At 41.2% G+C, this 144,179-nt stretch overlaps 4 protein-coding genes and 3 long non-coding RNA genes across 20 annotated transcripts in view; 6 read left to right on the forward strand and 1 right to left on the reverse strand.

The window, feature by feature from the left end:
• The first annotated feature begins 3,072 nt into the window (after positions 1-3,072).
• On the forward strand, positions 3,073-77,589 carry LOC113011180 (uncharacterized). Of its 6 annotated transcripts, XM_080299194.1 has the most exons (4): positions 73,350-73,512; positions 73,843-73,961; positions 74,533-74,635; positions 75,090-77,589. In XM_080299194.1, the coding sequence occupies exons 3-4, from the start codon at positions 74,618-74,620 to the stop codon at positions 75,996-75,998; spliced, it is 927 nt and encodes a 308-aa protein (XP_080155320.1). In that variant the 5' UTR covers positions 73,350-73,512; positions 73,843-73,961; positions 74,533-74,617; the 3' UTR covers positions 75,999-77,589. The 6 variants fall into 6 exon arrangements, 5 of the variants coding, with proteins under 5 accessions (XP_080155323.1, XP_080155322.1, XP_080155320.1 ...); XM_080299197.1 differs by lacking the exons at positions 73,350-73,512; positions 73,843-73,961; positions 74,533-74,635 and adding exons at positions 3,073-5,014; positions 20,442-20,582; XM_080299196.1 differs by lacking the exons at positions 73,350-73,512; positions 73,843-73,961; positions 74,533-74,635 and adding exons at positions 6,875-7,153; positions 20,442-20,582.
• On the reverse strand, positions 53,048-71,482 carry LOC145425807 (uncharacterized). The gene is made up of 4 exons (XR_013906553.1): positions 71,212-71,482; positions 62,753-62,819; positions 56,121-56,221; positions 53,048-55,670 (listed from the first exon to the last, which is right to left on the reverse strand). It is a non-coding gene; the product is annotated as an uncharacterized LOC145425807 (long non-coding RNA).
• A 21-nt stretch (positions 77,590-77,610) lies between the features above and the next one.
• LOC113010564 (uncharacterized) lies at positions 77,611-98,654 on the forward strand. 3 transcript variants are annotated; one of them, XM_080299160.1, is made up of 3 exons: positions 77,611-81,774; positions 91,767-91,864; positions 92,347-98,654. In XM_080299160.1, exons 2-3 carry the CDS (start codon positions 91,847-91,849, stop codon positions 93,673-93,675), a joined length of 1,347 nt encoding a protein of 448 aa, XP_080155286.1. In that variant the 5' UTR covers positions 77,611-81,774; positions 91,767-91,846; the 3' UTR covers positions 93,676-98,654. The 3 variants fall into 3 exon arrangements, with proteins under 3 accessions (XP_080155286.1, XP_080155287.1, XP_080155285.1); XM_080299161.1 differs by lacking the exon at positions 77,611-81,774 and having other exon boundaries at positions 91,567-91,864; positions 92,347-93,694; positions 93,899-98,654; XM_080299159.1 differs by lacking the exon at positions 77,611-81,774 and having other exon boundaries at positions 91,567-91,864.
• A 616-nt stretch (positions 98,655-99,270) lies between these two features.
• Positions 99,271-119,220, forward strand: LOC113011073 (uncharacterized). Of its 5 annotated transcripts, none has more exons than XR_013906551.1 (6): positions 99,271-106,010; positions 109,313-109,391; positions 112,278-112,369; positions 113,096-113,253; positions 113,672-113,729; positions 114,653-119,220. It is a non-coding gene; the product is annotated as an uncharacterized LOC113011073 (long non-coding RNA). The 5 variants fall into 5 exon arrangements; XR_013906549.1 differs by lacking the exon at positions 99,271-106,010 and adding an exon at positions 107,278-109,019; XR_013906550.1 differs by lacking the exon at positions 99,271-106,010 and adding an exon at positions 107,278-108,712.
• Positions 119,221-127,190: 7,970 nt separating this feature from the next.
• On the forward strand, positions 127,191-137,927 carry LOC113015045 (uncharacterized). 3 transcript variants are annotated; one of them, XM_080299206.1, is made up of 7 exons: positions 127,882-128,132; positions 128,833-128,901; positions 134,074-134,319; positions 134,406-134,804; positions 134,953-135,045; positions 136,026-136,110; positions 137,565-137,927. In XM_080299206.1, the coding sequence occupies exons 3-7, from the start codon at positions 134,112-134,114 to the stop codon at positions 137,569-137,571; spliced, it is 792 nt and encodes a 263-aa protein (XP_080155332.1). In that variant the 5' UTR covers positions 127,882-128,132; positions 128,833-128,901; positions 134,074-134,111; the 3' UTR covers positions 137,572-137,927. The 3 variants fall into 3 exon arrangements, with proteins under 3 accessions (XP_080155330.1, XP_080155331.1, XP_080155332.1); XM_080299204.1 differs by lacking the exons at positions 127,882-128,132; positions 128,833-128,901 and adding an exon at positions 127,191-127,364; XM_080299205.1 differs by lacking the exons at positions 127,882-128,132; positions 128,833-128,901 and adding an exon at positions 127,191-127,364 and having other exon boundaries at positions 134,956-135,045.
• Positions 137,928-140,226: 2,299 nt separating this feature from the next.
• LOC113015038 (polymeric immunoglobulin receptor-like) overlaps positions 140,227-144,179 on the forward strand; it is a 9,218-nt gene continuing 5,265 nt past the window's right edge. Inside the window, exon 1 of the mRNA XM_080299180.1 lies at positions 140,227-140,409. Coding sequence (XP_080155306.1) covers positions 140,340-140,409 — 70 coding nt within the window. The 5' untranslated portion in view covers positions 140,227-140,339. The remainder of the gene's footprint in view (positions 140,410-144,179) is intronic.
• On the forward strand, positions 141,075-144,114 carry LOC145425803 (uncharacterized). Its single transcript, XR_013906540.1, has 2 exons — positions 141,075-142,969; positions 143,345-144,114. It is a non-coding gene; the product is annotated as an uncharacterized LOC145425803 (long non-coding RNA).

Genomic DNA, 144,179 nt, shown 5'->3' on the forward strand with positions numbered 1-144,179 from the left:
CGACAGCCCCCTGCTCTGCTCCCTGTCCGGGTGGCAGCCCTGCTCCCGGTCCAGCCAGGGGCCTCCTTAACTGTTCACCCTGCGCCTGCTGCTGGATGCCCGGGTGTGCCTACCCGGCATCCTGCAGCATCCACACCACTTCACGTCATGCCAGCTGGAGGGCCCGAGGAGCCCCTCCGGCCTCATGTCTCGTCAGCTGGAGGGTCCGAGGGGCCCGTTCAGCCTCATGTCTCCGCTGGAGGGTCCGAGGGGCCCGTTCAGCCTCATGTCTCCGCTGGAGGGTCCGAGGGGCCCGTTCAGCCTCATGTCTCAGCTGGAGGGCCCGAGGGGCCCGTCCAGCAACCTGCCACGTCTGCTGGGGGGCCCGAGGAGCCCGTCCAGCACCATGCCACGTCGGCTGGGGGGCCCGAGCCGCCCATCCAGCCACCTTCTGCGTCGTCTGCTGCAGCCTCAGAGTCGTCGTCTGCTGCAGCCTCAGAGTCGTCGTCTGCTGCAGCCTCAGAGTCGTCGTCGGCTGCAGCCTCAGAGCCGGCGTCTTCGTCTGGTCCGGCCTCATCGGAGTCGTCAGCCTCGTCTGGTCCAGCCTCATCGGAGTCTTCAGCCTCGTCTGGTCCTGTGTCCACCGGGCCTCGGCCAGTGCGCCTGACACTGCTCCGTCGCCGCTGCCGTCCGCGCGGCCGGCCCCCTGAACTGCTCTGTCGTCTCCTTCGCCGCCGCCGCTGCCTTCTGTGCGGCCGGCCTCCTGAACTGCTCCGTCGCCTTCGTCGCCGCCGCTGCCTTCCGCGCGGCCGGCCTCCTGAACTGCTCCGTCGCCTTCATCGCCGCCGCTGCCTCCTGCGCGGCCGGCCTCCGGACCGGCTCTGTCACCTGTGCCGCCCGCCTGGTCGGCCCCCCGACCATGTGACCCGTGTACTCTTGTGCCTGTGGGCTCTGGGTCGGCCCCCTGAACTTTGTTTTGACTTTGGTCTTGTGCTCCTGTGTGTTCTGTTGTTCGTTTTGTTTCCTGTTCTGGTCCCTCCGTCCTGGTCCCCCGCCTCCCGCCCTGGGTGGGGTTTTTCTGTTTTTGTTTGGTTTCTCGGTTTTGGGCTGTCGGGAGCCAGCCCTTGAGGGGGGGGGGGGGGGTATTGTCATGGTCCTGGGTCGTGCGACCCAGTGTTTTGTGTTTTAGCCTATTTTGATGTTTATTCTTTGTTTAGGGTCACTAAGGCAGTCCAGCCATTTGTACATATTACCCGTGTATTAAGTCTCCCTTGCCCTTCGTGTGTTTATGTCTGCGTGTCTTATATTGTCAAGTCCATGCTGTCGGTTATGTCATCTCCCCTGTACTACGTCTCCCCGGTTCATGTGTCTTGTCTAATCTCCATGTTTCCTGTTTTACTTTGAAAGTCTGTATTCACGGTCAGTGTATTCAGTTTCACTCCTTCTGTCCTGTCGTTAAGTTCATGTGTGTCAGCTGTGTTCCCATGTGTGGCCACTTCCCCTGATCATCCCTCATGTGTATTTAGTCTCTGTGTTTCATACAGTCTGTCTCGCGTCGTCTGTGTTACCACCTCCTGTGTTCTGTACCTCCAGCCATAGTCTTTCCTTAGTTTTGTCCAGTTTAGGTTTTCTGTTGAGTACTACACGTATGCTTAGGGATGGGTATTGATAAGATTTTAACGATTCCGATTCCATTTTCGATTCTGTTTAACGATTCGATTCCTTATCGATTCTCTTATCGATTCTTATTTTTAAAAAAGGAGAACACTAAGGTCGATTAGCTTAGAACTTTGTTTTATATCTTCTCTTTGAACAAGATAGAAATTTAGGAGTAACATGGCCTTACAAACCCAACAGTGGGATCTTAAGAGATCCACAGCCTACGGCTCTTCAATGGGGTGTCACAGGGTCCCCAGGAAAAAAAACGTATATGTAAAATAATAAAATAAATATTCTCCTGTAGCAATAACAAAGTTTAACATAAATTATTCTGTAGCAATTACACAAGAATATCCAGTAATGTCCCTGCCTACAATTAAACACATTCACTTACCAAAGTGAAATCGGGGGCATCTGCTGTGGCAAATGGGTGCAAGCCTTTGACCACAAACTTAGACACTGCTGGGTGACATTCGTCTATCCTGGCCTGAAAGGAGACGCTACTGGTAGACTGCAGCGAGAACTGCCAGCATCTGAGCCAGCCAGACTCTGTCTGTCTCATCATGGTTATCTAAATGCAACGCACAGTAATAGCAGGTTTTGTAATAAGGTAAATCGCGCTAACATAATATGCAATGCTAATTTATTAGTTACCTGCAGTATTAACGGGAGAGGACGTGGAAACGCTACCGCTGCTGCTGGGTTGAGCTTCGCTAGTCCGGAGCGGATCAAAAACACGACATTCGTTGAAAGCAATCGCGTGTTTTTTGAGCAAATGCTTTTGCATATTCGTAGTGTTTCCTCCCTTTGATGAAATCTCTACTTTGCAAGTATTGCACGTTGCCCTGTTGTCATCCTTTCTCATAAAGTGTAACCAAACTTTTGAGCGTTTGTGCCGCTCAGGCGCCGTGTTTCCTACTGGGTAAAAGACGCTACTCAACGTGATGACGTCATTCGGGGCGACTGGAATCGATAAGGGAATCGTTTTTAAAAGTGGCAAACGATTCCAAGGAATTGAAACAGTGGGAACCGGTTCTCAACAAGAACCGGTTTTCGATACCCATCCCTACGTATGCTGCCTTCATATTGTTTTTGTTCTTTTCATCAGCCATAATAAAAGGCTCGTTTTGGTTGGAATCCACTCCTGCATCCTCGTTGTGGGTCCACCACACACCTTTCCGCACGGTCTGCCTCCGCAGACCTTGACAGGAATGTGGTCCTGTGTGTGTGTGGAATGTGTGATGCGCGGGTAGCGCATCACACATTCCACACACACACAGGACCACAGCCCCAGGCTTGGCCATCACCGGCACACCTGCTCTCCATCGGGGTGATTACCTGAAGAGCTACTTAACCCGGCGCTGAAAGCAAAGTTATGCAGCATTTTAGCCACACTATTGCCCTATCAAATCAGTGAGCTGGAATTTTTTTTCTTCTAAACATGAACTACTGTTACAGCAACAGACATTAATACTACTGGTGCCCCACACAACAACTCAATGTCCACTATGTGAAGGAGCAAAACACATGCCTTCTCCTCTCATTAACTGAGATAAACTGCTGGCATATTTGTTTCACATCTATACTGTCCAGTCTCACCTGGTGGACATGGCAACATGTTATTCATGGTTACATACAATTTTAGACTGATGTGGGCTAAAGCCTAGAACATACTTGTCAACCTTGAGACCTTAGAATTAGGGAGACATTTAAATGTCACCGTTATTATTGTCCAATTTCAGAGGCTGCGTCCACCTGAGGACCAGGTGTTGTGCCAAAAAGTGAGTGTCTGCCAAAAACGGATTGCTTGTATTTAAACTGCTATAAATAACTTGTTGGTCTATAATATGTGAAAAATATGTCAAATGTATCCCTTATGAATTTTACCAAGTCATCTTGAGCAACAAACAACATTCGTGTAACAAGGTAGACGCCGCAATCAGTTTTTGGCAGTGACTTTTAAATGGTAAATGGACGGATTCATATATAGTGCTTTTCTACTCTCCCGGAGTACTCAAAGCGCTCTATACAATAATGCCTCATTCACCCATTCATACAAGCACTTCTAAAGTCAAGTGCAAACTAAACTACATTCACACTCCGATGAACGCATCGGAGGGCAACTTGAGATTAGTATCTTGCCCAAGGATATTTGACATGTAGACTGGGGAAGCAAAGGATCAAACCACAAACCTTCCCATCAGTAGCTGATCTGCTCTACCACCTGAGCCACAGCCACAGCCACCACACTTTTATGTATCCTGTATTTATGCAGTTAAAAAAATATATTGTTTACTTAACTCTTAAGAGAGACACTTTTAATCTGGCCAAGAGGACAGCTGAGATTGCAACAAATGCAAAAAATAGTTCTGTAAACATGTTTTTTTCCCCTCTTTATTTATAAAGTTTTGCACATGTAATTTGACATATCAGGCCCAATACAGCAAGTACCAACCGATATAAAGACATATATCAAAACAAATTAGGCCATCAAAATTCGGATAATAACAATAAAACAGAAAAAAGAAAAAAAAAAAACAACAACCCACACACAGAAAACAACAACAAAAAACAAACAAAATAAAAAAATTATTAAAAAATCAACTCCCTCCCAAAACCATAACAAAAGGGAACCCCATGGTTCAAAAGTTTAGTCTGTTGTAAGTGTTTTCAATGAGTTAAAGTAAATGATAAAAGGCTGCCACATCTGTGAGAACTTATTAACATTTCCTCTGAGTCTAAATTTTATTTTCTCCATTTTAAAAAGAACATAACATCTTCCATCTGTAAACATGTTTTAAGCGGACAAAAGGAAGCTGATTGATTATAATGTAAGTACAATAACACAGATATTTGAAGTTTACTCAGCTACATTCTCGCCTGAAAATATGTTAAAAGTTTATTTTGTGACCGGAAAAGAGTAATAAGAGTAATATCAAAACTAAGTAGCTGTAGTAGTAGTAGTAGCTATTGATTGAAACTGGAATTGGCTGGGCCAAGCTGGGATATGGTTTTTCAATTTTGTTGTCCGGGTGGAATTCAGGAGAAAATGGGGAGAATGGTGTGGCTGTGGGAGATTTTCGGGAAGGGCACTGAAATTCGGGATTCTCACAGAAAAATCGGGAGGGTTCACATGTATGGCCTAGCATAGCCTGTAACGTTTTTATGACGGACACATTTTATGAGTGAAACTTGACTTTAAATGACTTACAGGTTTCTTTTTGAAAAATACTTTCTTATATCCAGGTTCTACCTTTTTGCTGCCATCCTCCTCTCCTCCCTGCAGGTCCTCGCAGTGCAGGCTTGCCGCTGCTAAAACTAAACGGAGCTCCCTGTAAGGCGCAGCCAATCACATTGTCCATATTTGTCACATGAGGTAGGACTCCAGTAGAGAACATAATTTAACTCTTTCTGCACCGCTGGGTGAATGAGACGTTGATTGATCGCTGTTTTTTTCTTCTTCTTTCTATCGTTTTTGTTTTAATTTACTGTCTTTACTTGAGAAGATCAAATTATTGGTGGGGACATGTCCCTTCCATCCATGCCAAATGTACGCCCTTGCGTTACACCCCAATTTAACATCACCGCACTAGAAATTAGAATCAGACTTATGGGAAAGGAGACCCCTTGGACATAAATCAGCGTGATGAGAACTATTGAAAAGAAAAGAAAAATTATCTAAGGAGAATTAATTAATTTCCATCTGCTAAATTCATGGGCTGCATCTTCCTGAGGCCGCATTTGTAGACCGATTACGTCACAGCGATGCGCCGAAGACTGTCCAAATTCGTAGACAGAAACTCCTTTTCCCCAAATTTGAAGGGTGGGTCGGGTGTGTCCTTCGTGGCCTACCATATCCCAGAATTCATAGCGCGGCCCAGCCAAACTCCAGTTTCCAATAATGGCGGCCGCTACTAAGTTTTATAATTACTGTTACTAATCTTTCTGGGTCACAAAATAAACTTTTAACATATTTTCAGGCAAGAAAGTAGCTGTGTAAACATCAAATATCTGCTCGGTTTATCAAGATATCGCATATTTGCAAAAGTGCTTCGACGTTTTCGGAGCATCTGCTACCCACCAGCCCAACAATAACCTAAAAATGTTATTGTTGGGCTTTTTTCAGTGTTTTATTTGTTCGTGAGTAAATCGGTTTGGCTGAGATTAAAGTTATTAGATTAGATTAGATAAAATAAAACTTTATTCATCCCCCAGGATTTTCATACAGCTGAATAAACGTCAAGCAGAAAACTGATTAAACAGAAGTGTGAGACGGTTGAGAATTTACGCCAGTGTCCTGTTATATTTTAGATAGCAAGGAGCAGACGGCCGAGTTTATTAAACTCCACCGAGATAGCGGTGACGCTAATCAGAAGGCTAGACCGTCCAATTTCCCCAGCCGTTTACTTCCGGCCTACCCGACCTTCTGAGGACCCGGCCCACGTAGACCGCGAAGGCCGGGTCCTCAGGAGGATGCAGCCCATGAATTTGGACACATGCTCTATCGTCATTGATCTCTCCTCCTCCTGCCTCCCCTTTCCCTCATCCAACTCCTGGCCTCTGTGGAAGCTCCGCCACTATCAGCACCAAACAACGGGGTTATTTTTACACATCGGCCAGCATCTGGCCAATCCACCACCTTTCATTGTTTATACCATTAAAGAAAAACGAAAAATAACCATCGGCCCACCGGGCAAATGCCCGATGGCAAGTCCAGCTATGACTTCAGTCTTTCTGTCACTGAATTTTAAAAAGTTAAGAGTCTCTTTAGTAAATACAGCAGCAACGATCAAAAGACGTGTTTGAGCTGCTGCAGATGTTAGTAAATCTGACCCTAAATGTTCCTTTTTCTTTAACATTCAAACGTTGTAATGAAGGGATATTTTAACAGGCTATTCTCGTTTATATGACTTCCATAAAACAACAGGGTTAGAACACATTGTGACGAAGTAAGATGTTTGTTTTGTAGTCCATCTTCAGCACAATGTAGTTTCAACAGGCGGACATCCGGTGTCACATTGTTACAGAGAGACGAGTGTAAGGCTGTTCCAATTCTCAGCACCGCTCCTCTCTTTCCCTGAGTCCTTAGCAATTCTCCTTCCCACGATGACGTTTTCTTCGAGGCCAAGGAAAAGAGTTTGGGAAAAGGAGATAGGCCCTAATTTTGAAATTTTAAATAACACCCACGTGGTTACGTTGTCCAGCTGAGTCACGTGGCCGCACAGCAACAAATCACAGCAGAGCCGGAAAAGGAGGCGGAGCAAAGTGTGTGTGCAGGAGAGGAGTCGAGCAGAGAGAGCTGCTTTTTCCATGAAACGGGAGTAAAGTAGTAAACGTACAGGAACATATACCACTACCAACGTTTGGATCGATATCTGCATCGATCAGCACACCCTTGTCTCCTGGATCGTAGCTCAGATCAGCGTGAACCACGTGGGTCTCTGCTCCCTGATCTGTTTCTTAAGACTTCCAGCTTCATCACGGAGTTTCTCTCGGTTTGTGGGCTCATCTAAAGGTAAGCACCGAGCTAAATTTAATGTGGGTTCAGTTTATGTTGAGTTTAGCTCTGTTGAGAAATAATACATTGCTTGCTATACATTGGAGTTAGACAGACTGTAGAGTTTGTGATTGCTTGATGTTCTTGCTAGGGGGTAAGAACAAAAGGATGGGGTGCAGGGCAGGAGAACAACCAACCCCCAGGACAGGAAGCCACGGGTACAAGCGTGGGGGAGGGCAATCAGTCATTGAAATAGGACTTCATAGGACGATCTCCAGATGCATCCAGGGCTGGCCTGGGATAAAAAAAATCGACCCGGGCATTTTGACTGAGACCGGTGTTCCAGTTTAACTGGCGTCGCAGATGAACTGGCTTTGGACGAACAAATGTGTGGCAGCACGGGCAGCGCTGGACTGGCCATCGGGCATACCCAGCATTTGCCCAGTGGGCCGCCCTTGTTTTTTCGTTTTTATGGGCCGATGGGGTTTTATTTCCTTTCTCTTTTTTACGGTATAAATGAACGGTGGGGGATTGGCCAGTTGGTTATGATCAACTGAATTGGGCTGGACCAATTACAGCCGAGGAAGTCGAACTAAAGTTGAGGTGAAAAGCAAGGCGGTTTGTCCCGTACTACTTCAGCTAGAAAGCTGCTAATTCAGTCATGAAACTGATCAGTGACCAGCTGATCGGCTTTTCTCTGCGCCAGAAAGAGAAAACCAGCGAGGTCGCATTAAACAACAGCAGCACGTTTAACCCTTGGATGCATAACCTACCAATACCTACACTCTTCCACGAGTGGGGTCAAAAATAACCCCAAATAAAATCAATGCATTTTGCTATAAACTCGGTTGTTATTCTTCAAAATCTTTAAAACGAAGAGTTGTAATATTTTCATATTTGAGGTATTCCTCATAAAACATGTTTGTGGCATGAGTCCCGTTTCATTTTTATTTATTTTTTCATTAATTTTAAGAAATTGGAGTTTTTGTATCACTTCTATCACTTTTGTATGCTTGCTCTGCATATACTGCAGAAGCTGGGTCTTCCCTCTGAAAGGCACAAGTTGTTCATCCGCTGTAACACAATCACTGAGCATGAATTTCTGTCTGCAGTTGACCAGGAACAGGCCCCATACAGTGGGGCAAAAAAGTATTTAGTCAGCCACCGATTGTGCAAGTACCCCCACCTAAAATGATGACAGAGGTCAGTAATTTGCACCAGAGGTACACTTCAACTGTGAGAGACAGAATGTGAAAAAAAAAATCCATGAATCCACATGGTAGGATTTGTAAAGAATTTATTGGTAAATCAGGGTGGAAAATAAGTATTTGGTCAATAACAAAAATACAACTCAATACTTTGTAACATAACCTTTGTTGGCAATAACAGAGGTCAAACGTTTACTATAGGTCTTTACCAGGTTTGCACACACAGTAGCTGGTATTTTGGCCCATTCCTCCATGCAGATCTTCTCGAGAGCAGTGATGTTTTGGGGCTGTCGCCGAGCAACACGGACTTTCAACTCCCGCCACAGATTTTCTATGGGGTTGAGGTCTGGAGACTGGCTAGGCCACTCCAGGACTTTCAAATGCTTCTTACGGAGCCACTCCTTTGTTGCCCGGGTGGTGTGTTTTGGATCATTGTCATGTTGGAAGACCCAGCCTCGTTTCATCTTCAAAGTTCTCACTGATGGAAGGAGGTTTTGGCTCAAAATCTCACGATACATGGCCCCATTCATTCTGTCCTTAACACGGATCAGTCGTCCTGTCCCCTTGGCAGAAAAACAGCCCCATAGCATGATGTTTCCACCCCCATGCTTCACAGTAGGTATGGTGTTCTTGGGATGCAACTCAGTATTCTTCTTCCTCCAAACACGACGAGTTGAGTTTATACCAAAAAGTTCTACTTTGGTTTCATCTGACCACATGACATTCTCCCAATCCTCTGCTGTATCATCCATGTGCTCTCTGGCAAACTTCAGACGGGCCTGGACATGCACTGGCTTCAGCAGCGGAACACGTCTGGCACTGCGGGATTTGATTCCCTGCCATTGTAGTGTGTTACTGATGGTGACCTTTGTTCCTTTGGTCCCAGCTCTCTGCAGGTCATTCACCAGGTCCCCCCGTGTGGTTCTGGGATCTTTGCTCACCGTTCTCATGATCATTTCGACCCCACGGGATGAGATCTTGCGTGGAGCCCCAGATCGAGGGAGATTATCAGTGGTCTTGTATGTCTTCCATTTTCTGATGATTGCTCCCACAGTTGATTTTTTTCACACCAAGCTGCTTGCCTATTGTAGATTCACTCTTCCCAGTCTGGTGCAGGTCTACAATACTTTTCCTGGTGTCCTTCGAAAGCTCTTTGGTCTTGGCCATGGCGGAGTTTGGAGTCTGACTGTTTGAGGCTGTGGACAGGTGTCTTTTATACAGATGATGAGTTCAAACAGGTGCCATTCATACAGGTAACGAGTGGGGGACAGAAAAGCTTCTTACAGAAGACGTTACAGGTCTGTGAGAGCCAGAGATTTCCCTTGTTTGAGGTGACCAAATACTTATTTTCCACCCTAATTTACGAATAAATTCTTTACAAATCCTACCATGTGAATTCATGGATTTTTTTTTCACATTCTGTCTCTCACAGTTGAAGTGTACCTCTGGTGCAAATTACTGACCTCTGTCATCATTTTAGGTGGGGGAACTTGCACAATCAGTGGCTGACTAAATACTTTTTTGCCCCACTGTATGTAGAAAGGAAAGCTGCCACGTGGTTTGTTTTCAGTCGGTAGGCTCTGGTCCTCTTGTCATCAAAGTGCAAGACGGACGAACATCTTCAAATCTTTGAAGCCAGCTTATGTTTGATTACATTTTTCCACTGTTTTCCCCTGTCTGTGGCTACTCTTTGTGCCTCCATGTTTGTGCATGTCAGCACCTCTTCTATTATATTATCAGACATGAACATCTTCCATACATCTATTGGGGAGACAGTACTAAACCCAGGTGCAAGCCCTGGCTGACTAATTCAGAATATTGTGGCTAGAGCAGTAAGAGGAGCTCATTCTGTTGGACTCAATATCCATTTCCTCTTCAGAGGACTCATCTGAGGACTCCTCTGTGTCTGACTGGCCTTGTTCAGTGGGGGGGACAATAGTCTGGGTCCTCTATATCTGAGATGGCCGAGTCAATGCCTCCGATGGGCTCTTCATCCCATCCATCTTGGATCATTTGTAGGGAAAGGTCCACAGGGATGCTAGCTGGCCTCATAGCAGCCATGTTACTTTAAATGTAAAAAAATATATATATCATAAAGGACAATGTTTGAAATGCACAGAAAACTATAAACAGGGCTGCACTTAAATGGTCCGCAGGTGCGCATTCGGTGTCAAAATAAAAGACGCATACCAGATAAGAAGTTGGAATGCTCGTTTGCGTACATAAGATGTTCTGGAGGAGGACAGACATTTGGTCAGAACTCTTAAAGATGTTGAAGAAGCAAGCTCTGTAGGCAATTACTTTGGTGTTCCTCCACCGCAAAAGAAGCGCATATTCTCAGAATTTCTGGGAATACTTTTTTTTTTACAGCCAATGTGCACCTGCAGACCATTAATGTGCAGCCCTAGCTATAAATCATATATGTTATTGTGTAAAAATTAATTCCTGATCCTTTAGAAGTGTAAGTCAGAGTTGCTTAGAATGAAAGTTTCCATAGGAACTGCTTGGGGTCATTTTTGACCCCACTTGTGGAAGAGTGGGGTAGTGATACAAAAACAGCCTTTTCTTTAAATTAATGAAAAAAAATGCAAATGGCCTCATGTTACAAACAGATTTTATGAGGAATACCTGGAATATGAATATATTACAACTTTTCATTTGAAAGATTTTGAAGAAAAACAACCCGTGGGGGTGCATCTAAGGGTTAAGCTTGATCAGCTGTTGTTAGAATTTATTTAATATTACTTTCTAGTATCAGTTGATGTTTGCTGGCGCCACAGCTGTAAAAGCTGGTCATGACATCGGTTTGGATATGTGGTGAGAGGGAAACATGAAGCTGAAACCAGGAGATGTCCTTACTGAATCATCAGAGCTGAACAGGTGATGGAGAAACAGGTTTACCTTTTAGGTGACATCAGGGCTCGCAAAATTTCAAAATCCCTGGTAGCCCTTCGGGCAGGGACTCTTCCATTTTTGGTAGCCCAGAATAAATTTAAGTAGCCCGAATAAAAAAGAGAGCAATTTTTTGATTGATGTTTTGTTTCCTGTTTTGTTTCCTTTACAATATTATACATTAAAGTATAATATTGTAACAGAAACATTAATCAAAACATTTTTGAAACCCAAATTACAACATTGTATAAAAATTACAATCATCATCTATGAACTTGTAAGAACTGTAGAACATTAATCAGTCTGTGTCAGATCCTGAATTTGAAATTTCCACTGAAGTCACGGGTAAGAGGCAAGTGGAACCAAGATCTAGGCCATTTGCTTTTGTGAAGTTTGCAAAGACTGCTAAATCGTGCCAGTGGTAGTTCACTCTTTCCAACATAGTACGCTGTTCTAAACAGATTTTTCAGGTTTATTTTTAGCATGTTATTTGCAATTGGTGTTTGTTCTGGGAAAGATATTGCAGACTGTGCAATAATGGATTTCTTGCATTTCTCATGGGTTCTAATGGGGGCCTTTCTTAAAATTACTGGTCCCAGTAACAAAGGCGCTTGTCGACTCAGAAATCAAGGAAAAACCAACAACACACCCGGCAGAACATTATGTTATTTACACGGGTGCACATAAGTGGTCCGCATGTGCACATTCGCTAAGACGTGCACCAGATAAGAAGTTGCAACGCACGTTTGCGTCCATATAAAAGGCAGTGTTTTTGTCCGCTAGAGTGGGATTTTCAGGGCACATTCTGCACCACATCTCTGTGCGTTCATCATTTGTTTGAAGCCAGCTCACCTCCTGGAACCAATTTTCCGAGAATACGTGCTTCTTTTGTGGTTCGGACTCTTTCTGAAATTTCTTTGGAGGTGGAGGTAGGGCTGTTCGATATAACGATATATATCGGATGACGATATAAAAACGTCTATCGTTTCATTTTACGCTATCGTTAGCGATATCGTTTAGGTGGACTGCTGGACTCCTGGCACCAGCTTTGGGGAGTCTTACCACATAAAATCATTTCAAGGTCAGTAAACACAATCAGAATTCATACATAAGGGATTATAAGGGGCACATTCGATTTTCAGAAAAATCAAAGGATTGATTTCAGTGTTGTGTTGTATTTTCCAAAAAACACGGTAATAACGACGGTCCGCTAGCACACTCTACCAAAAATAGTGCTTTGTTGTGTATCTAATGGACGAAAGCTAAACCAGTTCCACACCAGTGAAGTTGCAACATTTTTACAAACCAATTCTGGTTCATCCGTTTCATTCAACAATCCGCTTTCGCCCTTCTCATTCTCCGTCACCGCTGTGCTTTTTCCAGCGATGTGAATATGAAAACAAAGGCAATGCGCATGCATGTTTTACCCATATTTTATCGCAGTATTTCATTTTTTTTTTTTATCGCTGCCCAATATTATACCGGTATTACCGTGAACGGTATGATATGACCATTAATGTGCATGGAAACTTTCATTCTAAGCAACTCTGACTTACACTTCTAAAGGATCAGGAATTAATTTTTACACAGTAACATATATGATTTATAGCTAGGGCTGCACATTAATGGTCTGCAGGTGCACATTGGCTGTCAAAAAAAAAGTATTCCCAGAAATTCTGAGAATATGCGCTTCTTTTGCGGTGGAGGAACACCAAAGTAATTGCTTACAGAGCTTGTTTCTTCACTTTTAAAAGTTTACTCTTTGGGTGCCCCACATCAACCATTCGCTGTTTTTCTTACCACTGTGCTATGAATTTTGTAATAGGTTGAATATGACCCATCCTTCAAATGCAGGTAAATGAAGGACGGATTTTCGGCCACATTTGGAGCAGGCTTTGAATTTGGAAACCCTTCATCACGTGACATAATCGGCCTTCAAATCCCGCTTTCAAAGCTGCAGACTCTGGGGATGTCCAAATTCATGGGCTGCATCCTCTTGAGGCCGCATTTGAAGTACATTTGTAGGATGTGTCCTCAAGAGGATGCATCCTATGGATTTTGACACCTCTTCTGAATTGGAATACAGCAATAGAGTGGGGGGCAGGATCTGGCTGAGGCAGCTCTTACTCCTCATTTAAAGACAGGCAGACCTCCACTGTCATTCTTGTGAGATTTAAGGCGACACAAAATGCTTGGAGAACAAAACTCAATTTCTGTCCTTTAACCCTTTAAGACCTACCATAGAACCAAGTCCGCCAGAGCTTATATTATATTTTTACCTGCTGTGGAGCCATTTTTGGGAGCATTTCAAGTTGCTATACATCAATACAACCATTATAGCCCAGATTTTAATAATATGTATTCATTAAGTGCATAGTAATTACATAAATTGCAAAAAAGTGCAATAAACTACAAAAAAAATTGAAAATCGTTTTTGTTTTTTAACATATATTTCTAGTTAGAGAAATTTAAGAGGCTTATCCCTCAAAACTGTAAATACAAAAAAGTTGCACAAAATAGTTTCCCAACAGGAAATTTATTTTGAGTGTCTTCATAGTTTTATTTTTGAAATACACCAATTTTTATACACTGCAGGAAAAACGGAAATAAATATTATACTGCAAATTTGCAAAAAAGCAGCATATGCATCAAAATAAACTATTTCCAGCAGTGCAATATGAGTCCTAAGCATCCCAGAAACGACACAGAAAGTCATAAAGTCAAAGATAACTTTTAAAAAGACGAGTATAGGCTCTGAGGGCCTGATAGTAAAAAAGATTACATTTCCGCGAAAATGACGTCACTTCCGGTTTCGGGCAGGTAATGGCGGAAATGCAAAAGTTCGCGCTGACGTCTATTCCAACGTAGGAAGTGTTATGAACAGCTGATCGGACCGACACAGCGTGTTTCTGGAATATTATGTTTTTGTTCCTGCAAGCGCTTTTTATGCAGTTTTTGCAAAGCTTTATGTGGAAGGAAACCGTGACCTAGGACAAGCTGATGGCATAAGATGTAAGTACAACTCCTCCGGTTTCATATGCAAAAAAAATTTTTGCGCTAGCTTACGTGGTTGCAGTGCTACTGGGATTTAAAAATAGTTACGCAAAACAGAGCGTGCCCGCTCCGATCGGCTGTAAAGGGTTAAACAGGGGTTAACAAAACACTAAGAATCATAGTGGTGTTTCCACTTCCATTGCAAATTCTTTGCAGTCTCTCTCCTAGTTTGTTAAAACGTCCTACATGTGTGAGTCACTGAAGCACATGTCGCGGTTCCCCCTTTTGTGCAAACTCAGGATGGCCAGTCACCACGTGCCTGTGATTCATCAAAACTCACCTGAGAAATCCTGCTCATCAAGGCCGAACTGTTATGGAAATTTTAGAAAACTCGCTGCAACATACCCTGTGAGCTGGGTTTGAAGTGTGTTTAATAAACACATTACAATTTGGGTGGGAACATCCCAGTCAACACAAGGATCATCTCTGAAGTTTTGCCGCCACCCTCACAGACACTCTCAAACAAAGAACATTCCACAGGACATCACGTATCCCTATACCTTCAGTCCAGCTCATCCTTGACCTCAGAGAAAAATTACAACCACCTGTCACCTCCCTTAAAGTAGGCTGTCTGGAGATCTTCCAGTCTACGATGGGTCCACTGTGAAGGTGCAATAACATGGGGCCCACTTGTGATAACATTCTATGTGAATGCATACAACTGATGAACACTGAAGTGAGGAAATAATATTACTATTACTAATGTGATATGATTAAAACATAGGAAAAGAAATCTGCCACCACATCATGAAAATAACATAAATGAACAATTACAATATTAAGTCTGCATAGCCCACAAGTTCATGCGACCCTAGGATGTCGCTGTCATCTTCCTGTTCCTGAAAAAAACATACATACATCAACCCTTTCCTTGTCTGCTTGGAGTAGGTACAATCTTGCATATCAGTGTCAAGTCAGTCAACCATTTGTCCCCATTATCAGTCCAGTCAGTCCCCGTATGTTTATTGGTGAAAGCACAACTTCTTCTGTCGACTTAAGTTTCTACTGCCAGTAGTGATGTGTCGTCGCAAACGAAATGAATCTCAGAGCCGGATCTTTGAAGTGAGCGTCACGAGCTGTAGGGTTTATTTTCTTTCTCTCACCCTCTCTGTCGCACTTTTTTCCACTTCACTCCACACGCGAGCCTTGTGCTTTGCGCTGGGAAGAGGGGGGAGGGGCAGTAGTTACGCTCACAGTAGCACATGAAGAGAGCAAGACAGAAAGAGAGCCAGGGACAACAACATCACTTTAGAAAGGTATAGGAATCAACCACAACAATTTTCAGTTGTGGATGATAAAGGATTCAGAAAGTTTATTCATACATTTTATGTGGAGTGAATAAATAAAAGTATATTTACGGTGGTCCCTAGAGACAAAGCACGTATAAACCCTGAGGCACGCACAAACTCCAAAACACGTACAAAACACAACAGAAGTGCTCCAGGATGCTAGGCGCAGTGTAATTACATTAGTAATTCCTTTTGTGCATAATTTTATATTGTTGTTAATAATAAATTAATTAAAGCAACAAAACAACCTCAAGAGCTGGCTGGGAGGCGAAAGAGCCAGCTCTTTTTAGTGAGCCAAGACGAAAGAGCCGGTTCTCTAAAAAGAGCCGGAAATCCCATCACTAACTGCCAGCAACATGACATCATTTCAAAAAAGAAAAAAGATGAATTCAGAATGGATTACCTTGCTGATTCCTTTTAGACAAGGGACTTAGGACTTACTATCTAATCGTGTCCCACATAGGTGACTTTCTCCAGAGCCCATTGTAAGGTGGAGAAGCTCACTTTACCATCGTTTTTAAAGCAACAGTTTTGTATAGCACTTTTAGTTCCAATCATGCAGGCCTGCTTGAAGGAGAGCAGATTTTCAAACCTAACTTTCAGTGCACTCCTCAAACATAAATAAAATAAAATAAAATTCTACAAAATGTAAAAATATGAAAGCCTAGTTTTAGGATTTTTCACTTCCACTTGGTAACAAAAATGCAAGTTTCATCCCATGTAACACGGTGTATGTCATGGTAAAACTTCCCCTACACATCAGGAACAAGAAACTAAGAATCTACTAGTCTCACTCATTTAATCCCTCTGCTGCATTCTGTTCACCCCTGCTATAATTCAATCATCTTTCCTAATATAATATTAGTCCACTAGTTCATATATTGCTTCTCATCCCACTAAGTGAACCATGAAATCAGAAACACAGGCTTAAAATACTATCTGGTCTTCTTGAGCTTCATTACATGCGTGTATGTGTTAGTAGGATTAATACATTTTGTGCTCCTTGAAGGTTAAAATATCAATACTACACTCTCAATATCAGGAGAGCAAATCAATATGTCCTTCTTGTTTCAGAAACATCTAAAGTCAGGTTCAGCTAAATCCTAAGCGTTTGCGAGTTCACCAAGTGGATGTAAAGGTGTTGTTAACACCTTCAACAGGTGATGTGATGTGTGCCACTTCTATGATTTTTGTTATTTAATGAATCATTTCAATGTAAGCAGCTATCTCCTGGAAGTTTTCAGTCTTTTGAATATGTGGCTTTACAGCTGAAGGCCCCATCCAAAGTTGTGTTTCTTAATGTTTACAGGCCTCCCAAATACTGCACAGACTTTTTTAATGACCTCAGTGAACTGCTGTCTGTGATCTGTGTTGATTTCGACTGTGTAATTATTGTTGGGGATTTTAACATCCATGTGGACAACCCTCAAGACAAAGGGACTAAAGACCTGAGTAACACTCTGGGCAACTTTGGGCTGACTCAGCATGTAACAGAGGCCACACATAATAGAGGACACACTCTTGATCTACTGATCTCCAAGGGCCTGAGCATTTCAAACATTACTGTGTCTGATGTGGGCTTATCTGATCATTACTGTGTTTTCTTTGAAAGTAAAATCTCAGCCCACACAAATATATCAACAGCAGTGATCACAAAACGGTGTATAACTGAAGACAGTAGTGAGATCTTTAACCAGGTCTTCCCATTAACACCTGACCTGTCCAAAGGTTCAGTCAATGAGCTCGTCAATAGCTTTAATGCAAAAATGTTAAATGTAATGGACACTATTACCCCCATTAAGGTGAAGGTTATCTCTGGAAGGAAAAAGTCTCCATGGAGAAACTCCACACTAGTGAAAAATGAAAAAAGAGAGTGTAGGAAAGCTGAGCACAGATGGAGAAAAACAAACCTCCAGGTTCATTATGACATCTATAAAGAGAAACTTCACAATTATAATTTACAACTGAGGAGTGCAAGAAGGTCCTACTTCTCTGACATCATCACTAAAAACAGCCATAATGCTCGGGTCTTATTTTCTACAGTTGACAGGCTAACAAACCCTCCTGTGCCAGTGGCAGCTGAACTTCATTCAACCATGGCCTGCAATGACTTTGCCAAATTCTTCACAGACAAAATCCAAAAGATTAGACAAGCAGTTGGTACATCAACAGCAGATCCAGGATATGTACTGTGTCCACCGAAAAACTGTTTAAACACCATCAAACAGTTTCACCCGATTAACAGCAAAGACCTGGAGGACATCTTAGGTCAACTGAACTCCTCCTCTTGCTGTTTAGATGTCCTGCCAACAAGTTTTTTCAAAAAGGTCTCAAAGACTTTAGAGTCAGACCTGTTACAGATCGTCAACTTTTCCTTAATGTCAGGTGTGTTTCCAGAACCACTAAAAACTGCTGTATATTCAAACCTATACTAAAAAAGGACAATCTTGACAAGACACAAAGGAAAAAATACAGGCCGATCTCAAATCTCCCATTTTTAAGTAAGATCATTGAAAAAGCAGTTTCTCAACAGCTCAATTACTTCTTAAAACAGAATAACTGCTACGATGCCTTCCAGTCAGGTTTTAGACAGAACCACAGCACTGAAACCGCTCTGACAAAAGTGTTTAATGACATATGTCTGAACACAGACAGTGGAAAAATGTCAGTCCTAGTTTTACTGGATCTCAGTGCAGCATTTGATACAGTTGACCACAACATATTACTCAAACGACTGGAGAACTGGGCAGGTCTTTCAGGAACTGTAACAAACTGGTTCAAAACATACTTAGAAAACAGGAAATACTTTGTATCAATAGGTAACTTCACATCCGAGCAGACAAGTATCACATGTGGAGTTCCCCAAGGTTCCATCTTGGGACCCCCTCTGTTTAACATTTACATGCTCCCACTGGCACAGATTATAAAGAACAACAAAATAAACTACCACAGCTATGCAGATGACACACAAATATATATCACAATGTCACCAGGAGACCGAGGCACTGTACAGGCTCTTGGTAAATGCATTGAGGAAATTAATGACTGGTTGTGCCACAATTTCCTCCAACTAAACAAAAACAAAACTGAGGTAATAGTCTTTGGCGCCAAAGAAAAATGATTACAGGTCACCAGAGAACTTCAATCTATACACCTAAAAACCACCAACCAGGTGAGAAATTTGGGTGTAGTGATGGATGCAGACCTAAACTTAGAAAAACACATTAAGACAATAACAAAATCAGCTTACTATCACCTCAAGAATATTTCAAGGATAAAAGATCTGATGTCTCAACAGGACCTGGAAAAACTAGTCCATGCTTTCATCTTTAGTAGGCTTGATTACTGTAACAGCATCTTTACAGGTCTACCTAAAAAATCAGTCAGACAACTACAGCTCATTCAGAACTCTGCTGCTCGAGTCCTCACTAAGACCAAAAAAGTGGACCACATCAGTCCAGCTCTGAGGTCCTTACACTGGCTGCCTGTCCGTCAGAGGATAGACTTTAAAGTTCTGATGCTGGCCTATAAAGCTCTGAATGGTTTAGGACCAAAATACATCAATGACCTCCTGACCCAGTATGAACCATCCAGATCCCTCAGGTCATCTGGATCCGGTCTTTTATCAGTTCCCAGAGTCAGAACCAGACACGGAGAAGCTGCATTCAGCTTTTATGCTCCTTATATCTGGAACAAACTCCCAGAAAGCCTCAGATCAGCTGAAACACTCAGTTTATTTAAATCCAGGTTGAAGACTCACCTATTCTCAGCTGCATTTGAATAAAGCACCAAATCCACACTTTTAAGCTTAAATTTCAAAACTTACACTAACTACAGATTTTATCTACTGTTCTGATTTTATCTCTTTTGATTTTATATACTGTTTTGTTTGTTTGTTAAGCTTAAATTTCAAAACTTACATTAACTACTGATTTTATCTACTGTTCTGATTTTATCTGTTTTGATTTTATATACTGTTTTGTTTGTTTGTTTGTTTGTTTGTTTGTTTGTTTGTTTGTTTGTTTGTTTGTTAAGTGGGTTTAGAGCTCTGGGTAGCTGGGTCTAGACTGGGTCTAGAGAGTATTTTAAATTCAGGGAATTTAAAATAGAAAGTAGCTCGTCCACAGAAGGACTGGTAGCTCCCCTTACGATAAGGGTTCAGATCGCGCGAACAGGTGTGAAATGTGTGTGTTTAGTTAGTTTGTTTGTTTGCTTGTTTTAATCAATTTTAAATCATGCTTTTTATTTGTTTTTGTTTCTAATGTCTCTGTAAAGCACTTTGAATCACCTTGTTGTTGAATTGTGCTATACAAATAAATTTGCCTTGCCTTGCCTTACCTTAGCCCCATATGGAGGACCACAGCAGCCACGCACACCAAAATAAAGAATTCTGTGCTTAAATAATGAATTGTAGAATACATTCTCCATTTGTGAAATACTTTTTGAATTCCACATTAACAAAGTGATTTTTTAAATGTTTTTTAAAAACCTCATTACCATCCTAGGGGAGCTAGGATGGTAATGAGGTGCTTGGAAATGTTGTAGTTGGCTGAGTTTATACTGCTACAACATTTCCAAGCTGGACTCCTTTGTGGAACTATGGTAATCCATATATACAGGGTGTCGCATCCCCTGGGTAAAGGCGGTGGAACTATGGAAGTCCATATATACAGGGTGTCGCATCCCCCGGGTAAAGGCGGTGACATACAGGACAGTCAGTGGCTTTTTACCTTTCAGGTTCTTGTAGGCAACTGATGACTTTCTTTTTGTAGTTGCTTCTGGGGTTTTACCTTGAAGCTTCATGGGTATTTTTTGTCACTGAGGAGTGTAGTAATTTTTATTTGCTCTGCTTCTTTTTGTCAGGGATAAAATACGTCTATATAGTTTTTGTGTCCCAGCTGAGTAACAGGAGGAGAAGGGTCTGGTGGTGCAGCAGAGGAACAATTTCAGCCATTTGGACTCAGCTCAGCCACTACAGAGGAAACAATGACTTCAATACAGAAGGTGAGAAAAATATCACAGTTACACTGTTATTGAAACTGTGTGCACAGCTGGTTGGTTTTTAATAACACGTTAACAGCAGCTTTATCTTTTCCATCCTGGGCTCCTCCATATATACAGAATCTACATTCACAACCAAAAACCACAGAAGTTAGAAGAAAATACAAAAATCATATTTTATCAGCACATATTGAAACAACAATATCATCTGTTGAACTCAAAAATTTTTAAGAAGTAAAAGATTTTCTCCACTTATCAGTATTTCTTCAAGAATGTCATTTTCAGTACAACTCTCATTGCACATCATTGTAATGTGACACTACATGTGCACATGCGGACCACAAGGTGGTGGTAACACACCAACAATGTGTTTTTTGTCACATTAAATTCCACTAATGGAGGGAGTTACAGTTACAGAAATGCAGTCATGTTCCATGACTGCATTTCACTCACTGCCTCTGTTTGTATCTCTGTCACTGCAGGACCAACGTGAAGCGAGAAGTCAGGGCTCTCAGGAGGCCGACAAACCTCACAGAAGAAAGGGAGAGGAAACTTACAGCTGTGACTTGTGTGGAAAGTCTTTTAACTGGGCTGGAAGCTTAAAAAGACACCAACTCATCCACAGTGGAGTTAAACCTTACAGCTGTGATGAGTGTGGGAAGTCTTTTACCCAGGCTGGGCACTTAAAAACTCACCAACTCATCCACAATGGAGTTAAACCTTATAGCTGTGACTTGTGTGGAAAGTCTTTTACCCAGGCTGGAGGTTTAAAAAACCACAAACTCATCCACAGTGGAGTTAAAGAGTACATCTGTGGCTTGTGTGCAAAAGCTTTTGCTCGAAATGAACACTTACAGAAGCATAGGGTTACCCACTCTGGAATTAAGGCGTACAGCTGCGACTTTTGTGGAAAAACTTTCAACAACATACAGTACCGAAATATTCACCTACTGATTCACACTGGAAATGATGTTTACTGCTGTGATCAGTGTGGGAAACCGTTTACAACAGATGCACAGTTACAACAACACATGTTTAGCCACACTGAGGAGAGACCTTTCAAATGTGACCTGTGTCAGAAGACTTTTAAAACTCCATATCACCTGAAAAGACACCAACAGAGCCACACCAGAAAGTAACTCTACAAGTGCTGTTACTGTGAGGATGTATTTATGTTTTATCTTGTAATTTTAACCTGATTGTTTGGAACAAGTCTGACTTAGAAGACTTACTTGTAACCTGACTTACACTGTCTTTGTTTAGAAGTAGAGCAACACAGATGGATCCTGTTCTCAGCCTTATCGTTCACTGTGGTGGTGGGAAAGAGTTTCTCTGTGACCTTTGTGGAAAAACTTCCAATCATCAACGGGACCTAAAACCACATCAACGTAGACACACTGGAGACAAAATGAACTACTGCAAAGAATGTGGAAGAGGCTTCCACACACCAAGTACATTAAAAATACACGAACTCTTCCACATTGGGGTCAAAAAGCACACCTGTGACTAGTGTGGGTCATCCTTCACCACTGCACGTGAGCTTAAAGAACAATCATAAGTGAATCCACACAAGAGAGACACCATACAAGTGCAGACACTGTGACAAAAGCTTCTCACAATCAGGTCATCGTAACAAACATGAACGTACACACATGGAAGTGAACTTCAGCTGTGACCAGTGTGACAAGAGCTTCAGGAATCTCAGTTCATACTCCGAACACAAACGATCCCACGCTGTAAATAAACTGTTTCACTGTTACCAATGTGCAAAAACATTCACTTCATTATCTGCTCTGTGCAAACATCAGCCTGATCATGCAGGACTGAAATCACTGGATCACAATGACTCTGAAGAGAGAGAAAGATCCTCTTCTGGTTTCAGAGTTGGACTTGAGATCAGGCTCCACAGAGTTCAGATGGAATCTGTAGTTTTTATTATGAAATCCTGATAATGTTAAAGCATAATTATATTTGATTAACTCTGTGTAAAGTTTGTCTTATTAAATAGTTTGGTGTGAAAAATAAAGAATTGGTCGCAGAACAAGTACCGTAATTGTCAGGCTATAAGCCGCTACTTTTTGCACAAGCTTTGAACCCTGCGGCTTTTAGTCAGGTGCGGCTTTTCTATGGATTGTCCATGATTTTTGTGATATCGTAAGACGATTTGTTTTGTTTGTTCCGCTGTTGTACGGCACTACGTTGCCTGGCGGAAGGATCGGGGTTCAAGAGTGGTATGTTGGTCACATGTCCATCCGCAAGGCAACATAGTGCCGTACAAGTAGCGCGAAAAACAAACTTCAAAGTAGCGCTACGCGTTCAGCCGGAGTCGTGGATGACCAGCGGTGATAAACTTGCGAAAAGCAAGTTATGCTCAACTCCACCAGTGGATTCTGACAGCGTGGAAAAGTGTGAAAACATCCACGATCACCAACGGTTTTCGAAGGGCTGGACTGCTGCATGATGAAGAGGAGGACACTGCCACGGCCCTTCAGAGGGTGTTCGACTCTGACACTGACAACGAGGACTTCTTTTGTTTTGAAAGTGACAACGAAGGAAAGAAGCTGAGAGTGGATGACGAAGCCATCCTGAGCCTGTTCGTATCCGACACTGGAGAAGAGGATTTTGGTGGTTTTAGTGCGCAGGAAGAAGAGAAAGATGGTGCTGAATGACTGACTTTTCTTCTTGTTAAAGCCCTGTCACTGCACCTGAGCCTAAAAGGTAGTCCGAATCTATTTTTCTGGTGTGTTGTAGGTTATTGTTATGTACTACATTTGTTACTCATTTATGAAGCACAGTACATGTTTCGTACTTGTAATTACCGCTACTTGTACATATACCCTTGTCAGGGACCAAGCAGTAAAGCATAAAGGACACAGGTTGTTTAATTCAAAAAACGGGTTTTATTGACCCAAAAATATGAAAATATATTTAACAAAGCCAAAACTTAAACAGGCAGACCAATAAAAGAGGTCAACTCAATAGACTAAACTCAAGATAATAATTAACAAAACCTCAAACAAACATATGGTAAACTGACCTGCTGAAATGACACACAGGGGGACTTAAATACTGGTTTAGCTAAACCAAATGACACACACGGGGGAAAACAAGACGGCTGCCATATAACCAACTAATACAAAACATTTAAACAAACATGAAACACCCCCCAGGCAATGAAGCATGTGGTGCAATCCAATTAGGCTGTCAGCAGTATTTCAGGTCTCCCAGCCCTTTGCCACACCTTTTGCCAGACAGGAGGAGAAGCCAACCCCCAGGTAACTCAAACAAAGAAAGATGTATTAATATAACATAAAACAGAACTTTGACCTTGCAATGTGTGTGCACGCCATATAAACATTGGAAGGTGTGATGGAAAAATGAATACATTTAATAAAGAAACGATATTGAACAATAAGTAGAATATTTTAAAGTAGTGACTGTAAATTAAACTAAAGTGAATCAACGGGTGGTGAGGTGTGGAGCTTACCATGTGTGCCATGCCATCACAACCCTAAATGTCCATCACGCCACTCTTGTGTTAATCTATGCACGGTCTGAAGCATGTGTGTGGGAATGTATGTGAATGTTTTACTGTTATATCTTATTAGTATTTTAAGTATTCTATCTATTTTATTTATTGAATTTTATTGTTTTATTTATATTTTGATATTGCTAGGGATGATGCAATGATCGGGGACCATTCTTAATTTCGTTGTTCTCATGACAATGACAATAAAGTTTCTGATTCTCTGATTCTAAAAAGTTATGCAAATATGTACCCATAACTTGTTTTTCAAAATATTAATAAAAGTGATGTCTCCAAACAGCCATCTCTTTCCTGACAATTCGCTTTGTGCACATTCTCTTACATATGATAAGTCAACATTGAAACACCTGCGGCTTTTGGTCAGGTGCGGCTAATGTATGTAAAAAACAGGATTTCCCCCTGATTTTAGCTTGTGCGGCTAATATTCAGGTGCGCTCTGTAGTCCGGGAAATACGGTATACAGTGGGGCAAAAAAAGTATTTAGTCAGCCACCGATTGTGCAAGTTCCCCCACTTAAAATGATGACAGAGGTCAGTAATTTGCACCAGAGGTACACTTCAACTGTGAGAGACAGAATGTGAAAAAAAAATCCATGAATTCACATGGTAGGATTTGTAAAGAATTTATTCGTAAATTAGGGTGGAAAATAAGTATTTGGTCACCTCAAACAAGGAAAATCTCTGGCTCTCACAGACCTGTAACGTCTTCTGTAAGAAGCTTTTCTGTCCCCCACTCGTTACCTGTATGAATGGCACCTGTTTGAACTCATCATCTGTATAAAAGACACCTGTCCACAGCCTCAAACAGTCAGACTCCAAACTCCGCCATGGCCAAGACCAAAGAGCTTTCGAAGGACACCAGGAAAAGTATTGTAGACCTGCACCAGACTGGGAAGAGTGAATCTACAATAGGCAAGCAGCTTGGTGTGAAAAAATCAACTGTGAGAGCAATCATCAGAAAATGGAAGACATACAAGACCACTGATAATCTCCCTCGATCTGGGGCTCCACGCAAGATCTCATCCCGTGGGGTCAAAATGATCATGAGAACGGTGAGCAAAGATCCCAGAACCACACGGGGGGACCTGGTGAATGACCTGCAGAGAGCTGGGACCAAAGTAACAAAGGTCACCATCGTCAAAGGAGCTTGCAAAGAAAAGCATCTGGACTTCTTTAAGTTGCTTGAAGACGTTTCACCTCTCATCCGAGAAACTTCTTCAGTTCTAAGGTCAAATGGTGGAGAGTCCCAGATATAAACCTAGTGGGAGTGACCCCCCACAGAGGGACAAAAGGACCCCCTGATGATCCTCTAATCGCCTGAGCCAAGGTGGGAAACTGGGCGTGGGTCCCAATCAGCCAGAGTTTCGGGTGTGTTCATTGTGAAACCTGGCCCCACCTTATCATGCGAATTCCTGAGGTCAGATGGCCCAGGATGTGAGTGGGCGTTAAGGCGTCTGGGAAGGGATCTCAAAACTGGATCATAGATGGCAGAGAGTTGGTGTCGTAAACCCCCGCCTCTGTTCAAAGATGGTCGCTCACAGTGGACATAGATGGCTTCTTTCACTCCTCTTTCAAACCATCTGTCCTCTCTGTCCAAAATGTGAACATTGGCATCCTCGAAAGAGTGTCCTTTATCCTTAAGATGCAGATGGACTGCTGAGTCTTGTCCTGTGGAGGTGGCTCTTCTGTGTTGTGCCATGCACTTGTGAAGTGGCTGTTTGGTCTCTCCAATGTAGAGGTCTGAGCATTCCTCGCTGCACTGTACAGCATACACCACATTGTTAAGTTTGTGTTTTGGCGTTTTGTCTTTCGGGTGAACCAGTTTCTGTCTGAGCGTGTTGCTGGGTCTGAAATACACTGGGATGTCATGCTTGGAGAAAACTCTCCTGAGTTTCTCTGATACACCGGCTACATAGGGGATGACAATGTTGTTGCGTCTGTCCTTCTTATCCTCCCTCGCTGGTGTCTGGTCTTCTTTTCTGTGCCTCTTTGCTGACTTTAAGAACGCCCATTTAGGATAGCCGCATGTTTTGAGTGCTTCCTTTACATGTGTGTGTTCCTTCTTCTCCCACTAGGTTTATATCTGGGACTCTCCACCATTTAACCTTAGAACTGAAGAAGCTTCTCAGATGAGAGGTGAAATGTCTTCAAGCAACTTAAAGAAGTCCAGACGCTTTTCTTTGCAAGCTCCTTTGACTACGATGACCTGGATGACTGAGAACCTTCACAGACAAAGGTCACCATCAGTAACACACTACAATGGCAGGGAATCAAATCCCGCAGTGCCAGACGTGTTCCGCTGCTGAAGCCAGTGCATGTCCAGGCCCGTCTGAAGTTTGCCAGAGAGCACATGGATGATACAGCAGAGGATTGGGAGAATGTCATGTGGTCAGATGAAACCAAAGTAGAACTTTTTGGTATAAACTCAAGAAGAATACTGAGTTGCATCCCAAGAACACCATACCTACTGTGAAGCATGGGGGTGGAAACATCATGCTATGGGGCTGTTTTTCTGACAAGGGGACAAGACGACTGATCCGTGTTAAGGACAGAATGAATGGGGCCATGTATCGTGAGATTTTGAGCCAAAACCTCCTTCCATCAGTGAGAACTTTGAAGATGAAACGAGGCTGGGTCTTCCAACATGACAATGATCCAAAACACACCACCCGGGCAACAAAGGAGTGGCTCCGTAAGAAGCATTTGAAAGTCCTGGAGTGGCCTAGCCAGTCTCCAGACCTCAACCCCATAGAAAATCTGTGGCGGGAGTTGAAAGTCCGTGTTGCTCGGCGACAGCCCCAAAACATCACTGCTCTCGAGAAGATCTGCATGGAGGAATGGGCCAAAATACCAGCTACTGTGTGTGCAAACCTGGTAAAGACCTATAGTAAACGTTTGACCTCTGTTATTGCCAACAAAGGTTATGTTACAAAGTATTGAGTTGTATTTTTGTTATTGACCAAATACTTATTTTCCACCCTGATTTACGAATAAATTCTTTACAAATCCTACCATGTGGATTCATGGATTTTTTTTCACATTCTGTCTCTCACAGTTGAAGTGTACCTCTGGTGCAAATTACTGACCTCTGTCATCATTTTAAGTGGGGGAACTTGCACAATCGGTGGCTGACTAAATACTTTTTTGCCCCACTGTATTCTGTTCTCTTCTAATCAGACAAATAAGGCGATGACTTTCTGCGAACAGTATTTCTTATAACTCAGCAGTATAATGCATCATAAAACTATCATTCATTCACAATAAATCAGCAGGCTAATGTAATGCAAATCAGTTTAACAAATGCAATAGTTATCACCTTCAGTCAATTCAGGAGAATAATGCAAACTAAAACTACTATACTGGAGAGGTTTTCTGCCCCATCTCAGCAGGAGCAGATAAACAGGGAGCCAAGGTCGTAGCTTAGGCGCTGTGTGAGAGAAAGAATATGAATGTTTAGGCTTTTATGATTAGGTGGGGGCCACTAGAGGCTATAAGAGTTTGATCAATGCTCCACCATTTTGAGATCTGATGCTGTCTGCGTACGGTGTCCATCTCCCACGCGTGTGATCATTAAAATCATCGTTTGACTCAACCCGGCCGGACCAGTGTTGTTATTTTGGTTTTTCCTCTTGTATCCATCCCCAATATTTGAATCCGTAACAGTTTGGGGGCTCGTCCTGTGGTATTGGGGTGGAAGTTGGAGGTTTGGACGGTCCGAGGTTGTCGAACGGACAGGCACAAGCCAGTGGTCTGATGTGAGTGGGCATAAGCCGGCTTATACAAAGGTAAGGGACTACCTGTTGAATCTATTTCCAAAGTGTGCCAAATTGGACATGATAAAATTAAAGTCTACTCACTGAAATTACTGGTAGATGTCTGTTTTGATTTTGATGAAAAAATCTCATGAGAACTGAAGCTGAAGTAATGATAATGAAACGTTGAAAGTGACAGTACTGAGTATTTAAAGCAGTTGGACAGCTGAGAGATTTAAAGCAGTTGGACTGCTGATTGAAGTTAAAGCAGTTGGACTGCTGAGAGACTAATTCAAGTTGAAGTTTGTAAGTTAAAATACTGGGTTAGAGTCCCAAGGTAAAGTAAAACAGTGAAATTGGGTTAGAGTCCCAATTAGTTTGATAGGGAATTGGTCATTTTGTGGGTTAAAGTCCCAAATGGTCATAAAAGTGGAGTCACTACAAAACTTGATCTATTGATTGAACTACATAATAAATAATAGCTTAAAATGTATATAGGCAACAATTACAAGCAAACCTGTATATGTAAGCATTTAAACACTGAAGATAAGTATTTTGTCTAAGTCTGCCATTGTAGGAATTCATGGCACCGAGACAAAAACTTGGCGCACAGTGTGGCGTCAAAATAGGCGCACACCTTTGACGCTGCGTTTTCTCCGTCTTCCTCGTCCACACGTAAATGCTAAACGCAGTTTACGTGTGGACAAAAGGTGCAAACGCAAGTTAGGTGAGCGTGCAGCGTAAAGTTAGGTGAGCGTGCAACGTAAAGTTTGAATTGAGTGCGAATCGAAGCGGGTGCTCTCCAATCATTAAAAGTAACAAAGTCATTGAACACATTTATACATTTACCTTTACGTTTATCAATCATATATCACAGATTTACAATTTTTTGTAGTACTATGCTAAAAAGCAACTACAGAGCGAAAGTCTGGGTCAAGCGCCGAGGTGACGGCAAGAACAAAGGAACCCTCGAAGCGTTAAAGCTAGCTTTGTAAGGGAATATAACGGAAAAGTATGAAACGAAAATGTTTTCTTTGTTGATAGACTTTGTTTGCAGTGCAATTTATTTGTTGCCGGATTGTAAGAAGAAAGTAGACACAATTTCGGGCTCCCACATTTTATCCGAAACTTTACATTAACAAGTTTGTTTTGTTTTTTTTACTGTTATTCAAATACAACCGTGGAAATAACGAATAGAACAAAAGTCATTCATTCTTTCCTTATACTAATCGTGGTGCAGGCCAGTGCAGTGCATGAACTGATGCCTTCTCCGGTCAATTCCGCTGAGAGTAAATCTAATGTCCCGCTCTACTGTACAAGACAATGGTTACCTGGAGGGATGTACCAATGTGATAGGGGTGCTGCGGAATAGTCCAAGTGGCAGCAGCTTTAATTTCCCGCTCAACCATAAATCGATGGTTTTTCAACGCGATTGTTGTCACCTTGTCAACTATAAATAGATCAACAATCAACGATGACAGAACAACAGTGAATCAATGTTATTTCAATGTCAGTGTCAGGTTTCATCAGTATTTCAATGTTGTTTCAACATTAGTTTTATGTTGACATTTCAATCCTGACGATTCTGATGGTTCAGATAGAAAATCAACATCTGTTCAATGTCTCCTTGCTATCTGGGTATTGAACGGCAGAAATTAGGTTTTCTTTTCGGAAGTATTTAAATGGGAAAGAACAGCGGCTGACAAACAACAGAGGTCTTATCCGTAACAAACAAGCGAATAATGCAGAAAACTGATTTTTAGACGGGAAACTGTTCTTGAAGTATACTGTGTGTGTGTGTGTGTGTGTGTGTGTGTGTGTGTGTGTGTGTGTGTGTGTGTGTGTGTGTGTGTGTGTGTGTGTGTGTGTGTGTGTGAGAGAGAGTGAGAGAGAGAAAGCTGTGCATGAAGTGGGATTTTATCCTGGTGAAAGCAAAACAGCAAAAGTCAGAGGAAATTCATGACAATGTTTATGTGAAGCGTAGTTCTTTTTTTCTGCTGGTTCGGTCAATATTGTTTGAAGAGAAATAAAACCTGCAGCTTCAGAATCAGCGCAAAAAGGCGTAAACACGAAGCACGGACCCGCCGACGGATCAGAATCAGTGAACTGTCGGCTTTCAGCCCCGACCGTGTCCGTGCTGTCTGGTGAGAAAGGCGACATCTCACTGATTCTGATCCGTCAGCGGTCCACGCCTTGTGTTTACGTCTTTGTGCAGAATCGGTGTACCTCCTCTCATTTACATTTTTAGCTGTTTGGTGGTTGTTGAAATGTAGTAATATTTATATTAAAAATCAATTCAGGATTTTAATGAATCGATATCACGTTATCCAAGCTAGAATCGATTTTAATCGATAATCAAAACTAGAGATGGACCGATCCGATATTACGTATCGGTATCGGTCCGATATTGACCTAGATTACTGGATCGGATATCAGAGAAAAATAAAAAATGTAATCCAATCCATTAAATATCACGAAAGCACCTCACAAAACTTGCAACACGCCGTAACTCACCTCAGAACGTTAGCACGTCGGAGCAGTATGCATCACGTGATAGAGCGGCTGTGGCTGTCAGTGGTCTGGATAGCATTTGGAGCTTCGCTAGCAACCTGGCATTTCATCTCCGACAAAGTTATCCCGAGAGAAGTAAAGCAAGTGTGTAAGTCCATCTCTGAATGTTTGTAAAGCATTCCTGCGTTAAGCTTAACAAACAACTGCCTCTTCTTGCTGCTACTTCAATCATGAAACTGCTTAACGATCAGCTGATCGGCTTTTCTGTCGCGAGTCCATCTCTCTAGTTTGCTTTTGGCCCACTTTGCACCAGAAAGAGGAAACCAGCGGCTGAACAACAGCAGCACGTTTAAGCTTGATAAGCTGTTGTTAGAATTTATTTAATATTACTTTCTACTCGAGGATCTTTTTTCTATGCAGCTGACGGCTGGTAACTGTGCAGGGGCGGATCTAGCAAAGTTTAGCCAGGGGGGCCGATAGGGCATTAACAGGGAAAAGGGGGCACAAAGACATACTTTTCTTTCTTATTCTCATTTAAAATGTCTAGCTTTTAATAAATAATTATCTGACACCCAAAGTTTTAATTTGATGCAAAATGAATAGAAGTCCATTACTGTATATAGTAACTATTAAGTCTAATATATATATATATATATATACCCTAGTAAGCTATAGTACTTTTTCCTTTGGGAAGGTACCATCTGTGCAGTCTGCAATTTTGTTGAAGAAAGATGTTGAATCTATTTAATATTTCTTGAAAAATAATTGATTTCTGTGCATTTTTTTCACACTGCATCAAATTAAGGTTGATTACGTCGATTAAGCATCATGAGGTGGCGCGTGAGGGGTGGTTCCCTATTTTTTATTTATTTATTTTTGTTGTTGCTGAGAGTTGGAACCCTATTAGTTAGGTTGCTTAATATTTATGCTAAGTACTCTTTAAAATACCAGAATAGGGAGGATGGTGTAGGTTTAAGTTTATTAGATTGATCAGTATTGCTGAACTATGAAATATATTTTTTTGCATACAGGTATAACAGAATAGCTTTAGTGTAGTTGTTGTTTTAAACTTGAGTATGAACTTATACAAAATGCAGCAAGATATTTAAAAAAAACAGTTTTGTTGATTAAAAAACACTATATCGGATTCATATTGGTATCGGCAGATATCCAAATTTATGATATCGGTATTGGTATCGGACATAAAAAAGTGGTATCGTGCCATCTCTAATCAAAACCCGCTCCTAGTACCTGTGTAATCATGCTTATGTACATCTGGATAATGACACAAACTAGTGTTTGGTGCTTCACTTTTTAATAAACTAAAAGACAGAAATCAGATTATAGGACGTGTAGTGTTGTTTATTTATATTGTGGTGTTTATCATTTGTGATATTTATTACTGTGTGCATACTTTATTAGGAGAGACAAAATTAAAAAAAAAACATGTCTTCCTTGCTGGTTCCATCAAAGAAGAAATGCTCAAGTAACTATGTAGCACGTACGTAATCCAATTCCACAACACAGTGTGATGGGGAATCAGCTGTTTTTCGGCCCATTTTATTTCGAATCTGGCGTGAACCGGTGAACCAGTCCCTGAATCAGTCACGTGGTACGGACTGCCCGCTAGGCCTCGAACGTCACTGCATACGTAATCAAGGCAAGCCTCGATACGCGCTTCACAAAAACGCCCCCGAGATTACCCGACACACGATTCGACGCTTCGACACACAGGACACATCACTAGTGAACACCCGTGTGCACACTTGTGTGGATCAGCGCGCTTGTATCCAAAAGGTTTCCCCATGTAATGGTCTGCTAGAGCAGTGGTTCCCAAACTCTTTTTGCTAGACCCCCTTTGTTTTACAAGAAAATTGCCCCCCCCCCCCCCCCCCGCGTGCTCCATTGCGGTTTATTTCACACCTCAAACATTTAGTAAGCAATTGAGCAAATACAAGTAATCTGCAATAAATTACAGGTAGTAACGAAATAAACTCTTTTACTCAATCATGTGGATTGAGAGAGTTTTTGTTCTTCTGGTGGCCGTGGAACTATTACTTTTATCAAGGAACGGGACCGCGGCACATCTCCTACATGCACGAACCTTCCCTAAACCTGCTGGTCTGGACGTCCAGCAGTTCATCTAAACAAAAGGCACTTAGACTAAAACAGACATAGCCACATTTATCCTACCATAAAACAATAAGAGAAGGTACGACCTCTCCCATACTCCCAGGATGTGGGGGTGAACGCCAGAACACCCTGGAATGTTACAGACCTCCTAGGATGAGACATTCTTTCAATATGCCACCAACTATATACTTCTAAACACAAATGATTACATGCAGTATTCTACCATATGCAAACTTATATCATTAAAAGATTATACTGACTACTAAGTACAATTTTCCATTGACATTCCCTCCTGTTGTCAGTAAAACCTTCAATGAGACATCAGTATGTAACATCTTGTTGTACATTTTCTGTCACATCGTCATTAATCACACAAAGTCTTCATGTTTCAACAGGTCAGAGTCATCATCATCATTTGTCACGGCTGTATATGCAGCAACAGTGGCAAATATTATGCGGTTAATCATGAGTTTTAGACATGGCAATATACATGTTACAAAGACATAAAATAAAAGTAAAAATATCCCAACTCCGATGAGTCGTCCTTTTAGCACCTGTAACCAGGAGCCAGTGTAAAGCCAAGAAAACCAGTCACTTGTATCACTTACATAGCCCTGATTTTGGGCCTGCTGGATCTGTCTCAAAGCATTCAGGGCGTCAGTCATGTTTGATGAATGTACATCGTCTGGTATGTAAGTGCAGCAGATGTTGTTGAAGAGGACGCAAAGTCCCCCTTCCTCTGCTAGTATCATGGAGTGGTTCTTCCCTGGGAGTTGGTCCAGGAACACATATAGTGTGGGGTGTGTTGACATGCTGGGCATATGGGAACAGACATAATAGTCTGTATTTGCCGATTCTGTCTCTGTCCTGTAAAGGTGAGTGTCGTAGTCAAGGTAACCAGGAGGGTCCACCTTCCCATGGCTACGTAGGGGTCTGTCACAACCTACTACCTGGTTACTCTAAAGTTGGCCAATGGCTGGAGATTGAAGTGCGAGCAATTCCCTACGGGCGCCCAATCAGCACTTCCCCCTCGCCACTGAAGCAACCAAGTGAGGGTGAAACTTTCCTCTACTATCTAATCTCTTGGCTCTCAGCGAAGGCGGTCGCACTTTTCTCCTCTCCTCCTCACCCTTATCTTTCCTGCTTAGCCTCTATGTCCTTGTCTTGTCTCGTTTGAATTACTTTCCCTGGAATAGACTCACACGGTCGTTCTCTAAAACCTAAAAGAATTATGGATTTGATCAACTGGTCTCTGAATGCTATTGGCACCCTTTTCTTAACGAGAAGTCTGGGCTTGGGAGAGCCTGAGTGCCCTGGAGGGACTTTCCCTGCCGGATACACGATGCACGGGTGGCAGAACTGGAGGGTCATGTGCCTGGCGGGACTGTCGATCGAGGACGCTGAAGATATCTATCTATTCGGAACCGTGATAACAGGGTTCATGCTGATCGGAGTTGGCTTAGCCCTGGTTTATCGGAGAAATAAGAGAGCGGAACCGGCTGTTCAAACCCCCCCAAGGCTGCCCGCTGGAATCGAAGCGATGGGACGAGGCGCGACCCCTCACAACGAACGTAATATGGTCAACACCTTGGAGACATTTGCATCGGCTGTGAAGGCTCAAAGCAACAACATTGAGCGTATGGGGGGATACATCAGAGAGAGGCCTGCTCAAAATGGGACCCTTGAGCGACAGTTGGAAGACATCGCGGAATGGATCACTGCAGCTGTGAGGTCTCAGAATCAAAAGAATGACAACACCATGGTACAGAAGTTTGATACCATCATGGGGAGGCTCGCGGCTCTCCAACGGGAGATCGAGAGACCAGTGTCGGAATGTTAGGGCAGCCTGAAAATTCTCCTGGGCTGCTCGCATGGAAATTTACAAAATCAACATTGAGATTGCGGACCCACATAACGGCGCCAGCTGCAGGCCCAAGGCTGGAGCCGAACAATCACTCCCTGATAATGACTGTGTTACGGCTATTCTTCCCGTCCCATGCAGGGACACCTGGATTGGCTGGAGGACTGTTTACTTAGCCTGATAGGCCGAAGGACACTGTCTCAGCTAAACTATGGACATGCACACACATACACTTACACTGATAAGCACTCACTCATCCCCCCTCCCTTTCCAACGCCTTCGATGCTTGTGCCCTACCGGGGAAGATGGCAGTCAACTGGACCAGCGCAGATATGCTGCAGGACCGGATGTGCTGTCTACACCGGCTCTCTCTTACCCTTACCCGCCCCTGTTGCTTGTCTTGTGTTTCTATGGTGTATTGATAGTCATGTGCTTTTGTGCTGAGGTGTTTTTTTCTGTTATCAAACTGTTCTCCCATTAGGAGCTCAGTCTGAGTGGAGTTTTTTTTCTCCTCCTCTTACCTCATGTAGTGTATTTTCGTTGTTTTTTCCTATCAGCCTACCTTTCTGACATGTCTCCCCAATGTGATGTTTGTGTAAAGTTGGTCAGAAGGTTCCTTTGTAAGTGCGCATGCGCCATTAGTGTGCTGCCTGCTGTAACCCTAATTTCCCTCGGGATTAATGAAGTATTCTGATTCTGATTCTGATACTAGTTGATTTCTGTGGAGGAAGTGGAATCCTCTGGGACCTCAACCTTTTTGCAGTGCCTCTGATGTATCCAGGAGGGTCTCTCCGCTATTTTTCAGGCAGTTGGAGTGGTCAGAAGCACTTGAAATGGCCTCTATCAACCCCCATCACCTCACTTTAGGCCTTCGTCCTGCGATAGGAATACTTGTGACTCTTCTGCTGTCCATCCTCTGCAGAAAAACCCCTCTGTGGAAAGGGTGCTGGGTCCAGTTATCTTACTGCTGTTATGATCCCAGCAGTCTTCAGTATGCCATTGTATGCACAGCATAGTGACACAGCATTAGGTGATGTTCATAGGAAACTGCTGTCATCATCACCATAGCTTCTGGTTCCTGTGCTTTCACAGAATCATGATGCCATCCTTAGACTCCCTCTCCGTTGTCGATGGAGCTTGGCACGCTCCCCTCATCCTTCAGGTGCCCGTCCATTGTCCACAATCTCCTCTGTTGGCCTCTGGAAATCCCCCTTGGCACAGCTCTCATTCTAACGCAGATTTGTGGTCCTTGCTGTGGCTCCAAAATCTGATCTCATGATGGGCCCCAACCAGCTCGACCTTTGACCTCAACCACTGCCTGGGCTGTCAGCTATGCCTGGAATGGTTCTCGCTCCTCACTGGGCCTCTGAAGATTTCTCAGGAGATCCCTTTCAGCAATACTCTGACTGCTGCACCTATATTTCCTTGCTAGAAGGAGTCAAAGGAGCTTCCAAAGAAAAGCGTCTGGACTTCTTTAAGTTACTTGAAGACGTTTCACCTCTCATCCGAGAAGCTTCTTCAGTTCTGAACTGAATCTGGTCAGTACTACATGTGCTGTAGTGAAAGCTGCAGCTGTTTTATTGATAAAGTTAAAGGCAAAAAACCAAAAGGATTAATCACTCATGTAACTGTGTCACTATATATCAGCATTAACAGGACCTCAGTTTGGTGTTTCAGAAAGCTGCTGATCTCAGACCTGCATGCTTCCGTTCTAAACACTTGATGTACTCAGCTGCATGGGTGGCTGTAGCTCAGGTGGCAGAGCAGATCAGCCACTAATCAGAAGGTCGGTGGTTCGATCCCAGGCTGCCTCCTGACTGCATGCCAAATATCCTTGGGCAAGATACTAACCCCATGTTTGCCTACTGGTGGTGGTCAGAGGGCCCGGTGGCGCCAGTGTCCGGCAGCCTCGCCTCTGTCAGTGGGCTGTGGCTACAATGTAGCTTGCCATCACCAGTATGTGAATGTGTGTGTGAATGGGTGAATGACTGAATGTAGTGTGAAGCGCTTTCGGGTCCTTAGGGACTAGAAAAGCGCTATACAAATGCAGGCCATTTACCATGAAGAGCACGCTTGAGGAGTTTGGGGAGTATCCGAGTATTTATAACATTACACAAACCAAAGGTCTCCATCACAGTGTTCATGAAATGCTGGGTTTATCCATCTTCTGGGGCGGGCCTACAGAGGAGTGCTGAAGATTTCCCTGTGAGGGAGCTGCTGGTGAAGAGCATGAGTCCTGCTTGATCAATGTGATGAGCTTAAGTGTTCCTGGTGTTTCTTAAATGATGCCTCTTTCAGTGGGTCAACAGAACTTCTGGCACAGGACAGCTGTGAGGAAACTGCCAGTGACCCTGCCAGAAAGGGATCTGGAAGTAGGCGTCCTTCAGGTCGATGGTGGCGAACCAGTCCCCCGCAACAATGGCCTGACGCACCCTGGGGACCGTGGGCATTTGGCACTTCAGGGGCCGGAGATAGCGATTGAGGCCCCTGAGGTCCAGAATAGGACGGAGACCCCCATCCCGCTTTGGGACCAAAAAGTAACGGGAGAAGAACCCCACCCGGCGGTCCCTGGCGTCCACCTCCCGTATGGCGCCCTTCGATAGAAGGGACGCCAGTTCCTACCGGCACCCGACCCTGACCCGGGTCGGCCACGCAGGTGAAGGTCGGAGTGGAAGTCAGGGGAGGTCTGCGGCAAAACTAAAGGCGATAACCCTGGGCCATGGTAGATACCACCCAAGGGTCCGCCCCCAGGGCCGACCAGGCAACCCTGCGCTGTTCTGTAGCCAGGGAGGCGGGCAGGGCGGCCTGGCCCAGGGAGACGTCAGGAAGGAGGGGGACGGCTGGAGAATGACTGTCCCTTGGCACCCCGGCCCCCTCACCGAGCCTGAGCGTGGCCGCTGCGCCTACAAAAGGCCTCCAGCTGGGTCCAGAGATCTTCAGGACCCCAAGTAGGAGCAGCAGGGGCAGGCGGAGGCACAGAAGCACGAGCCCACCCCACCCTGGCAGGACGCTTGCGCAAGCACGGCGAGTCTCCGTAGCCTGCTGGAGGAGCTGAGCCGCACCGGGGCCAAACATGGCCGCAGGGTCGACCGGGAGCCTCATGAGGCAATCCTGGTCACCCGAACGGAGCCAGGACTGAGACAGCCAGAGGTGGTGAAGCCTGTGGCAATAGCCAAGGAAGAGCTCGTGGCAATAGCCTGATGTTTCATGAGCGAGGCTAGGAGAGAGGACGTGGACAGCAACTCACCCATGCCCTCCAGATCACCCGAGGTAGCCTGCAACCGACGGGCCAAATGCCGAAGATGAAGTGACAATATTGCCGATGAATTAGACAGGCAGGCCTGGGTCGCCATACAGCTATGTAGCCGAGCCAAGAGCCCGTCCATGGTTTTCACATCCCTATTAGGGCACGCAGCCCGCCCCAGGATGGAGCCCAAAGGGCAACCAGGGGGGCCAGGGACGGATCAACCGGGGGAAGGGGCCGGCCGTCAATGCGCTCCCGGCCATGCATGGCCGAAAAGCGCTTACAGGCAGGGGACCAACGGTGCAGGGCCTCAAACTGTTTGCACACCAGGTCCTGAAAATCAGGCAGCAGCGGCACCTGAGATAAGTAGCGCTGAGGCCGTGAAGCGTAGTCAAACCGAGAAGACGCCGACACCATAGTCCACATCCAACAGCACAGGCTCAGGGGCTGGGCCACAGGAGGGAAAGGCATGGGAGGGGCCCAGCAGTTCGACAAATGAGGAAGGGGACCTGGCCCATGGAGCTGCGGGACTAGATTCTATGTCAGCAGCAGCTATTTTCCTCACTTTCGCCTGAGATTCCTGAGATGAGGGAGGTGCGGGTCGCTTGACAGAAAAAAACCTAGCACGAGCTTCCCTAGTCCATTCGGGCAGAATCAAACAATTCATGCACGAGGCAGGGGCTTCTCTAGTCAGCAAAGCATGCCCAGGACTTAGACACAGCACTCAGTGCTTGTGCCCATCCTCCAAAGGCATAGGAATGCCACACTCAAGGCAAGTTGGGGAGGCGTGGCCCACCATGCAGCGTGGCTAGCAAGGGGCGGGCCCCATACACCAACGGAGAAGTGCGAGCACGTCACAGTGTGTTGTACATTATTATATGTAAATTAAATGTATTATTCATCTATTGCATTTGCCAACACCAAGAAGTCACAAGCAAAGAACGACCACACCATGGTAAATGTTTAAAAAGGAAAGTATTGATAAAAATTATTTCAAAAATAAACATAACAATTTTCAAATCTGTTCAAAGCAACACAACAGTGGGCCAATGTCAAACAAAATTGTGAACTTCACTCTGTAGAGTGGGCAGTCATAATGAAGCAGTACACTTTCATTTGAAAATTCAAGCTGCGCTTCATATTTTTGGTCTCCAGATAGAAAGCTTTATTTGGCCATCACTGGCCAACAGTAATGATGTAATGTTCTTCCATATTTAACATTTGCACATAAATAAGTGACATAATATTTAATAATTTTTTTGAAAAGTTTCTTCACCCCACTTCTGCCATCCGCCGCTTTTATTAGAAAAAATTGGCCACAGCCACTGCGCCATGAATTCTGGGATATGTTGGGCCACAAATGATACACCGGACCCATTCTTCAAATCCGGGGAAAAGAAGGGCGCATTTTCGGCTGCATTTGGAATTGGGACAGGCTTCATTATGTTGCCGTGACGTAATCAGCCTTCAAATTGGGTCTTCAAGGATGCAGATCTTGAATTGGAACAGTTATTTTGGCGGAAGAAAATATGAAAGAGGAACATCACGTGGAGATACTTTAAGGTTGGAAATGAAAACACTGACATGAAAATAAACATAATAACTTGATACTGTCACTGGGTTCAAACTGAAGGAGTGTTCACAAGAAATCATCAGTATCAAACTGTGACAATAAAAAATGTTCATTAAAGTAACCAAGAATGGGATAAGTTTGATGTGAATCTTTCGTAATACATGGGGGAAGCTCTGTGCCAATTTTATCATACTGTACCTCCCTCCATCCAACCACACACTTCTTTGGGTTTGCCATCAGCCCTGCCTGCCTCACGGACTCCAGGACCGTGACCAACCACTGCTATCGCTCCAGCACGTGCTGAAAAATGGCCGCGGCTTCAAACAAGCCAAACAGTGTTGCTTATGTTTATGTCATTTATGTTGTTCGATCTGCATGTATGTATTGCCTTGTTTTATGTTTTTTCTGTTGTTGTTGTTGTTGTTGTGTTTTACTTATTTTATTTTATATCTTTTTTTTTTTTCTGTTTTTTTCCCCCTGTTCTGTTCACAGTCTACTACCTCAAATACAGACACCAGTTTTCCCCTGGCCACTGTCAACTTGTCAAATCAAAGACCTGTCTGAATACAGTAAGGTATGTCGAGCACAATCAATGGTCTTAGAATTGTCTCCTGGAATGTGAGAGGGGTGAGGAAAGCAACCAAAGTTAACAAAGTTATGGCGCATTTACAGCAGCTTAAAGGAGATGTGTTTTTTCTTCAAGAGACACATCTCTGCAACAAAGAAGTGAGGCGACTCAAGAGAAACTGGATCGGCAATATATATCATTCCAAATTTAACGCCAAGGCTAGAGGGACAGCCATACTTATTCGTAATAATATTCTGTTTGAGCAACATAAAGTTATTGCTGATCCAGATGGCCGTTTCACATTTGTGTCAGGAAACTTGCAGGGCTCACTTGTGATACTGGCTAGCGTGTACGGGCCGAACTGGGACGACGACTCTTTTATAGCTAAACTTTTCTCTTCACTTCCAAATTTGGAAAACTATCATCTTATTATTGGAGGTGACTTTAACTTGGTTCAGGACACTCTGCTGGATAGATCGTCAACTAAGGCCTGTTCCCTGAATAAATCTGCTAAAACCCTAGAATTTTTCAAAACTCAGCTGGGGATTGTGGATCCATGGCAACATACGAATCCCACTACTAAGGCATTTTCCTTTTTCTCTCATCCCCACCGTACATATACACGTATAGACTTTTTTCTTGTTGATATTAGGTTTCTCTGTAAAATTAGCCATTGTCAGTATCATGCTATCGCCATTTCAGATCACTCACCAGTTTCTTTTGATGTGGTATTAGCCACCCCGTCTCGACCCATTAAACATTGGAGATTTAACTCTAGCCTGTTGATAAGGGATGACTACACACATTTTTTGAGATCACAGTTCTCACTTTTCCTTGAGTTGAACGATTCTACTAAAGTGTCAAGAGGTGTATTATGGGAAACGTCGAAAGCCTACATGAGAGGCCAGCTTATAGGATTTGTGTCAAATTTAAAGAAGAAAGAGTTAACTTACACGTCCAGTTTATTGAATAAGATCAAAGATCTAGATGGCAGATATGCATCAAACCCAGATCCTAACCTCTATACAGAACGCGTGAAAGTTCAAGCCAGCCTCAATTTAACCACCACCGCAACAGCTATGGTTCAATTAATTAAGACTAAGCAACGCTTTTTTGAATCAGGCGACAAGGCAGGGAAACTTCTGGCTTATCAAGCCCGTGCCGAAGCAACCTCCAAGCTAATCCCAAAGGTCAAGTCTGCTGCTGGTGACATAATACCGGACCCAGAGGGAATTAATGAAGTATTTGTGAGTTTCTATTCCAATCTGTACACTTCAAGCTCTCCCCCTCTATCAGAAGAAACTCTCCAAAATATACATTTTCCAAGAATAGATAGAGATCTGACGAAGGGATTAGGGGGACCTATTACTGTAGTAGAGGTACAAGAAGCCATTAAATCCTTAAACACAGGTAAATCGCCGGGCCCTGACGGTTACTCTGCAGAATACTATAAAGTCAATTCTGATCTTATGGCACCGTTGTTGAAAGATATGTATAATGAAGCCTTTTCAAAATGTCAATTACCCAAGACTTTGTCCGAAGCTACTATTTGTTTAATCTTGAAAAAGGATAAGGATCCTCTGTGGTGCAGCAGTTACAGACCAATTTCTCTTTTAAATATTGATTTTAAAATACTATCTAAAATCCTTGCACTTAGGCTACAACGTGTTCTGTCACAAATTATCGCCTCTGACCAGACGGGATTTATGGCCGGCAGGCACTCATATGACAATTCAAGACGCCTCTTGAATATTATCCATACATCGTGCAACTCAATTCCAGAGGTTGTGGTATCTCTTGACGCGGAGAAAGCTTTCGACCGCGTCGAGTGGAGCTTTCTCTATGAGGTGATGGATAGGTTTGGCTTGGGGGCTGACTTTATTCTCTGGGTTAAGCTACTATATTCCTCGCCATCCACCTGTATTCGTACTAACAACAACTTGTCTTTGCCTTTTCCACTTGAGAGGGGCACTAGGCAAGGGTGCCCTCTCTCACCCCTCCTATTCGCCATTGCTATCGAGCCTCTTGCAATATGGCTGCGTTCAGAGGATAGATTTAAAGGCATTACAAGGTTCGGTGTGACTCACAAACTCTCCCTTTATGCAGATGACTTGCTCCTGTACATTTCTGACCCTCTAAACTCATTCCCGGTGCTTTTTGACATACTGGACCAATATGGTACACTGTCAGGATATAAGGTCAATTATCAAAAAAGCGAGTTGCAACCCCTCAATTCCCTGGCCAGAGCTCTTCCCCACTCAATAGTGCCTTTTAAGTGGGCAGAAACCGGATTTAGATATTTGGGGTTTTTTATTTCCTCTTCTATACATAAAATGATGAGGGAGAATTTTCTATCCCTACTAGAAAATGTTGGGAAAGATTGTGACCGTTGGACTTCTCTACCATTGTCAGTGGCAGGGAGAGTTAACCTGATAAAGATGAGTGTCCTCCCAAAATTCTTGTATCTTTTTCAACATGTCCCGATTTTTCTTACCAAGGCATTTTTTTGACAAGTTAGAAAAGATTCTGTCACATTTCATATGGGGAGGGTGTGGTAGGACTCGACTTAAGCGGTCAAAGAAGTGCAGGAGACTGATGCTGTCCAGTGTAGCAAGTGATTTATTCACCATTCTGTGGCCCAAGAATATTTACAAAGAAACAAATAAGAAACTCAACTCTATAATAAACTCAATTCAAATAAACATAACTGAACTTAAATCAACGGAAATTAAGGTCAAACTGCACACAGCTACACTGACCTGAACCCTTCTTCTGAAACACCTGAGTTCGTCTGCTTAAATAGTCCCCTTAATCAAACACTTTCTCCTCTGGACTATTCCATTCAGTAGGTAGGTGAGATGAACATGATTATATTCATCCTCTACTACTCCTCTTGACTGGCAACATAAACTCTGGTGTAATCAATACATATCACAACATTAAATCTATTTCTTTATAAACCCTTTAAAATCAACTTTATTAAATTATAAGAATTCTTCCCCTCCTGCACTTGGTCTCTTCCTGTGACCTCAGATGAACCCAGAAGGTATAAAGCAGGAAGTAGAACTACATTTCCTCCTTTTGCTTCTGGAAGACAGGTAGGTAAAGGTAAGTTCAAACAATACAAATTAACAGTTGAAATAAATAACATGTTAACTTAACAAACTTGCATGAATTGATTTAAACCAAGATGTTATATTATATAATCTGTAAAAGTGCAGAACATAAACAAACCCGGGATAGTAGATGTTTGCCTATTGCAGATTACATGTTGTTGGGGGAAAACTCTGTAAAAGACCCAGGAGAAATAAAGACACAATGAGACAAAGTTACTTTCTTTATCAAACGTGTACACGGGTGAGCTGCTAAGAACAACTCACACCATGCACAGTGGCTTGGTAATTTTTATAGGAAAGACAGTGAGAACAGGATAAGAAAATACAAAACAAATAAAATAAACAACTCCATATGTGGCGCTAGTCTCGTCAGCAGAGAGCTGGGAGAAGGCTGTGAGAGATAAAACAATCTAAAACAATATGTCCCAAAACAGTATGTCTTTGCTGAGAAAGTCTAAAAAGATAATTCTAAACTAATCTAACCATAGACAAAAGGGCATGCTTGCACATTTAAAAGAAGGTAAAGAAACATAGAAACATTTTTCCTGTAACATTCCCTCCTGTTTTAACTTATTTTAAATGTATACAACAATTGTCTGTGAAGGTTATTTATTAAGTATCTTAAGCAATTTTTAAATTCTCAAAATGTCAGCATAGCAGAAATGGAAGTCATTTGGTCTAAAGAATAAAACAAAAGAAAATAATACAAAGAAAAACATAGTAAATGAAAATCATAGTAAATGAAATAAGAAGTGGAATAAACAAGAAAAAATAATAAAACTAAAACTACAAAAAATAAAGGATGAAAAGTAAAATGAAAACTTTATATTTAAAAATGATGAAAACCTAATATGTAAAATGAAAACTTCAAAAAATACAAGGATGAAAACCTTATATTATAAAATGAAAACTTCAAAAAATACAAGCATGACACCTTATACTTAAAACGATGCAAACCTTAAATTGAAAACTTTACATGTAAAATAATGAAAACTTCATATTTAAAATGGAAACTTTATGTTTAAAACTGAAAACTTCAAAAAAAATAAAAGCATGAAAACGTTACATTTAAAATGAAAAACTTTATGTTTAAAACTGAAGACTTCAAAAAATAAAAGCATGAAAACGTTATATTTAAAATGAAAAACTTTATGTTTAAAACTCAAGACTTCAAAAAAATAAAAGCATGAAAACTTGCATAACCTACTAATGTTTTAATCAGTGCATGATCACTTGACAAGGCATTTTTAATCACCACGTCATTTATTAGCAGCTAGTACAAGTTCTCCTCTAACAGAATTGCAACGGGATGTTGTTCTTCTTCAGGCACGGCAACATAAGCAGTCATTGTAGTTGTTATCATCTGTGAAATCATTACTCTTAGACATGGCAACACACACAACACTAATATGAGCAGTGCTATCATGATGAGACCTAGAAGGAAAAATGGCTTTGCTACAGCAGCCAGCCATGAACCGCTGAACAGCCAGTCCAGCCAGCTTTGTGCTGTAGCTGCTCCAGGTGTGTGTTCAGTGACATATTTTTGCAGAGCGGTCAAATTCTGCAAAGCTTCATAAATGTCTCCTCCAGTTTCGTATCCATCAGGGATAAAAGTGCAACATGTTTCCCCGATCAGCTTGCAAACTCCTCCTTGTGATGCTGTTAGCAGGTCTAGTGTCAGTCTGTTCTGCAGCACCATCGTTCTGATGGCCTGCTGTTCTCCTGCTAAGGCGGTTCCCAGGGTCTTAGCCAAGTTGATGTGTCGTAGCAGAGCATATCGGTTGATTTCCACGTGATCCCGCACCTCGGCAACTCCAATGCCGGGGATCAAGCTCTGTAAGAATTTCACTCCTCCTCAGATGCGAAACTCTGGTTCCTTTACTGCTTGGTGCCGTCCGTGCACATCCTGTCTGGTAATGAGTCTTTGTTTGTAGTATCATTCGGTAGCTGTAGTTGGAGCGACAGTTGAGGCTCATCAGTGTCGCGTTACTGGCACAGGTTTCGTTGAGTGAACAGTCCATACACTTCCTCTCGTTCCTTGGTGGGCAGAAAGTGTATATGTATTTGCATAGCAGTCAGTTTTATTATTCAAGTAAGCTGTAGTGTTCATAAACTGCCACCAGAAATTAGTGGCATAGCCATGGGGAAACTTGGTGTACTTTCCTTTGTCATACAGTGTCTGCCTTTTCTCCATATAACGTGACTTGTTGTCCCTCACGGAAGCAAAGGTGAGGAGCCCGGCCATGGTCAGGGCCGCTGCAGTTGTTAAGAGCCACCACCTCATGACGACGGGACACACCCTCCTGTCGCGAGTAGACCCCCCGGCCAGGAAAGCTGACCCCTCCACCGGGCGAGATCACAACAAGTGGGCAAGCCTGCCGTCAGCTGTGTTTAGATGGCTTCACTTACTGGCTCTGATGGATGCAAGATGGTCGTTCCGCTATTTTGCAAGCTCCAGTTTTTCCTTTGGAGCACTTTGATCAGAACCCAGTCACCGGGCTGTGATCTGCAAGACACTTGATAGACATCATTACATTCTTCGTCATTTACAATCATCTCTTTATTTTCCTACAACTTAGACATACATTTTGCTACTGAAATTGTATCTGCCTTTTTCACTGGGTAGATTTCTGGCCACTTTGAGAATACATCTATAACCACTAGGGTGTATTTTTACCCTTGGCATTCATTTAGCTCAATAAAGTCCATATGGATTGTGTGGTCTCAGGTTTCCCTGAGCATTATATTTTTGACACGTCATGCACGTTCTGACAAATTGTTTTGCTGAGGTTTCAAAATTTACAGTGTAGAATTTACAGTGTAGAAATGAGAGTTGACAATACTGGTCAGTCCCCCCGTTGACAAATGCGTACAGCCATGAGTCACTAATGCCGCCATCTTGTGGAGCGATTTTGGCAACACTGGCTTGCCATAACACATCATTAAGTTGTTTGTCAGAACTGCACCGTGTTTTAGCCATTTTGCCTGCTCGGCTGTGCTTGCTGCTTTTTGTTCATTTTTCAACACATCCAGTGGAATCTGATGTGTGTTCACTGCCATCAATGTGATGTTTGTCTTTTGTGCCGCCTATTTTGCTGCTCTGTCAGCAAAATTGTTGCCTGTAGTAATGAAAGAGTCAGTAGGCGTTGTAAGAGGTTGGCATGCTGGTTTGCCAGTTGGTGTAATCATTCCTCTGTTATGCCAAATTTTTTGCAAAATGATGCACAGCAGAGAAAACATACTGGCTGTCTGTATGTATGTTTATTATTTTGTCATTTTGTATTTAGCTTTCGCGTATCACAGCTATCAGCTCAGCGCTCTGTGCAGGACATGAAGAAGAAAGTGGTTTTGCTTCTATTATTTTACTATCTGTGGTTACTGCGTAACCTACACAATTTCGGCCTGTGCTGTAAGGTCAAATGCTGTTCTCCTAGCTTCCACACTTGCTGATCATAAGGTGGATCTGGGCCTGGGGTTTGTTTAAATCTCAGAATGTTGTGATACTCGGTCGGTTTCTGGCACTCAGGTGTAATACCAGAAAAGAATGGCATGACTGCTATCTTAAGTTTTGTCGGAGCGTCTCTACCTAGCAAATTTACTGGACACGACAGGTCATATATGCATTTAATAAAGCACCTGCGGCCACTTGCTGTGTGTACTAGTTCTAAAAGGGCAGTTAATTGTTGTACAGTTGTGTGGCCTGAAGCTGACTTTACAACTAATTTGTCCTCTACTCCTACAATCTCGTGGGAAGTGACCTTCCTCTCCACGGTTCTAGCAGGCGTTGTCTCTATGTTATCTGCTGTTTCTGCATGGCTGTCTGCAGCCTTGGTGTTTGTAACTTTGCTCGCCTCTCTGTTCCTGATAGCCACCTGCGAATTAGTGTTTTAGTCTGTTGTCAACAGTCAGCCTTATTTTTAAGTTACAGAATGCTTCTCCCTTTTTTTGTTTTTTGTTTTTTTGTTTGGGAGAATAGATGCAACTCTACATTTTCACTTAAGGCAGTTTTAGATAATTTCTAGTTCTTCAAACAATGCATGGATCTCACACATTTCAAACTTTCAAGTTACGGTTGTTTCCCATTTATATATATCTATCTATATATATATATATAGAGATATCTCTATCTATATATCTATCTATATATATATATATATATAGAGATATCTCTATCTATATATCTATCTATATATATATATATAGAGATATCTCTATCTATATATAGAGATATCTATCTATATATATATATATATAGAGATATCTCTATCTATATATATATATCTATAGAGATATCTCTTTGCATTGCTCACAGCTCTAAACCTAGGCATTTTTCAATCATATGCCTAATCACCATGTGTCACTGTGATTCTCAAGTATGGTCACAAGTTCGTTTAAATTCGTTTCCAAAACCAACAAAATAATCAAAGAAAAACAAAAACATAAACGTGTCAGGACACAAAAGAAAAAGAAAAATGCTGCCACCTGAACAAGGCAGAAGTCTACATATGTTGGCTTTTAATAGCATGCAGCTTGTAACATGGTAGACTAATGTGCCTGTGTTAATTCAGCTTTATATTATTGTGTGAAGTTGCACTGGGTTGGGAGTGGTTTTGTGGTTGTCACATTTTTGGTGAGCCAATGGCTGGAATGGGGTTGGACTAATTAGAGGCAGGTGTACTTGATTGCACTGATACACTGGTCTACATATAGCCCACACTACAAACACTGCTGTGTTGTTTTGTCTCTCTGTGCAGTCCAGGGCCTATTATATGCCACAGCCTAAAGGCAGCAGAGTTCCAGAGGCTTGAGTGACCACTGACTATATGCTTGCAGGGTGGTGGGTCTCCAAGGACAACTTCTAACCCTGTTAGAGGCAACATGTGGGGTGCAACTTGGCCGTGTGGCATAGCTGGCTCTGGCCTTGGGACTGTGTGTTTTTATACAATTCATAAGTGGGACACTGGACTGTTTTATCTTTTATCTCTTGATATATTTTTCGTCAATAAATTATCTTTTAGAATTTTATTGACTGTCATCTTTTTGCCCACGACTGAGACGGTTGGTCAGACCTAGAGTCTTTCTTTGGGTGTGTTACAGCAGCTTCTGCTCTAAAAGAAACAAATAAATAAAAAGAAAAAGAAAATGTGTAACATGCTCATCAGCTTAGCAGTGTCTACATATTTAATTCAGCTTCTCAATCCTGTAGTTGTAGCTGTTGTCTACAGGGTTTTGCTTATTGGTTGTTATTATAGGTGTGCTCTATATCTCAGCAATGTGTCATTCTAGGATGATAGGTTTCAAGCTGGTCAAGTGCCTCTATGCACTTCATTAGTTTAGTTATTCTCTGTATTGTCTTCATCTCACATGTCATTACACTGAGTTTCAGCAAACCTTAAGCTTGATGCAGACTACTGCTTAACAGTTATCCACCTCACATCATAACCGATTAAGGTGCCTCTTCATATTAATATTATGTCATTGTTAATATTATCCTTTGTCTTATATAACAGCAATAGCATATTATAATATTTTATCAGTGTGTACCATTATACTACTCCTGAGCCAATTTGTTAGTTAGGATCATCTTATTCAGCAAACAGATAATTTAGAATTCATCCAATCTGCGGTCACATTTGTTCTCTCTGTTGCATGGCGGACCAGGCAGTTCTATTATAATATATTATTTATATTTTATTTTGTATCCATCAAGGGCTTCAGATGACCTGCAGAATCATCCTTTTCCCAGGGTGGAGACAGTTACCTTTTCACACACTGTCCTTGGCTGAACAATGACACAGCCTTAATATACCTTATGTATTTTATTAAAATATTTTCGTGTGAATTATTTGCTTTATATTCATTTTATACATTGTGGGCATGGTCATCATGCCAACTGTGTTTCATTGTTAATATCACTTTACAGGTTGTTATCCTTGCTATTATTAATTTCAAATACTCTAAAGATAATTTCTACTGTAATTTTCCCTTTGTTCATCTTTATTTCGTACTTTTTATATTTATATCTACTCAGTGGGGTCTGTTTTCAACCCTTTTAAACTACTACAAAACTACTGTGATCTCTAGTTTTCACTTAATAAGGGATTATTATGTTCTTCCTGATATGGGTGTTGCTGCAGATGCGGCTGCAGGAATGAGTGATGGTTTACTAAAAGGATTGTGGGAACTGCACAGTGTCTCGTCTTCTGGTTTTACTAAACTGGCAGTTGAGTTCTGTTCTTCTGACTGTTTATATTTTGTTTTCTTAAATCTCTCAGTTTACAGACACTGTTTTTGTCCGGCGTCTGGACTTTTCTTTTCTCACCACTGCTCGTCAGCAGGAGTGAGTTTTAATTTCACTTGCTTGATTACCCATCTTATTTATGTATTTACTTATTTTTGTTTAAGTAATATATACACAATACAGCTGCTATCACCTTTGCTGGTATTAGAGACGAGAGTGGTTGCTCACACGCCCTTCTACTTTCAGACTATTTCCAAAAGCGGTGTGAACTTTACGAGACGGAACTCGACCGTTCTCTCAACTCACCAGCACGTCAGTGAATAGCAGTAAAAGAAAAACACAGTAGGAGCGGCTCAGTCTCTTATTGGACCGTGAAAATTCAGCTTGCTCCGTTAATTAAAACAATACACACACACACACATTCACATTCACACCTATTCGCGCGATCGGAACCCTTATCATAAGGGGAGCTGCCAGTCTTTCTGTAGACGAGCTACTTATTCCCTAGACCCTGTCTAGACCCAGCTGGGGGAGCTACCCAGAGCTCCAAACCTAACCCACAGAAGTGGGGAGCTTCCAGTCGACGAGCTCCAAGCTACCAGCCGACGAGCTACTTTAAACCCACAGAGGTGGGGAGCTTCCAGTCGCGACGAGCTACTTTCGCTATTTTAAATTCCCTGAATTTAAAATACGCTTTTACGCAAGATTGTGTCAGTGTGTCTGTATCTACCTGGTCGGTGTCGCCGGGTCTGGTCCACCTCGATCGGGCCCCACCACCGTGGGTCGCTTTCTAAGAACGTTGGCCAAGACTCGAATTTAACGCCCTTGGTCTTTGACCACACACCTAGTGTGTGGGCTGTCGACAGACGAACAACGTGGACTGGTCACGGAGATGGGACACGATGGAGGCGCTCCGGCTCCGAAGGACCAAGAAATGTTGGGGGAAAACTCTGTAAAAGACCCAGGAGAAATAAAGACACAATGAGACAAAGTTACTTTCTTTATCAAACGTGTACACGGGTGAGCTGCTAAGAACAACTCACACCATGCACAGTGGCTTGGTAATTTTTATAGGAAAGACAGTGAGAACAGGATAAGAAAATACAAAACAAATAAAATAAACAACTCCATATGTGGCGCTAGTCTCGTCAGCAGAGAGCTGGGAGAAGGCTGTGAGAGAGAAAACAATCTAAAACAATATGTCCCAAAACAGTATGTCTTTGCTGAGAAAGTCTAAAAAGATAATTCTAAACTAATCTAACCATAGACAAAAGGGCATGCTTGCACATTTAAAAGAAGGTAAAGAAACATAGAAACATTTTTCCTGTAACACATGTGAAATATGGTTAAATCAAAACAAGAATGTTAACTAAGAATGTAGACAAATGGTCTTCTCACCCACTTTGTCACAGAGGGAAACAAGCTAGAATTCGCAAGTCTATTCTTCAGTCCTCTAAAAGTGATGGTGGTCTTGGTCTGCCCAATTTTAGACACTACTATTGGGCAGCTAACATACAAAAACTTTTACAATGGGTTCATAATGACCCCCCTGTAACAGCCTGGGTACAAATGGAAACTGCATCTAGCTGTTACTCATTATCATCAATACTCAGCTCACCACTCCCTTTTTCTCCAACCTTTGTTGGGGATAATCCAATAGCTAAGGAAACAGTAACTATTTGGCGACAGTTCAGAAAATACTTCGGGCTACTTGGACCGTCTTTGCTAACACCTTTATCAAAAAATTGCAAGTTTGCACCTTCAAACACTGATGCGGCCTTTAGTAGTTGGAAAGATAACGGACTTAGGACTGTTAAGGACTTGTACAGTCAGGACACCCTTCTATCATTTGCTGACCTATCGTCTAAATACGACCTGCCTAATTCCAACTTTTTTCGCTATCTTCAGGCTAGAAATTTTGTAAAAACGCAGTTCCCTCACTTTCCCAATCGGCCTCCAGAAACAAATCTGGATATCATCCTGCAGACGAACCCTCATCAAAACAGACTGATATCAGCCTTGTATAAAATACTAGGTGCTTTGGTCCCCAAATCCATTTCTCATATTAAGCTGAGATGGGAGGAAGAGCTTCAGACAACCCTGCCAGAACAGCAGTGGGATTGTGCTTTGAAATTGATTCACTCGTCTTCAATTTGTGCTCGTCATGCTTTGATTCAGTGCAAGGTGGTCTATAAAGTATACTATACAAACGCAAAATTATCTAAAATCTATCCAACCATCAGTGATGCCTGTAGCAGATGTGGACTATCGCCTGCCAACCATGTCCACATGTTTTGGTCTTGTTCGAAACTGAGTAAATTTTGGAGGAATATATTCGACACACTTAGCCAAGCATATGGCCAGACTGTCCTTCCTAACCCACTCTCTGCAATTTTTGGCATTCCTCCCGACTTGAACTTATCTGGTCCCCTCAAACAGGCCCTAGCCTTTACCACTTTACTGGCCCGGAGGCTTATTCTGTTGAAGTTGAAGCTTCCCCACCCCCCAACTCATGATCATTGGGTGAGAGATGTACTCTTTAACTTAAAGCTGGAAAAACTTAGACTCTCTCTAAAAGGCTCTATTAGGGAATTTAACAAAATCTGGAAATCATTTCTCTTGCTGGTCGACACCATTACTTTACTTCCTGAGTCTGAAGTGAACTGAGCGAAGCTACATTATAATGTTTATTTTTTTTTAAATCTTATTTATACCTTATCTATTTGTTTTTCCTTTTGTTCTGTTTGGTCCTTTCTCTGCTATTGTTTTCTCTGTTTTTGTTTTGTTTGTTTTTGTTTGTTCGGTTGGCTACGGGGGGGAGGGAGGAGCTGTGGTTGTTGTTGTTTTTTGGGGGTTATGCTTGTTATGTGTATGGGTCCTGAGGTGTTGTTTTTTTTTTTTTTAATTTATTTTTGTGTGTGTGTGTGTGTGTGTGTGTGTGGGCAGAGACTGGTTCTCTGCGGTGTTTTGTCTATTGTGGATCTGGTAGGGGGAGAATTTGGGTTGGGAGGTTGGATGGTATAATGGACATACCACTGTTCTGAAATCAAGATTGACTTAGCTGTTGCTAACTTTGTATGTCATTGTTGAAATTAATAAAACAAAGTTGGGAAAAAAAAACAAGCCAAACAGAAGAGTGACGAATGGTATGAACCATACAGAGTGGAGAAGGTCTTTTTTGTCTTTGGACTCTGCAGACAAGGGAATCTGCCTGTAGGCGTTGGTTAAATCCAGCATGATAAAAAGATAAGCAGTGCTTAACCAGTCCAGGTCAACCTGGGGCATGGGATAGGCATCAAACCATGAGACCTTTTTGACTTTGTGATGATCATCACAGAACCGTATAAAACCGTGCGCTCACTTCTTAATTACCTGGAAGCACCTTAAAGACAACCGGCCCCTCTCAACAGCTGCGACAAATCACCTGGAGAAAAGGTAAGCACAGGAGACCAAACACTGAGGAACAAATCCTCATTTCATCCTATGATAATAGCATTTTCACCATTTCAGCCAATTCCTTTTGTACAATTGGTCTCTTGTGCTCAGGCAACATGTTAGGTCATGAACAGACTTTCACGCCAGGCTGCGTTTCAAAGTGGTGCTGCATGAGAGTCATGCAGACGGGCAGGGGGGAGAACACATCTGCAAACCGCTGTTGCAATGCAGGAACATCTGCTTTGTGTGAGATGTTCATTACAATGAATCTTAAACACACTCTTTGAAAACTCATGCCCACATCTTATTTTTAAGAAAAATCAAATATCTTTGTCCTTGAAGATCATTTCAGAGTTTTTAATGAGCTGCAGGAACCCTGTTCAATGTTAGTGGAGAACAGCCAAGGTTCCTCCAGTGATAAACCTCCACATGTACCACTGAAAACAGTTAAATTACTTTGAATCTGAAATCAGGGCTCGAACTACTTGTTGTGAGACCATTTCTTTATTTTTCACAGTTCATCAAATATAGGATCAAATCAAATCACGATTTCATAATACAAACTTCAAATCAACAAGAAAACAGCTGCAGAACATGTGGATCTAAATGAATTCATTAGAAACAACATGTGGACTTCAAGAACACAGTAAACACACTAAAGTGAAAGGAGGAGCCAAAAATAGAGGTTTAAAAGAATTGGAATTTTTGAACTTTCACCATTTCTTTGCTGCCACTGTGAATATGAATGTGGATGTTAGGTTTTGTATTGTTCATTGCCATTTATGCTTAGAAATATTTAACCATATATGCTTAGAGGTGTATAATCAGTTGTAGATTGAAAGAATGTAATTATATTGTCCTCAACGTTCCAGCGGATAGGTTCAAGCTACAAACCTATCAGTGGTCTTTGCCAATTTGCCAATTAAATAAAGGTTACACTGACTCACTGCTTCATCTTCTGGTACAAACTGGTATTACGTGGAAGTACAGCCCAAAACCAGTTTAGCTTGAGTTTATTCTTTCTGGACATAAAGTCACAGCAGGTGTTGTTTCAAAGCTGGTGGACAGATTTAGTTCATTTTGGAAGTTTTAAGAACAACTGCTGTGAAATTATTTGCAGTTTTGGGAGAAAATTTTCTAAGAGAAGATTTTACCACAGCAAAAGATTAAATATGAATGAAGGATTGAAATTTAACTGATTAACACAATGATTTAACACATTAAATGAATACATAAAAAAAGTTAATTTTGTAAACAAAGTTCAAATGAAAGAAATTGAAATATATATCCATATCTGCAATTTTGATACAATATCAGTTTTGTAAAAAAAAAAAAACATACCTATAACTTTAATAATACAGTAACAAGTACAATTACTAAACACTACTGTGTCCTAAGGGAACAAAGATCAAAATATAATAAGGAAAACATTTTAGAGAATTAAAATCCCTCAAAGGAAAAAACATAAACTTGATATACATATCTATACATGCAGGTAGGGCATCTACAGCTTCCTAAATGTAACATTCAGAATTATTCACTGCAGGTCCAGAAATCAGAGCTACCTCATCAGATCCAAGTGTGACATCAGCTGACACAGGAGATTCCATCTGAACTCTGTGGAGCCTGATCTCAAGGTTTTTAAGTCTGAGCCTGAAACAGGTTTATTTACAGTATGGGATCGTTTGTGTTCGGAGTATGAACTGACATTCCTGAAGCTCTTGTCACGCTGGTCACAGCTGAAGTTCACTTCCATGTGTGTACGTTCATGTTTGTTACGATGACCTGATTGTGAGAAGCTTTTGTCACAGTGTCTGCACTTGTATGATGTCTCTCCTGTGTGGATTCACTTATGCTTTTTCATTAAGCTCATATCCAGTGGTGAAGGATGACCCACACTGGTCACAGATGTGCTTTTTCACCCCACTGTGGAAGAGTTCATGTATTTTTAATGTACTTGGTGTGTGGAAGCCTCTCCCACATTATTGGAAGTAGTTCATTTTGTCTCCAGTGTGTCTACGTTGATGTGGTTTTAGGTCCCATTGATGATTGGAAGTTTTTCCACAAAGGACACAGAGAAACTTTCCCACCACCACAGTGACGACAGGGCTGGGAAGTGGATCCATGTGCGTCGCTCTGCTTTTTTATTTTTATCCTGAACGTCGCCTAAAATAAAAAGCATCTCTGCCAACGTCCAATTACATTTTACTGTTTACATTATAACACTCAGCTTACTGGGCAAAAATGACACTTCATTTTTCCAAAAAGTTTATTCAGTATAACTCCATAAGTTTACTGATCAGACTTGATCAGGTTAAAATTACAAGATAAAAAAATCAATACATCCTGACAGTAACTGCATTTGTAGAGTTATTTTCTGGTGTGGATGTGTCGGTGGTTTCTCAGGTGATGTGGATATTTAAAAGTCTTCTCACACAGGTCACATTTGTAAAGTCTCTCCTCAGTGTGGCTAAACATGTGTATTTTTAACTGTGTGTCTGTTGTAAACAGTTTCCCACACTGATCACAGCAGGAAACATCATTTCCAGTGTGAATCCGTAGGTGAATATTTCGGTACCGTTTGTCGCTGAAACTTTTACCACAAAAGTCGCAGCTGTACGCCTTAATTCCAGAGTGGGTAACTAGATGCCTCTGTAAGTCGCCATTTTGAGCAAAAGCCTTACCACACAACTCACAGCTGTGTGCTTTAAATCCACTGTGGATAAGTTGGTGTATTTTTAAGCCTCTAGCCCGGGCAAAATCCTTCCCACACAACTCACAGCTGTGTGCTTTAACTCCACTGTGGATGAGTTGGTGATTTTTTAAGTTTCCAGCCTGGGTAAAAGACTTTCCACACAAGTCACAGCTGTAAGGTTTAACTCCACTGTGGATGAATTGGTGTGTTTTTAAGGTTTGAGCCAGGGTAAAAGACTTTCCACACAACTCACAGCTGTACGCTTTAACTCCACTGTGGAAGAGTTGGTGTGTTTTTAGGTTGCCAGTCCGGGTAAAATCCTTCCCACATTCATCACAGCTGTAGGTTGTCTCTCCCTTTCTTCTTTGAGATTTGTCGGCCTCCTGAGAGCGCTGACTTCTTGCTCCATGTTGGTCCTGCAGTGACAGATACAAACAGAGGCAGTGAGTGAAATGCAGTCATGGAACAAACTAAAACTCCTTCCATTGGTGGAATCAAACATGTCACCAAACACATTGTTGGTGTGTTACCACCACCTTGTGGTGATAGTATCACATTACAATGATGTCCTACAATGGGAGTTGTAATGAAAATGACATTATTGAAGAAATATATAAGAGGAGAAAGTCTTTTACTTCATAAATTATTTTGAGTTCAAGTGATGATATTGTTGTTTCAATATGTGCTGTTAAAATATGATCTTTGTATTTTCTTCTAACTTCTGTGGTTTTTGGTTGTGAATGTAGATTCTGTATATATGGAGGAGCCCAGGATGGAAAAGATAAAGCTGCTGTTAATTGTTTTTTAAAAACCAACCAGCTGTGCACACAGTTTCAATAACAGTGTAACTGTGATATTTTTCTCACCTTTTGTGTTGAAGTCATTGTTTCCTCTGTAGTGGCTGAGCTGAGTCCAAATGGCTTGTTCCTATGCTGCACCACCAGACTCTTGTCCTCCTGTTACTCAGCTGGGACACAAAAGTATATATTTGTATTTTATCCCTGACAAAAAGAAGCAGAGCAAATAAACATGACTAAACTCCTCAGTGACAACAATACCTATAAAGCTTCAAGGTAAAACCCCAGAAACAACTACAAAAAGAAAGTCATCAGTTGGCTACAAGAACTGGAAAGGGAAAAACCACTGACTGTCCTGTATATCACCGCCTTTACCCAGGGAATGCTACACCCTGTATATATGTCAACATTATTTAGGGATAATGTTTACATAGGCGATAAATTTTCATGAATTCATTTCAACTGTAGAAGCCTCTACAAAAGCTTTGTTCTGATCAATGATTTTTTGAATAATCTGAAAGGCAAGTTTAAAGTTATAGCACTATCCGAAATATGGATAGATGAGGAAAGGGGTTGGGACTTTCACATTGATGGGTATGAATTATATCATATAAATAGATCTAATAAGAAGGCAGGAGGTATGGCACTTTTTGTTGATAGCGATTTGAAATGTAAGCAGGTTGAATATATGTCTGTGGCTATTAATGATTTAATAGAGTGTGTGGCAGTAGAAATAGAAATAGAAATGGAAATAAAGGGTAATATAATTGTTACTTGTATGTATAGGAGGCCTGGAACACTCATAGAAACATTCACAGTAGTAGAAGATAGGGGTGGGGGAAAAAAGTCGATACTGTGTAGTATCATGATATTTTGTTTGCTAATAATGTATCGATACAGGGACAGCAGAAATCGATATTTTGTTACAAAAAAAGTTTGCGTGGACTGGAACATGCTCTGACTTCAGAGCATGTTGATCCTTTTTCTGAGCAAGAATCCTTACATTCCTTCACTGTCCAAATGTGTTTAACTTTTTTTTTGGCAGCAATAAACATGACAGTTTACTTATTTTAATTTAAGACATGTTTTGTTTTAATTAAGTTTAAAACTTTTTTATTTAATGTAAAATTATATTTTGTTTTAATTTACTTTCAAATTCTTCAGTTGCTGAATGGGCTGCATAGTTTTCAGAAATTTCATTGTTCAGAATAGCTATAATTGTACCAGATGGTTGCATTCAGTTAAGTTGGACTAGACTGTAATACAAACCGTTCAGTTTGTCAACAATAAAACTGACTGAAATGAGAGAAAGACTGAGTGTGAGACTTTGATATTAGATAAAATGAATATTGATAAAGTTTACCTTTATGTACAGAATCTGAATATCGCAAAATATTTTTTAAAAATTGCAATAATATCGTATCGTGAGATGTATGGTGATTCCCACCTCTAGTAGAAGATTTATTGAGCAAGGTAAAGGGAAATAAGACATTTTGTATTTGCGGGGATTATAATATTTTTTTTAATGTCCAATCATAAGTCATCATCAGATTTTTTGAGTTAATATTTGGAAGAGGGTTTTACCCTCTGATTACTAAACCTAGTAGAATAACTGAAAAGTTAGCAACTTTAATTGATCATATTTTCATTAATTGCTTGCTAGATATAGAATATTATATTTTTCATTGTTTCTACCCTATCTGAGTTATTGTGATGAAGTATGGGGGAATACATATGTGACTAATAACCAAACCATTATATTTATTACAGAAGAGAGCGCTTTGAATTATGCATAACGTTAAGTATAGAGAAGACAGTAACAGTTTGTATATAAAATCAAAAGTATGAAAACTAGAAGATATAATGAAATTACAGACATAAATTATTATATTTAGGGCAAAAAACTAAAACACTACCTCTTAAGTTACAAAGTGTATTTGTATTGTGTTCAGAACATGGGGAGGGAAGAAGGAAGTTTTATTTTAAGCATCGGTTTGCTCGAACCACACAAAGGCAAATGTGTCCAACAGTCATAGGCATAAGAAATTCTCTCAATGATCATCTCATTCATCATCTAAGAGTCTAGGTGACAACCAAGAAAGTTTGGTGACTACTGGAGAGACAGATGACAGCTCGGAAAGACAGCTCCAGGGGCAGGGTGGGCTAGCATCCCGGTCTGCAGTTTTCGTGAGAAAGCACCCCAAAAAGCTACGGAAAGCCCTAAAGAAAGATACCCCCAGGAGATCCCGAGAGGGGGGGAGGATGAGGTCTCCAATCGTACGGACTCAAGGTTAACGACCAATGCAATGGAAAGGACTACGAGTAAGACATGTATCTGCGGCAAGCTGTGTAAGAACCAGCGTGGCCTAAAGGTCCATCAGGCTAGAATGAAATGTTTGGCGCGGGAGAGTAAGGTGCAACGCACAGGTCCTGAACCTGGTGAGAACCTGGTGAGACGCAGGAGGAGCCCGGCCAGGAGGCACCCCACAGAGCCCAGTCCCTCCACGCACTGGACTCTTCCAATCCAAGCAGTGTAGTTCCAAAACAGCGGATTAAGTGGCCAGCAGCCAGAGCGAGTGGCAGAAGTTTGATGAGGATGTCTCCAACATCATACAAGCTGTGGCCAAAAGAGATGCCGACAGCAGGCTTAAAACAATGACCACCATCATAGTCAGCTACGCCTCAGAAAGGTTCGGCCTGATCGAGAAGTGTTACAACAAGACCCCTTACACCATGAACCGCAGGGCCATGAAGATTCATCAACTGCGTCAGGAGCTCAGGAGCCTTAAGAAGCAGTTCAAGAACGCTGATGCGGAGGAGAAGCAAGCTTTAGAGGAACTGCATAACATCTTGCGGAAGAAGCTGATTACCCTCCGTAGAGCAGAATGGCACAGGAGGCGAGGAAGAGAGATAGCCAGGAAACGTGCAGCTTTTATTGCTGATCCCTTTCGCTTTTCCAAACAATTGCTTGGAGTTAAGCGAAGCGGGCAGTTGGAGTGCTCAGCAGAGGAGGTGAATAACTTCCTTCATGAGACCATGAGTGACCCACTGAGGGAACAAGACTTGGGACCAAACAAAGCTCTCATCAACTCTGCCCCACCATCAGTAGAGTTCAAGTTGACGGAGCCAAGTTTGAAGGCGGTGTGTGAGGTCATCAAAGCAGCCCGCTCTGCATCCTCCCCAGGTCCCAGTGGCGTACCCTACCTTGTCTATAAGCGCTGCCCAGAGCTGCTTCGCCACCTGTGGAAGATCTTAAAGGTGATATGGCGGAGAGGGAGAGTTGCTGATCAGTGGAGGTGCGCAGAGGGAGTCTGGATTCCCAAAGAGGAGGATTCGAAAAACATAAACATAAACCGAATCCTGTGGCCCTTGCTTGTCTATACAGTTCCAATAACTACTGTGGAATCCCTTGAAAGAAAGATCAGTGGCTTTCTTCGTAAGTGGCTGGGACTTCCCCGGAGTCTCACCAGCGCTGCCTTGTATGGGGCAAGCAACAGCGTGCAGTTACCCTTCAGTGGTCTCAAAGAAGAGTTCAAGGTGGCTCGTACACGAGAAGCCCTACAGTACAGAGATTCTAAAGACTGCAAGGTGGCATCAGCAGGTATTGAGGTAAGGACAGGAAGAAAGTGGAAGGCTGAGAAGGCAGTTGAGGTGGCGGAGTCACGCCTAAGGCAGAAAACACTGATGGGGGTCTTAGCAACAGGGGGAGCAGGCTTGGGGTACGTCCCAAAGGCCCAGGTCAGCAGGGCACAGGGAAAGGAGAGACACCTGCTATTCCAGGAAGAGGTCCGAGCAGGTGTGGAGGAGGAGCGAGTAAGTAGAGCTGTAGGCCTTAAGCGGCAGGGAGCATGGACAAGGTGGGAGAGCACCTTGCAGCGCAAGGTCACCTGGGCAAACATCATGCAGGCAGACTTCCACCGGATCCGATTCCTAGTGCAGGCAGTTTACAACACTCTGCCAAGCCCAGCAAACCTCCATCTGTGGGGAAAGAGCGAGACACCTGCCTGTCCCCTGTGCTTTGGAAGAGGGACCCTAGAACACCTCCTTAGCAGCTGCCCAAGGGCCCTGGCCGATGGTCGGTATCGTTGGCGGCACGACCAGGTGCTCAGAGTAGTTGCTGGAAAGATTGCCTCAGCAATCAGCACCAGCAAGCATCATCATGCTCCGAGGAAGGCAATCTCTTTTATTAAGGCTGGAGAGAACCCCCAGGTGCGCCCACATTTGACAACTGGCCTCCTCAACACAGCCTCTGATTGGCAGCTACAGGCTGACCTGGGTAAACAACTAAAGTTCCCTCAGAACATTGCAAAAACATCACTCTGGCCAGACATGATAATTATTTCTGAGGCCTCAAAACAGCTGATCATGCTGGAACTCACAGTGCCCTGGGAAGAGCGGATTGAGGAGGCCAATGAAAGGAAACGAGGAAAGTACCAGGAACTAGTGCAGGAGTGCAGGGGAAGGGGCTGGAAGACTTTCTATGAGCCCATAGAAGTGGGTTGTAGGGGCTTTGCAGGACGATCACTCTGCAAAGTGTGGCTGGGCGTGGCTGGGGCAGCCAAGAAGAGGGCCATCCAGGCTGTGAGTGAAGCGGCAGAGAAAGCCACAAGGTGGCTGTGGATCAAGAGGGCTGATCCGTGGGTAGCTACTGGTACGCAAGTCGGGGCCTGATCACCCCCGGCTGGGTCGCCTGGGCGAGGGTGTATGATGTTGTGAGACCCGAAACACCTGATGACCTTAGGATACATCACTGAAGATGCGTACCAGTGCATCCAGGAGATGTGTCTTTATAATAGGTATAGCATGTGTTGTACAAAGGTTTCTCAATTTAAAATCTGCTATAGCAATAAAACGATAAACCAATATGAAGAAGTTGAAAATAACAGAATTTAACTGTAGAAAAAATTATCCTTTCTGTTTGATATTTAGTGGTATTGCTCACTGTTGATTATATTGTTCTGTTTGTTTTGTCTTGTTTCGTGTAAAATATTGTCAGAGTGTAATTTTGGTTGCCTACTTGTATCATCACAGATAGGGGGCAGGTGTCAATGCTCCTGTTCATGCATGGAAACAGTGTTACTTTAATTAACAGGAAGGTTGTGTATAAGAAATGAATTACTGCTGTACCATGTGTGAAACAAAAAATTAAATAAGTAAATATGGACTTCCATAGATCCACAAAAGAGTCCCGCTCAGACTCATCGGTAGCAGTATAAACTCAGCCAACTAAGTTTATACTGCACCTCATTACCATCCTAGGAGTTTAAAAAACATTTAAAAAATCACTTTGTTAATGAGGGATTGAAAAATTTCACAAATGAAGAATTTATTCTACAATTCATTATTCAAGCACAGAGTTCTTTATTTCGATGTGCGTGGCTCTTGTTGTCCTCCATATGGGGGTGTCAAAAATCACATTGGAAGTGGCACACATCACGCGGGGGTACCTGTTGACGGTGTTAACAACACCTTTACATTCACTTGGTGAACTTGCAAACGCTTAGGATTTAGCTGAACCTGACTTTAGATGTTTCTGAAACAAGAAGGACATATTGATTTGCTCTCCTGATATTTAGACTGTAGTATTGATATTTTAACCTTTAAGGAGCACAAAATGTATTAATCCTACTAACACATACACGCATGTAATGAAGCTCAAGAAGACCAGATAGTATTTTAAGCCTGTGTTTCTGATTTTATCATGTTGTTCGGTTCACTTAGTGGGATGAGAAGCAATATATGAACTATTGGACTAATATTATATTGGGAAAGATGATTGAATTATAGCAGGGGTGAACAGAATGCAGCAGAGGGATTAAATGAGTGAGACTAGTAGATTCTTAGTTTCTTGTTCCTGATGTGTAGGGGAGGTTTTACCATGACATACACCTTGTTACATGGGATAAAACTTGCATTTTTGTTACCAAGTGGAAGTGAAAAATCCTAAAACTAGGCTTTCATATTTTTACATTTTGTAGAATTTTATTTTATTTTATTTTATTTATGTTTGAGGAGTGCACTGAAAGTTAGGTTTGAAAATCTGCTCTCCTTCAAGCAGGCCTGCATGATTGGAACTAAAAGTGCTATACAAAACTGTTGCTTTAAAAACGATGGTAAAGTGAGCTTCTCCACATTACAATGGGTTCTGGAGAAAGTCACCTATGTGGGACACGATTAGATAGTAAGTCCCAAGTCCCTTGTCTAAAAGGAATCAGCAAGGTAATCAATTCTGAATTTGTCTTTTTTCTTCTTTGAAATGATGTCATGTTGCTGGCAGTTAGTGATGGGATTTCCTGCTCTTTTTAGAGAACCGGCTCTTTCGTCTCCCAGCCAGCTCTTGAGGTTGTTTTGTTGCTTTAATTAATTTATTATTAACAACAATATAAAATTATGCACAAAAGGAATTACTACTGTCGCCAAAGTGCTTGCTCATAGGGGGTCATATGATTGTTGGGTTTTTCTCTGTATCTATGAAGTGCCTTGAGGCGACTTTTGTTGTGATTTGGCGCTATATAAATAAAATTGAATTGAATTGAACTAATGTACTTACACTGCGCCTAGCATCCCGGAGCACTTCTGTTATGTTTTGTACGTGTTTTAGAGTTCGTACGTGCTTTGTCTCTAGGGACCACTGTAACTATACTTTTATTTATTCACTCCACATAAACTGTAATAAATTAATCATATGATACAAAACCCACCTGTCCAGGTTGTACCCCGCCTTTCGCCCTATGACGGCTGGGATAGGCTCCAGCGCCCCCCGCGACCCTGAAAAGGATAAGCGGAAGCGAATGGATGGATGGATGGACAAAACCCACCTTTTTACATTTCAACTTTTAACTATTTAAATTTTCATCTTTTTCCTTTTAAACAAATTTAAAGTGAAACAAAACAAAACGCTGCAAACCACAACACAATTAAATATAAATTAAAATATGAAAACAAAAAGAAGATGCATATTCTCTGTCATATGGGCCTGCGTGAATAAACTTTCTGAATCCTTTATCATCTGCAACTGAAAATAGTTGTGGTTGATTCCTATACCTTTCTAAAGTGATGTTGTTGTCCCTGGCTCTCTTTCTGTCTCGCTCTGTTCATGTGCTACTGCGAGCGTAACTACTGCCCCTCTTCCCAGCGCAAAGCACAAGGCTCACGTGCGGAGTGAAGCGGGAAAAAAAGTGCGACAGAGAGGGTGAGAGAAAGAAAAAAAGAAACCCTACAACTCGTGACGCTCACTTCAAAGATCCGGCTCTGAGATTCATTTCGTTCGCGACCGACACATCACTACTGGCAGTAGAAACTTAAGTCGACAGAAGAAGTTGTGCTTTCACCAATAAACATACAGGGACTGACTGGACTGATAATGGGAACAAATGGTTAACTGACTTGACACTGATATGCAAGATTGTCCCTACTCCAAGCAGACAAGGAAAGGGTTGATGCATGTATGTTTTTTTCAGGAGCAGGAAGATGACAGCGACATCCTAGGGTCGCATGAACTTGTGGGCTATGCAGACTTAATCTTGTAATTGTTCTATGTGTATTTACCACAAGTATGTTATTTTCATGATGTGGTGGCAGATTTCTTTTCCTATGTATTAATCATATCACATTAGTAATAGTAATATTATTTCCTCACTTCAGTGTTCATCAGTTGTATGCATTCACATAGAATGTTATCACAAGTGGGCCCCATGTTATTGCACCTTCACAGTGGACCCATCGTAGACTGGAAGATCTCCAGAAATCCTACTTTAAGGGAGGTGACAGGTGGTTGTAATTTTTCTCTGAGGTCAAGGATGAGCTGGACTGAAGGTATAGGGATACGTGATGTCCTGTGGATGTTCTTTGTTTGAGAGTGTCTGTGAGGGTGTATATAAGATGTAAGGGTGGTGGCCAAACTTCAGAGATGATCCTTGTGTTGACTGGGATGTTCCCATTCAAATTTTAATGTGTTTATTAAACACACTTCCAACCCAGCTCCAGTGTTGGTTGTAATGACTTACTAAGTAACCCGTTACTGTAATTAAATTACTTTTCCGCAGGTAACGCAGGTATTAACTTTAAATTATGAGCCACCAGTCGAAATCAAGAATCGTTATAAATGGAAATGGGATGCAGATAGCATTAGGTATTTAGGGGTGGTAATACATCGTGATTTCACCAAAATGTTCAATGCCAACTATGCCCCTCTAAATTAATCCATAAAATCAGATATACAAAGATGGAACACTATTCCATTTCAGGACCTACACTCCAGGGTGGAATCAATCAGATTAAATATTCTTCCCCGACTGCTGTATTTGTTTCAGTCTCTACCGATTACCATACCACAAAAACAGTTTGCGGTATGGGATAGAACATTGTCAAAATATATCTGGAATGGGAAAAAAGCTAGAGTTAAATATAAAACGCTTCAATTAAAGAAAGAAAAGGGAGGTCATGGGCTTCCCTGTCTACGAGAATATTATTGTGCAGCTCAGTTAAGACCGCTGATTTGTCTCTGTTGTCCAAACTACACCGCCGGATGGAAAGATGTTGAAGGAACAATAGTAAAAGAAATACCAGTTTCAGCTTTAATATCGGACATAAAATTGCAGAATAAAATACATATGGCAGATAAACCTATACTGCAAATAATGATATCAGCTTGGAAAGAAGTAATAAAAATTGGTGGTTTGGAAAATGCCTCTAAGGTTTTAAGATGGTGTGCATATGATTCAGATTTTACTCCAAATCAATATGATAATAGATTCAAAAACTGGATTTCAAAAGGTATAACCAATTATTATTCATTTGTCCATAAGGGTGCATTTCAAAGCTTTGAATCTTTAAGGAGTAAACATGACTTGGGATCAGATGATTTTTTTTAGATATCTACAGATCAGAAATTATTTTAATCAAAACTTAAAAGTGAACCTAAACGAATTACAATTTGTAGAAACATTCTTATTATTAACCAAATCTGAAGTGCAAAGTAAAATAATTTCTAAATTATATAACAGCATCCGGCGGTGTAAAAACGACAGCACTCTGTATATTAAAGCGAAGTGGGAAAAGGAGGGTAATTTGACAATTACAGAGAAGTGTTGGGCTCACGCATGCAAGATACAGTGGGCTACCACTGGGTCTAATGTTTGGCGTGAATTTTGCTGGAAAAGCATTATGAGATTTTTCATTACCCCTGCTCAACAAAGATATCGAGGAACTGGTGATAAATGTTGGAGATAGAGCAGGGCGATAGAACGATAATGATATGTATCGCGATATAACTTTTACTCGATAGAGAAATTAAGCTATCGCGATAGACCTCGCCGCTCTTGTCCTCTTAAAAAAAAAAAAAAAAAGAAAAAAAAAAAGAAAAAGGTCAGCCAATCCAAATTAAGCAGCGCAGAGCCGAACCAATCACAGCCGCAGCGTCACGTCGCGTGACTTGTTACGTACAGCACAAGTGCCAAGCCGCACGTGTGTTTGTTTGGGAAACAGCCAGCGGGTAATGGAGCCAGCGCGTAATGGAGGAAATGAGTGTGCCGACTAGAAAAATCTACCGAGCGTGACCGAAGAGAAAACAGATGATGGTTCCAATGCCGGAGAGATTGTCGAACGGAAGAGCCATAGAAGTTCCGTAGTGTGAAGGTATTTTGGCTATTTCAAGTCTGACAAAAAACAGAGTAGCTGGAAATACAATAAACTGGTGCATGCGTCACACTGTGCCACGTTATTGTTTCGGTGAAATGAATTTCTACAATACTGTTACTGTTAATTCTACTCTCTGCAGTGTTTAAATGCTTACATATACACACAGTTACTGTCGATCCACACATACGACTCTGTTCTGCTTCTATGCCCCAGCTTTGTTTACTTTTTCCCACCGAGGCTTCTAGACTTCTGATTGGCCAACATTTCTGCACGGTTAGGAATCTAGCGCCACCTGCTGCTTTGGCATGTTCATAGCTGTTAAAACTGTTTGAAAAGCTAAGCTATACAACAAGGAGAGATTGAGAATTTCCTTTTAGTTCTCAGTTTATTTGATATTGACAAAAGTTAATTAGTTTTGTCTGTTCTTCTGTAAAACAAACTAAGATTTATTTTTAGAATTAATATTTTGTTTCTAAGTGGAATTGACATTTTAGTCTGTTTCGTTTGTTCTATTTTGAAACTTAAACGCTTTAGCGGCTGCCTTTTGTGTAGTTTGCAATATTTGCCTTTATTTATCTGAAAAAGTCTCATGTTTCTTAAGTACATCTACCCTGTTGAACTTATTATGGGAAATAAATATTTAAATAAAAACAAGCTGCTGATTATTTCACATTTTACTTGTGAGCAACGGCACATTTAAATCTTACAAATATAGTTATTTGGCTTATATCGTGATAGATATCGTTATCGCCTGAAATGAAAAAAACATATCGTTATATGAAAAAATCTCATATCGCCCAGCTCTAGTTGGAGATGTGGGGGAGATGGAGCTAACCATTTCCACATCTTTTGGGACTGTAAAGATATTCGCCAGTATTGGTCTCTAATCCATGATCATTTACAAAATGTTTTTTCATTTGTTTTTCCTTCAACTTTTGAGACCATGTTTTTGTGCAATGCACCAGTGGATAAACTGAATTCCAACGACAGAAGACTCCTATATATCCTTCTGGCCGCAAGTAAAAAGCATCTTATGAGAAGATGGCTTAAGCCTGAACCACCAACGATAGAAGACTGGATACATTCTGTACAAGAGATCTATACGATGGAAAAAGTGTCATTTTCTCTTAAACTTCAGAGGGATACCTTCTACGGAATATGGTCTAAATGGACAGACTATGTTAAGCATATGAGGTGTGATTTTGTATATAGAATAGAATAGAATAGAATAGAATACTTTTATTTGTCATCCATCCATTCGCTACCGCTTTTCCTTTTCAGGGTCACGGGGGGCGCTGGAGCCAATCCCAGCTGTCATAGGGCGAGAGGCGGGGTACACCCTGGACAGGTCGCCAGTCTGTCACAGGGCTAACACACAAGGACAGACAACCATTCATACTCACATTCACACCTAGTGACAATTTGGATTTTCCAATTAACCTATCCCCACAAACTGCATGTCTTTGGACGGTGGGAGGAAGCCGGAGTACCCGGAGGGAACCCACGCAAACACGGGGAGAACATGCAAACTCCACACAGAAAGACCCCGGCCTGATGGTGGAATTGAACTCAGGACCTTCTTGCTGTGCGGCAACAGTGCTAACCACCGTGCCACCGTGATGCCACTTTTATTTGTCAATTTCTTCAAATGTACTTGCCATACAAAGGAATTGAAATTACGTTTCACACTGTCCCATGCGTAGACATTGACAACAATAAGGTGCAGATGCACAACAAAAAAAACAGCCCTAACAATAAAGTAATAAATAGTAATATAATAATATAAACAGTGCCAAAAGAAATACCAAAAATATATATATAGCTGCAGGTGTGTGCAATTGCAATGCAAGTCAGGAATGTTTTCAGTTCCCGGTTCAGAGAGTGTTTCCTTGCTGGAGAGTGTGCGTGGGTGAGGGGGAGTAGAGTCCAATCTGTCTTCCTATACTTCTGCCAATCTGGTGATTCTGCTGGCTGGGAGTCGGGAGGGAAGAGAGTTCAGCAGTCTCACAGCCTGGTGGATGAAGCTGTTGGTGAGCCTGGTAGTGCGGGAGTGGAGACTTCTGTATCTCTTTCCAGAGGGCAGGAGGCTGAACAGACAGTGCGCGGGGTGGGTTGCATCGTTGACAATTGTGATGGCTTTGCGGGTGAGGCGAGTGGTGTAAATGTCTTGCAGGGAGGGGAGTGGTACACCAACTATCCTCTCAGCTGTTCTCACAATGCGTTGTAGAGCTTTTCTGTTATAGTCAGTGCAGCTACCGCCCCACACAGTGATGCAGCTGGAGAGGATACTTTCAATAGTGCCTCTGTAGAATGTAGTCAGGATGGGTGGTGGAGCACTTGCCCGCTTGAGTTTGCGCAGGAAGTAGAGGCGCTGTTGTGCTTTCTTGGCCAGTGATGCTGTGCTGGTGGTCCAAGAGAGGTCCTCACTGATGTGCACCCCCAGGAACTTGGTGCTGCTCACCCTCTCCACCGCGGCGCCATCGATGGTCAATGGGGGGTGACAGGTGTGGCCTCTCTGGAAGTTGACAATAATCTCCTTGGTCTTACTGACATTTAGCAGGAGGTTGTTGTCTCTGCACCACGTGGTCAGGAGCTCAACCTCTTTCCTGTAGTGGGTCTCATCGCCCTTGATGATGAGCCCCACCAGCGTTGTGTCGTCCGCAAACTTCACAAGGTGGTTGGAGCTGTAGGTTGGTGTGCAGTCATGTGTCAACAGGGTGAAGAGCAGAGGACTGAGCACACAGCCTTGTGGAGCCCCCGTGCTCAGGGTGATGCTGTTTGAGACCTTGTTGCCCACACGCACCGCTTGAGGCCTCTGGCTGAGGAAATCCAGCAGCCAGTTGCAGAGGGAGGTGCTGAGGCCCAGTCTGTCCAGTTTACAGATGAGTTGTTGTGGTATTATGGTGTTGAATGCTGAGCTAAAGTCTATGAACAGCATTCTCACATATGAGTCTTTCTTGTCCAGATGAGTTAGGGCTGGGTGGAGGGCAGAGCAGATTGCATCCTCTGTGGATCGTTTCGCTCTGTATGCGAACTGGTGTGGGTCCGGGGTGGGAGGTAGGGTGGATTTGATGTGTGACATGACTAGTCGTTCAAAGCACTTCATAATAATGGGTGTCAGTGCCACGGGGCGGTAGTCATTGAAACAGGCTGGGGATGGTTTCTTTGGCACAGGTATGATGGTGGCAGTCTGATGTTACATATGATGTTACAACCCTGAGTTCTACGTAAACCTACCTGCCCTGCTGCCTCCTAACCCTAGTTTTTTTTTTGTTTGTTGTTGTTGTTTTTTTTTTTTTTTTTGGGGGGGGGGTTGTTTTTGTTTGTTTTTCTTTTCTCTTCTTTTTCTGTCTTTTTTATTTTTCAATTATAAGTTAAAATGTGACAGCAAAGAAAATGTAAAAAGGCAAACTACTGTTATGTTCAACAGCTGTCCCAATAAAAGAGATAATAATAATAAAAAGGAGGAAAATAAATAAATAAATAAAAAAAATAAATAAATAAACTACTTTTCCACTGAAAAAGTAGAGTAACTAAATACTGTTCATTTTTAGGTATTTTAATTACAGTTACTTACAATGTACTTGCATCTGACGGTGAGCTTAAAAAATGATTGCAGGCTACATTGTGGAAGAGATGCTACCGCTGCGTACTGTAGAGTCTCTGTCTTTAAATAATAAATACATTTTTTTAAAGAGTTTAATTTCTATTGTTTGCCCACTCAAGGTTTATAGGGATTTTAAGAAGTATTTAGTTAAATTACTTATTTAGTAATTAAGTTACTTTTCTGACACAGTAATTAGATAAATATTTTAAATACAATATTTACTACGGTAAGTAATTAGTAATTAATTACTTTTTTAAAGTAACTTACCCAACACTGCCCAGCTAATTTTCTAAAATTTCCATAACAGTTTTGCCTTGTTGAGCAGGATTTCTCAGGTGACTTTTGATGAATCACGTGGTGACTGGCCATCCTGAGGGGAAAATTGCCTCAGTCCCATCGTTCTTTTGTTTGCAAAAAAGGGGGAACCGCGACATATGCTTCAGCAACTCACACATGTAAGACATTTTAACGAACTAGGAGAGAGACTGCAAAGAATCAAAGAAAAAATTTGCAATGGAAGTGGAAACACCACTACAATTCTTAGTGTTTTGTTAGGATGACTTTTTTAACCCCTGTTTAAAGGACAAAAATTGACTTTTGTTCTCCAAGCATTTTGTGTCACCCTAAATCTCACAAGAATGACAGTGGGGGTCTGCCAGTCATAAAATGAGGAGTAAGAGCTGCGTCAGCCGATTACGTCACAGCGACACGACAAAGGCTGTCCCAATTCAAAGGCTGCTCCAAATGTGGCCGAAAATCCATCCTTTATTTCCCTGCGTTTGAAGGATGGGTCAAATTCAACCCATTACAAAATTCAGAGCGGTGTGGTGGTGGGTGTGGATAATTTTTTAGAGGAAACTTTTTTAGAGGAAAAAAAAGACAAAAAAAAAAAAAACAGCGGATGGTTGATATGGGGCAGCCGAATAGTAAACTTTTAAAAGTAGGGCTGGGCTATATCATACCGCTCACATTAATACCGGTATAATGTTGGACAATGATAAGAAAATGAAATACAGATATATGGATAAAATATAGATAAAACACGCATGCGCAATGCCTTTGTTTTCATACGCACATGGCTGGAAAAAGCACAGCGGTGACGGAGAATGAGAAGGGTGAAAGTGGATCGTTGAGTGAAAGAGATGAACCAGAATTGGTTTGTAAAAATGCAGCAACTTCAGTGGCGTGGAACTGATTTGGCTTTGGTCCATTAGATACACAACAAAGCACTATTTTTGGTAGAGAGTGCTAGCGGGCTGTCGGTATTACTGTGGTAAGGTATTACTGAGATTTCTAAAAACGCCTGCCAGGCGTTTTTGCGTTTACGTGTGGACGTGTCGTGTTTTCGCGATCGCGTCGCGCATGACATTATCACCAACTCGTGACATGTTTAAACATTTTGTTGTTCAACAGCATCAAGACTGACTGGGTGTGTTTGAATTAACCTCACACATGTCACAGATGACACATTTTGGCGTTTTTTTTTTGCTGGTTTGTCGGTAGCAGCTCCTGACACGCAAGTCTACCACACATCTGTTCGACCAAAGCCAGTTAATCTCGAACACGGGCCGATTTTTTGTCCCAGTCCAGCCCTGGATGCATCTGGAGACGGTCCCATTAAGTCCTATTCTAAAGGCTGATTGTCCTCCCCCACGCTTGTACCTGTGGCTTTCTGTCCTGGGGATGGAGGCTGGTTGTTGTCCTGTCCTGCCCTGCACCCCATCCTTTTGTTCATATTCAAAGACTATTTTTCTGTATCTATTCTTACCCCCTAAAACCCGCCGTATTATAATGTTGCAAGCAATCACAAACTCTACAGTCTGTCTAACTCCAACGTACCAAACAATCTATTATTCTCAACAGAGCTAAAATCAACATAAACTGAACCTGCATTAAAGTTAGCTCGGTGCTTACCTTAGATGAGCCCACAAACCAAGAGAAACTCCTTGATGAAGCTGGAAGTCTTAAGAAACAGATAAGGGAGCAGAGACCCACGTGGTTCACGCTGATCTCAGCTACGATCCAGAAGACAAGGGTGTGCTGATCGATGCAGATATCGATCCTAACGTTGGTAGTGGTATATGTTCCTGTACGTTTACTACTTTACTCCCGTTTCATGGAAAAAGCAGCTCTCTCTGCTCGACTCCTCTCCTGCACACACACTTTGCTCCGCCTCCTTTTCCGGCTCTGCTGTGATTTGTTGCTGTGCGGCCACGTGACTCAGCTGGACAACGTAACCACGTGGGTGTTATTTAAAATTTCAAAATTAGGGCCTATCTCATTTTCCCAAACTCTTTTCCTTGGCCTCCAAGAAAACGTCATCGTGGGAAGGAGAATTGCTAAGGACTCAGGGAAAGAGAGGAGCGGTGCTGAGAATTGGAACAGCCTTACACTCGTCTCTCTGTAACAATGTGACACCGGATGTCCGCCTGTTGAAACTACATTGTGCTGAAGATGGACTACAAAACAAATATCTTACTTCGTCACAATGTGTTCTAACCCTGTTGTTTTATGGAAGTCATATAAACGAGAACAGCCTGTTAAAATATCCCTTCATTACAACGTTTGAATGTTAAAGAAAAAACTTTATGTCCTGAAAAAAGAAACTCAAGCTAAACTGGTTTTGGGCTGTACTTCCATGTAATACCAGTTTGTACCAGAGGATGGAGCAGTGAGTCAGTGTAACCTTTATTCAATTAGGCAAAGAACACAATCTTATTCACAGTGGCAGCAAAGAAATGTTGAAAGTTAAAAACAGCAGCACACATCAGAACCATTTTAAAGATCACAGGTGACTACTTTTACTTAATTCAAATTCTGTTAAACCTCTATTTTTTGCTCCTCCTTTCATTTTAGTGTATTAAGTCCTTGAAGTCCACATGTTGTTTTTTTAATGAATTTTGATCCACATGTTTGCAGCTGTTTTCTTGTTGATTTGAAGTTTGTATTATGAAATCCTGATACTGTTAAAGCATTAGTTATATTTGATGAAGTCTGTGTAGAGTTTATCTTATTAAACAGTTTGGTGTAAAAAATAAAGAAATGGTCTCAGAACAAGTAGTTTGAGCCATGATTTAAAACTAACTTAACTGTTTTCAGTGGTACGTGTGGAGGTTTATCACAGGAGGCGACTTGGCTGTTCTCCACTCACACTGAACAAGGATCCTGCAGCTCATTAAAAACTCTAAAATGATCTTTAAGGAAAATATGTTTGATTTTCCTTAAAAACGTGCTGTTGGCATGAAGTTTGCAGACAGTGCTTAACCCTAACCGCAACTCTCAATCAAACACCCACATTTTTGAATGAAGTCTGAGGGGTTTATATCGCTGTCATATCTCGCGGCAAAGTTCGAACCACTTCATGAACCAGTCACGTGGTACAGCCGGGCAGCGAGGCTTCGGACGTCATCATTTTCAGCTCCTCCCATAAATGAAGCAAGCCTCGATACGCGCTTCGCGGAAACGCCCCCTCCATTACTCGACACACGCTCCGAAGCCTCGATACAGAACGTCCCATCACTACATTTTACCATAGAAAATGATTTTGATTAACTCAAATAGTGACATTGACATAAATCAATAGTTTTAAACTACTTATGTTACAGCATTGGTATCATGGTTGCTAGGCAACCTGGGCAGCGCGACGGAGGCTAGACCATCCCATTTCACAAGGCTACAAGCCTCGCACTTCCGGCCTTAGCGGTCTTTGAGTACGCGGCCCTTGTGGACCGTTAAGGCTGCAGAACCTGAATTAGGATACAGCCTCTTCCAGTTCTCAGCACCGCTCCTCTCTTTCCCTGAGTACTTGGTAATTCTACTTCCCACGATGACGTTTTCATCGAGGCCAAGGAAAAGAGTTTAGGTAAAGGAGAATTTAGAAATTACATCCCACGTGGTTACGTTGCGCAGCTGAGTCACGTGACCGCACAGTAACAAATCGCCACAGAGCCAGGAAAAGGGGGCGGAGAACGTGTGTGTGCAGGAGAGGAGTCGAGCAGAGAGAGCTGCTTTTTCATGAAACGGGAGTAAAGTAGTAAACTTACAGGAACATATACCACTAACAACGGTGGGATAGCTGCATCGATCTGCACACCCTTGTCTCCTGGATCGTAGCTCAGATCAGCGTGAACCACGTGGGTCTCTGCTCCCTGATGTGTTTCTTAAGACTTCCAGCTTCATCACGGAGTTTCTGTCGGTTTGTGGGCTCATCTAAAGGTAAGCACCGAGCTAACTTTAATGTAGGTTCAGTTTATGTTGAGTTTATCTCTCTTGAGAAATAATAGATTGCTTGGTATACACTGCAGTTAGACAGACTGTAGAGTTTGTGATTGTCTGCAACATTATAATCTGGCGGTTGCTAGGGGGTAAGAATACATACAGAAAAATAGTCTTTGAATATGAACAAAGGGTGCAGGGCAGGAGAACAACCAACCCCCACCCCAGGACATGAAGCCACGGGTACAAGCCTGGGGGAGCGCAATCAGCCTTTAGAATAGGACTTAATGGGACCGTCTCCAGATTCATCTGTATTTTATTTTCTTCCAGCGCAAATAAAGACGTCAGATTCTTCACCTGGAAGTAAAAGTTTCGAAAAGGTCCCTACCATCAAAAATCCGTGAAATCGGCGAAGTGTGTTCACAGTTTATTGTGAACACGTTGAAAGAGTGAGAGACTGTTTGCAGAAAAACACCAACTAATCATTAGCTCAACATGCTGGGAGAAGCTGAGCGTTTGCTTGCTTGTTCTATTATTTCCATCTTGCTTTGACTGCAGCTGTAACCTGACGTATTCCAGCAGGAGTTGTAAAAATAATTTTGATAAACACAAAGCTGGACAGCTTTTGTTCTGAGTCTAAGAAGCTTAGAAAGGAAGTGACCGGACTTTTCATGTGGCTAGGTGCACACACACACACATATATATATATATATATGTGTATATATATATGTATATATATGTATGTGTGTATATATATATGTATATATATGTATGTGTATATATATATATATATATATATATGTATGTGTGTATATATATATATATATATATATATATATATATATATATATATATATATGTATGTATGTGTGTGTATATATGTATGTATGTGTGTGTATATATGTGTATATATATATATATATATATATATATATATATATATATATATATATATATATGTATGTGTGTATATATATATGTGTGTATGTGTATATATATATATGTGTGTGTGTGTCCCAGCTGAATAACAGGGGAAGAGTCTGGTGGTGCAACAGATGAAGAATTTCATCCATTTGGACTCAGCTCAGCCACTATAGAGGAAAAAATGACTTCAACAATAAGGGTGAGAAAAGTATCAGTGTTACACTGTTATTGAAACTGTGTGTACAGCTGGTTGGTTTTTAAAAACCTGTTAACAGCAGCTTTATCTTTTGCGTCCTGGGCTCAACCATATATACAGAATCTACATTCAAAATCAAAAACCACAGAAGTTACAAGAAAATACAAAGATTATATTTTGTAAGCACACATTGAAATAACAATATCATCAGTTGAACTTGCAATTTCTTATGCATAAAAGATTTTCTCCACTGATCAATATTTGTTCAATAATGTAATTTTCATTACAACTCCTATTGTAGCACATCATTGTTATGTGATGCTATCACCAGAAGGTGATGGTAACACACCAACAATGTGTTTGTTGATATGTTTGATTCCACCAACGGAGGGAGTTTCAGTTTGGTCCACGACTGCATTTCACTCACTGCCGCTGTTTTTTATCTCTGTCACTGCAGGACCAACATGGAGCGAGAAGTCAGCGCTCTCAGGAGGCCGACAAACCTCACAGAAGAAAGGGAGAGAAAACATACAGCTGTGACGAGTGTGGGAAGGCTTTTACCCTGGCTCAAAGCCTAAAAACACACCAACTCATCCACAGTGGAGTTAAACCTTACAGCTGTGACTTGTGTGGAAAGTCTTTTACCCAGGCTGGAAACTTAAAAACACACCAACTCATCCACAGTGGATTTAAACCTTACAGCTGTAAATTGTGTGGAAAGTCCTTTACCGAGAGTGGAGGCTTAAAAAAACACCAACTCATCCATAGTGGAGTTAAACCTTACAGCTGTAAATTGTGTGGAAAGTCTTTTACCGAGGCTGGACACTTAAAAAAACACCAACTCATCCACAGTGGAGTTAAACTTTACAGCTGTAAATTGTGTGGAAAGTCTTTTACCCAGGCTGGAAGCTTAAAAAAACACCAAGTCATCCACAGTGGAGTTAAACCTTACAGCTGTGACTTGTGTGGAAAGTCTTTTACCGAGGCTGGAAACTTAAAAACACACCAAGTCATCCACAGTGGATTTAAACCTTACAGCTGTGAGATGTGTGTGAAGTCTTTTACCCGGGCTGGAAACTTAAAAACACACCAACTCATCCACAGTGGAGTTAAACCTTACAGCTGTGAAGAGTGTGGAAAGTCTTTTACCGAGAGAGGAGGCTTAAAAAAACACCAACTCATCCACAGTGGAGTTAAACCTTACAGCTGTAAATTGTGTGGAAAGTCTTTTGCTGAGGCTGGAGGCTTAAAAACACACCAACTCATCCACAGTGGAGTTAAACCTTACAGCTGTGAAGTGTGTGGAAAGTCTTTTACCCAGGCTGGAAACTTAAAAAACACACCAACTCATCCACAGTGGAGTTAAACCATACAGCTGTAAATTGTGTGGAAAGTCTTTCACCGAGGCTGGACACTTAAAAAAACACCAACTCATCCACAGTGGAGTTAAACCTTACAGCTGTAAATTGTGTGGAAAGTCTTTTACCCAGGCTGGAAGCTTAAAAAAACACCAAGTCATCCACAGTGGAGTTAAACCTTACAGCTGTGAGATGTGTGTGAAGTCTTTTACCCGGGCTGGAAACTAAAAAACACACCAACTCATCCACAGTGGAGTTAAACCTTACAGCTGTGAAGTGTGTGGAAAGTCTTTTACCCAGGCTGGAAACTTAAAAGCACACCAACTCATCCACAGTGGAGTTAAACCTTACAGCTGCAACTTGTGTGGAAAGTCTTTCAGCAAGGCTGGTGGCTTAAAAAAACACCAACTCTTCCACAGCGGATTTAAAGCGTACAACTGTCACTTGTGTGGAAAGTCTTTTACCCATCATAAAGGCTTAAAATTACACCATATCATGCACAGTGGAGTTAAAGCACACAGCTATGAGTTGTGTGGTAAGACTTTTGCTCAAAATAGCAGCTTACAGAGGCATCTAGTTACCCACTCTGGAATTAAGGCGTACAACTGCGACTTTTGTGGAAAAAGGTTCAGTGACAAACAGTACCGAAATATTCACCTACGGATTCACACTGGAATTGATGTTTCCTTCTGTGATCAGTGTGGGAAACTGTTTACAACAGATGCACAGTTACAACAACACATGCTTAGCCACACTGACGAGAGACCTTATAAATGTGACCTGTGTGAGAAGACTTTTAAAGCTCCACATCAGCTGAAAAAACACCAACAGATCCACACCAGAAAGTAACTCTACAAATGCAGTTACTGTGAGATATGTATTTAGTGTTATCTTGTAATTGTAACCTGATTGTTTGGAACAAGTCTAATTAGTAAACTTATGGAGTTATACTGAATGAACTGTTTGGAAAAATGAAGACTCATTTTTGCCCAGTAAGCTGAGTGTTATAATGTAAACAGTAAAATGTAATTGGACGTTGGCAGAGATGCTCTTTATTTCAGGCGACGTTCAGGATAAAAATGTTGAAGGAATTCTCTGACTTACAATGTCTTTGTTTAGAAGTGGAGCGACGCACATGGATCCATTTCTCAACCCTGTCGTCACTGTGGTGGTTGGAAAGAGTGTCTCTGTGTCCTTTGTGGAAAAACTTCCTATCATGAATGTGACCTAAAACCCCATCAACGTAGACACACTGGAGCCAAAATGAACTACTGCAAAGAATGTGGGAGAGGCTTCCACACACCAAGTACATTAAAAATACATGAACTCTTCCACAGTGGGGTCAAAAAGCACATCTGTGACCAGTGTGGGTCATCCTTCACCACTTCACGTGAGCTTAAAGAAAAAGCATAAGGGAATCCACACAGAAGAGACACCATACAAGTGCAGACACTGTGACAAAAGCTTCTCACAATCAGGTCATCGTAACAAACATGAACGTACACACATGGAAGTGAACTTCAGCTGTGACCAGTGTGACAAGAGCTTCAGGAATCTCAGTTCATACTCCGAACACAAAACGATCCCACGCTGTAAATAAACTGTTTCACTGTTACCAATGTGCAAAAACATTCACTTCATTATCTGCTCTGTGCAAACATCAGCCTGATCATGCAGGACTGAAATCACTGGATCACAATGAATCTGAAGAGAGAGAAAGATCCTCTTCTGGTTTTAGGCTCAGACTTAAAAACCTTGATATCAGGCTCCACAGAGTTCAGATGGAATCTCCTGTAAAGAGTGTCAGCTGATGTCACACTTGGATCTGATGAGGTAGCTCTGATTTCTGGAGCTGCAGTGAATAATCCTGAATGTTACATTTAGGAAGCTGCATGTATAGATATGTATATCAAGTTTATTTTTTTTCCTTTGAGGGATTTTAATTCTCTAAAATGTTATCCCTGTTACATTTTAATCTTTGTTTCCTTAGGACACAGTAGTGTTTAGTAGTTGTATTCATTTTATGTGTTACCTAAGTTTAATTTGGGCGATCGTGGCTTAAGAGTTGGGAGTTGGGAGTTCGCCTTGTAATCGGAAGGTTGCCGGTTCTAGCCCCGGTTTGGACAGTCTCGGTCGTTGTGTCCTTGGGCAAGACACTTCACCCGTTGCCTACTGGTGGTGGTCAGAGGGCCCGGTGGTGCCAGTGTCCGGCAGCCTCGCCTCTGTCAGTGCGCCCCAGGGCAGCTGTGGCTACAATGTAGCTTGCCATCACCAGTGTGTGAATGTGTGTGTGAATGGGTGGATGACTGGATATGTAAAGCGCTTTGAGGTCCTTAGGGACTAGTAAAGCGCTATATAAATACAGGCCATTTACCATTTAATTTCAATTCTTCATTTATATTTAATCTTTTGCTGTGGTAAAATCTTCTCTTAAATCATTTTCTCCCAAAACTGCAAATGTTTTCACATCAGTTGCTCTTAAAACTTCCAAAATGAACCAAATCTGTCCACCAGCTTTGAAACAACACCTGCTGTGACTTTATGTCCAGAAAAAAGAAACTCAAGCTAAACTGGTTTTGGGCTGTACTTCCATGTAATACCAGTTTGTACCAGAAGATGAAGCAGTGAGTCAGTGTAACCTTTATTTGATTTAGGCAAAGACCACATTCGTATTCACAGTGGCAGCAAAGAAATGTTGAAAGTTAAAAACAGCAGCACACATCTGGACCATTGTAAAGATCACAGGTGACTACTTTTACTTAATTCAAATTCTGTTAAACCTCTAATTTTTGCTCCTCCTTTCACTTTAGTGTATTTAGTCCTTGAAGTCCACATGTTGTTTTTTAATGAATTTTGATCCACATGTTTGCTGCTATTTTCTTGTTGATTTGAAGTTTGTATTACGAAATCCTGATACTGTTAAAGTGTTAGTTATATTTGATGAAGTCTGTGTAGAGTTTATCTTATTAAACAGTTTGGTGTGAAAAATAAAGAAATGGTCTCAGAACAAGTAGTTTGAGCCATGATTTCAGATTCAAAGTAATTTAACTGTTTTCAATGGTACATGTGGAGGTTTATCACAGGAGGCGACTTGGCTGTTCTCCACCCACACTGAAGAAGGATCCTGCAGCTCATTAAAAACTCTAAAATGATCTTCAAGGATAATATGTTTGATTTTTCTTAAAAAGGTGCTGTTGGTGTAACATAGTTAAATAGAGTTGAAGTTAAATCCCGTTAAATGGGACATTGGCGCCACCTACTGTTGAAAAAGTCACCCTGCAACATTCACAAAGGGCAAGGGATTCTGGGTAATTCTCAGAATAATGGAGGATTCCTGCGAGGTAAGGAATGCGCAAATGTCGTGGGGAGGAAAATTCATATCGCAGGCTGTTAAAGTAATACAGTCTGACCGGATTATTTTTGTTGTTTATATATCATTTGTTGCGGGTCATTTCTCCAGTCTTTATGTTGAACTGAGTGCACGTTTATGTGAGATTTATTTATTGGGAGGAGAGGAAACAAATCGGGAGCATAGTTAGCTAACTCTGTTGTTGCTTTCATTCCAACTCAGTCCTTATTTATATGAAAGTAGCTATATTGTGGTGGGGCTTGTTTATTTGTTTTGTTTGTTTGTTTTGTCTTTGCTTTACTTTTACTTTATATGTTGTTTGTTTAATTTAAGGCTAAAAGAAAATTAAATCAATGAGAGGTAAAATTTGAGGGGTAGGGACTAATAACGTCTGCCTACTCCCTTTCGAACAAAAGTATAGAATTATATTTTGTAATGATTGTGAATACACATGTTTGAAATAAAAATGAACTGAACTGAACTGTTAGTGATCCTCCATCTGGATGGATGATAAAAGCCCCGGAACAATCTAGCAGGTGGAGATGGCCCATATCTCTGGGACTGATTTGTGCTAATAACGTCCATTGTATGGACTGATAACATCCGAAGCTGGTGAATAAAGTCAGCCAGGTGCTAGCTGTGCCATTACCCAGCATACACCACTCCTTCCATAAATGCAGTAAGCGATACAAATGTATTTAACTTATCTGCTGTTTTTCAGGTTGTTGTTTCCATTTATAATGTGTTCAGTCACTACAATGCGATTTTGGAAATGCATAAATATACAGATAACGGGCTCTTCCGCGGAAATCTCGTTTCGTCAATAAACAACGTTTAGAGAGCTCTATAGTATTCAATAAGAGGACCCTGCACGTCAACTCTCGAAGTGAGGGGGGTACCCTGCGCGCCAATAAGCGAAACAGAGGGAGCCTGACCATGCGTCACACGTTTGATGTGTGTTGGGCTGAAGCGGCATCTATTAACCAACTCGCAAGATTAAAAAAAAAAAACTGAAAATAAACCACCAAACACGAAAACACCAGACATTATAATACAGACTTATAATTTGCACCGATGTATTTTTGACATTCTACCAGCAAAAAGTGAGCGCGAGAGCCCTCGGTGCGCCTGCTTGCTGCTGAAGTCAAAGTAAACTTTATTGTCATCTCTGCTACATACAGTACAGAATATAGAGAGACGAGACGACGAGGCTCCAGTTACAGCAGTGCAAGTGAACAAACAATGTATATAAGAAGAGTAAGAAAATAAATATACACTTTAGGACTAAGCATTGAGCCAAATTTAGTAATGCCAACAAATTAAATGAACAATATTTGTCTCTTATATATGATACATGTATATGTAAAAGATACTTTTCTTTGAATGAGGATTTAAGGTGATGGGAAATATAAATAACTGCAACTTGAATCTTTACTGAAGCTCAGTATTTGACAGAGTTCACTCACATGTACTCAGCAGTGTACCTGCACATGTGATGTGACAATAAAAGTGATTTGATTTGAGAGTTCAAACTCACTGCTGTAATAACTAATAATGATTAATATAATAACTATAATATTGGCCATATCATATTTACACTGACTTTAGTCTCATAAACAACATTAGCTAATTGTTATTTACTAGCTGATCTTAAATGACTGTTCAGTACAGAAATGAAGCCCAACAATCATGTTTTACAGTCCTGTGGTCTCAGCCTCAGATACTTATTAAATCACACAAAGCTCGTGTAGAAACACACAAACAAATGTACAAAATATGTTCTTCGCCATTTCTGTCAAATAAACCTGTATGAAACGTTTCCAGCGGTTAGTATCATGGTTGCTAGGCAACCTGGGCAGCGCGACGGAGGCTAGACCATCCCATTTCACAAGCCTATAAGCCTCGCACTTCCGGCCTTAGCGGTCTTTGAGTACGCGGCCCTTGTGAACCGTTATTCAGAACCTGAATTAGGATACAGCCTGTTCCAGTTCTCAGCACCGCTCCTCTCTTTCCCTGAGTACTTGGTAATTCTACTTCCCACGATGACGTTTTGATGGAGGCCAAGGAAAAGAGTTTAGGAAAAGGAGATGGGCACTAATTTTGAAATAAAACCCCACGTGGTTACGTTGCGCAGCTGAGTCACGTGACCGCACAGTACCAAATCACCACGGAGCCAGGAAAAAGGGGCGGAGAAAGTGTGTGTGCAGGAGAGGAGTCGAGCAGAGAGAGCTGCGTTTTCATGAAACGGGAGTAAAGTAGTAAACTTACAGGAAAATATACCACTACCAACGTTTAGATCGATATCTGCATCGATCAGCACACCCTTGTCTCCTGGATCCGAACCACGTGGGTCTCTGCTCCCTGATCTGTTTCCTGTTTGGAAAGACTTCCAGCTTAATCACGAAGTTGCTCTCGGTTTGTGGGCTCATCTGAAGGTAAGCACCGAGCTAACTTTAATGTGGGTTCAGTTTCTGTTGAGAATAATAGATTGCTTGGTATACATTGGACTGTAGAGTTTGTGATTGCTTGCAACATTATAAAATGGCGGTTGCTAGGGGGTAAGAATACATACAGAAAAATGGTCTTGGAATATGAACAAAAGGATGGGCTGCAGGGCAAGAGAACAACCAACCCCCACCCCCAGGAAGGCACAGATACAAGCCTGGGGGAGGGAAATCAGCCTTTAGAATAGGACTTCATAGGATGATCTCCAGATGCATGTGTATTTCATGTACTTCCAGCGTAAATAAAGCCGATATACAAAAGCTGATTTTGCATATATATTGTATGTGTGTATATGTGTATGTATTAGGGGTGCAACGATACACAAAATTCACGGTTCGGTTCGACACTTTAGTGTCACGGTTTGATATTTTTTCGATACAAAAAAAAATGTTCATGCCTTTTTAATTTGTCATTTATTAAAATTCTAAATATATATTTGAACTCTAAAGTACAGTTTTTGATCTGATCGAGAAATCACTCATCTTTGGAAAATAGAGGGTTTTTTTTTTACAGAGAATGGCTCTTTCCAAAATAAAAGCTATACTATACGCTTCTTCTGGGGTATATTCGCAGCAGCATATTAACCCTTTAAGACCTACCATAGAACCAAGTCCACCAGAGCTTATATTATATTTTTACATGCTGTAGTGCCATTTTTGGGAGCATTTCAAGTTGCTATACATCAATAAAACCATTATAGGCCAACTTTTAATAATATGTCTGAATTAAGTGCATAGTAATTACATACATTGCAAAAAAGTGCAATAAACTACAAAAAAATGTAAAATCGTTTTTTTAAACATATATTTCTAGTTAGTGAAATTTAAGAGGCTTATCCCTCAAAACTGTAAATACAAAAAAGTTGCACAAAATAGTTTCCCACCACAGGACATTTATTTTAAGTGTCTTCATAGTTTTATTTTTGAAATACACCAATTTTTATATACTGCAGGAAAATGAAAATAAATATTATAATGCAAATTTGCAAAAAAACAGCATATGCATCAAAATAAACTATTTCCAGCAGTGCAATATGAGTTCTAAGCATCCCAGAAACGACACAGAAAGTCATAAAGTCAAAGATAACTTTTAAAAACACAAGTATAAGCTCATAAGGCCCTGATTAGGGATGGGTTTCGTTTAGGTTTTATCCGATACTGGTGCCAAACCGGTACTTTTGAATCCGTGCCGGTACTTAAACAGTGCTCGAACTGGTGCTTAAAGAATGGAGAACACAAAATTGGTCCAAAAACCTCTCATGTTCAGCTGCTTTTTTGTAAAAAGATAACAATGTTAGCCTTTTCTGCAGCTATGGGGCATACAGTTGTGGTCAAAAGTTTACATACACTTGTAAAGAATATAATACAATGGCTCTACCGAGTGTCCCGTTATTTCTAAAACTCTGATTTTTCTCTGATAGAGTGATTGGAACAGATACTTCGTTGTCACAAAAAACATTCATGAAGTTTGGTTCTTTAATGACTTTATTATGGGTTAACAGAAAAAAGTGATCACATCTGCTGGGTCAGAAATATACATACAGCAGTGCTAATATTTGGTTACATGTCCCTTAGCCATTTTCACTTCAATTAGGTGCCTTTGGTAGCCATCCACAAGCTTCTGGCAAGCTTCTATTTGAATCTTTGACCACTCCTCTTCACAGAATTGGTGCAGTTCAGTTAAATTTGATGGCTTTCTGACATGGACTTGTTTCTTCAGCATTATCTTTAATGTTTTTAATGAGGTTTAAGTCAGGACTTTGGGAAGGCCATTCTAAAACCTTTATTCTAGCCTGACTTAGCCATTCCTTTACCACTTTTGATGTGTGTTTGGGGTCACTGTCCTGTTGGAACACCCAACTGTGCCCGAGACCCAACCTTCGTGCTGATGATTTTAGGTTATGTTGAAGAATGTGAAGGTAATCCTCCTTCTTCATTATCCCATTTACTCTCTGTAAAGCACCAGTTCCATTGGCAGCAAAACAGCCCCACAGCATAATACTCCCACCACCATGCTTGATTGTAGGCATGGTGTTCTTGGGGTTAAAGGCCTCACCTTTTCTCCTCCAAACATATTGCTGGACATTGTGGCCAAAAAGCTTGATTTTTGTTTCATCTGACCACAGAACTTTCCTCCAGAATGTCTTATCTTTGTCCACGTGATCAGCAGCAAACTTCGAGCCTTAAGGTGCCGCTTTTGGAGCGAGGGCTTCTTTCTTGCACGACAGCCTCTCAGTCCATGGAGATGCAAAACACGTTTGACTGTGGACAATGACACCTGTGTTCCAGCAGCTTCTAATTCTTGGCAGATCTGCTTTTTGGTGATTCTTGGTTGACTCTTCACCCTCCTGACCAATTTTCTCTCAGCAGCAGGTGATAGCTTGCGTTTTCTTCCTGATCTTGGCAGTGACGAAACAGTGCCATGAACTTTATACTTACAAACAATTGTTTGCACTGTTGCTCTTAGGACATGCAGCTGCTTTGAAATGGCCCCAAGTGACTTTCCTGACTTGTTCAAGTCAATAATTCACTTTTTCAGATCCATGCTGAGCTCCTTTGACTTTCCTATTGTAGTGTTTGTGGGCGTTTGTATCCAATGAGCCCTATTTAACTGGTCTAAGAGAAGTCACCAGCTGTCATCACTCATAATCACTCACAAGAAGTTAAGAGGCCATGCTATGAAGCTCAGTTCACTGACAACTTTTGAAGTCACCAAAATTGCTAATTCATGTTGCCGTATGTATATTTTTGACCCAGAAAATGTGATCACCTTTTTACTGTTAACCCATAATAAAGTCATTAAAGAACCAAACTTCATGAATGTTTTTTGTGACAACGAAGTATCTGTTCCAATCACTCTATCAGAGAAAAATCAGAGTTTTAGAAATAACGGGACACTCAGTAGAGCCATTATATTATATTCTTTACAAGTGTATGTAAACTTTTGACCACAACTGTATATGGTATCACTCTTGGCTGGAAGCAGTGCTTAAACAATGTAAAAAACACAAACTTTGTCCAAAACCTCTCATGTTTAACTGTTTTCCACTTTTTCTTTGGTCATTTTAGCCTTTTTGGCCAGGGTGAAGAGAGTATCTGCCATCAAAAAAGAAGACAGCCGCATGTAGCTATGATGATGTTTGCTAGTTCACCTTACGTGCATTAATGTAATAACGTGGTTAGCCTACTTAACGTAAATTGCACGCGAACAACATTAAGCTACTCACGCAGAGAAGAAAGGCTGCTGCTGCCGTCATCATTTCTGCTACACTGGCAGGGCTAGGGGCCAGGACTCTACTCTTTGGGTTTTTGGGGATGTTGCTAACTCCAGGTCCGATAACAGGCAACCTAACCGCAGTAGATGTGCACGGTGTGAGGTCTCGCAGCAAGCTATCAAATACGGCGCAATAATATTTGACAACTTTTAACTGATTTTTCTAACTTTAATACACTAAAGTTAAACCTAATTTCTTTTTTATTTTTAGATATACAATTTTTATTCGTTATCAAGAATATCATAAAACATAACAACTAAACAGAAAAAAGAAAAAAAAACACATCCACACACACACCCGCAATTGCTCAAAGTTAATCAGTGTGTTGTTTTGATACAAATCGCCAATTACCCTTTACAGCCGATCGGAGCGGGCACGCTCTGTTTTGCGTAACTATTTTTAAATCCCGGTAGCTCTGCAACCAAGTAAGCTAGCGCAATAATTTTTTTTGCATATGAAACTGGAGGAGTTGTACTTACATCTTATGCCATCAGCTTGTCCTAGGTCACAGTTTCCTTCCACATATAGCTTTGCAAAAACTGCATAAAAATCACTTGCAGCAACAAAAACATGATATTCCAGAAACACGCTTCGCCGATCCATCAGCTGTTTGTAACACTTCCTACGTCCATCAGCGCGAACTATCACATGACCGCATGACCTGCCCGAAACCGGAAGTGACGTCATTTTGCGGAAATGTAGTTTTTTTACGATCGGGGCCTTATGAGCTTGTGTTTTACTTGTTATGTGTTTTAAAAAGTTATGTTTGACTTTATGACTTTCTGTGTCGTTTCTGGGATGCTTAAGACTCATATTGCACTGCTGGAAATAGTTTATTTTGATGCATATTCTGTTATTTTGCAAATTTGCATTATAATATTTATTTTCGTTTTTCCTGCAGTATATAAAAATTGGTGTATTTCAAAAATAAAACTATGAAGACACTCAAAATAAATTTCCTGTGGTGGGAAACTAGTTTGTGTAACTTTTTTGTATTTACAGTTTTGAGGGATAAGCCTCTTAAATTTCTCTAACTAGAAATATATGTTAAAAAAACAAAAACGATTTTCAATTTTTTTGTAGTTTATTGCACTTTTTTGCAATTTATGTAATTACTATGCACCTAATGCAGACATATTATTAAAGTTTGGGCTATAATGGTTGTATTGATGTATAGCAACTTGAAATGCTCCCAAAAATGGCTCCACAGCATGTAAAAAGATATGATACAATGGGGCAAAAAAGTATTTAGTCATTCACCGATTGTGCAAGTTCCCCCACTTAAAATGATGACAGAGGTCAGTAATTTGCACCAGATGTACACTTCAACTGTGAGAGACAGAATGTGAAAAAATAATCCATGAATTCACATGGTAGGATTTGTAAAGAATTTATTCGTAAATCAGGGTGGCAAATAAGTATTTGGTCAATAACAAAAATACAACTCAATACTTTGTAACATAACCTTTGTTGGCAATAACAGAGGTCAAACATTTACTATAGGTCTGTACCAGGTTTGCACACACAGTAGCTGGTATTTTGGCCCATTCCTCCATGCAGATCTTCTCGAGAGCAGTGATGTTTTGGGGCTGTCGCCGAGCAACACGGACTTTCAACTCCCGCCACAGATTTTCTATGGGGTTGAGGTCTGGAGACTGGCTAGGCCACTCCAGGACTTTCAAATGCTTCTTACGGAGCCACTCCTTTGTTGCCCGGGCGGTGTGTTTTGGATCATTGTCATGTTGGAAGACCCAGCCTCGTTTCATCTTCAAAGTTCTCACTGATGGAAGGAGGTTTTGGCTCAAAATCTCACGATACATGGCCCCATTCATTCTGTCCTTAACACGGATCAGTCGTCCTGTCCCCTTGGCAGAAAAACAGCCCCATAGCATGATGCTTCCACCTCCATGCTTCACAGTAGGTATGGTGTACTTGGGATGCAACTCAGTATTCTTCGTCCTCCAAACACGACGAGTTGAGTTTATACCAAAAAGTTCTACTTTGGTTTCATCTGACCACATGACATTCTCCCAATCCTCTGCTGTGTCATCCATGTGCTCTCTGGCAAACTTCAGACGGGCCTGGACATGCACTGGCTTCAGCAGCAGAACACGTCTGGCACTGCGGGATTTGATTCCCTGCCGTTGTAGTGTGTTACTGATGGTGACCTTTGTTACTTTGGTCCCAACTCTCTGCAGGTCATTCACCAGGTCCCCCCGTGTGGTTCTGGGATCTTTGCTCACCGTTCTCATGATCATTTTGACCCCACGGGATGAGATCTTGCGTGGAGCCCCAGATCGTGGGAGATTATCAGTGGTCTTGTATGTCTTCCATTTTCTGATGATTGCTCCCACAGTTGATTTTTTTCACACCAAGCTGCTTGCCTATTGTAGATTCACTCTTCCCAGTCTGGTGCAGGTCTACAATACTTTTCCTGGTGTCCTTCGAGAGCTCTTTGGTCTTGGCCATGGCGGAGTTTGGAGTCTGACTGTTTGAGGCTGTGGACAGGTGTCTTTTATACAGATGATGGGTTCAAACAGGTGCCATTCATACAGGTAACGAGTGGGGGACAGAAAAGCGTCTTACAGGAGACGTTACAGGTCTGTGAGAGCCAGAGATTTTCCATGTTTGAGGTGACCAAATACTTATTTTCCACCCTGATTTACGAATAAATTCTTTACAAATCCTACCATGTGAATTCATGGATTTTTTTTTTCACATTCTGTCTCTCACAGTTGAAGTGTACCTCTGGTGCAAATTACTGACCTCTGTGCAAGTTCCCCCACTTAAAATGATGACAATCGGTGGCTGACTAAATACTTTTTTGCCCCACTGTAAACGCGGGAGAATACTCATTTTGATTAGGTTCACACGCCCCTAATTTCTAAACCTAATTTCTAGTAAGTGGCCCAGCCCCTCCTATATTTTTATGTATGTGGCCCTTAGTGAAAAAAGTTTGGACACCCCTGAGGTACAGGATCATCAGGAGGTCCTTTGTCCCTCTTTGGAGGAAACTCCCACTGGGTTTAAATCTTGGACTCTCCATCATTTGACCCTTAGAACTGAAGAAGCTTCTCAGATGAGAGGTGAAACGTCTTCAAGCAACTCAAAGAAGTCCAGACGCTTTTCTTTCCAAGCTCCTTAGACTACGATGACCTGGATGACTAAGAACCTTCACAGACAGATATATATATATATATATATATATATATATATATATATATATATATATATATTAGGGGTACAACGATACACAAAATTCACGGTTCGGTTCGGTTCGATACTTTGGTGTCACGGTTCGATATTTTTTCGATACAAAAAAAATGTTCATGCCTTTTTAATTTGTCATTTATTAAAATTATAAATATATATTTGAACTCAAAAGTACAGTTTTTAAATTTAACCCTAACCCTTGTGCGCGTTTTTTATTTTGACAGCGAATGCGCACCTGCGGACCACTTATGTGCAGCCCTGGTTATTTAGCTCGTCATATTGCAGCCACAGAAATAATTTTGTCCATGAAACCATAAAGCTGCACTTTCTTTTTGCCTTATAGTCTCATTTGTCATAACTTCTCCATTTTGTGGTAAGCTTTTCTTTGGCTGTCACTTCTTCACCCTGACCTGTCTTATTTGGCTCAGCAGAACTAAAATATATATCTGTCTGTGAAGGTTCTCAGTCATCCAGGTCATCGTAGTCAAATATAAATCCTGCTGCTTTTACACACGCACTCACATAAGCTCAGCGATTCTCTGCGCGATCAACCTCTCACATGTTTAAGCTGCGGGAGATTTCACTTGTCATGTTTGCATAGTAAGCTAACAATTAATAAGACGATGTCAGAGGAATTGGTGCACAAATTATCATCACTCACATATCAGTGCTGTCGCTCTCTATACACAGTTCGCACGATTGCAAAGTGAAAGCAAAAAAACAAGCGCAAATTCAAACGCGATTTCAATATGTCACATATTGACAGTGGCTCACCGATGCCAATGACATAATTACCCAGCTACATTTCTGAAAGAATGCAAAAGCATTGACATATATTTTTCCTTCCTACAATAGCCCGACGGGCAGGGTAGCCCGTCTGAAAACAATCGCTAGCCCCAGGACGTCGGGCTAGCGATATTGCGAGCCCTGTATCTGATTGAGGAATCACTCATCTTTGGAAAAGAGAGTTTATTACAGAGAAATGTCTCTTTCCAAAATAAAAGCTATACTATCCGCTTCTTCTGGGCTATATTCTCAGCAGCATGTTAAACATATAAGGAGAATCATGTGTTAACAGCTGTCTAAATGACTCGGCTAAAGTTAGTAGCATGCTTGTTGTTTTTGTCTTTGCACTAGGATGATGTCGGCGTAAATGTGCAGTCATATTCGTTGTGTTCCCACTAGTGCTTTCAGGTTAATCTCGTTGAAATGACCTTAACGCCACAACACGGCAAATCTCCGTTAACGAGCTACCGCCGATCACCCCGTGCATGGGGCTAGACGGCCAACACGTTAACGAGCTAACTGCGCTAACACACTAGTTCCCACCCATGTAATTGAGCATTGCATGGCACATCCAACATACTGTTTTACTTTAGTCCATGACTCGCTTACCTTCAGGGTCATACGTCACATGAAAACCAAAATAATTCCAAACGCCAGATCTGAATTGAGAGTGGTGGAGGTCCATGTTGCTGAGAGCTTAACTTCTATCTTGCTAGCTTGCCCTGCGCTCTTCCTTCTGACTATGCTGTCTGTGTTGAGCGCTCAGTGGATCTGCGCTCGACAGTGCAGCCTAGGCGGAGTAGTCAAACGCAGATTCACTGAGCGCTCAACACAGACAGCATCGTCAGAAGGAAAGTTGATAAAATAAATTACAAATTTTGTATTGTTCGATACATATGCATATCGAACCGAAAGCACTGTATCGAACGGTTCAATATCGATACGAATATCGTTGCACCCCTAATAAATACATATATATATATATATATATATATATATATATATATATATATATATATATATATATATATATATATATATATATATAGCCTAGGCTGCACTGTCGAGCGCAGATCCACTGAGCGCTCAACACAGACAGCATCGTCAGAAGGAAGAGCGCAGGGCAAGCTAGCGAGACAGAAGTTAAGCTCTCCTTACAACATGGACCTCCCCCACTCTCATTCAGATCTGGCGTTTGGAATTATTTTGGTTTTAATGTGACGTATGACCCTGAAGGTAAGCGAGTCATGGACTAAAGTAAAACAGTATGTTGGATGTGCCATGCAATGCTCAATTACATGGGTGGGAACTAGTGTGTTAGCGCAGTTAGCTCGTTAACGTGTTGGCCGTCTAGCCCCATGCACGGGGCGATCGGCGGTAGCTCGTTAACGGAGATTTGCCGTGTTGTGGCGTTAAGGTCATTTCAACGAGATTAACCTGAAAGCACTAGTGGGAACACAACGAATATGACTGCACATTTATGCCGACATCATCCTAGTGCAAAGACAAGTGGAAGCAGACAAAAAAAAGCAAGCATGCTACTAACTTTAGCCGAGTCATTTAGACAGCTATTTAATATGCTGCTGAGAATATAGCCCAGAAGAAGCGGATAGTATAGCTTTTATTTTGGAAAGAGACATTTCTCTGTAATAAACTCTCTTTTCCAAAGATGAGTGATTCCTCAATCAGATACAGGGCTCGCAATATCGCTAGCCCAACGTCCCGGGGGTAGCGATTTTTTCAGTCGGGGTACCAAAATCTATCTCTGCCCTGCCCGTCGGGCTATTGTAGGAAGGAAAAATATATGTCAATGCTTTTGCATTCTTTCAGAAATGTAGCTGGGTAATTATGTCATTGGCATCGGTGAGCCACTGTCAAAATGTGACATATTGAAATCGCGTTTGAATTTGCGCTTGTTTTTTTGCTTTCACTTTGCAATCGCGCGAACTGTGTATAGAGAGCGACAGCACTGATATGTGAGTGATGATAATTTGCGCACCAATTCCTCTGACATCGTCTTATTAATCGTTAGCTTACTATGCAAACATGACAAGTGAAATCTCCCGCAGCTTAAACATGTGAGAGGTTGATCGCGCAGAGAATCGCTGAGCTTATGTGAGTGCGTGTGTAAAAGCAGCAGGATTTATATTTGACTACGATGACCTGGATGACTGAGAACCTTCACAGACAGATATATATTTTAGTTCTGCTGAGCCAAATAAGACAGGTCAGGGTGAAGAAGTGACAGCCAAAGAAAAGCTTACCACAAAACGGAGAAGTTATGACAAATGAGACTATAAGGCAAAAAGAAAGTGCAGCTTTATGGTTTCATGGACAAAATTATTTCTGTGGCTGCAATATGACGAGCTAAATAACCAGGGCTGCACATAAGTGGTCCGCAGGTGCGCATTCGCTGTCAAAATAAAAAACGCGCACAAGGGTTAGGGTTAAATTTAAAAACTGTACTTTAGAGTTCAAATATATATTTAGAATTTTAATAAATGACAAATTAAAAAGGCATGAACATTTTTTTTGTATCGAAAAAATATCGAACCGTGACACCAAAGTATCGAACCGAACCGAACCGTGAATTTTGTGTATCGTTGCACCCCTAATATATATATATTGTATTTTTTGTGTGTGTCCCAGCTGAGTAACAGGAGTCTGGTGGAGCAGCAGAAGGACAGTTTCATCCATTTGGACTCAGCTCAGCCACTACAGAGGAAACAATGACTTCAACACAAAAGGTGAGAACAATATCACAATTACACTTTTTGAAGCTGTGTGCACAGCTGTTTATTTATTTATTTCATTTTATTTTACCTTATTTTTATTGAAAAACCTGTTAACATCAGCTTTATCTTTTGCATCCTGGGTTCCTCCATATATACAGAATCTACATTCACAACCAAAAACCACAGAAGTTAGAAGGAAATACAAAGATCATATTTTATAAGCACACATTGAAACAACAATATCATCAGTTGAACTTGCAATTTCTTATGCGTAAAAGATTTTCTCCACTGATAAATATTTCTTCAATAATGTAATTTTCTTTACAACTCTCATTGTGTCACATCATTGTAATGTGATACTGTCACCAGAAGGTGATGGTAACACACCAACAATGTGTTTGTTGACATGTTTGATTCCACCAACGGAGGGAGTTTCAGTTTGTTCCACGACTGCATTTCACTCACTGCCGCTGTTTGTATCTCTGTCACTGCAGGACCAACATGGAGCGAGAAGTCAGCGCTCTCAGGAGGCCGACAAACCTCACAGAAGAAAAGGAGAGAAAACCTACAGCTGTGACGAGTGTGGAAAGGCTTTTACCCAGTCTGGAAATTTAAAAAAACACCAAGTCATCCACAGTGGAGTTAAACCTTACAGCTGTGATTTGTGTGGAAAGTCTTTTACCCAGTCTGGAAGTTTAAAAACTCACCAACTCATCCACAGTGGAGTTAAAGCGTACAGCTGTGAGTTGTGTGGAAAGTCTTTTACCGAGGCTGGAACTTTAAAAACTCACCAACTCATCCACAGTGGAGTTAAACCTTACAGCTGTGATGAGTGTGGGAAGGATTTTACCAGGTCTGGAGGCTTAAAAAGACACCAACTCATCCACAGTGGAGTTAAGTCATACAGCTGTGACTTGTGTGGAAAGTCTTTTACCTTGGCTCAAAGCCTAAAAACACACCAGCTCATCCACAGTGGAGTTAAGTCATACAGCTGTGACTTGTGTGGAAAGTCTTTTACCCTGGCTCAAAGCCTAAAATCACACAAACTCATCCACAGTGGAGTTAAACCTTACAGCTGTGACTTGTGTGGAAAGTCTTTTACCGAGGCTGGATGCTTAAAAAAACACAAACTCATCCACAGTGGAGTTAAACCTTACAGCTGTGACTTGTGTGGAAAGTCTTTTACCCAGGCTGGAAGCTTAAAAATACACCAACTCATCCACAGTGGAGTTAAAGCACACACCTGTGACTTGTGTGGAAAGTCTTTTACCCGGGCTGGAGAATTAAAAATACACAGACTCATCCACAGTGAATTTAAAGCGTACAACTGTGACTTGTGTGGAAAGTCTTTTACCCACGCTCAAAACTTTAAAGCACACCAACTCATCCACAGTGGAGTTAAACCTTACAGCTGTGACTTGTGTGGAAAGTCTTTTACCCATCGTAAATGCTTAAAATTACACCATATCATCCACAGTGGAGTTAAAGCACACAGCTGTGAGATGTGTGGCAAGACGTTTGCTCAAAATAGCGACTTACAGAAGCATCTAGTTACCCACTCTGGAATTAAGGCGTACAGCTGCGACTTTTGTGGAAAAAGTTTCAGCGACAAACAGTACCGAAATATTCACCTACGGTTTCACACTGGAAATGATGTTTCCCGCTGTGATCAGTGTGGGAAACTGTTTGCAACAGATGCACAGTTACAACAACACATGTTTATCCACACTGAGGAGAGACCTTATAAATGTGACCTGTGTCAGAAGACCTTTAAATCTCCACATCACCTGAAAAAACACCAAAAGACCCACACCAGAAAGTAACTCTACAAGTGCAGTTATTGTGAGGATGTATTTATGTTTTATCTTGTAATTTTAACCTGATTGTTTGGAACAAGTCTGATCAGTAAACTTATGGAGTTATACTGAGTGTTATAATGTAAACAGTAAAATGTAATTGGACGTTGGCAGAGATGCTCTTTGTTTCAGGCGACATTCAGGATAAAAACGTTAAAGGAATTCCCTGACTTACACTGTCTTTGTTTAGAATCAGAGCGACACAGATGGATCCAGTTCTCAACCCTGTCGTCACTGTGGTGGTGGGAAAGCTTCTCTGTGACCTTTGTAGAAAAACTTCCAATCATCAACGGGACCTTAAACCACAAACAAAGCCACACTGGAGACAAAATGAACTACTGCAAAGAATGTGTGAGAGGCTTCCACACACCAAGTACATTAAAATACATGACCTCTCCACAGTGGGGTCAAAAAGCACATCTGTGACCAGTGTGGGTCATCCTTCACCACTGGACATAAGCTCAGTGAAAAACCATAAGGGAATCCACACTGTGACAAAAATGTTTGCCCTAGACTGCAGTTTATTGTCACTTTGCAGTTTCCATGTCCACTTCATAAGGTAAAGAAAAAGCATCCTTACATCTTAGTACAGGGGTGACCACCTCCAGGCCTCAAGAGTAGGGATGGTTACCGGTATCCGGTACCACATAAACTGTAGTAACCAGACCAGAAAGCAGCACACATTTTGGTGCTTTTTTTCCCTGAGATGTCATACACTTTGGATTCTAGCCAATCATTTTACGTTTCCCAGGATAGTAGGCGGGCCCAGGTATGTACGTTCTTTTCCAGCAGAGCTACAGATTAAAAATACCCAAGGCGAAGTGGCTGTACTTCACAGCAAAAGATGCAAACTAAGCAGCCTGCAACAAGTGCTTTAAGGTGATACTGTGCAAAGAAGGTAACACCTCAAAATCTGGTGAAACACCTGGCGACACATAGCGTTTTTTTAAAAGCCAATAAATGCACCGTATTTGATAGCTTGCACATCTACTGTGGGTGTAGTGCATGTTATCGAACCTGGAGTTAGCAACATCCCCCCAAAACCCGAAGAGTAGAGTCCTGGCCCCTAGCCCTGCCAGTGTAGCAGAAATTATGATGGATGATGATGTCAGTGCAGCCTTTCTTCTCTGCGTGAGTAGCTTAATGTTGTTCGTGTGTAATTTACGTTGAGTAGGCTAACCACGTTATTATATTAATGCATGTAAGGTGAACTAGCAAACATCGTATTTACATGCGGCTGTCTTCTTTTTTGATGGCAGATACTCCCTTCACCCTGGCCAAAAAGGCCAAAATGACCAAAGAAAAAGTGGAAAACAGTTAAAAAAGAGAGGTTTTTGGACAAAATTTGTGTTTTTTCCATTCTTTAAGCACTGCTTCCAGCCAAGAGTGATACCATATATGCCCTGTAGCTGCAGAAAAGGCTAACATTGTTATCTTTTTACGAACAACAGCTAAACATAAGAGGTTTTGTGGAAAAAGTTTGTGTCCTCTATTTTTTAAGCACCGGTTCGAGCACTGTTTAAGTACCGGCACGGATTCAAATGTACCGGTTTGGCACCAGTATCGGATAAAACCTAAATAATACCCATCTGTACACAAGAGCCAGTGTCTTTTAGGTTTTAGATAACACCCTTGGTCAATACACCTGGTACAGATGATTAGTTCATTGCCAGGCCTCTAGAGAACTTCTAGAAATGCCGATGGGGTAATTTTTCCCAATTAAGTCAGCTGTGCCGGATCAAGGTCACAAACCTGCAGGAAACCAGCTCTTGGGCCTGGAGCTGGCCATCCCTGTATTTGTGGATACAGTTTCAGCAACAATAGAAAGACATGGATTTGTGATTAACTTGACAATGTCCTGCATGATAACCATATCCTGGAAACACATGTCAAATTCTGCAACTTTTAAATTCACTGTAGATTTCCTCGCCTCTAGTGTGCCCTTTAATGGCAAAAGTATGAGAAACAAGTCTTCAAAAACCTTTTATAGCGCTTATATAATCAGCAGCTCAGAATAACCTGTCGAACCTGAAGCAGTATAATATGTTCAGACTGACAGACGGGGTCATAGGTGCAGTGATGCAAACGTTGCACTGATCTGTTGTCATGAAGAGAGAGTTGAACGTAAAAGTGAAGCCGTCAATTTACTGGTCAAGCAACGTCACTACCCTCATCTGTGGTTTTGGCTAGTGACCAAAGACTGAGGTCATGGATACATGTGGTGGTAATGAGCTTCCTCTGAAGGGTCAAAAATCCAATCAAACTTCCCCCTTTTGAGCTAGCAATTTGGCAACAGGTGGAAGAAAAAACGCCCTTTTAACAGGAAGAATCCTCCATTAGAACCAGGCTCAGGGAGGGGCGGCCATCTGCCGTGACGTGTTGGAGTTAGAGAAGGAAACAGCACAAAGACATGCTGTGGAAGAGAGCCAGAGAATGATTTAATGCAGAGAGGTCTATTAACATATAGTGGGGGGAAAAGGTGACTGAAGAAATGACATGGACACTGTTACGGTCGCTGACCTCTAGTGACTCTCCCTTTGTAGAAGAGGTTTTTTTTTTCTCCTTTTCTTGTGTTGCAGGTCTGCCTCATGAGCCGCAGCTGAGGTGTGTTCTAGCTCATCAGCCAGAGCATATAGTTTGCCATCCTAAACTGCCACACTCCTGCCACTTCCCCAATTTCTGCCAGAGCTGTGAGCTGTAGTGTTTTGGGCAGCGGGCCTTAGTGTGTATGTGTGTGAGAACTTAAAGCCTGTGGAACTTTGGTTTCCTTTCTTTTATTGTAAGCAAAGGTGTGCCCTTATTGTGTTAATTAGTTCATCATTGTGGAAGCAGGTAGGGGTTCTCTGCCATTTTTGTTTCAACTGTTTTCTCCTGTTCTTGGTTAGACAGGGAGCTCAGCCATTGTATTTTGTTTTGGTTAGTGAGTACTTGGTTTGATTTCTAGCTAAAGGGGGTGTTTTGTTTGTTGTTTTGGCCTTGGAGACCCTGAAGAAAAGAACTTCCCTGTGTTTGTTTTTATTGTAGTAGTTTTGGGCAATAAATCTTGTTTAATGACATCTATTAGCAGACATCAACAGCAGATCCAGGATATGTACTGTGTCCACCAAAAAACTGTTTAAACACCATGAAACAGTTTCAACCTATTAACAGCAAAGACCTGGAGGACATCTTAGGTCAACTGAACTCCTCCTCCTGCTGTTTAGATGTCCTGCCAACAAGTTTTTTCAAAAAGGTCTCAAAGACTTTAGAGTCAGACCTGTTACAGATCGTCAACTTTTCTTTATTATCAGGTGTGTTTACAGCAGTTTTTAGTGATTCTGGAATCAAACCTATACTGAAAAAGGACAATCTTGACAAGACACAAATGAACAACTACAGGCCGATCTCAAATCTCCCGTTTTTAAGTAAGATCATTGAAAAAGCAGTTTCTCAACAGCTCAATTACTTCTTAAAACAGAATAACTGCTACGATGCCTTCCAGTCAGGTTTTAGACAGAACCACAGCACTGAAACCGCTCTGACCAAAGTGTTTAATGACATATGTCTGAATACAGACAGTGGAAAAATGTCAGTCCTAGTTTTACTGGACCTCAGTGCAGCATTTGATACAGTTGACCACAACATATTACTCAAACGACTGGAGAACTGGACAGGTCTTTCAGGAACTGTACTAAACTGGTTCAAAACATACGTAGAAAACAGGAAATACTTTGTATCAATAGGTAACTTCACATCTGAGCAGACAAGTATCACATGTGGAGTTCCCCAAGGTTCCATCTTGGGACCCCTTCTGTTTAACATCTACATGCTCCCACTGGCACAGATTATAAACAACAACAAAATAAACTATCACAGCTATGCAGATGACACACAAATATATATCACAATGTCACCAGGAGACCGAGGCCCTGTACAGGCTCTTGGTAAATGCATTGAGGAAATCAATGACTGGTTGTGCCACAATTTTCTCCAGCTAAACAAAAACAAAACTGAGGTAATAGTCTTTGGCGCCAAAGAAAAACGATTACAGGTCACCAGAGAACTTCAATCTATACATCTAAAAACCACAAACCAGGCGAGAAATTTGGGTGTAGTGATGGATGCAGACCTAAACTTAGAAAAACACATTAAGACAATAACAAAGTCAGCTTACTATCACCTCAAGAATATATCAAGGATAAAAGATCTGATGTCTCAACAGGACCTGGAAAAACTAGTCCATGCATTCATCTTTAGTAGGCTTGATTACTGTAACAGCATCTTTACAAGTCTACCTAAAAAATCAGTCAGACAACTACAGCTCATTCAGAACTCTGCTGCTCGAGTCCTCACTAAGACCAAAAAAGTGGACCACATCAGTCCAGCTCTGAGGTCCTTACACTGGCTGCCTGTCTGTCAGAGGATAGACTTTAAAGTTCTGATGCTGGCCTATAAAGCTCTGAATGGTTTAGGACCAAAATACATCAGTGACCTCCTGACCCAGTATGAACCATCCAGATCCCTCAGGTCATCTGGATCCGGTCTTTTATCAGTTCCCAGAGTCAGAACCAGACACGGAGAAGCTGCATTCAGCTTTTATGCTCCTTATATCTGGAACAAACTCCCAGAAAGCCTCAGATCAGCTGAAACACTCAGTTTATTTAAATCCAGATTGAAGACTCACCTGTTCTCAGCTGCATTTGAATAAAGCACCATATCCACACTTTAAGCTTAAATTTCAAAACTTACATTTAACTACTGATTTTATCTACTGTTCTGATTTTATCTGTTTTGATTTTATATACTGTTGTTTGTTTGTTTGTTAATTAGTTAGTTAGTTTATTTGCTTGTTTTATTCAATTTTAAATCATGCTTTTTATTTGTTCTTGTTTCTAATGTCTCTGTAAAGCACTTTGAATCACCTTGTTGTTGAATTGTGCTATACAAATAAACTTGCCTTGCCTTGCCTTGCCTTGCCTATTCTCCAGTAGCTCAGGTGTTCTTTTTCACTTTGCGTTACCCCTCACTCCAGTCAACACTTCGTTTTTAAGTGGGGCGTAACAGACATGTTGAAATCAATTCTCCAACAGAAAGTAATTGATCTAGATTGTGAATATAAGGAGCATAATATAATAGATCCAGAAATAGATTCTGAAAGTAATTTTCTTTCTTCTTTTGTTAAAAATTGTAATTATTTCACACAGGAACAATATGAAAAAAAAAAATCAACCTAGACGGGAAGCTCTCATTAATTCACTTTAACAGCAGAAGTATGTATTCTAATTTTGATTTCATTAAGGACTACTTGCAACAATTTTCTCACCCCTTCAGTGTTATAGCCGTCACTGAAACTTGGTTCAATGTCCATAAAGGAATAGATTTCTGTTTGAATGGATATGATTTAAAATACATGAATAGATTAAATAAGGCGGGCGGCAGGGTTGCTACATATGTTCTGTAGAATATTTAGCTGATTTAAAGTTTAGAAATGTGTTAAAATATAATGTAGAACTGTTGTAGAGACACTGACACTGCCCTCACTATAATAAAGGCTGATTGTAGGAGTAGATTGTAGACCTCGCCCTCTGAGTGGAAATTCCCCAGAGGATGTCTTAGGGTGGGGGTCTCAAGATTTGTAACTGTGGTCTGGAAGTGAGAGGGGTTTTATGACCTCTAGGGAGTCACCTACACCCACAGTGTTTTAACGGTCACACACACACATCCACACGCACACTCACTCATGTGCACACACATACACACAGGTATGCGCACACACTCACTCACGAGCACTCACATAGACACAGACACAGAGTTTCCAGCACACCGTAAGGGGTTTTATGATGGGGTCACCTCTATAAAGCTGGCTGTAACTAACAAAGGGGTGAAGATTTTTGCAGAGGGACACCGGCCTCTCTTCCCTTCTAGAAGTGCATGCTTAAATGAAGATAAATGAAGATGAAAATGACTACTGAGTCCGGTGCCATCTCTGGACGCTCGAGGAATGAAAAGAACCGGGGTAAAACTGATTTCTCAACAGTTTTGGTGCCGAAACCCTCGGGATTCGCTCTAGGCCCAGAGATGAATTGGCGGAGCTGAGATCGTGAAAAGAGGCGAACAGAGAGCTAGCTCACATGATTAAAAGGTAAGCACGACCTGTTTATTTTCGAACCGTGCATATTGTTTAAAGCCTAAATTATCTGTTCGCTAAGTTGAACGTATCCCAGTGTAAATTCACTCAGTAGAAAAAAAGGCGGCTAGCGTCCGTCTCAGTGCGTTAAAGCAAGAGACTTTTGTAAGAACTCCAAGTTGATGTTTAGCGCCCCGTAAGAAAATCTCAGTGCGTTAAAGCAGCAGATTTTTGTTACGGATTAATAGAATCGGTGTTTCATCCGTCTTAGTTATTAGAAAAAAGTGGCGGTGATCTGTCCTCGTGCGTTAAAGCAGGAAATTTGTGTTACTATTAGTTAGAAAGCGGGGCCGAAAGGCTTTGTCGCCGGCTAAGGGCCGTGTGCGCTCCGAGTTTGGCAACTCCACCCTTGGTTGGACGCGTCCTTGGGATTTGCCAGGTTGGTAACCTGGGCACTGAGGGCGCCCTAAATAACTAAAGATAGGTGTTGGATCCTAGTCGTGGTTGATAATGTGCATGAGAGTGGGGGCAAGTTGCTTTGTTAGTGAGAGAACGACTGCTTGGCTCAGCCCACTGACTGCAGTGTGTGTAGATTGCGTGTGTGTGTGAAAGCGCCGTTAGAGTCGGCGTCTCGTCTGAAGTACGGGAGTCAATTGAAGTAACAAAAAGAATTCGTGTCTAAAAGTGTGTGTTTGTGGTGTGCAGAAATCGCGGTAGGAGGCCGTGTTGCGAATTGTTGGAAACTGAAGTCAATTGGGGGGTTTAATTTGGTTTTATATTTCTTAGGGGAAGAGAAACCGCGGTATCGAGTCCGTGGCGCAGTTTGAATAATTTGTGAGGTGCACGAGCGGACGGCATCCGCTTTGTGTGCCGCTTAGGGTGTTGTCCGGAATAAGCAGAGGAAGAAGTGTCTCGCAGAAAGTTTGAATGGGACTGCGAGAAGCATGAAGTGTGTGTGAGCCAGCCTCGAGGGGCGGGGTTCACAGGTGGAACGAACGAAGAGCAAAATGTGCGTGTGTGAGAGAGAAAGAAAAGGTGGGGGCGAGTGACCAGCCCGTGAGTGTGTGTGAATTCCTTGATGACAAAGAGGGAGACAAAGTACATTAGTTGATTTTTTTGTGAAATAATAAATAGTTAAGAAATCGTAGTGATCAAAGAGGAGAAAGTGAACTAAAGTAAATAAAGCAAATTAAAGAGTGGATTAGTTATAAAGTAATGATAAATTAATTGATAAAATTAACAGTGACATTTAAAGGTGATCAAGTACTCAAGGGTGAATGGAGAATTTGATTGCTGACTGTATGAGAGCTGTTGGGGTGAAAGGAAAATGAGGTTGGAGGAGTGAGTTAACAGGTTAATATGTGGGTGTAAAACAATGGGGTGAAAAAAAAAGAGAGAAAGAAAATCATGAAAACAAAGAAAATAAAAAGTGTGGAAGTGTGAGTGGGAAATTGTCTCCAACTGGGGGAAGCAGTGACGCTACAGGTCACCTTCTTCCCCTGCTGGACACAAAAGAAAACATAATTTGGAGTGTTGTGGATGAAAATAATTAACAACAAAATCAAGAAGATTTTTGTGTTTGCGGTTAAGACCAAATAAAAATTTCATTTTTGGGGTTTAAAGTCAGTAGAGTTCAAAACAAAATAAGCAGAGATGTGTTGCTTTATGAGTGATGAAAACATATGCAGTCACAGTGAATAATGAAAGTCTCTCAGTCTGTCGTTTACAGGTGGGGAACGGACCTGGATCAATTCTCCACGGGCAGCAGTCGGAAGAAAATTATAGGTTAAGATCATTAGAAGAAATAGAAACACCCAGCCAGAATTTTTTGGCTGAATTGTTTTGCAGTTTCCCGTCCTCATCCTGAACAAGCAAGCTCCAAGGAAGCTCTCCCTGAAGACACAGAGTGCAGTTTCAGAAGCACGAGCATGAACATCAACAGTGGACAGGAGTCCAAGAGACAATACCAGAGTTCTGAGCAGAGAGGTCCAGCAGCGCTGTGGGCAAACGACATCAGAAAGAGAAGAACCACCATCTAGATTGGATGGATGGAGATGCGTTTCCAGCAAGCTGCAACCTCACTGTGTGTGAAGGACTTTTGAGAAGACTGTCTGAGTTTGACATTTGCCATGTTTGGAGTGAGATGGCAATGAAAGAGACAGTGGGACAAAGAGAGACACGGGACAAAGCTGAAAAAACTGACTGCCATTGGACTGAAAAGTGGGAGAGAAGAAAAGGAGCAGAAGAGGGCTGAGGCGGCTGTTTTAGTGTGGGGAATCAAATTAGGTTAAGGAATCCGGGGAGACAAGCGACTGCCTGGAAGTGGAGGATTGACACAGTGTCCAGACCACCACAAAAGGGGGAGGAAGACAAGCACTGAGGTATGCAAGTGTACTGTTAGAAAAATGGAAAGGTGACACCACACAGGGGACACCACACATAATATGCACCAGAAAAAAAAAGAGTGAAAAAGAGAGAATTTATATTGTAGATGAAAAAAATTATAGGAAAAAGGTTTTGTGTTGATCAGCCAGGAACAACTACAGTCTCATTTTCTGCTTTTAAGAAAGGACTGTTCACAAGAACAGAGAGAGAGAGAGAGAGAGAGAGAGAGAGAGAGATGTGTGTTGATTAAGCACTGATAATAATAATGAAAATATCTTAGTTTGTCACTTTCAGGTGAAAAGCAGACCTGAATCAATTTTCCACATGCAGCGGTTGGAAGAAAGTCATAGTTTAACATCATTGGAAACATGCAGGCCAAGTTTCTGGCTAACTTATTTACAGCACCATGTATTTCTCAACCTCACAAGCGAGCTCTCACTCCTTCCTGAAGACAAGGAATGCAGCTCTAAAGAGCAATAACATGGCAGATAAAGGGACAGCAGCAAAGTCCTGAGCAAAGAGTCCCAGCAAGCAGCAGCAATGTGAACAAACAGCATCAGAGAAGAAGAGCAAACCCATCATCCTGCCTGATTGGATGAATGGCACTGTGTTTCCAACAAGCTGCAACTTCACTGTGCATGTGACAAGAACATTTGAGGAGAACTGAGGAGACTGTTGGAGTTTAACATTTGCCACCTTTGGAGTAAAATGGCAAGAAGAGACAGTGGAACACAGGACAAAGCTGAAGGAGAACTGCCGGCTATTGGACTGTTGAAGTGGGAGAGGACAACAGAGTGAGAAGACTAGGTGAGAACACATGGGAATTATTTAATGTGGGAAATCAAAATTTGGGTTAGCAAACCTGGGGAAAAGAAATCTGACTGCTTAAGTTGGAAAATTGAGAAGGAGTCTGAAACACTGCGAAAATAGAAACATATACAAAATCACATACACAAGCAGAACATGCATTAACCCTACTAACACAAACACAAGAGAGCTCATGAAGATTAGACAACATCTTAAGCATGTGAGTCTGTTTAAAAATCATACACAAAGTGTTACACATTAAAAGAGGGCATTTGTGGAAGGGGTTGACAACACACAGTGTGGTTGCCTATGGTAACCTGCAAGCATTTGGGGTTTAGCTGTGCCTGACTATGACAGAGTTTTTCATTTAGATGTTTCTGAAACAAAATTTGGAGTGAACGGAGTTTGTTTCAGAAAAAAGGGGGAAGGTACATAAAAGGATACATAAAAACAGAAAATGTATTAACCCGACACACACGTAATGAAGATCAAACACAATTTTAAGTAGGTAATTTTGTTACCATCATCCTGTTTGTTTTAGTGAGTGGGTTGAGAACTGATACATAGACGACTGAATTAGTATTATTTTGGGGAACATGATAGCAGGGGTGAACAGAATCCTGCAGCCAGAGTTTAAATGAGTGAAACTAGCAGATTTTTGTTTTGTTTTGTTTTTTGTTTTGTTTTGTTACTGAACTATGGGTGTTTTCTCACCTATAAGAGAAAGAATATTCCGTGACAAGTCTTAAGACCGGGCTTCTGTATTTTTTCTTTTTTCTTTTGTTTTTCAGTTTTATTTGTCAATTTTTATTTCTATTTTTTGAACAGTGCACTGATTTTTGTTTGTGAATTTCTTCTCTTTAAGCAGATCTGCACGTCGGGAATTAAAAGTGCTACACGTCGTAAAGAAAATTGTTATAAGTGAGCTTCTCCACATTAAAATGGGCTCTGGAGAAAGCCACTTATTTGGGACAATTAGAAAATGAGAGTCCCTGCCTAAAAAAGATTCAGCGAGGAAATCCGATCTAAAGTTCTTCTTCTTTTTCTTTTGAAATAACGTCATTTTGCTGAAAGTGGAAACTAAATGCGACGATAGGTTCCACTATCAGCAAAGAAAGAAAGAATGGATGAATGAATGAATGGAAATAAAAACAAACTGACTGACTGGTAAAAGCTGACAAGACTTAACCACGACTCAAGGTTAAGCTCCACCTAGACAGGACAAAAGGGTGGATGAATTTATGTGTTTCCTTTTACAGGAGCAGAAAGATGACAGCAACATCTGAGGTTGCGTGATGGTTTCACCTTTTAAATGCCATTTTCTGTGTTTGTGAATCTACCAGGGGTGTGTTATTCATGTTGCTCACAGAAGTTACTGTGAGAAAGTGTGTACACACCTGCGCAGCGCTAACATTTGCATTCTCTTTTCTACAGCATTACAGTTCTTCATGTGATTTGATGATGTGATTTCTAACAGAACAATTGGTGGATGTTTGTTTCTCTACTACAGGTTATGAGTTGGTGATGCTGTTACACTGTGTTTTTGGGAAAATGTGAAGGCTACTTTGATGATGTGAATAACATGTAAGAAATTTCCTGTGTTGAAAACTAGTGTCACTTCTTTCCACAGCTATGGATGGCTAACTTTATGGTCTTTTTATGGCACCTCTGGAATGTGGATGGCCGACGCCTGCCCACCACATGAGCCATGTGTGTTGCTAATGTTTGTTTTCTTTAAGAGTGCATGTGGAGGATTCAGCAAAAGTGGACAAGTGACATGAGAAAAACAAATAAGGGATGCAGTGTTTATGGAATAGTTGAATATGGGCTCATTAGCCTGCCACTATTGAACTCAAAGTGATAAAATGGGTGGAGTGAAATTGTTTAAGGAAAGTCACAGATTAATTGTGGAATAAATTGGGATGATTCATGATTTGGGACAAATTATGGTAATAATAGTGATTTAATTATTGGAGAAAACCTGCACATGATACTTGTCTGTTATGCTGAGTACTTTATCACTCTCATGATCTATAGTTGGTTGCAAATGTGAAGTTTGATTTAACAGATTTGTCTTCCAGGTTACAGGCTCCAGGTGGAGCTGGGAGTTAAACAAGCTTAACATGTGACTGCTGATTAATGTTTTTACACAGGGTTACAGGTTGGAGTATGGCTGCTCCAAGTGGGAAACCCTGGAGATTGCTTTAGAGAGAATGTGCAACATTCTTGTGCATGTCTCATTGGGGAGTTGACACATGGCGAAAGCCGTGTGGCGAGAGGAGTGTCATTTTTGAATTTGTAGATGTCGTGAGGTGCCATGATGAGAAGGAGTGGCTGAGAGGATCGTCCACAAGATGGGAGCTGAGGCCAGGAGAGAGGCTTCAGGAGGATCAGAGATCATCTTCAGCACAGCGGACATCACACAGAGAGCTGTGCTACTGAGCTTCCAGGAGATCAAGAGGAGACTTCCCACAGCAAGATTTTAAATAAAATGAAAGATTCAATGTTGACGCTGAGGAAGACGACTAAGGTGTACGACGTGCTCTGCCTTAAATCTTCAGCAGCGTTGGAACATGAGAACTCGAGGGATGGAGAGAGCGTGCCAAGCTCTAAAAGTGACGGTGCAGAGGAAGTCCAGCGATGGAATTGTGTTTCTGTGTGAGGCACAAATACTAGGAGACTGGGAAATAGTTGACACCACTTTTCCCAAGGATGAAGGTCACCTAAAGTGTGTCACTTTGCCATGCAGATTTGATGCTCTGCAGAGAAGCCTTCTGTGAGGGAGAGATGTAAATAGACGAGCCTTTTATCTACATTTAAATCATGTCAACTTCTCTAGGCTGGTTGAGGGGGAATTGGAGAAAAATGGTAGTGTTAGGTGTGACTGTTGTTATTGTAACTGTGATTTTTCTTATAAGTGAATTGCCCAGAGACAGACCTGAATCCATTCCAGCGACTGCATCATCACAGGCCACGGTGAAGCGAACCAAACGTAGTGAAACAGGTAAATCAGATGAGTGTTTTGATTATTATGGCGGTGTAGAGTTGGACTACGTTAAAGGGTCCACTACTTCGTACACATTCGATCTTTGTGCTGTCATTAAATGTCCATCCATTCGCTTCCGCTTATCCTTTTCAGGGTTGCGGGGGGCGCTGGAGCCTATCCCAGCTGTCATAGGGTGAGAGGCAGGGTACACCCTGGACGGGTCGCCAGTCTGTCGCAGGGCTAACACACAGGGACAGACAACCATTCACCCTCACATTCACTCGCACATTCACACCTAGTGGCAATTTGGATTATCCAATTAACCTATCCCCACAAGCTGCATGTCTTTGGACGGTGGGAGGAAGCCGGAGTACCCGGAGAGAACCCACGCAAACACGGGGAGAACATGCAAACTCCACACAGAAAGACCCCGGCCTGATGGTGGAATTGAACTCAGGACCTTCTTGCTGTGCGGCAACAGTGCTAACCACCGTGCCATGTAAAGGTTTAAATAGTTCATGGCGGGAATATGATGTTTGGGTAGGTTACAATCCAATGGTAGATATAGAGTGTAATAATCAGAAGCTTGGTTACCCCTATCACACTTATTGGAAGGGCCCATGTGATTACTGGTCTACCATAGTGGAGTATTCTGGCATGTGGCGCCCCTACAAGGACGCCACGTAGGGGCAATAAATGAAGAAGCAATTCATGCCTTCAATTTCGATTTAGCACAACAAGACTGGAGTTTGGTGTATGAAGAGTCAGATGCGGACAAGGCTTATGACAATTTCCTAGATATTTTCACTATGTTGTACAATAAACATTGTCCTGTAAACAAACACAAGACAAAGAAAAAATATAAAGTCCTTGGCTCACAAAAGGAATTATTAATGCTTGCAAAAAGAAAAACAATCTGTATAAACAGTTCATCAAAGTAAAAACAAAAGAAGTGGAACAAAGATATAAAGCATATAGAAATAAATTGACTGATATTATAAGAATGAGTAAACAACTTTATTATAGAAGAAGATTATATGAAAAAAACAATATAAAAGGAACTTGGGATGTGTTAAACAACTTAATTAAACAAGGATCTTCTGGAACATCATATCCTGAATGTTTCATTGATGCAAATGGTGAAAATCACAACATGAGTAGCATTGTAGATGGGTTCAATAATTTTTTTTAATAAATGTTGGCCCTGAACTAGCAGCGGACATCCCGTGTCAAAAAAATGAAAATATCAGTAATATAAAATCAAATCTCTTTTCACTGTTCCTCTCAGCTACAAATGAGCAAGAAGTAATAAATATCACATTAAAATGTAAAAGTAAGTGTTCAATGGATTATCATGACATAAATATGTCTGTAGTTAAACAGGTTATTCTGAATATTGCTAGTCCCTTAACATATATCTGTAATTTATCATTTCAGTCCGGTTGTTTTCCAAAAAAAATGAAAATTGCGAAAGTAATACCACTATACAAAAGTAATGACAAACACAGTTTTACCAGTTTTAGGCTGATAATAAATACATGATATCATTTCATTCATTTCAAAGGTTTATTTGCATGACGCACAAACAGAGACAATTGAAAGGTACAAATGTGCATGAAACGAATTCAAACGTGTTGCAGATGTATGTCACCAGTTGATCTGGCTGTAGGCTGTGGCACTTGGCCATAGGTGGCGCTGGTTGACTCGAGTCCATGTTAGTGCACAAAGTAAACTGCTCGCTTTAGTCGTGAAGCAAAAACGCTGAATTCGGAGAAATAAACCGTGCGAGGGGAACGATGACGACGACAAGAGTCTCCCGATCGTTTACTCTTGCTGTCCTGTGAACAACATCGGCGTGGTGTTACTTGTTTGCTGTTTTCGCGATCGCGTCGCGCGTGAGGATATCACCAGATAAACTCGCCACATTTTTAAACATTTTGTTGTTCAACAGCATCACGATCGTGATGCTGTCGACTGACGGAGAGTGTTTGAGATAACCTCACAAGTGTCACAGGTGACACATTTGGCGTTTTTTTGCTGGTTTGTCGGTAGCAGCTCCTGAAACGCAAGACTGCCACACATCTGTTCGACCAACGCCAGTCGATCTAAACGCCAGTAGATCTGGAACACCGGCGCCCCCCGTGTGCGGCAGCCTGTTACAGCAGCTCTGCTCATTCTGAGTTTCTTTCTTTCTTATTTTTTTCTTCTCGTAATTTTTTTTATAACTAACGTATTAGTAATTAGACTCTGCAACCATGTTCTACCATTTTGTGCTAGTTCTGGTCGTTTTTCTTAGTTTATTTCTACTTTTTTCACCCGTGTCTGGGGACCCAGAGCAGGAATCCTTTGTTTACAGTAAGGATCAGCTGTTAGCACTGCGTCCCGCAACGGTACTGTCGGCGGACAGACCCGACATTCCCAGCGAGCTGAGGAGGAAAAGACGGGGGTGTCGTGCTGGGAAGGAGCGCCGTCACCCGTGAAGGAGACGTTATCGACCATCTCTTCCTTCTGTAATTATTGGAAACGTAAGATCTTTGCCCAATAAGATGAATGAGCTCACGTCGCTAACCTGGTCACAGAGGGAGTACCGGTTTTGGCACAACACCGGCAATGTAGCATCATGATGCTAACGGAATCATGGCTAACACCGCTAACTCCGGACACGAGCGTGACACTACTGGGATTCCAGATGCTGCGAGCGGACAGGACGAGAGAGAGCGGTAAGAGGAAAGGAGGGGGACTGACAGTGTTTGTGAATGACAGATGGTGTAACCCCCTTTCACATCACTGTGAAAGAACAACTCTGCAGCAGAGTGGGAGGTGATCTGTGACGACCACGGAGAGGACATTGACAGCCTTACTACATGTATTACTGACTATACAACACGTTCTCACTCCCAACTCGTCAAACGCATGGTCAGGCTCCCTCTGCTGCACTTATGGACGCGCAGGTTACCCCTCTCGCGTCGGGAATTGACGTGAAGGGTCCTCCGATTGAAGAGATTGCCGCGGAAGTGCCTTTTGTTGGTATATTTAGATATTTTCCAAATCACATTGTAGTGACGTATACAGAACACAATAAATTATATAATGTAAACAACTACCTGAAAAACAGGTAGAACAATACTTTTGTATGGTTTATTGCATTTACGGAGGGAGTGATGTATGCTGGGTAATGGCACAGCTAGCTACTGGGTGGCTTTATTCACCCGCTTCGGCTGTTATCAGTCCATACAATGGGCGTTATTAGCACAAATCAGTCCCATAGATATGGGTCATCTCCTGCTAGATTGTTCAGAAGGTTGTTCTCATCCATCCAGATGGAGGATCACTAACAGGAGCGTGGAAGACTCCAGAATCCACTCTGGCTGCAATCCGGTGGATATGCAGTGTGTACAGGTAAGACCGTTTAAACGGACAGCATTTATAGAATGACTATTAAAAGTCAGCGAGTGTCAGTAATGTTAATGTGGTTATCTTAGTAATACACCGAGTGCTAATATAACAGCTTTAAGATGCATTTGTAGATATTATTACGTGTTTTACCGTCTTTATGGTGCTAGCTTAAAGTTACGGTGTAAACGTTAGCTTATATTGGAGGAAAGCTGTTACTGGCTAAACGATGTTAGCACAGAAATATTAGCTTCTGTCATGACCAGTGTTGGGTAAGTTACTTTAAAATAGTAACTTAGTTACATTACTAGTTACTTCTCTCAAAAGTAACTCCATTACTTCAAGTTACTCGTTACTTTCAAAGTAACTAGTTACTAGGGAAAGTAACTTTGGTTTTACTCAGAATTCTCTTGTTAATGTGTTGCTTCCATAACTTTGCCAGTCTTCTAGCTTGCTTACTTGCCACAAGTGCACTGTGCCACCTACCAATAGAAAGGAAAAGATAATGTGCATATTTCCACGAGAGAAATCCCACACCTGGACCGTCATTGACTGCTGCCATGATTCTAGCCTACGTCACAGCGTCATGTGCGCCTTTTACATCCAACACAAAAACTGCAGTCGTGGTGCTTTCGATTGTACTCAGAACTCGGAAATGCTGCCTTCTGAATAGGAAGATGTAGGCAACACCAGACTGCAGATGAGCTGCATACAGGGCTGGACTGGGACAAAAAAATTGTCCCGGGCATTTTGACTAGAGACCGGCCCACCATTATAGGAAAAATCATAAAGCCTTTGAATGAAAATAAACACAGTGATGTACACTGTTTTGATGGTATATATGCATCAATCTATCAATCGTTTGTTGTAAGATTCAGATAATTATTTTTTAAAAGCGAGACATTTGAAACGAGAATAAGAAAGAAAAGTATTTCTTTGTGCCCCCCTCTGCCTGTTAATGCCCTACCTGCCCCCCTGGCAAAACTTTGCTAGATCCGCACCTGCACAGTTACCAGCTGTCAGCTACCTAAAAAAGGATCCTGGGGTTATTTGTCTCTCAGAAACTGTTCATAACTTCCCTTCAACTCATTCATGTCACCTAAAAGGTAAACCTGTTTCTCCATCACCTGTTCAGCTCTGATGATCCAGTAAGGACATCTCCTGATTTCATCCTCATGTTTCCCTCTCACCAGATAACCAAACCATATCATGACCAGCAGGTTTACAGCTGTGGCTCCAGCAAACATCAGCTGATACTAGAAATTAATATTAAATAAATTCTAACAACAGCTGATCAAGCTTAAACTGCTGTTGTTGTTTAGCGCGACATCCGCTGGCTTCCTCTTTCGGCGCAAAGTGAGCGATAAACAAACAAGAGAGCCGATCAGCTGATCATTGATCAGTTTTCATGATTGAAGTAGAAACGGGAGAGGGAGGGGGAGAGAATGAGAGAAGAAGAGGCAGCTGTGCAGCAAAGACACAGAATAACTCCAGCTTTGTGACTTTTTCATTGTAGCTGAATTACGGGACAAACTCTGTTCCTTTTCACCTCAATAAGAAACGCGTAATATTTTCTCTGAATACCAGGCGGGACGGTTGGCAACTCTAATAACTTATAAACAAAATAAAGTTCAACATCATTAACATCATAGCACCCACCCAGCTGTATAGAAACTCCGTCATGCTAGCTAGCACGCAGTACGGAAAAAGTCAGCATAACGAAAATAAACTCCACCTAAACTTGGTTCATATCTGACCCAGAGAGACTGCAGGTCATAACTTCTTACCTGAAGTTCAGTTCACACTTGGACCGGCGGCCGCCTCGGGTCTCTTTTCCTCCCTTTCCCTCATCCACCTGCTGGCCTCCACCACTTGCTAATGTTACTGAATCTGTGGAACCTCCGCGATAGCCACCACACGAAGTAACGAGTAACGACCCTATCTAAATCCCAGTAACGACTAACGCGTTCCTGATTTTGGCATAATAACTAGTTACCGTGCTCATTACCACAATAATAACGTAGTTACTGTAACGCGTTACTTAATAACGCGTTAGTCCCAACACTGGTCATGACTGATGAAGTTACTAGTTAATAAAGTTTTCAGTAAAGTGTTTAATCGCAGCCACAGACTGACAGCAAATATCTCGATTAGCTTCAGTGCATCTGTAATAAATATGTGCAAGTTTCAGTGCTTCGTTTAAACTGTATGATACTTATACTGACCCAGGGTCAGTGTAAAATACAATCCTAGCTGTGTGAACAAAGCCTGGCTCCTTTAATCCTGCATGACAAACCTCAGGATGCAGGTTATTATTACTCTTTCCTGCTGGCACACCTGTCACACCTGAGAGTCAGCTAGAAACTTACAGTGACGTGGACATCATGCAAAGACTGCCAGACTCTGTAATACTGCAAATGATCAGTGACTCAGGTTAACACTAAACTTTAAGCGGCACCTCTGTGTCTCTGTGTGCTGAACATTTAGGATTGAGTCAGGCTGCATTGACTGTGGGACTTTAATGTGTTAAAAGCAGGTTGAAGACGGCTCAGAAACATTTGAAGATTAAAATTTAGCATTATGGCTGCTGGTGGTTTGTAAAGCCTCTACTCAGCTGTATTTTTGTTACTAATTTATGTTTGTTGTTGTTTAACACAGATTTCAGAAGAGCAAAGATGCTTAATAGTTTAACTAGATTTCATTTGTCAGTGTGGGACTGCTGAGTCACCTGAAGAACTCATTTCATTCATTCTCCACATGATGTTCATTTACAGAAATGTTTCACAGGAACTGATTTCTCCCAAAGGGTGAACTAGTGTGTTTCCATAGATTACCTCTGTATGAATGTACTTCTTAAATGAAGGCAAGTGTTTGTCCTTTTTTGTTCCTCAGGTATAGTACGTGATATCAAGGGCAGGCGGTCAACACTGGGGGTAGACAAGAAGCAGACGTACTTCCAAGAGGGAGCTGCAGTGAGGTCAGAGGTCAGAATCTGAAACAGCTCAGGTTTATATTTTAGAGGTTATAAAAAATCCAAATGTATTATTTAAAGAAACCTTTAAATAATAGTCATAATTATGATTATTACAAGAAATATCAAACATTTAAGTGGATTTTCTGTCACACATATCGTGTTAGCCCTGCAATAAACTGGCAGCCTGTCTTTGTCCTGTATCAGCTGGGATAGGCTTCATCCTCCCGCAACCCTGAATTGGATACATTGTATTCCAATTATGTAATCTGATCATTTACAAACTCAAGCTATCTAATCAAAATGTAAGTAATAATTATAAAATGGGAAAGCAGAAATAAGTGTGACATAAATGTAAATGTGTGAGCTGACATAGAGGACAGCTACATGTAGTCTGAAAAACCTTTGTTGTCAAGTTTGCAGGTCTATCAGCACGAGACATTCTTGCATAGAAGACACGTTAAAGTCTCTAACTCAGTGAAGCATTATTGGTCCCGTCTGTTTGGATAAATATAGTAAGTTGATGTTTGTCCATTTATTGACACATTTTCTTAAGTGCTTATCCAGTTCAGGATCACAGTGGAGCTGCAGCTGGATATGTTCACTAAATAAACCTTACAAAAGTTAACAATAAACCTGCATCCATGTACGTTGTTGTCCACAGGATGAGAAAATCAAACTGGAAGACTGTGGAACATGTTAATAAATGTTTGTGTGTTTATGCCTGTGTCTTTCACAGGAGGCGCTGGAAGGTTTCCCTAATAGTTCCTGGTGAATCAAAGCAGAACCATAAAGGTTGCTGGACTGCATGATGGCCTTACCCCTGAGCCGTCATCCTGTTAAAGGAGGAACCAGTTAGAAACTGTTTTCAAAGTAGCTGAGCAGATTTCATCTCAAGTAAGCGATTAACTGTTTGTTCATCTGTTCTGCCACTTAAAGAGCATTTAAGGACGTCTTTCGAGTGTCCAGTTGAATTAATTCTACTGGCTCTCATGGTCATTTGTTATTATAGACATACTTTTCATGTTCATCCAGCTATTTAGTAAATTCTATCTATTTAGTAATATCCGTCAGCTATAAAATGTAATATAAATATAAAAATATCTAAATATCTCCTGTCCTTTATGTTTTAATGATGTAAGTCTGTTTACATTAGCATTCCTCACATATCAATGAGATGCTGTACAGTACAATCCTACTGACACAGCAGAGGGATAACGATGGCTATTCAACATCGTTACACGACACATTCGAGCTGCATGACGCAGACAAAGTGACTAAATCATCTTTTTGTGGTTTATTGTCTTCAAACCAGCAGACAAAGCTGATGGCAGAAGATGTCAGAGAAGAACTTCAGGCCGTGGACTGAAAAGGTCTTTTTTTCTTGTTATCAAAGACATTTGGAGTGGCAGCTTCTACAACTGGTTGTGCTAAAGTAAAGCTTACAGTCTAAGAAGTCACAGTGTTGATGTTCAGCACAAAGAGAAAAGCTCACTTGTTTGAATTTATTTACAATCATAGTTTTATAAATTCTGACTGTAAACAGCTTTTACAGCTTTGATATTGTTTGACACTCGATATCGGGTTTAATTTAAAGGTTTCTGTGTCCCAATGAGCCATTTACACTGACCAGTGTCAGTTTAACTGTAACACATTCATTATTTAGATTCAACAAAGAAATAACTGAATGTAAAAAATGGCAGCCCTCAGGCAGGTTTATAGAGATACATGCATGCATTATGAAATGTATGTATCCCAGATAATTGTTATTCATCTAGTCATGGCAGACCTACCTTTTCCTCCCAAGTTAACTGCAACCCAAAAGAACTAGTGGGGCTATTTACACACTCACAACCAGTGTGGGGTAAAAAGAGCCACCAAAAAGCTGTCAGCCACAGATGTGCTAGAAGAGTTAGAAACTCTGCTTATGGAGAAACTTTCTAAGCCTAACAGGGGACAGGTACTCCTGCCCAAATAACATGATATAACCCCACATACAGCCCAGCCATAAAGTGAACCAAGTCATTTAGTTAAAGACAGCATGTAACCAGCCTGCATCAACCTGACATTTCTTCCTCCTGAATTAAATGAATGAATGGATGAAAGTTAAATGACTACAAACCTAAAGCCACTAGTTCCCACACTGGAGCTCCCTGACACTGTGTGTTAACCGTATTTAGCTTGTATCAACAGTTGTAACAGGCTAAGCCACCTGAGACACTGCATTGAATTTGTTCCTGTCTTAATGATTTCAGCTGACTGGTTTCAGCTCAGATGTTCTGCTTTTTCCTTTCAGTAGATCAAAGCAGCTCGTGCTGCTTCTGCTTCCAATTTAGAAGAAGAAGAAGAAGAAGAAGGCGAAGGCTTCAGCAAAGTGGCGTTCATGGTCTCAGTGAACAGTCACGGTCACACACTGCATGTGGTTTTAAAAGCAACATGTCTGTTCACCACAACAATGGAGATGTGTAATATTAGTGCAGCTACGGTTTGTTCTTGAACATCAGGGGCCCGTTCTTCGTACGTCGCTTACTACATCCAAGATCAAATGACACATCCAAGACCAAATCATCACGCTAACCGTGAGCTCGCTAATCCGGTTCTCCGAACACACCTGCTGTTGACGATTAGTACAGCTGGATGAAGTAATGTGAGATCACTGGGTGTCGTAAAAGGGGCTACGCATCGATAGTAGAAACATTGATCGGCAACCCTTTGATTGGTCGGCGAAAATGTCGAAGGAGCGCGCTCGGCTCGGTATTTTTCGGCAGCAGAGCAAGAACTCTTGAGTGAGGGATTTCAGGAGTTTCAGAGTTTAATCAGAACGCAAGGGAACACTGCAAAGGCTGCAAAAGCAAGGAGAGAGGGCTGGCAGAAAGTTGCTGACAAATTAAACTCGTAAGTAATTTAATAATAACAATAATAATGGAGTGGATTTATATAGCGCTTTTCAAGGCACCCAAAGCGCTTTACAATGCCACTATTCAGTCACTCTCACATTCACACACTGGTGGAGGCAGCTACAGTTGTAGCCACAGCTGCCCTGGGGCAGACTGACAGAAGCGAGGCTGCCATATTGCGCCATCGGCCCCTCTGGCCAACACCAGTAGGCGGTAGGGTAAATTTATTATATTACACTATATTATCCAATATTATATTACATTATATTATAATATGTTATATTATATCCCCTTTCACATTAGAGCCACAACAGGACCCACTAGAACATGGGAACAAGTAAAAGTGAAATATAAGAATATTCTACAGAATGGTAATATTTATCACTTATATTGCTTTTCGTCTCTAGGAAAGAGACCCTGGAATAATCTGTTTGTTTATAACAGCAACCAAGAAAAGGGCAGAGGAAAAAAAGACAGGTGGTGGTCCTGCACCCCCTCGTCAACAAGTTGGTTAAGTGAATAATACCCTCACGGGAATATCGATATCTCTCAATGAGCACACTGTCGCGCTGAGCTAAAGGATCCTGTCTGTCCCGCAATATACGCTGAATTCTGAAAACTCTCCTTATCAATCTTGCACCTTCCGCAATGGGCTGCTCGCGTAAACGGACAGGACATGGCTGCGACAGGCTTCCCAAATCCACCTTCGCTTTTATAGCCGTGGTCTCTCATCTTGATTACACGAAGTAATTTACTATTACTACTCTGAAATATGAATTACATCTGTAATAATCACATACATGTAATAGAATGTTAATAGTACATTTCCCTTTTTTAGGAAATGACCTGTATGTATCTGTATGAAATCAATAAATGGATCAAGTACTGCATTATCTTTAGTTACATTGATGTTATTTATTTATGGTGAAACAGTGGTGGAATATCGCTGTTGCTTTCGTATAAATGAAGCGGACATACCTGCGTGGCCGCGATCTAATCCTGTTTACATAAAGTAAGCCTGCTCCCGAGCAGGTTTACGCTTACGGCTCTGTTGCTATGACAGCAAGTCCCGGATGAGCTTCGGGGAACCGAACGATCCAGGATCACGCGAAATCGTCAACAATCTAATCCAGCTAACTTACTTAGCGAGGTACGAAGAACAGGCCCCAGTTCTGTTTTCTACTTTGATCACTTAGACCAAAAAAGTGTTGTTTTCAGATTCTTTCTTTTACATCTATAAACCACCTGTTCATTTTTTTTTATTACAATTAGTTTCACATAAATGTTAGTGTTTCCTTTATGATCTTTTGATGCTTACACTACACTGTACATGTCTACATTAGAGACATTTCTGTTACCTGTTTCTGTTGACTCAGAGTTGTGAAATGTTCTTTTATTTGATGCACAATATGAACCTCATAATTTTCTTACAAATAAAACTAATGACAAACATGAACAGCTGTGGTTATTTCTGAGACATGAGTTTTTGAATGTGTTCATATTTAGACAGTGTGCATCTGTCTGCTGAAACTGTGATGGTGAACCTGAGGTGATGGTCAACAGAAGGCAAATATATATCAATATAAAACAATATTGAAGTAATGTCTTTACCCTCTGCAGCGTGTGGACGCAATCACCTTATTCACTGTAGTAAACGTGCACCGCTAGCTCACGTGACTGACTGTCTCCATGGTTACATCGTATATTATTAGCTATGTAAACAGCTTCCAAAGATGCCGCCATAGCTCTCTGCAGCTGTAACACTTAAAACCTTAGCAAATCATTTCATGTTTTTGATAGTTATGAAGACAGAATATGTTAAGGTCATGCTAGGCGGTTGCTATGGTGGTTGCTGTGGACTTGGGTGGACCGCGTCCGATTCCTGTTATTAGCTGTCCGCCGTAGGAAGGCTGCGTTCCACTTACAAGTAGTGACAGTCTGCCGCAACTCGAACTCAAACCCGCTTTGTTCTTTAATTATAGGCCTTTTATAGCCGTTCATGACACGCACATACACACATAAAGCACTTTGCCTCACCATGAGAATGCAACTTTACCTAACCTAACCTTAAAGTGTCTGATATAGGATAAAAAAATGAAGCAACCAGAGATTTAATGATGAAGACTCTGGGTTCTGTAGTTCACGTTTTACAGTCCTGAATGACTCTGCATATAATTTATTGAAGAGGACTTTAGAATGCACTTTACATTTAGACTGTTGCTGTTTCATTTTTTACATTGTTGCAGTGTTATGTCATGAATAAGGTTCACCTGCTGGGGGTTTGATGGATCAGCTGGAGAATACAGTCAAAGACAGACTTCATTCATCATATGCAAGAATCCTTGTTGGATTTTTGTTGTCACTCATGTTTTTGAACCAAATATTGAAAACAATTCTGACAGACTGGATACCTGGTCAGGTCTACATTACCTTGTACTTAAGCATCCCAGGACAGAGCCCTGCCCCACCATGAGCCTGGGTGGATCCGTGGTTATAATATAAAAGGACCAATATTGAATATGAATATTTCGTGAAAATTGAATTATAATACAAATTAGTACTAAGGGTTTCTCTGCGCCCTTATCTACCCCATACTCAAAGAGCTGCGGGCAGAGAGGGTGACAGGCGAGGATGGCACTGAAGAGAAGATGCTCGGTTTCTGGGGTCTCCTGGTCCTGTCAGTATTAGTAGGATGCATCTGCTGTGTCTTCTCGTGGATGCTCACCTACCTTGACTCGTTCCAGCCTGGTATGGATTTCCCAACACTGCGGACAGTGGCCCACAATTGATCTAGGTAGCTCTTTTTTGGAAGTTCAGTTAACGCTAGAAATGTGTTCTGGAGTTTTTACATGCTTTGGAGTTTGTATGTGCTTTGTCTCTAGGGGCCACTGTATATATTTATATATAAACATATATAAATAAAACCAATTTTTTTTTACATTAGTAATTCCTTTTGTGCATAATTTTATATTGTTGTTAATAATAAATTAGTTAAAGCAACAAAACAACCTGAAGAGCCGGTTGGGAGCCGAAAGAGCCGGCTCTTTTTAGTGAGCCGAGCCAAAAGAGCCGGAAATTCCATCACTAGCCGGGAGTTAGCTGTTCTCACCGGCTCGAGTGACCCTTGAACCCCCGGTTAGCTATCGAGTTGGTGGGTAACAGACAGCCGATGGCCCCGCCCCTCCCTGAGCCTGGTTCTGCTGGATGTTTCTTTCAGTTAAAAGGGAGTTTTTCCTTCCCACTGTCGCCAAAGTGCTTGCTCATAGGGGGTCATATGATTGTTGGGTTTTTGTCTGTATCTATTAAAGTACGATCTACTGTACAACATAAAGTGCCTTGAGGCAACTGTTGTTGTGATTTGGTGCTGTATAAATAAAATTGAATTGAACTGAATTGAACTGAATAGAAACCAGACTGTTCTGTTCTATTAAGGCAGAGGGCTGTACCACTTGGCTTCCTACAGATCATCATGAGGAGATTGTGAACAACAGTGAAATGTGGAAAAGCTGGAAAGTGATCCTGCAGTAACATTGAGGAAGGCTACAGGGGTGTACGAGGTGCTCAACAGATTTGGCTCAATACAGGAGCAAGCTTGCAAAATAATGTACATAATCTGGCAGATAAAGGTTAAGAGAGACAAACCGCCAAGGGGAGACCTGTGTGCTCTTGTGGATTTATCAGATAATGTCTTTTGTACAGTTGACATTGTTTTGTCTGTCTGAAGAATGCATTTCACCATGTATAAGATAAATGATGAGTACAATGATTGCTAATACATTCACTAACTATATTCTGTTGCAGCAAAGTGATGTGGGTGACATGGCCAAAAACTGTCACGTGGTTAACTGAGTTGTGTGTAACCTCTTTTATCAATTAAAGAGTGAGGCGGACATGCAGGAATTGGAGTTGCTTGGACAGGCGAGTGGCAACACTGCCCTCCTTGATGCTCCCCTTGCAAGTGAAACATACACTGGTGTCTGTGTGGTTGCTTTCAGTAACAGTTTCTGTTCATCAGTAGGGTTGACTTAAACCCAACAAGCAGTCTCACGTATTTGTTTAATATGTGCATTGAAGGACATATCCTGGTCAAAAATGACTCCAAGGTTCCTCCAGTGTTACTTTCTCGTCCCTGTCAGTACTCTTGCTGCACCCTTTGGTCAGATAGAAGAAGTGGTATCCAGAAGTTCTACCAGTAGCTGGACTGAAAGGGAGGCACTAATCATGGCAGGGCAGGAAAAAGCTCTGAGCACAAGCTCCACAGAAGCTGGGGTCTATTTCCCTTTTCTCACCTCTGCGGAGGGTCTTTCCTTCAAGCTTCGGTCCTCTACCAGAGGCCTGAGACCTTGAGGGTCATGTGAAGTATCTTAGCTCTTATAGAAATTTCCGATATTGTTCCTGGGAACCCCCTAGCTTGGGAGTCACCACACCTATTGCTCCAATTATCTTGAGTGATTTCCAGTGCACATGCACGAGAAAGGAGGAACCACAAATTACAGAAATGACAAAAATGTTCCAATGAGTTACTTGTATCCATGATGTATTACTGTACGGTCTTTACCGGGTCTTTACCTTACAATATAAAGCGCCTTGAGGTGATTCTTGTTGTGATTTGTATAAATAAAATAATTAAATTGTATTGTCAGTAGTACATAAGTAAAATAAACATAAACAAAAGATAGTGTGATAGCCAGTCTTCATCCACTGAGATTACAGCCGATACAGGTGTAGATCAAACGACAATGCCACGAGTTTTCAACTCATACTGGCGAATTAGCTCTAGCTGCTAATTGTTAGCTTCAAGGTTATTGCTACCAATGAATATATACTAATGACACATAAAGGGGGTTAACGGACAACTTTCCTACATTCTCTGTAACCCCGTTGACTTATCTTTAAACACAGCTCAAGTTATTTACTCTCTTGTATCTGCTTACCTGCAAATGTATAGACATAGTATATTGTTACACCTTTGTACATAGTCTCACACAGCTCTTGTTAGGCACTGCATTATGGTTAGTGGCCGGGCTTGTTTACTACTGTGAGAGCTGCTCATTTCAGGAGATACTCCCTTTTATGTGGTAACGGAGGAATAACTACCCTTCCAGTACTGTCTTATTGGAGACTGGGGCACACATTATTTTACAACAATAAAAAAATAACATATTTGAACAATCAGAACATTTTAAATAAATATTATATTGTAAATAAAATGGGGGATGTGATGTTTTTGTCCATAATGCCTCTCTTGTCCTACAGTATTTATAGTGAAACATCTCCCTCTAGTGGCCACATATAAACATGTGTGAGGATGGTGTTCATGTAAAATGTGAATCATAGTGTTCCAGTCAGTCATCAGTGTGTCTCTGCACAGCTGTAATTAAAATGTGTTCAGAGGGCCTCAGTGTCTGAATGGTTCCAGTTCAGCTCCATAACAGCAGCGTCCCTGGTTTGATTCCTGTGTTTCAGCTCATATCTGCCTCTCTCACTGAGGGGGACGTACACACACAAACACACACACACACACACACACACACACACACACACACACACACACACACACACACACACACACACACACACACACACACACTAACCACTAACTCTATTTGAACCAATAGAAAGCTGGTGCTCAGAGGAAGAGGGCGGGCTTTACTTGGTGTCAGTGACAGAAATGAAAAAAAGCTCAAATGAGTGAGAAGGACGATGAAGGAAACATCTGTGCTGTGTCTGCTCTGTAAGTAGAATCTCTGTGTTTGTTTGAATTCTTGTACTTTGACTGTCTGCTCTCCTGATAACTGATGATGGAGGAGAAGACATGAAAAACAAATCAGGCTGAATTCAAGTTCAAAACACCACGAGGACCAACTGCAGGTCTGAACTGACTCTTTATCTTTGCTCAGGAGTCGAGGAAACACAGCAGGCAGTGAAAAGATCAAATCATTCACTCGTTATATCAACACAGCTGCTCAGTGGACACATGAGTGTACTGTGGTTTCTTTTAGGAGTAGAGGACATGTTGTATTATATGAACAGTGTAGTCAGTGCACATATTTATGATCACAACAATTACATTCAGTGCTGTTTCTGAGATTTAAAAAAATAATAATTAAATTTGAATAGAGGAGCTAGAACAGTATAAACTGTAAGAATATACATATGGGATGTTCTGTTTTACTATTACACACTTCCCCATCTTTTGTTGTCCAAATGTTTTTGAAACATATTCCTGTCATCAAATAGAAAACGAGTAGATATACCAGAGAGAGTTTGTGTGTTTGTCAGCTGTTTGTGTGGAGTTGATTTGAAATGACACTCAAATCAACCTGAGTGTCATTTCTCTTTAGTTCTGATCTCACTGCTGAGCTGCTCAACAAACCAAGGTCAGTAACCTTCTTCTGTCACAGTTTAAACCTGATAAATGTGGTAACACTTTATTACACGACCTGCGAATAAGGCACAAGTACCCAATACTTGCATGCAATTTGTGGACAACAAGGCGCAACTACCCTGCAACAAGAAAAGTGATTATGATAGTTTTAATTTTATAGATAATATATAAGACAGACTTAATAGTGAAACTTCCATTATGCAGAAAATTACTTAAGCAGAACCAGTAATTACTCGGGTTGCTGCAATACTAAAAATTATTTACAGAACAATCTGTATCTCTTTCCCTTTAAAATACATGGAAGTTTGAAAATAGATGAAATTACGTCACTCCATAACACGGCCCACAACCCAGTAAATACTTACAGTACTTGTTTCATTGTTTCTTGCAAAAACCTGATTTGTTGCCCGCAAAATGCACATAAGTACAGGGCACTTGCGCAGTATTCGTGGGCAATACATGTATCGCTACATATTTAAAATACAAAATATGAGTAACTGTATTCCGTTACGGTTCTTGTTTAAAAAGGTAGTAATCAGAATACAGTTACTTATTTTATGCAATAAGAGACTCTAATGCAGGGGTCTCGATCTGGTGACTGTACACTGTGTTCATGTCATTCAACGCCTCTCTCTGTCTCTCGCTAGCAAAGTTGACCCAGACAACAAAGTAAAGCTACTTTTCGGCTACGAGCCAGAGCATTCAGAATACGTTATACTCATTGAGTAATATAACAGAACACATTATAAATAAATTTTGGGGCACATATTCTGTAATCTGTTGTGGAATACATTTTAAAAGTAACCTTCCCAACACTGGGTCATTTTATAAAATGTAGCTAGAAATGCCTGCCAGTCCTGATATTGTTAATCAAAAAATGTATGCATTACACATTACAGATAGTAGTTTGTTATAATACTCAATACATTACCATGTTACCCTGTAAAACAGGGGTGTCAAACTCAAATACACAGTGGGCCAAAATTCAAAACTGGAACAAAGTCACGGGCTAACGTTAATATTTATTGAAAAAAAAAATCTTCCTCCAGATATAAGAATGAATCTTTTCTTATGGACTCAAAGTTTTGCTGGAAAACTGAATATGGAACAAGCAAAGCTTTATACCAAACAATATATACATACATATATGCACCAGAGGTACACTTCAACTGTAAGAGACAGAATGTGAAAAAAAAAATCCATGAATTCACATGGTAGGATTTGTAAAGAATTTATTCGTAAATTAGGGTGGAAAATAAGTATTTGGTCACCTCAAACAAGGAAAATCTCTGGCTCTCACAGACCTGTAACGTCTTCTGTAAGAAGCTTTTCTGTCCCCCACTCGTTACCTGTATTAATGGCACCTGTTTGAACTCATCATCTGTATAAAAGACACCTGTCCACAGCCTCAAACAGTCAGACTCCAAACTCCGCCATGGCCAAGACCAAAGAGCTTTCGAAGGACACCAGGAAAAGTATTGTAGACCTGCACCAGACTGGGAAGAGTGAATCTACAATAGGCAAGCAACTTGGTGTGAATAAATCAACTGTGGGAGCAATCATCAGAAAATGGAAGACATACAAGACCACTGATAATCTCCCTCGATCTGGGGCTCCACGCAAGATCTCATCCCGTGGGGTCACAATGATCATGAGAACGGTGAGCAAAGATCCCAGAACCACACGGGGGGACCTGGTGAATGACCTGCAGAGAGCTGGGACCAAAGTAACAAAGGTCACCATCAGTAACACACTACAACGGCAGGGAATCAAATCCCGCAGTGCCAGACGTGTTCCGCTGCTGAAGCCAGTGCATGTCCAGGCCCGTCTGAAGTTGCCAGAGAGCACATGGATGATACAGCAGAGGATTGGGAGAATGTCATGTGGTCAGATGAAACCAAAGTAGAACTTTTTGGTATAAACTCAAGAAGAATACTGAGTTGCATCCCAAGAACACCATACCTACTGTGAAGCATGGGGGTGGAAACATCATGCTATGGGGCTGTTTTTCACTGCTCTCGAGAAGATCTGCATGGAGGAATGGGCCAAAATACCAGCTACTGTGTGTGCAAACCTGGTAAAGACCTATAGTAAACGTTTGACCTCTGTTATTGCCAACAAAGGTTATGTTACAAAGTATTGAGTTGTATTTTTGTTATTGACCAAATACTTATTTTCCACCCTGATTTACGAATAAATTCTTTACAAATCCTACCATGTGAATTCATGGATTTTTTTTTCACATTCTGTCTCTCACAGTTGAAGTGTACCTCTGGTGCAAATTACTGACCTCTGTCATCATTTTAGGTGGGGGAACTTGCACAATCGGTGGCTGACTAAATACTTTTTTGCCCCACTGTATATTAGCTGTATAATACCAGTAGGCCAGCTCTAATAGTAATTTGGTATGGCTTCGCGGGCCAAATGTAATTAGGCGGCCAGAGTTTGACACCTATGCTGTAAAATGACCTGAAATACACAGCCTCATAATTACCATTTAACAAAGATAAAAGCTAAGGCTACAGCCACACACACCAATACACTTAATGAGGACACATTAAGTGATTTGTATTGGTGATATTTCACTTAGCATTTGTGTACAAATACAACACAAAATAAAGATGGAAACCGGTGCAAAGACACTTTAAAGTGATTACCACAGTGATTCTGTAGAAACATGAACAGGTAGAAATCGAGGCTGCAGCCTGACTACTGATCAGTTTGTTACCTGTTGAAGTTCAGCATCTGGCTGCTGAGCTGGGGTCAGCATTCACTCAGCTTTAACATTACTCTGGATTCCTGGCTATATATCTCCACAGTTTTCAAAAACTACAACTACTCTCTTCCTCCTGCCTATGGACTGAAATTAGTTAACTGTAGCACAAATGTGCCGAAAAAATGTAATTCTTTAAAAATATGGAAAATTAAAAGAACAAAAAACATTCTTTGATTGTTTTTTTCTTTCTCAATTCAATTTTATATTAATCCCATAGAGTCAAAACACAAAGCACATTATACTGTAAGATAAAGACTCTACAATAATACAAAGAAAATCCTTACAATCAACCCCGTTTGAGCAAACATTTGGGAGAGAAATACTCAGGAAGAAACCGCCAGGAGGACACAAGTTAAGGAGGGCTGCCTGTCTGCTGCTTTATGCGTGAAGGCCAGAAGACACCAAACATGCAAGTTATTAAAAAACAACAACTCCACCCTTCTAACAGTATTAAACGGGTGAAATCTACGGAGAACAATTTTTGCATCAGACTATAAACACATAAAGTTTGACATTTTAACGTAGGAGTGAATTCAATTCAGCACAATACAACACTCACTGTTAAGTCAGATTGTTGAATGTTGCCATTGTGCTTCTTAAATTTGTAAAGTTTTAGTTCAAACTACAGGATCAAGACATTCCTTTGTCCCCCTCCCTCTTAAGGTTCTGGGAGGAGGCTGTAGTGTTTTATCACAAGCACATCCCTTGTGAAGATTCTGTTTGATTTTGCTTCCTGATTTTATTATCCTTTTGGTGAGCAGGAGGTCACACACAAACACAAGTTCTTGCACATGCATACACGTGCACACACATAAACACGCATAGGGCCTTGTCTTCACAACCAAGGGGGGTTTTACGGAGGGAGGTGCTGTGATGTGTATTGTAACAGTTTGTCATTAAAAAGGTTGCGAGGACAGCTGCTCTTTAAAGTATTTGGGCTAGAGACAGGTGAGGAGCATAGCTCCACTGCCTGGTTCTGACCAAAGCCTTTCCTCGTTAGCGAGTTAAAGACCAGTTAAAGATGTTCTGTCTTGATTTCGCTCATCATGAGGAATAAGTCTCTTAACTAGCGGGGCCTGTGGAAACATACACTCACCATCAAGGTGCTCAATATGCTTCATAATGAGAGAGAGAACTCTACAAAGATGAAAAGAAAACCACAACAATCAGACAACCCCCTTTGAGCAACCACTTTGGCGACAGTGGAAGTGAAAACCTCCCTTAAAGTGGGAAGAAACCTTCAGCAAAACTAAACTCAGAGAGAGGCAGCCATCTGCCACAACTGGTTAGGGTGAGCTGGGGGAGATAAAACAAAAGAAATGCTGTGGAAGACGGACAGAGATTAATAAATCTAAATATTTAATATCTAAATATTAAATGCATTGGCTAAGGAACGAAGACAGAGGACATGACAGACTTAGACAGGAAATGGGGAATGACAAAGCAACAAGAAAATATAGATCAAGAATAACTAAACTTTGAAGCAAAACCAGCTCAATACATTACAACTAAAAGAAGAAGAAAGTGTACTTTATTGGCCCCCGTGGGGAAAATCCCTCTCTGCATTTAACCCATTCACTCAGTGAAGCAGTGGGCAGCCACTGGGCAGCCACTGGGCGCCCGGGGAGCAGTGTGTAGGGACGGTACCTTGCTCAGGGGTACCTCAGGGTAGCTGTTCAGGGGAATCGAACCCCCGACCTTCCGATCATGGGGCCACCACTCTACCTACTGAGCTATCCCTGCCCTGAAGAAATCACCATAACACACAACAAAACATTGCTGGGTCTAATGACCCAGAACCATGACACTTTGTGCCCTACCTGATTTCCCTTTTTTTGTATGTTTGTCACACTTAATCGTTTTTTCCACACAGGGCCATCTGAGCATGGATTCTTTCCATGGTGGCGTTGGTGTAATTTAATTTATAAACTACATTTGTGTTTTCTTTGTCTAATATTTAAATGTGTTTGATCATCTGAAACATTTACAGTGAGTGTGACAAACATACAAAAACAGGAAATTAGAAAGAGCACGAATGCTTTTTCACACCACTGTAAATTCAGTTGTGGATTTAACAGGGAGCCAGTGAAGAGAAGCTAACATAGGAGAAATATGCTCTCTCTTTGTAATTCCTGTCAGTGCTCTTGCTGCAGCATACAGCTACATTTTAGTTTAATATATTCACTGAAGGACATATCCTGTAAAAAAAACAACACCTTCCTCACAGTGTTACTGGACATCAGAATAATGCCATCCACAGTAAGTATCTGCTTAGATACCACATTTCTAAGATTTTTAGGGCCAATTATTCTAGCTTTCGTTAATTTCATTAAGAAGTGATCAAACAAAGAAGTTTTCAGGCAACACTGTTAATGTTCAGTTTCTACGCCATATTTCTTTTTTCCTGGTGTGCAGAAAACTGAAGAACCTTTGTAATGCAAGCAACACCATAACTGTAACTGTAATGTTACTGTTAATGTTAATGTTGTAATGTAACTGTAATGTTACGGAATTTAGTACAGTTCCAATATAATTTATTGTGTTAATGGAAAATGTAATGTAATATGATCTGTTTGGTTTGATGTTTTGAGAATGAAAATTATAAAATAATAAAAGCAATAAACCATTTGGACCTTTTTATCAAGTATAAAACATAATCAATTTTTCATTTTAACCCTCACAGCTCGTCTGACTGTGAGTCCCAGCAGCTCGCAGTTCTTTCAATATGACTTTGTGTCTCTGAGCTGTGAGGAGGACGACAGCTCTGCTGGATGGACTCTGAGGAGAAACACAAGCAAACAAGAGAGGACTCAGTGTGGAGATGGGTGGGGAACACCAGCTGGTTCTTCCTGTAACATCAGATATACTTACCCATCTGACAGTGGAGTTTACTGGTGTGAGTCCAGAGAAGGCACCGTCAGTAACATGGTTCACCTCACAGTCACTGGTAAGTAGATCAAAAATCGCAAAGTGCTTTACAACAAAAAAAAAACTGAGAGCAAAAATATAAAACAGCATACATATAACATCATACAGCCTAAAACTAGTTAAAAGCTAATTTGAATAAATGAGAATTTAGTTGATTCTTAAAAGAATCCACAGCTCTAAAGCAGGGGCGGAGCGTGGGGGTGGCTTACTGGGCTTAAGCCCGGGTTGTTTTGTCAGAAGCCCGGGGTATTTTGGAGTGCAATTTTTTCATAGTTAGATGCCTGGCTGACAACTGTATAAAACAAAAAGTACACACAATATTCGAAGCACATAGTGCACACTGTGGGAATTTACGACTGTGCGTGAATCCCCCCTGATATTGGTATGATCCAAGCTCAGGCACTAAGCGACTGAGCGAGGGGGCGGGGCAGCTGCTGCCCGTCAGTGCGCTGTTGGAGAAACGGAGCCAGCCATACTAAGGAGAGCTTAAGTTTGAGCAGGTACCAAAGCAAATCATTCGTACCGTACAAATAATGTAAATATGACGGTGCATCACGAAAGATTGATATCAAACTGATCACTTGACCAATATTACGTTACTTGCTGTTCAAGTGAATCAACAAATGGCGAAATGAAAAGCCGAACAAATGCTATTTTTTTAGAGATTCTTAGCTTACGTGTGTTTATTTCATATTTTCAGTTCTTACCCTCCCCGACTAAATCGGTTTCAGTTATGTACTGAAATATAAGAATGGACATTAGAGGCTTCTTTCAAAGAAAAACTCAGGTAAATGTTATTTTATATATTATGCTTTGTATGTTGTTCAGTATATTTGTATGCAAAACAAGAGGAATTTCAGTACACAGCAGGATATTCACATTTGTAACCAGATATTTACACTTTAGGGAGAAAACATAAAACATTTTTACTGCACAACATCAATTTAGAGTAAACTTTTGTTTTAGATAAATATTGAAATATCTTTTGAATTAGTTAAATGTCACAATAAAGAGAGACAGAGCTTTCTGTTTTTTATCACTTTCATCAAATTTAGGAGTACATGTACACTAAGTTTATTGTTAATTAATAAGAAAACTCCAGACGATTCCATTCTGAGCTGAAGAAGCTTCTGATAGGTTAGTAGAGTCCATGTGAGTAAACAGGTGGCACAGCTGTGGATGCATATAAGGCAAAACACAGAGCCTGTTTCTGTGACATGGGAAAATCAAGAGATGTCAACCAAAACACCAGGAAAAGAACTGTGGAGCTCCATAAGTGTGGCTCAATTTTGAATACAATTTGGTGCCATTTGCAATTAAGAAATACAGACGATTTCTCTCTTTACTCTTAAAGTTAACAAATATGTTTTTTATATTTATCAATCTAAAAAAATAAACATTTAGTCTGATTTGATGTTACAATTAAAAAAGTGTTTGTGTTTTTATCTGAAGAGTTTGTAAATGTCTGTATATTTGATGATTGTCAGCACAAAGAGAGAGAGAGGAACAGAGAGGGAGATGGAGAATGAGGACAGAACAGAGATGAACAAGAGCAGGTGAGACACACATGTTAGTCAAATGGTTGTTTACCAAAAGTATCACCGTATCATAGGTACTCATGTATCTCATACCTAGTGTTTCTTTTTAGGTTTGTTATTTTTCAAATTCTATATTTATTAAGTTATGCAGGCTTGTTTGCACAACAAGGCTAAATAATTATATAAACCTTTCTCAATCTAAATATTGTACTTTGGTAAAATTAAAAAATAAATGTAGTGCAGGTCTATGATGATTTTTAGTGCTACTATCATCTAGTTCTGATTCTGGTTCTGTCTTGGTTAAGTCCCAAGTAGTCCTGATTTTGAACTGTTGTAGTCCTGTTTTAATTCTGGATCAGTTCTTGGTCTGGTTGAATTGGGGTTTAGTCCTCGTGTCTTTTTGAACAAAACTCAAAACAGAGCCAATTAATCTTTCAGTCATTTCTACCCCCCCCCCCCCCCCCCCCCAAGGGAAAAAAAAATCCCACATGCATACTATCCTTTTGGGCTAAGCCCCGGGTGTTTCAAATGTCTGGCTCCGCCTCTGCTCTAAAGTATTTGTCAACCCTGGTCTTAAAATGAGTTACAGGGACCGTTAATAGCCTTCGACTACAAGAATAGGTGCTGCATTCTAGAAGGTCAGAAATATAAGCTGGGGCTTGACCACACAGGGCTTTAAAAGTAAGGACAAAGATTTTTATATGAATTTTGTGCAGTGTCTTTTTTGTGTTGTTAAAGCCTAGCAGAAGCAACATTTTGTGCTGACTGAAGATGGTCAAGATCTTATTCAAACACATAAATAGCTCTTACAATAATCAAGCTGTGATAAAATAAAAGCATAAAAATTAACCTCTAATTCAGCTTGCGAGACAACCGTTTGACACTTAGACATATTTATTAGTTGAATAAAACAAACAAACACTGTTTCTGATTCATTCACAAGAATGGCTCCCGAGTTCAATTCAATCTATATACCACTAAATCACAACAACAGTTGCTTCAAGGTGCTTTGTATTGTAAGTAGACCGTACAATAATACATACAGATAAAAACCCAACAATCAAACGACCCCCTATGATCAAGCACTTTGGTGACAGTGGGAAGGAAAGACTTTAACAGGAAGGAACCTCCAGGAGAACCAGGCTCAGGTAGGGCCGGCCATCTGCTGCAACCGGTTGGGGTGAGAGAAGGAAGACATGATGAATGACGTACTGTGGAAGAGAGACAGAGGTTAATAACAAGTGTCATTCAATGCAGAAAGGTCTTTTAACACATGTTGAATGAGAAAGGTGCCTGAAAACTCAATGCATCATGGGAATCTCCCAGCAGCTTATGTCTGTTGCAGCATAACTAAGGGAGGTTCCACAGAAGAGGGGCCTGAAAACTGAAGGCTCTGCCTCCCATTCTACTTTTAAATACTCTAAGAACAACAAGTAGGCCTGCAGTGCAAGAGCAAAGTGCTCTAATAGGGTGATATGGTACTACAAGGTCATTAAGATAAGATGGGGCCTGATTATTTAAGACCTTGTATGTGAGAAGGAGAATTTTGAATTCAATTCTGGATTTAACAGGAAGCCAATGAAGGGAAGCCAAAACAGGAGAAATATGCTCTCTCTTTCTAGTCCCTGTCAGTACTCTTGCTAAAGCATTTTGGATCAGCTGAAGGCTTTTCAGGGAGTTTATGGACATCCTGACATTAATGAATTAGAGTAATCCAGCCTGGAAGTAATAAATGCGTGAACTACTTTTTCAGCGCCAGTCTGAGACAGGATATTTCTAACTTTAGAGATGTTGCGCAAATGGAAGAAAGCAGTCTTACATATGTGTTTAATATGTGCGTTGAAGGAGATCAAAAATGACTCCAATGTTCCTCACAGTATTAGCTGTTTGACAACTATTACTGACATACAGTGTTGGGACTAACGCGTTATTAAGTAAAGTAAAGTAACTACGTTATTATTGTAGTAACGAGCACGGTAACTAGTTATTATGCCAAAATCAGGAACGCGTTAGTCGTTACTGGGATTTAGATAGGGTCGTTACTCGTTACTTCGTGTGGTGGCTATCACAGAGCTTCCACAGATTTAGTAACATTAGCAAGTGGTGGAGGCCAGCAGGTGGATGAAGGAAAAGGGACGCAAAAGGAAAATAGACCCGAGGCGGCCGCTGGTCCGAGAGTGTCAGGTGAACTTCAGGTAAGAAGTTATGACCTGCAGTCTCTCTGGGTCAGATATAAACCAAGTTTAGGTGGAGTTCATTTTCGTTATTCTGACTTTTTCCGTACTGCGTGCTAGCTAGCATGACGGAGTTTCTATACAGCTGGGTGGTGCTATGAAGTTAATGATGTTGAACTTTATTTTGTTCATAAGTTATTAGAGTTGCCAACCGTCCGGTCTGGTATTCAGAGAAAATATTACGCGTTTCTTATTGAGGTGAAAAAGAACAGTTTGTCCCGTAATTCAGCTACAATGAAAAAGTCACAAAGCTGGAGTTATTCTGTGTCTTTGCTGCACAGCTGCCTCTTCTTCTTTCATTCTCTCCCCTCCCTCTCCTGTTTCTACTTCAATCATGAAACTGATCAATGATCAGCTGATCGGCTTTTCTCTGTTTATCGCTCACTTTGCGCCAGAAAGAGGAAACCAGCGGATGTCGCGCTAAACAACAGCAGCACGTTTAAGCTTGATCAGCTGTTGTTAGAATTTATTTAATATTAATTTCTAGTATCAGCTGATGTTTGCTGGAGCCACAGCTGCAAAACTGCTGGTCATGATATGGTTTGGTTATCTGGTGAGAGGGAAACATGAGGATGAAATCAGGAGATGTCCTTACTGGATCATCAGAGCTGAACAGGTGATGGAGAAACAGGTTTACCTTTTAGGTGACATGAATGAGTTGAAGGGAAGTTATGAACAGTTTCTGAGAGACAAATAACCCCAGGATCCTTTTCTAAGTAGCTGACAGCTGGTAACTGTGCAGGGGCAGATCTAGCAAAGTTTTGCCAGGGGGGCATGTACGGCATTAACAGGGAGAGGTGGGCACAAAGAAATACTTTTCTTTCTTATTCTCATATAAAATGTCTAGCTTTTAAAAAATAATTATCTGAATCTTACAACAAACGATTGATAGATTGATGCATATATACCATCAAAACAGTGAACATCACTGTCACAACAGCGTTTGTTTTCATTCAAAGGCTTTATGATTTTTCCTATAATGGTGGGCCGGTCTCTAGTCAAAATGCCCGGGACGATTTTCTGTCCCAGTCCAGCCCTGTATGCAGCTCATCTGCAGTCTGGTGTTGCCTACATCTTCCTATTCAGAAGGCAGAATTTCCGAGTTCTGAGTACAATCGAAAGCACCACGACTGCAGTTTTTGTGTTGGATGTAAAAAGCAGGCTAGGATAGAATCAGGCGTGGGATTTTTTTTCAGTTTTTGTGTTGGATGTAAAAGGCGCACATGACGCTGTGACGTAGGCTAGAATCATGGCAGCAGTCAATGACGGTCCAGGCGTGGGATTTCTCTCGTGGAAATATGCACATTATCTTTTCCTTTCTATTGGTAGGTGGCACAGTGCACTTGTGGCAAGTAAGCAAGCTAGAAGACTGGCAAAGTTATGGAAGAAACACATTAACAAGAGAATTCTGAGTAAAACCAAAGTTACTTTCCCTAGTAACTAGTTACTCTGAAAGTAATGAGTAACTTGAAGTAACTAAGTTACTTTTGAGAGAAGTAACTAGTAATGTAACTAAGTTACTATTTTAAAGTAACTTACCCAACACTGCTGACATATGACAACAATTATTGTATCTAAGCTGAGCACCAAATCAGATAAAGTCTGAAAAACAAGACTTACAGAGTATTTCTGTAAGTATCTCTCCAGGTGTTGTCATGAATCCAGCTGTGTGCATGTAAGATATGACCCCAAAGCAGAATCCAATAAACCAAAACTAAACTGAAAAACCCAGGCACTTACCAAATAACACTTAAAATAACAAAGTAGCCTTAACATAATACAAAAATGACAAAAACACATAAAACTCAAACCGCTTAGATAAAATGATCCAGGACCATGACAGGTGGACGATAGATTACAAATAACACTGGTTTTTCAGTTTTCCAGCTTGGATGGACAAGGCTGAGCTTCAGGCTTTCAAATGGATTTGAAGTCTGTCTTTGTCTTTGTTTGAATAATAGACTGGTGACATCTGAGGTTTGGTTTGCCAGACGAACCTGTACACAAAGGTATTGCTTGATTTCAATTATTCAGTTTTCAGGGGCATTAATTAGGGTTTCTATTTTATCAGAGTTCACCTGCAAGCAGTTGTCAGAGACACACTGTTTGCTAATACTAAAACAGTTTATCAAGCAGGACAACTTTAAATATTAATTTGGCTTAAAAGAACAGTAAAGCTGAATATCGTCAGCAAAGAAATGATAAGACGCATGAGAAAATTGCCAAATTATTTGCCTAGGGTGAAAATATACCAAAAAAAAAGGGTTAGAGAATTGTTCCCAAGACTGATCCCTGTGGTACCCCACAGAACAGACTCTTAGAGTCTGGCATCACCTGGTTTGCAAAAACACCGAACTTTCTGCCAGAAAGATAGGATTTAAACCACTTTAGAGCAAAACCTAAGAGCCTGTTAATCAAAATACTGTCATCAACAGTGCCAAAGGCAGAAATAAGCTCCAGGATAACCATTACAGTGGATGCAGCAGAGTCAACCGACTTCAAAATATCACTAGAAATCACTAGAAACCTTGAGTAAAGGACTTTTTGTAGAGTGAAGCACACATAAACCCAGAATGAAATTTGTCAAAGATGTCATGCTTTTCCATAAAAGAAATGATTTGTTTGGCCACATTTTTAAGAAGCTTTCACAAGAAAGGGATCTTAGAGATATGCCTGTAATTTCTGAGCTGTGTATTTCTACAACACAAGGCCATTAGCAAGAAAACAGATTTTAAATAATGCTGTATGGATAAAGTCATTTGGGCAGGTAGATAATTCCATTTTATCAAGTAAAGATGAAATGTCATATAGTGTCATCGGATGAAACACATTCAGAGACTAAGAGAGTGGAGAGCCAGGAACAAAGGTATGACACTGGTAAGCTGAGTGTGTGGAGTTAGTGTTGATGAAGCTGTGTGTAAATGGATGAAATGCTGTAGTTTGTCTCTGTGTTGAGGTGGATCAGTGATCCTGCAGAGTCCTGTCCTCCCTGTGATGGAGGGAGATGACGTCACTCTGCTCTGTAAAACAAAGACCACTCCCTCCAACCTCCCAGCTGCTTTCTATAAAGATGGCTCCCTCATCAGGAAGCAGCCTACAGGTCACATGACCATCCAGCATGTTTCCAGGTCTGATGAAGGCCTCTACAAGTGTGACATCAGCGGTCATGGAGAGTCTCCATCCAGCTGGATCACTGTCACAGGTGACACACTCACCTGTCTGTGTTTCTGCAGCTTTCAACATTCACAATGTGACGACAACTTAATGACTGTGTTTGCTTTATTTTAGGCAAACACACCACCACACCTCCACCTACATCCACACCTCCACCTACATCCACCACTACATCTACACCCACCACCAAAACCACCACAACTGTCAGATCTTCACCCACCTCTATACATACATCCAGCACCACAACTCCACCCACCATCACACCCTCACCCACCAGCTCACATTCACTCACTGCCACCAAATCTCCATCAATAACTGCTCAAGGCATTACATCCACACCTCCACCTACATTCACCTCTCCTCCTGGTTCCACCTCCATCGCTCTTCCTCCATCACGCTCTCATCCTCTTCTCTCTATGATGTTGGTCTCCTCTGTTGGATCATCCTGTGTTGTGGTTCTACTGGTGTTACTGGTTCTGCTGGTGAGACGATGTGCTCACAGGAAACCTGAAGGTGAGACTCAGACTTCCTGATTGTTCGTGTTTAAGATTCTTCAGTAGAATAAAGGTCACATACATTATTATTATAGTTACAACTTTCCTAAATGCAACCTGTTTTTAGATATTTAATTTATATTATTTTTAATTTTGCATCATTTCAGCAGATCAAGAAGAAGATGACATCATCACTTATGTCATGTACAGTTACATTCAATTATCAGATCCTCAACAACAGCCAATCAGAAAAAGCAAAGGTAGTACTGTGTTTCCATCAAAAGGGTTGAGGTTGACATTTAAAATTTTAAATATAATTGCAAAACTATGTGACGTGTTTCAAATGGCTGCTGAGTTGTTAGATTTGTTTCTAAAACAACTTTTTTGCAACTTTACAATTAAGGAACACTGCAAAGTAGGGGTGAGGATGTTTCAGAAATAGGGCGTTAGTAAGGAACTTTCTCTTTGATTTCTTTGTTGTAACACTAATTTATTGCTTCTTGGCAATAAATCTTATACTGTTGGAAAGTCTGTTTCTTCTCTTAAATGGCACAAGATTTGTAAGGAAAATTTGTGAGTTGAGCAGCAGAGTCAAGTATGTAGATTGTATGTGTTTGTGTTGTTCATGATGGCATGACTAGCACTCACAAGCTGATTCCACAAGTGTTCAGTGAGGTTGAGGTCAGGACTGCAGGAAGATCATTCCATCTTCTCAGAAAGTTGTCCCTGTGAAAGTTCTTGAGAAGATAATTTTTTTTGGCTTAGTGTGAAGCCAATTAAGTCAAAGATTGAACAGTCCATAGACCTTTAGCTGTGTTTTCAGCCTCTCAGACATTTGAACCATTTTTAAACTTGCATGTAAAACCACAGCAGCTACTTGCTGTTGATGACCCCAGTTAGTGTGAACCAGGTTAAGGTTTAGACGTCTCACCACAAGATCTAATGCTAGCGTTCAATTCATGAGAACCCTTTTGCTTTGTGCTTTGTGGTATAGTGTGTGCATTTGTATTATTAGAATATAGCAGCCTTGTGGTCATCCACAGTTGTTTTTCACAGAATGAGCCGTCAGTTATTTCTGGTCATTATGAGTTTCACAGCAGAGGTGTTAACATAGGAAAGCTGAAAAATGCTGCCGATTATAAAAATCACTTAATCACCTAATCTTGTCAATTACTTTGCAGCTGTTGAGTAATAATATAACAGTGGTAGCTTCAGTAATTTTATATGCTTAATATTACAGAGACTGATACAACTGTGGTCTACCCAGCAGTGGGCTCTGACGATGTCAGTAATGGACAAACAACCATCAGGACAAGAAAGCTCAGGTACAGCTGGGCTGTTCACCCTGTTTACCGTCATTATGCTAGGCTAAGCTAAGAAAAGTTTAAATAAAGTAATCCATGAGAACCAAAAGTGCAGGCTGCAGATTGCTCTAAACATATAATGATTTTTCTACTCTTGGGTTTGTATGATATCATCGATACCTAATATGGTCTCAGTGACATATGCTCCAGCCACCTGTTATTTCAACCTTTTATTAGTGATTGGCAGCAAGGTAGAAAGCATGGTAGAAAGTTGCCTTAAAGGGAGAGGAGCTAATACAGATTGTTTTAGACAGGATGAACTAAGGGGCTCCAACAAAGCTCAGTGTAAGCTAATGAAGTATTACCCTGAACTGTGAATCATGCAGAGGTACTCTAGTCAAGTCCAAGAATAAAAATAAAGAGCTGGAAATGAACACAGAACACAAATCTTCACAATCAGATTCAACAAAAATAAACTTGTGCAGTGAAAACACAAGTTATAGTGCATGAATTTCAACAGCGTAGTGTTGCTTCAAATACAGGAAATGGTGCAACATATAATTGTGACTCTCCTTATAACCCTGCAGGTACATCAGGCAGGCAGCTGAAGTTGACGTGCAATAGAATAGTACCGACAATAGTGCAGGGTCTATTTTTGATTGAACCTGCAAGAAACACTAGATTTTTTTTTATTTGTTTCTCTAAAACTGCACACAACAGTTCACCTACAAAGTAAAACCTCTGAGCTTGAGAGAAAAAAAACAGAGCACTGTTTCTGTACCCAGAGAGCAAAATGTTACTAGTCTTCAGTAGGATACGGTCCATAAATGTTTCACTAGGACTTTGAGATAAATTGAAACATATTAGCAAGATGTCTGACAGTCCAGTTGACTACAACTGAATAACTACAGAACATCTGTCATTACCGCTGGTTATCAGTAGACCATCCAGGTATATATTGTGCTAGATGTATCTATACTTACTCTTGCTATAGTGAGAACACACGTATGCACTCAGTATTACATCATGAACAACCCACATCTCCCTCTGCATGAGTCTGTGAGGGTGCTGAGCAGCTCTTTCAGTCAAAGACTGAACCTCACTGACAAAGTAAAACAGGAATGAAGATCGACACAAACAACCATCAGAAACAGCAGCATAAATGAAGTAAGACATGAAACACTGAGAGGTGAGGCAGAGAAACTACAGACGGAACACAGAGGGAACTAATGACAAACAAAAAGTAAGAACTGAAGCTGAGAGAAAGAAACACTAAACCACACTAGAATAATTTGAAGAAGCAGTTTAAAGTGTGAGCAGTGTGGACGTTCTGATTTGTATCTAAAACTGGTTCCCAGTAAAGTCTGAACTGGGACTGTGTGTGATGCAGAGAGGTGGAGATTGGAGGTCTTGACTGAACTACAAAGCTTGTAATCATGTTTCCTGTTGTTTGAATTGTGTGTGTTTGTGTTCAGACTTTAAACCAGAGCCAGACGTCGTCTACTCTTCACTGAAGTAGTCCACCAGTCCAACCACTGACATCCAGCTGCTGGTCTCTAACTGGTCCCCCCAGCACCTCAGACCAGAGGACATCCACATGTTACAGATTTTATGTCTTTTTATCACTGAATTAGACTCTGATGCTGCAGAACTACTTAATGGAAATCAGTTACTTAATTTATTGGCATGCAGATGTTTTATGTCTTCAGTAACTTACAACAAGTATCCTGTTGTTGTTCCCCTTGGAAACATTTATATTGTCTCACTCAGTAATATAAGATTAAAACACAGACTTGAGTGTTGTAGTGTCTGATAAACTACAAATTCATGAACTCAGACTGGACTTCCTTCTGAATCACATTTCCTGAATGAGCAGAGAGCTCAGTGCTGTTAAACTTTCAATGGATCTTAAAGCCTCTCTGAGGTCAAAGTCATCATAGGTCAAAGGTCAAAGTCATCATCCAGTTCTCTAATTTGGAGAAGCAAAACTGTTTTGGGTAAAACAGTCCCACAGCTCATGGTCACAGGTTGGGTTGGGCAACCAGTTTTGCTTTGCCTCTTTTGTTCTAATGCAACATAAAATGATACAGACAGAGTATAACTGAGGTTTACTGAAAAACTAATCAGTTCCAGAAGGCAGATTTGGAAAAATAACTTTAAATCTGATCTCTGAGTTCAATAATATCAAACTTTTCATTCTAGTTAGTTCAACCCACTCTGTTGTGTATTTTCCTCTTGAGTTAACTACATATATGAATGCCTGCTGATAACTTAATGGATGTTCAACCATGTATGATCATAGTTCACTAAGTCATGAAGCAGGAATTATAGATTTTATTCTAAGCTGTGAACTTTTTTTATTCTAACTGTGAACAAACAACAAAACAATGGCAGCCACTTCACAAACGCATGGCACAACATAGAAGAGCCACCTCCACAGGACAAAACTCGCCTGTCCATCTGCATCTAAAGGACAAAGGACACTCTTTCGAGGATGCCAATGTTCACATTTTGGACAGAGAGGACAGATGGTTTGAAAGAGGAGTGAATGAAGCCATTTATGTCCACTGTGAGCGACCATCTTTGATCAGAGGCGGTGGTTTACGACACCAACTGTCTGCCATCTATAATCCAGTTTTGAAATTCCTCCCCAGACGCCTTAACACCCACTCACATCCTGGGCCATCTGACATCAGGACATCACATGGTAGGGTGGGGCCAGGTTTCACAATGAGCTCACCCGAAACCCTGGCTGATTGTGAGCTACACCCATTTTCTCACCTTGGCTCATGTGATTAGGTAGAGGTTCAATAGGGGGTTCATTGTCCCTCTTTGGGGGGAAACTCCCACTGGGTTTAAATCTAGGACTCTCCACCATTTGACCTTAGAACTGAAGAAGCTTCTCGGATGAGAGGTGAAACGTCTTCAAGCAACTTAAAGAAGTCCTGATGCTTTTTTTTTCTAAGCTCCTTAGACTACGATGACCTGGATGACTGAGAACCTTCACAGACATAGACAAAATAGACTTAAGTAAACCAAAGGAACTTTGGAGTCTACATATCTGTCTCACCACATCTTAGTGGTTAATGCAGTTGTTCCAGTAAACAGAAACAAACACTTCCTCTCTGCTGAACTGCAGACACTGTATTTATTGAAGAGGCACAGCATCACTTTAGTGAGTCCTGCTCGCCTTATGACCAAAGAATCAATCCAGATGATCACAAAAATGGAATCAAATATCTATGAGGATGTATTATTGGAGGCTGAGATGAGTTATCAGACATTGTTGATCTTTTGGAAAAAATTAACAAAAATATTCAAATATGTTCTCCTCCTCCAAAAGCAGTTTTTATTTTATTTTCTTCTCTCTCTAAAAAAGTGTGTGTGTAAGAAAGGTTTCCTGTGTGAGGTACTATATGTAAACTATGTAAAAATCCAACAGGTGGCAGCAGAGGAGCTTCAGTTTGACCAAGGTAGGATGTCATTCTAGAAGATGCTGGGGAAAAAAGTGGTGGGGTTACTGTACCAGTATGAGGGGCGGAGGAAGGTTGCTTTCAACTCAGAGGTGTGAAACTGAGATTTTTTTCTAATCCCGTTTAAAAAAGAAAACAAAAAAAAGCTATTACAATCATCTAAGATGGATGACACAAACACACGTGTCAGTTGTGATATTTTAAATGATTTACCTAAAGCAGTGATGCCCTGTAATTATTCTTTTTTATTAATATTCATTGCCATAATTTGTGACACACAGGAAAAAAAAAGCTTGAAGAAAAGCTTTGTCTAATCTCCATGCGCCAGCTTCAATTATCTTCTCAGCTTTATATATAGTATATATACCGATGACTTAAAAATAATATAAAATAATTTCCAAATCCAAATTGGTGAACAATAAATGAATGACAATAAAGCTTTCATCCAGTGTATTATAATCAGTCATATCCAACCAAATGACTGTTATTAAATATGTTTCTGCCATGAATCCAGATTGTTCCTCATTAATTTAATATAATTTAATATATAATTTAATATACGTCAGTCCTAATGTTAACCTAATGCAGAACCATTTCTGCGTTTCCATTGGAGGACTCCGGTCCAGCCCACCATCTCTATCTCTCTCTCTAACTCATAAGTGTGGCGTTACAGACCTGCTCTCTCACTCAGGGACTTTCAGCTTTATCTGAACCTCAGAGTTCATCTCATATAGTCTCTTCTGAATCTCAGATTCTGATTTTAAAACAGAAACAGAAATGTCTGCTGGAACTTCGTCACTCTGCTACAATTTCCTGTTTTTCAGCGTCTTTGTGTTTGTCTCTGCAGGTGAGATTTACTGTGAGAAAGTGAAGGTTATATATTAATAATAATGTGTGTGAAAGTGATACAAGGTTAGACAGAGTCTGTGCGGATTTAACATCTGCAATCCAGCTGTGACAAAGAAGTGTAATGTGTGGATGGGCTCAAACTGTGCTCATGAATATTTTGTACTTGTAAAGTTGTGAACTGAGTTTTGTAACCTTGTAAACCAAAATATCTGAAAATGTTATGCTTGTGCATCTGTAGACTAGAATTTGCGTGTTTGTAAAAAAAACAAACAATTATTTACACAAGTTACAAATATTTTTTTGTTAAGGTCTGGTTAGACATACAAAGCAAAAATCTACACTGTGTTCCAAATTATTATGCAAATGTGATTTTCCTAAAAAGTCGATTCAGTCAGCATAATTTTTGAGTCATCAACCATTCGAGTATAATTTAAATGTTACTGAACAAACCGCACAATAAAAACAGTGTTTTTCAAAAATAAAAAACCTTAGTATGCACTGCTCCAAATTAATAATATTTCCATCAAAAAACACCTTAACAGGTCAAGTTACATATTAACATAGCACCCCTTATTTGATAGCAGTTTCACATTTCTTGAATGTTCCATGGATGCAACATTCAAGTTTCAACTTGAATGTTTAATTATGTGGGGTACAGAAAAAAAAAAAATTATAGACTATATTTTGTCAGGTTCCTGTTTCTGTTGACCCAGCGTTTTAAGTTTTAGTTTATTTGGATGTTGTTTATGTTTAAGTTCGTTAGATTAGCAAAGTTCATTTGGTTATTAGACTCCTTGTGTTTTCTGCCCCTGTATTCCCTCACCCTTTGTGGTTCATGCTGCATGTCTTATGTTATCAAGTTTGTATTGTCATGTCTGTGTCTCGTGTTTCCTGTTTTATTTTGAAGGAGTTGTGGGTTTTTTGTTCATTGTATTTAGGCTACGTGCACACGTACCCGGGTATTTTTGAAAACGCAGATTTTTCTATGCGTTTGCACCTTTCGTCCACATGTAAACGGCGTTTTTAGTCACTGAAAACGAAGCTTTCTAAAAACTGGATGGATGGATATCTTCTAAAACTCCGTTTTTGCATTTACGTGTGGACGAGAAAAACGGAGAAAATGCGTCAAAGATGTGCGCATTTTTTGACGTCACACTGTGCGCCACGTTATTGTTTTGGTGAAATGAATTTCTACAATACTGTTACTGTTAATTCTACTCTCTGCAGTGTTTAAATGCTTACATACACACACAGTTACTGTCCCTCCACACATACGACTCGGTTCTGCTTCTATGCCCCAGCTTTGTTTACTCTTTCCCACCGAGGCTTCTAGACTTCTGATTGGCCAACATTTCTGCACAGTTAGGAATATATCGCCACCTGTTGCTTTGACATGTTCATAGCAGCGTTTTCCTTCATTTCTGCCTTTATGTGTGGACGGGATTATTTTTTAAAACGAAAACGGAAAAGCTCCGTTTTCCTGTCCTGTCATTAGCCTCATGTCAGTCAGCTGTTCCCCCATGTGTTCCCACTTCCCCTAATCACCTCCTGTGTATTTAAGTCCTTTGTTTTCAGTGTGTCATTGTCAGATCGTCTGCGTTGTTTCTAGGCCAAGAGGTCAAGTTTTCTTATGTCTGGTCCATGTTCCTGTTGTAGGTTTTTATTTAATTTAGCTCAACCAGTTTAGTGTATTGTTAGTTTTGCCTTTTGTTTGCAGTTAATTTGCTAGCCACAATAAACGGCTCGTGCTGTGTGTCTGGGCGTGCCCGTGTCTCCGGACCGTGCTCTCTCGGGGCTCCGTGCTTATGTGTTTAAAAATCTGTTAAACCATATTAAAATTGTTTAGTTAAACTTGTGCTTTTGTAACATTCAGTATGGCCGGAAATACAGGCTGCATGCCTTGGGGCAAAATTTTATTTCGATTTATATGCATTTGTAGATTTAGAATAAAACTCAGTCAGAAAAAAACTCTCGCCAATCCCCTAACCCTAATCCTCCTTACGCAGGGAAAACTCCTTAAAAATCCCTCCGCGTTTTCTCCAAAACCCTAGAATAACTTGTTGGTACCCCCTCTATTCCCAAAACCTTATATTCAAAATCAGGGGAAAAATCCTTAGTCTTTTTTCTTCAAAACCATCCCTCTTACTAGCTACCTCTAAAATTCTACGCAGAGTCTAAGTTCTACCTCGCTCTTAATCGTACCGACCCGCAACCGCTTCCAGAGCACAATTTTTTCCTGCTTGTTCGCTCCCGCTCAGCTCCCGAATGCTGCTTACCTCGTTTGAAAATTTCCGCCGGAGACCAACTCCGCCTAATGTCGCCCCCCTGCCAATCACATAACAATGGCACGGCTCCCTTCGCACCCCGGTTAGCCAATCGGCTGTAGGTCCGATTTTTATGATCTCCCGCTCAGGTTAAGACTGCCGCCGTGCTCCCAGAAGACCCCTGCCTTCAGCCATATCAACAACTGGCGCCGCTCAGACTGCTTGCAAGTTCGCATAGGGAGCGGCCGATTTCAACAGCAACTTGCGTCTCTTTCCTTATCCGCATATCATTCGGTAAGTGTTAATCTTCCTCTCTAACTACATGTTTGCATTTTCCTTTTTACCATTCTCTCAATCCTTTCATTTAAAAAAAATATCACAATGGTTTGTAACACGTACAATACACCATCCGTCCATCCATTCGCTTCCGCTTATCCTTTTTTCAGGCTCGCGCGGTGCGCTGGAGCCTATCCCACGTACAATACACTTTAAAATATATATAAGCTCGACTTTTAACTCCCGTAAAAGTTTATACATTACATGTCTACATCACCTATCATGGCCTCATCAGGTATCTCATATCATCTTGTTATTGTTATGTTATGCTCCTTTGATATTTTGCTAGTTTGCGTGTTTTAAAACTCTTTTTGTTTTTCTTTATATTTTTAGACCCAGATGTGTTAACCTGATCCCTGCGAAACACCAGCTCTGCGTGGATTTTGACCGCGAGTGACCGGATGTTGTTTCCGGCCTGAGGTTGCCTGAAATGCCGTGAGGCTCGTTTGAAAGATTGCGCCCGAGACCAACTCCGCCTCCAAGGCATGCCTACCTTTAGCTGCCACCAGTGAGATATCAGAGCCGGGCTCCCTTATCCAATCAGGAGCACGAGGAAGACAGCTTTTGCAGACTCTCCAGAAATATACAAGTCCTTACCAGCTGCTCTGCAACCCAGTGTTTCTGGTCCCCTCACTAACATCGCTTTTTGAGATCTTTTTTATGAACCACCAAAAAAGCAATTTTACCCCACAGTACAGAAGACTGGATCTGAGGGCAGCAGCGGAGACAAATGATTGTAATGAAGCGACGGACATTTCATGGCTAGTCTTAGATAATCGTGAGTTATTATGTCTTATGGTGAAAAGTACATCGTTTTGCAAGAGGCATACAAGCACTGTGGAAAAAGTAATCATAAAACTGTTTTTGTGAACACCCTACGTTATGCTTTAAAAATGTGATACATGTAATGTGATCATCAAAGAACATGATTTTTTTTAAAACTTTTATTCTTATGCTTTTAAAGTATGTCAGATTATCTTAAAACACTTATTTGTATGTTATAATGTTTTTCTTACACCATGTGTAATTTTCATAGACACCTTGTTCATTGTATCAATGTGTAATTATCTATCTTTGGTAAATAAATAAAATATTTAATCTTGTATTTGTGTACTTTCTGGTGATTCAATAAAAAATGAGTCACATATCGCTCTGATAAACACAGTTA

Source organism: Astatotilapia calliptera, chromosome 3 (genome assembly GCF_964374335.1).
Source record: "Astatotilapia calliptera chromosome 3, fAstCal68.1, whole genome shotgun sequence".
In the NCBI taxonomy this organism is placed as follows: domain Eukaryota; kingdom Metazoa; phylum Chordata; class Actinopteri; order Cichliformes; family Cichlidae; genus Astatotilapia; species Astatotilapia calliptera.

Excerpts from the sequence above, each read along its gene's own strand:
- LOC113015045 (XM_080299204.1), top strand. The coding sequence starts at position 127,343 with ATGGTTCACCTCACAGTCACTG. Across the intron at positions 134,320-134,405 it reads CAGCTGGATCACTGTCACAG|GCAAACACACCACCACACCT; the intron begins GTGACACACTCA and ends GCTTTATTTTAG. Across the intron at positions 135,046-136,025 it reads GCCAATCAGAAAAAGCAAAG|AGACTGATACAACTGTGGTC; the intron begins GTAGTACTGTGT and ends TTAATATTACAG.